The sequence below is a fragment of the Pezoporus occidentalis genome, unplaced genomic scaffold (assembly GCF_034315485.1).
Source record: "Pezoporus occidentalis ecotype Australia unplaced genomic scaffold, CSIRO_AGI_Poc_V1 ctg45, whole genome shotgun sequence".
Taxonomy (NCBI): domain Eukaryota; kingdom Metazoa; phylum Chordata; class Aves; order Psittaciformes; family Psittacidae; genus Pezoporus; species Pezoporus occidentalis.
The window spans coordinates 4,897,709-5,019,604 of NW_026915780.1; the positions used below are offsets into that span (position 1 = coordinate 4,897,709).

Genomic DNA, 121,896 nt, shown 5'->3' on the forward strand with positions numbered 1-121,896 from the left:
ATGGCAGGAGAAAGAGCAAAGGCTCTTTTCAATTGGACCCCAGAAATCTCCTTGTACATCCTTCACCTGCACTGAAGACATGGGCTTCTGGGAGCTGAGCTCTGCCAGATTTCACTGGGGCACTCCAAAGGGTTACTTCCCTTTGCCATTTGTGGTTACCACAGTAACAGGGGAGGCTGCGGACCATTTGTCTGTGCAGCAAATTGTCTTGGCCAACAGCCTTACATAGAATCATAGAATGATAGAAAAGTAAGCTTAAGTATTTACAAATGCCTGCCTAGGTCTGCATGGGAGGCCCAGCTCTGTCCAACTCTGCAGGGAAGAATATGCTCTAGACAGCTTAAGGTATTTTCAAACGTATGTTTGACTAAACAAGACCATGGCATCATGGTTCAGATACCAGAGGATGAAATAGTCTTCCAAACCAGAACACAAACCTGTGGTCTGAGCTTTTGCTTTTGATTACCTGTAGTTTTAGTCACATAAATACCTTTGAAAATCCACTTATATTCACAGAAAGGAAAAGGGTTTAGGTTGTCAGTGGTCAAAGCAATGGTTTCAAATGGCAGCTTTTAAACACAATGTCCTTGCTCTTTCAGAATGATCATGCTCTGAAGAGCTGTGCTTGATTCTACCAGTAACATCAGGAGAAATTTCATTTCACACACTTTTACGTTATTGATACTAAAGTCTTGGGTTTGCAAGATAGGATGCTAAGTGATTTTTCCAGTCAAAGTTATCTAGTCTACATGAGATGAAATCAAACACAAAAGTGAACCTATGGAATAAGGACAAAGATTATAGAGTTGCTGAAGTGCTAGGATTTTACCACCTTCTTGAAACGCATTTTAATCCTCTTTGATGGTGAACTTCCCTCTGGGGGGTCTTTGCTCTTGTCCTACAGATAACTCAGTATAGCCAACCCCTTAACCTACACTGTGTTAAACGTTCTCTTTTTGTAAGAGATGGAAAAGACTTTTTTGTGGTGCCCACACTGATAAGTGAAGGTCAAAGTACCTCATTCAAACTAGCAAGATTATAAGCAACGTTTGGGGTTATTGTTTGAAGTTTGAGGGAACATGGCACTGCAGTGAAGTATATTTCCACCTGGGTCCGTCAGACTACACTGTGTTGTTTTTTCTCTCTTTCTGTCCATTTAAAAATGTATGCTATAGAAGAATTTAATTTCAAAACTAGAAATATAACAATAATAATAGTAATAATAATAATAAAAAACCCAGCACCACCACCACCATCTAGGATATTTAGAGAACAATTTCCCCAACTTCTTCCCTTCATAGAAGAGAATCAAATTCTTCAGCCCTCTTCAGCCCATAACCTTCATAAGTTTATATTTTGCAATATATCTTATGGGTTTGAACTGAATATTTGAATTAGAAGACATATTCAACCACCAATTATATGGTACAAATCTTATCATCAATATTATAGGAGACTCTTTGCTACCTCTTCCCAGCAAGCCTGTCTGTGTTAGGAACTAATTCTGTTTATAACATTTCCCTGCTTAAGAAAACCCCTTAGACACAGTACCTGGATCGGGTAGAAAAGTAGCACTCAACAGGAGCAACCAAGTAAGACTCACTCGAGGGTCCATTTTCAACGTGCTTGTCTGCTCTAATGCAAGGCAGCTTCAGCTTTTATACTGGATGAGCTCTGGTCTACATCAAAGGTGTGTGCTGTGCAATTTGATCTTTCCTCCTGAACTTCCAAATCAATGCCAAAGAGCTGATTTACTGCGTATTTTCATTTCACAAGGTGCATCCACACATCCGGATAAGTAGATCCAGATCACAGCGCTGTTCCGGATTTGTTACCGAGATCTTCCCAAACACCCCTCAGGCACATTTGTGGCTGTTGATGTGGCTGTTGATGTGATTGTTGTGTGCTGATGATGTGGTTGTTCCAGGAAGCTGTGGTTTATTTTGGAGGTTAGGCTGTTTGGTGAGGATTCTCATAACGCCATTTAAGTCGGTTTCTGATTTATAACCCTACTAAGCCAGATTAAATTGGTGTGAGATTTGTGCCAAAAGAAGATTAGCATCCTAAAAATGTCAGGAAAGTTTCAACCAGATTCTCTCTGTTCTGCTGCAGACTGCTTTTGTAAGGAGCAGTTTCTATGACACTGCCAAAGGGAATTAGTCACCTCTGTTACAATACCATAAGTGCTAGACAAGAGGAAGAATCCACTGACCATGTATTCCCCGCTTTCCATCAAGCAGTTTCACAGTGGGTATGTTTCTGACCAAAGTAAGCTGGGATCTTCCCCTTGTCTTCAAAGGACAAGCACACGTTTACATCCCATATAAAATAAACTACACATAGTCTTCATGACATGCTCTATGGCCTCTGAGATGCTACACAAAGGAATCAAGTCATGACATGCGTATCAGGTGAAGGGGAGAAACTAGAAACAGTTATTCTAGAGGCAGGACCTGTGTGATTATAGGATGAAAGGCAGAAGATATTGGAGTGCCAATATATATACAAACAAATACAAATACAAACTAATAAAGGACTAGGAGAAAGCATGCAAAAGTCATTGCAAAGAGGAAATATGCAACAGGTCATGCTGGGGATTATCCTTTGCCATGTTTTCATGGTATCTTTTCAGAATAGGTGGCTACCATGAAAAAAAGGGAATCCCACCTGCACAGCTGGAAAAGATTGGCCTCTGGCAAAGCTATGAAGCCAGTAGGATCCCTTCAGCCAGTGTCTCCCTGGCATGAGGTGATGGAGTCAACACCACTGTGGCTTCTGACACCCAAAGGATGCCTCAGCTCTACCTCATTCTATAGTGTCAGGGAGAGGATGGGGCTCAGCCATAGAGAGAAAAAAAGCAAAGCTAAATTGTCTCAGCTGATTTAGAAATGAACTTCAATTCTTTCTTTCTGCCAACGCTTTTCTTGTTTTCTTAGCACAGAACGATGTGTGATATCTATCTAGATACCCATGTTCTTACCTTCACAGTACCTTCTTGAGCAAAACCAGCCAAGTATCTAAACCCCTAGTCCTGCGTGTGTATTACTTGAATTCAGTGTCATTTCCTGAAGCGACTAAGTGTGTTTAAGGTAGATCCTTATCCATATATTTCTATACATGTGGCTGTACGATGGTCCTTAACAGTACACTATGTACCAGTTTGCTTTCCTGACTGCAAATAAACTATTTTATACAAATATTTTTCACTTCAGAATAAAAAAGATTTTAGAAACAGCCCAATCTCAGTAAGGTTTAATTCTCAAAACAATGACAACCAAATTCATTATATTTTGTGACTTGACCCAGATCTAAGGGCTCTGGATGTAAAGATTTGGATCTGAACAATGTCATGTAGAAGGCACAGAAGCCTCGTGCGGATGTGCCATTTCTGTGCACTTCAACTCCATTTTATAAAGAAAGTATGCTTTGGCTGCTGCTGGACTTTCAATAATATTCCCTTTTGGAAGTGTAGAGTCCTATGGAAATAGCTAAAGTGTCAGTTTGGTGATTCAGCCAAACAGTGTGCTCAGCAGTAAAGCTGCTTGTCCAAGAAATGCCATGAATCAGGAGCATGGTGTCAATAGAAAGTGGGGACATCACTCACATTATCTAGTTGTAGGCATCTAATCTATTTATAAACTAAACTCTCAGTGGCATTTCAGTGCACCTCTATTTGAAGCATCAATATAGGAGTAGGAAAATATGTGGAACATGGCTGAATGCAAACACCTTGAATGGGGAGCATCATCAAGATTTACTTTTCCAGCATTCCTCAGTCTCTTCTATAAAACAAGTCCCAGAAAGGCCATCAGTCCCAGTGAACACATGCAGTGTTGAAGACTCCACTCCCTGGAAGCTGGATCTCACTTTAGGCTATTTTACACCATATATAAGCAGTAATGGTGGTAGGTGCAAATGCTAAGGGGGCAGAAGGTTTCTACAGCTAATCCGTAGTGATAGACAACAAAGAATGACCAGACTCCACATTAAACATTGCAACTCCTGTCACAGACTTTGGAGCACCATTAGAAGGGTGGTGGCAAGGCTTCAGTCTTACAGCTGAGCAAGCAGACTAATCCTGCGTGGCAGGAACCAGCAGTGATGACAGTAGGGTGTTTCCTAGAACTTCTTCTTAGAGGAATCTATAGAAATCCATTAATAGAAAGCAAGCAGCATTTGTCTGTGGTCAAACGGCTTTATGTCAATCTTTCTTCATGAAGCGAAGTTTTGCTGCGCTGCTAAAATTTCCTCTCCCTGGAAATAGCTTTTTCCAGCTTTTTCTAACTATGTATGAAATGCAGCATGTATTTTGTATTGTGTTAACAGTTGGGCTCGATGATCTTAAAGGTCTTTTTGACCTTCTGAAACAGTTCTATGATTCCATATGTGACGTATTCTCCATTGGACACCCTCTGCCTGGGGCAAGCTCTCCATGAAGTCACGCTGCTCTGCAGCTCTGACTTCTCCAACATTTGCAAACAAAAGTAAGCCTTCCAAAGGCATTTAAACATGTAATTTTCATGGAAAATCGGTGGTTTAATTCCCATAAGGATCTGGGTCTAGCATAGTTTAAGGGGGCTAAAAACAATAGGAAAATGCTAAGCTGTTCTGGTGGCTTCTGCCACTGGAGGGCAGCGAGACACTGTCCTCAGGGAGTGAGCATGTTTCTGGATGGGGTGGTCTAGTGTCATGGTGCTTTTGTAGGGTCCAGAAAGAGGCCTCTGCTTGGGCATCTACCTCTAAAAGTAAGCAAAGGCGGAAGCAAACATGCGAAGGAGACAGCTACAAACAACAGGGCAGTGTTTCCATTCCTCACTTGTCTCTTGCCAAGGAATATGTCCCTGCTCATGGCAGGCGGTTGGAACTGGATGATCTTTAAGGTCCCCTCCAACCCAAGCCATTCTGTGATTCTAAGGTCGCAGGATATGTCTATGAACAAATGGAGATCAGGAGAAACTCTGGCCCACTTCAGGCATCCATCTATTTCATCTTCCCTTGCTTTTCTCTTACTATCTCTTAAAGAGGATATAAACCATAACACCTGATAGCTCTCATATTTAATATTTATAAAGAATTATATTGAAGCATCTCTGAAGGAATAACTTAGGAGTGACTGCTTTTCTCCCGTTTGTGTGTGTCTCATGCAAACACTTATTTCTTCTTCCCTGAAAAAAAGGAATTAACTAATGTGTGTGACTTTGTGACCACACAAAGTGGTGCAATTTCTTTCGTGCTATAGTAATGTGTTTGTTACTTCTTTAAATGTACTTGTTGCACGGTTGAGAAGATTTCTCATGCAACAAATCCTGGGTTTTGCTGTTCCCAACAGCCTGTTAATGGCCATACCTAGAGCCCTGCCATAAAGAAGGTGTTGGCAGTGCTGTGCAGAAACAGCCCCAGCAGCTTGCAGCTAGTGGGGCTGGGGGCCCAGCATGGCAAACCCTGGATCCCCACACAAGCAAACTCATCTGCCCCATCAGGACCAGGGGAACAAGGGAAATATTTCTCTCGGGTCATGAAACACCTTTGGTGAGGACCTGCTTAGCTGCTTGAAAAAGTGCTGTCTTAGAAAAGCATGCTGACAAGTGAGTTAGTTAAATATAATATATGGGTGATCTTTAAGGTCCCTTCCAACCAAAACCTATGACTAAGGACAAGCCAAAACATTGATTTTAGAAGAGACGTCATGCTTTGTTTCATCAGTGAGCAAGCAGAGGAGACAAAGACTGCCTTTTTCCTGCTTTTCATTCCCTACTGCCTTAGGGGCAGCAGAATTACCTGACAGCAGTGGTCCTTATCCTGTGTAGACACATCTCTCTGTGCACTTGAGGTTAGCAAGGAGCTGGTTGCAATGTGGGTGCAATGAAGGATGATGCACATGGCAGGGGGGTTGGAACTGGATGATCTTAAGGTCCCTTCCAACCGTAACTATTCTATGATCCTGTGATTCTATGAATAGCTGTTACACAGCTGCTTGGTATGGTTTGCATTTGGAAACACAATATTCTGTTGAGGTTTGGAGACCTTGGGTATGTGCTTGGTTGTTTGCTCCTATTAAAGCTCATGATATTGTACATGCACTGCTGATGTTCATCCCATCTCTACGAAGCTGTGTAGTGCCCTAATATTTGTTGCTTAGCTGTCCAGACATATTCTCAATTATAATGAATGTGTAGAGAAAAGAGCAAAGCCCAGGTGGAATAAGTCACGTTCCCAATAACATAACCTTCAAAGAAGTTCCTTGGGTTTTTGATGAATTCATTGGTAAAGCAAAGTGGGAACTTTACATGTGAAGCTATCTTCTGTGGACAAAATAGTATTGAGTGCAGGGTACAGCTTTTTGATCCCAGAAGAGAATGCCCCCATCCAGCCTCTGGAAGCCCCAGTCCACCCTTGTGTATCCTGCCAGGGAAAACCTTTGTCAGAGATGAAGGCTGTGCCAATGTAAATGGGTATCGGTGATCCTGGCTCTGCACACAGTAGGCCAGGTCATTTCATCCTGTTACCCAGCTAAGGCTTTGCGTCAACACAGGGTGCTTATCTTGGCGTGTGCTGTGTTCTTGCAGCTTTTCCTGCTTTTCACATCTACGTGGACAATTGTACAGTCTTAATAAAGAGGTTTTCTCATCTTCTAGCAAATCCCTTTGATCTCAGCAGGTACCACGGGTAGGGGTCACACATTGTACCCACCAGCGCTGGTGACTGTCTCCAGCATCCTTTAAGCATTACAAAAATGGAAATGGCCTTCTAGTGCAAAGCAACAAGCACCTGAACAGGCAGCATGGGCATCTTCAGTGTGGCCACCACTATGTCTTGACTATCTGCCATGGGAGCATTGGGAACATTGGGAGCATTGGCTTCATATCCTCAGCATTGCACATCATCATCATCATCATCATCAAGGAAAATAACTCCAGAACCTTCCTCAAATTGGGCAGGTCCTAGTGCAGAGGTGGGCATCTCTCTGGTGCTCTACATTACTTGTATTATAAATAAACAATAAGATAAGGAGGCAGGGTTATTGTAAGAATGATGGATGTGGCCATTTGCTCTGTGCAGGTTCAGTGAGTAGCACAACACCTTAAGGAAGGTTCTGTTCTCTAAGAAGAACTTCTAGAGAGTCTAAACAGGCACGTGTGAGGGACACTTTGCTCTTCTGTGATGAATTTCTGGAGGCATGTCCAAACAATGTGATTTGTTAAGGGAGTCTGAATTTCATTCACTGTTAAGTTCTGAATTGCACACCTTGCACTCTTTTCCAAGGTGGCTTCCAAACTTTTGAGTCCTCCGTAATTGTCTACATCATTTGATGCAGTGCGGAACTTTCCATCCTCTTCAAATAAATATCTTTTTCCCTTCACATCAAACTAAAGCAAAATATATTTAACAGTAAATACCCACTTCATGGAACCATAGAATCCCAGACTGGTCTGGGTTGGAAGGGACCTTAAAGCTCACCCAGCTCCAACCCCTGCCACGGGCAGGGACACCTTCCACTAGAGCAGCTTGCTCCAAGCCCCTGTGTCCAACCTGGCCTTGAACACTGCCAGGGATGGGGCAACCATGGCTTCCTTGGGCAACCTGTTCCAGGATTCACTTCTGTGATCACATTGTTCTGCACTTGTGTTGCATCCTGACAGCTCTGCAGGCTTTGTTGCCATAAGCCTTGCCTCAGGCTGATGATTAGGTTTGTAATTTACATGATTTTACATAAATAAAATAACGCCAAAGGCGCCTGAGCAAAGCCCACTGGCATCTTCTCTCTGCCCACAACTGTGTTGACTGTCCTATATAAGAACATTGCCACAGATAGGATTAATTTCCATGGCACTGTGTATCATCCTGCAAAATGTTCCTTGATCGTGGGATTAAATGTGCATTTCCCAATGCAGAGAGCTGTCCCACATCCCAGCTGCCTGCACACAACTTGCACATCGTTTCTGTCTCAGAAGTCACCACTGGCTGTCCCCCAGCTTCCCTTGTAATAGGCTTCAACACGACCTTCACATCTGTTTCTGCTGCTTATCAATCAACCTCATGGACACATCTGTGAAAGAGATAAGAGGAGAGTGAAGGAGATAAGACTTTGTGGGTTGATGAACCCGTAAGTTAAAATTCTGGAGCAGTTCTGGAGCTCATTCAGTGTATCACAGTGGATATTGGTTTCTCTCCTGGCTTTTCCTCTGCAGGGAAGGTGGAGAGAGCAATTTGATTAATGCTAACAGATCATTGTGGGGCAATAGTAGTGTGAGGTGTTCCTGCCCGTGGCAGGGGAATTGGAACTGGGTGATCTTAAGGTCCTTTCCAACCCTAACTATTCTATTCTACTCTATGATTCTAATTTTCTATCACTTGGTTTTTCTTGGGTCACTGTTTGAACCAAAGGACCAACCAAGCAAGGCCACCGTTAGACCCTGCTTGGGTCAGGCAAATATTCACAGTTACCTCAATCAGGTTTTCATTCTCACCTGAATACTGATTATGAAATTAATGGTAATGGAAGAAATTACCTATATTAGATAAATGCTAGTGGGTATTTATCTATTGATACATTGACAATGAGGGATTCAAATAAGTAGAGGTAGACTCAAGGTTTTACTCATCAAGACAAGAGTGACCAAGAGATGAGATTAATCAAGCCAAAGAAACAGAATGTGACTATGTTTTTCCTATAACTAAATTCTCTTTTCTCCTTGCATTTTAATATCACTTAAGGGGCCTTTAAGTTTCATTAGAAAGTGGAAGAAATCCCTTAGATTTTGTCATGTGTGTGAGGTGACTACCTAACAGGTAAATACTGTTCTATGCAATGCCTTTTCTTGTATAAGACTGGCATTCAACAACCTGGTCCAGCAAAGAAGCTTTTCACACACATGAAGTCCCATCCTTTCAGTGCTCTTGCAAACCAGATTACCTTTCAGTTTCAATTAGTGATTCTCCTTAATGGTTAGAAATTCATGGTTAGCCTCATGAAAACTATGTAAACCAGTGTTAATGCTTTCACTGTGGTCAAAATATACTACGTTTTAAGAAGTTCCCATGCTTAAACTACTGAAGGAGCTAAATAAGATGTAAATTGATAATACTTTATGCTAGGGAAAATTATTTCCAGGTAGAAATGGTTGAATAAATATGAAATTGCAATTGCCAGGTGTTTCAGTCCCCATAGAGGCTGGGAGAGGAGGAAATACATAACATACACATTTTAGCAATCACAGTTTTTGTAAAAACAACTATACATTTAGAATAGGTTCCTCACTGAGCAGGTCACTGGAACAGGCTCCCCGTGAAGTGGTCATGGCACCAAGTTGGTCAGCATTGTAGGAGAATCTGGATGATGCCTTTAGTCCTATGGTTTAGTTGTAGATAGTCCTGTGAGAAGCAAGGAGTTGGAGTCGACGATCCTTATGGGTCCCTTGGAACTTAAGATATTGTATGTTCCTGTGATAATACTTCAGCTTTCAGAATGTGCTCAACAACTGGCTGATTAAGCTCTCTGTGATACATGTTCGGAAGGTGATGGGAATGATGAGACATGGTATCAGGAGCTGAATTTCCTTGCTAGAAACAGGAAAACCAGTGGAGAACAGAATAAGAGTTTACAACTTATTTACTGTCTGACAGATACAAAAAAAGTTGCCAGAGTTAAATCTGGATAAGGCTATGGAATGGACAGAGGTCTGAGCACGGCACTTTCTTCTTCAGATGGATCCGACACAGCCCTGGTTCCTTCTTGTTGCCCCCTGCAGCAAGTTTTGTGACTCTAAACCTTTTGATTAGTTTTATCCTGATTATCTCAAATAAATACACTGCAGGCATTCAATGGAAGCTTTGCCAAGGGGAGACATGGGATTAGGCCCTTATGTTTATGAAAAATCTCCTGTGTGAAAACCTGCTGATTCTATAAGGGCAGAATGTGCCTCCAGATTGCTTTTTGGTGCTCCTCCCTACTCTTGGCAGTAAGCAAATAGACTTGGTTGATACAGATTACAGGTGATTAAAATAATGGGATGTACATATAAAAGCATTGAATGGACTCTCAGTAACATTGATTGAAATGCTCTAAGAGTTCTTTAATCTTAGCAGGATGGAAGGCTGCAATGTCAAACACTGAGAAACAAAAGAGGGAAATTCTCTGTGCAGGTTGGAGCTTTGTTGCTGGCAAGAGAGCCATAATGCAGCTGAGAAACAGGTTTCCTAGTTCAGAGGAGCACTTTTAACCTGCTAAAATTAAAAATTAATTATGACTCTGCTTGATAAAGCAAAGATATTAACATGAACGTGAACAAAAAAGCACTGGCATCGCAGTGGCTGTCCCACTTCTCTCTATACCACACTCTGTGACAACATTTCCACGGAGTTCTCATTCCCTCTGCACCTATGAAAGTATTTCTTGGGCTGTGAGGAAAGGTGGCAGATGCTGAAGGTGATAACAGCATGTTATCAAACGCCCTGGTTAGAGGCAACTGTTGTGTCACATCCCAGCAACCATCATTGGGACCTCACTTGGAGTACTGTGTGCAGTTCTGGTGTCCTCAACATAAAAAAGACATGGAGCTGTTGAAACAAGTGCTGAGGAGGCCACAAGGACACTCAGGGGACTGGAGCACCTCCTGTATGAAGACAGGCTGAGAAAGTTGGGGCTGTTCAGCCTGGAGAAGAGAAGGGTGCGTGGAGACCTCAGAGCAGCCTTCCAGTATCTGAAGGGGGGGCTATAGGGATGCTGGGGAGGGACTTTTCATTAGGGACTGTAGTGACAGGACAAGGGGTAATGGGTTAAAACTTAAACAGGGGAAGTTTAGATTGGATATAAGGAAGAAGTTCTTTCCTGTGAGGGTGGTGAGGCACTGGAATGGGTTGCCCAGGGAGGTTGTGAATGCTCCATCCCTGGCGGTGTTCAAGGCCAGGTTGGACAGAGCCTTGGGTGCTATGGTTTAGTGTGAGATGTCCCTGCCCATCGCAGGGGAGTTGGAACTTGATGATCTTAAGGTCCTTTCCAACCCAAACTGTTCTATGATTCTATCACAAATGGTCCCCCAGGTTCCCTTGTAAAGTATCCTGGTAGTTTAGTTCCCTTTCACTAAGCACCAGAATCTCAGTGTGCGTAACGTTGATTGCTGACACCAATAAACCAGAAGTTATCTGCACAGATGACACTGGCATCTTCCTGATGAGAAGAGTTATTGACGAGCCATCCATCAAGGAGCACCACTATAGGACAGCTGCACTCCCTTGGCACTGGACCTCATCCAGGAGGATTTCCCCTGTGCTGCCACAAAACATAGCTTCTTCCAGCACTGCAGAGCATCTGTCCTACCCATTCACTAGCCTCAGGGACAATCCTTCGGAAGACAAAAGGAAATTAAATCAACTGTTAGGACGACTGATGTCCTTCCAACGACCCCTGGAAACAGGCTATTGGATGAAACATTTTGCAGTAGCTTTTTAAGCAGCCCATCACTAGGGAAAGTGTGCTCTAACCTGTGCTGTGCACCAGACTTGACTTCCTGTGGTTCGAGGCCTGATTTTAAGGCATCTTCCAAGGGTGAGTCGTGTGAGTTTGCTTATGGCAGCTGCATAGAGTTACACTGACACAATGTCAGCATCATCTAGTGGGGGCTCCAGCACATCATGTTGTGTTTTATCTGCCCAGCAATGCACTCAACAAGGAAGCCAGTGCTAAGAATAGCAGAAGGTCGCTGCCATTGCTATTCCACTTACTGAGTGCATGCGGCTCCATAGGGATTACTTTTCCCTGGGTGCATGTGCTCTGTGTGGCTCCCAGCTGACGATGTGCACAGTGAGGACCACTGTGTTACCCCTTAGCTCCAAACTACTGCCAGATTATTACCTGCATTGATTGATATTATTCCCAAAGCTCACAGAAACTATGTCACAGGCGAACACCTCGCTATAAGGAATAGACCTGCTGACCCTGGTGTATCCAAACCATAAAGAAAGATATGAAAAAGCAGAACCATTACTTTGAAATTCCAGACACTGCAGACTCTTCCAAGCTTTGTAATTGAATGGGTGCATACTTTAAAAGCAGAAACAATTCCCTCTTCCTTTCCCCCAAATCTTCTCTCATATAAATTGCTTTTCCCACAAACTGGCTTTGTTTTTCCCATGTGCTTTCACCCTTCCTTCTACACGCAACGCACGTGCCAGAAACCCCTGAAGACTGCACAAATTCTACCCGGTGTTCCAAACAGTTAATTTTCAGCTTGATCTCTGAGTGTCATCTCAGCTGTTGTATTTCACAGCCTTCAGGAGGCATCTCACGAACCCTTGCAGGGTTGGCAGAGAGCAGCCCACTTGTCTTCCTCAACAAAGCCTTCCTTAGAGAAACCCAATGAACTTCTAGGAAACAAAGAAGGGTTCTTTCACACTGGCAGGGCTCACATCAAGTGTTTACATTCACATTGTGCAGCTTTCGAACTCACACTGCCCAAGCTGCCCAGAGGCTCCAAAAGAAACTGGAGTGGCCAGTTTTGGCCACCCTCCTGCAACCTGGGCTTCACAGTTGGCTTTCTGAGCCTGCAGCTAGGGATGGCAGGATCCAGCATTTTGGAAAGGCCTGGCTTTGCCATATTAAGTCATACCCCTCCTGCCACTTCTTTGCATGGGAGAACAGAGCCCTCACATTGCTGTAACCCAATTTTCATCATATCACATGAAAAAGGTCTGTTAGAATCCAGGCTCAGCAATGCAAGATGCTGGTAACCGATGCCAAATGCTTCAGGAACACCTCAACATCCCCAGCAGAACCTGTTCTAAATCTTTGCAACCAGGAAACTTCAGTAAATGAGGACCCAGTCAGGTTGTTGTCCTTTTGTGCTGGCAACTGATCAGGCAGAGAAGAGAAGTCAGTCTTTGTACAGAGTGCCTAGTTTTCTTCAGTGCCTAAACTGAAGAGCAATAAACAGGAGAGATGAGGGGGATAAATCAAGGGGTAACAAGATCTTGACATGTACCAGGAATTTATCTGTGGTTTTCATGGACCAGGGATGTGAGGGAAGGAAGAGGCAAAGAGAAGAAAGAGAAGAGAAAGAGAAAAAAGAGAAAAAAGAGAAGGGAAGGGAAGGGAAGGGAAGGGAAGGGAAGGGAAGGGAAGGGAAGGGAAGGGAAGGGAAGGGAAGGGAAGGGAAGGGAAGGGAAGGGAAGGGAAGGGAAGGGAAGGGAAGGGAAGGGAAGGGAAGGGAAGGGAAGGGAAGGGAAGGGAAGGGAAGGGAAGGGAAGGGAAGGGAAGGGAAGGGAAGGGAAGGGAAAGAGAAGCAAGCAAACCATAAGATCTCTACTAAATCCATAGCAGACTTCATCCCCATTACAGTAGATGGGTTCCTTTGCAGGCTCTGATGCTACCAGGCAGCACTCCTCTGACTGCAACTGTTCAAAACTCACATTCTCTCTATTCTATTTAGTCACTCACCCACAGAAAACTTCCTTAGACTCAGCAGGTTTGCATGATTATGTCTGAGAACAAAATACAGCCCCCACAATCTTCATAGGAAAGATGAGGAAAGAGAGAAGCCACATCTTTGAAATTACAGTTTCTGGAAACTGAAAAAGACCCAATTCCAACCCAAAAAAAGAAGCTGACAGTCACTCAGACTTGGCAGGCTCTTTAGAACAGCAGCAGTCCAATTAATTTCTACATTACAGCCTGTGACTAATTCCCTTATTCCAGAAAGATGGAGGAAAAATCTGCTTGGATGGGTACCAGGTGATTCAGGGCAAAAGGGGTGACCCAAGCGTTAAACTAAACTCCCTCCCAGTGACCCAGCTGGGTCAGTGACGAGTTTCCTCAGCTAGGCATGAGCTTGTTCAAGTGTGCCTTTTGTGTCGTAGTTTTTAAGCCTGAGATAGAAAATCTCCTAAAATACACAATTATATTTTAATATAATCCTTAGTTTTTTCCCAGCTAGATATAAAATGCCAAACAAGTCAAACTTAAAAGCCCATGAAAATAAAGCTACCAAAGTAAAGAAAACCAAATAAATGAGGAAAATATCTTCTTGTAGCACATTCAACAGTGATTGTGCAAAAAGCTGTGCTTGGGTTCAGGGATGCTGGACTGCAATTCCTTTTATCTTGAATTTGCCCCAAACAAAGGGCAGTGGTGGGTCTGTCTCAAGAAATGCATTTGCTGTCTCCTCTGAGTTTATTAAGGGTGGTGGACAATTCAGCACCCCATCTACAGCGGTTGTCTCCATGATTTCATTCTCAAGGTGGATTCTAGTGCAATCCTGTAAGCAGTTTGTTCATGGCTGGTGAGTCTGATGGAGTTATTAATAGAAACAAAATGATCAGTCAAGTGACAAGTGATCTCCAGAGTATATTCATTGAGTTATTTAACTGGAATTTGGTGCAAGTGCTCAGTCTTGGGCATTAAAGGACACCGAAGCCAGAACTGTGAGCTTAGCTGCTTAATTCAGCTTGATGTCAATGAATATCTGTGGGCTTCTATGGCTAGGTATGGGGAGAAGAGAATGCAAGCAAGAAAAAAATGTGTTTTCTTACCCATAGTCTGCAAATCCAAACTAGCTTTTTGTTGTCTCAATCTACATGGGGATTTGTTATTGACAACTGGAAAATGAATTTACTTGCTAGCTGAGATCCAGAAACAAAATGTTTATTTATCCCCATTTCTAAATGTTTTTACAGTATGTTCCTGGGAAGGAGGACTACAGAGTTGAGTTATCTACTTCATACTCCAAAATTAGAATAGAAAGATAAACAAGACACCAAAGCACAGGAAATTCAGCATACAAGCAAGCAAAAGAGAACTTTAATTCTGAGTTTTGCTTTAACCCCAAATGCTGGCCAAATAGGTTTCATGATAACACTGGGAACAAACAGCATAATGGCCGGAACCCATAAAGCCCATGAAGGGATACACTTCCTTCAACCCTGACAGGAGTCTCTAGGGGCTGAGGACTTGTGCCCCTTTTCCAATTGCTTTGTCAATGGCCCCTTCCCTAGGCAGGCATCGCAGCTGTTTGGCTACTGGTCCCATTACCCCAGCATTGGAACAGCCAGGTGACAATGTGCTTGTCTGGAAGATGGCTGAGACCTTTTCACCTATCTTGCAGCTCATTCAGGGGTAAGGGTGGTTACCGGCTCCTTTATGAGTTTTTCCTCTTCCTTCTCCCTGATCAATGTCTGCCTCTCTTTCCCCTCCTGTTCTTGTGATGGCCTTACTTTACAGTAGTCAGCCTTGTCTGCTTCTTCCTCCTGCTCCCTCTTAGAAGCTCCTTCATCCCTTACTAAATGAGCTGACTTCCAATATTTCTCCTTGTGTATAGGGGTGACTGATACCGGCACGGGTTGGTTCTTTGATTCAAACTCAGTGCCTGTTGTTTTGTTGTCAGACCCAGAGAGCTGGTTTTCCTCTTGAGGGCACTGAGTAGCGTTGAACAAGACTCAGTAGGCGTGGGCCAGGCCCCAGCACGCTGCAGTGATTTGTTTCTCTGGAATTACAGGGTGACAACATCATTTTTCCAAATATTTTACAATTTTTTTCAGGATTCTGCACTTGTTCATGGCTGAAATCCCAAAACATTTTCTCCAAATCAGAGATGCCCACTGTCCATACTATCCCACACACCCTGCCACTCGTTAACTATTCAGCCTTGGCGTGCAGATCTGTAGCTGGTACTCTTAAATAACTGTCTAGCCCTAAGCATTCAGGAGACATAGCAATAGGAACACGGTGGTTTGAACAAGCTGGGGTTAGTACAAATTCTCAAGAGCTATTGTACTTAGCCTGGAGGAGAAGGGGAAGATGGAGGAAGGTGTCTCTGCCATAGACTAGACCTTTGAGGAGGAAAGATAGAAGGTGTTATTATTAGTAGTTTCCAACAGATGGCTCCCAAAGTATGGAGATGATGAAAACGCTAAGTACAAATACCAGATTAGTCTCATGACCAGCAGTTTTATCATATCATAAACCAGTGCTGGAAAGTACAACTATAGGGTAACCCTAACCCAGCCCCTAGAGGTGATAAACACCACCACAGAGAACATATACAGCAAGTAGGGTGTTGGATAGCACAACTCTGAGTACATGTGCAACAGCTCTGAGAGCAAATAAATCAGCGTTGCGAACATGGACTGTTCTACTATTATAATGAATGCTTATAACAAATCTGTTTTAATATGCTCTGGTCAGATCTGTTGTTAAGTCTTCAAGCCCCATGTTGGATGCCAAAAAGAACCCTTGTGGTTTAACCTGGCAGGCAGTTAAACAGCACACAGCCACTCGCTCGATCTCCCTCATTACAGAGGGATGGGGAGAGAACTGGGTCAAAAATAGCAAAATTAACGTGTTGAGATAAAAACAGTTTAATAGGACAGAAGAGGAAGGGTAAATGATGATAGTAATAATAATAGAATACAAATACACAAATCAAGTGATTGCTTACCACTAATAGACCAATGCCCAGCCAGTTCCCAAGCAAGGTCCTGTGCCCAGCTTTCCCCTAGTTCATGCACTGACCATGGCACCATCTGGTGCTGGATATCCCTTGCATCAGTTGGAGTCAGGTCCTGGCTGTGTCTCCTCCCAGCTTTTATGTCCCCCCAGCCTACTCAATGCAGGCCAGTGAAGCTGAAAAGTCCTTGACTTAGTGTAAGCACTGCTCAGCAACAACTAAAACATCAGTGTGTTATCAATCAGCATTATTTTCATCCTAAATCCAAACCACAGCACCGTACCAGCTGCTAGGGAGCAAATTAACTCTATCCCAAGCAAAACCATGACAGTATTGTAATTCAGTCATTATTCTCTCCCAACATATGTCACACTGCATAGGTTGACACTTGTAAGGGATTTTAGCCTGCTGTTGCTAACATGTTTAGTTGGTGCTGGAATTGCTGGTTTGCTACATACCACTGAGCGAGCAAGCACGTACTACATAGTTGAGTAGTAATGGTCACAGTAAGAGTAAATTAAATCACCTAATGCCAAAGTCAGGCAGTTATTCAAAGCAAAAACCTCCCAAGTGATGGTTGGTGTGTCTCCTCTGAGGGTGGAGAGGTGACAACAACAAGCCTTACTGGGGCCTCCAAAAAGCTCATTTAAAAAGAGCAAAGGCAGTGGCCTCCATGTGCTCCTGGCTCTTGACATCTTGTATTTGCAGGCACCAGGCTTCACTGTGTGATTGGCATAACACTGATGCACACAAAATGAATAAAGAAAAAGAAACCAAACCAGAGGGCCAAATAAACAATTTTAGTTTACATTTTTGGCTTTAACTCTCTGTATTTTCAACTAGGACTTGAAAGGCAAAAATCCCAGACCTTGCTTTTCATGTTTTCATGCATCAATGGTCAATGTTTCTGTGGAATTTGGCTGTTTGCATTTCCAGCATATTTCAGCCTGATTTATGAATGTGCACAACACAGTCTGAAAGGCTGGGTAAGTCCTGAGAAGCCAAACCCCTCATCAAGCATATAACCATAGGAAAAAGAAGAAACTAAATAAGTAAAAGTAAATAAGCATTAAAAATCGAATAAAACTCTTTCATCTGGAATAGAGATAAGAAATGTCTTTTAACATTTAAATAACATGTTGATAAGAGCTGAAATGTCTCCTGGCTGAGATTCTATCTCTTGGATGAGATTTAGGGTTTTGCCTGGTTTAGGATGTATGCCAGTGTGGGAAGGCTTCCAGTTGATTTGACAAGCCTTTAGATCAGATGGTGTGATTCATCCTTAAATATTGCAAACAAAAGACCTTTAACAGCTCAGAATCTTTAGAATTTGGTTTTAGTTGGTCTAGAGAAGTGAAAACTTAAAGAAAAAAAAAAACATCAATCTCCAGCTAGGTAAAATGCATCTAAAGAGAAAGGGGAGGAAATTCCTCCCTGTGGCTAGGAGGGACAGTGCAAGAGCTAATGGGATCTGCCAGCAACAGTGAAAACTGCGAACAGAACTTGTGAAAAGCCTTTTCAACAGCGATGCTAATTTCACTCCTGGGTCATGTCAAGCATAAGAGATTGCATAGGCAGGTTAGGAAAATATCTGTTGGGAAGATTTTGGGCTGAGGGTGCAGAGGGAAGCTCCAGCTGATGTGCTTTTGAGCAGCAGTGCCCATGGTTGAGCAGGAGGAGGCACAGGGGTGGCTGGCACAGAGGATGGAGGCAGCAGCAGAGACCTAGTAGCTCTGTAGGAAACAGGCTGTGATGTTCATGGACACGAATGCTGAAGTGTGGAGGGAGAAGGAGACTGGGGCTACAGCCGGGATGTCAGGAGAAGAAGTGTGTCAAGGAGATAACAGGAGAGAAAAGAGCAATGGTAGTTACACCAAAATGGTTGGGGAACTTCTTCGAGACCTCTCAGGACAGGATGATTCCTGTTCTCTATTGTTTCTCAGCTTTGCCAGTACATCTACCATCAATGAGGAACCAAGGAGTCTTTCAAGATCTTCCCTGTTAGGTTTGGATGGTTGCTTTATCTTTGCTGCTAGGTCTTATTTGATTTTCTACTCATCCTTTACAGTTTAGCTCCATTAAAATGCCTTGTTATAGCCACACACACAGAGGTGTGCCCAACACTCATACAAACCAGAGGTACCTCACACCTCTTCACAGCAGTACACAGAAGTGTTTCAAAATGCAACTGATGGGCAGAAAGCCCAATACTGGAGGAAAAGCTTCTTCTCCAATAACACAGAGAAATACACTGGTTGTAAAGGACGCTCACAGGCATGTAGGGAAGCTCCTGTCATGTTTCTGAAGTCCTCACCTTTGGTGATGCAGTGGGAACAGCACTGGATGAGGGACCTGCTGGGATGGGTGAGGATGCTCAGGGACTCAGTCAGCCATCTGCTTTGGAGGGAACACAGGGGTGGAGGAAATGCAGATTGTCAGGTCCTTATGTGGATCATTTTGCTTTTGTGAGTGACACACAGGAGAAAACAACAGAAACCAAAAGAGAGGGCGTTTCTGAGTTGGAAGTCCTCCTAGGCCAGATATCTTCTGTAAATTTGCACGTACAGAAAGAAAAAGGATTATCTCATTCCTTTGGAAGCCTACACTAAGATATTTAGGAATTCCCTATGCAGTATTTCAGAAGCAGGGCCTCAGCCCACTGCTCAGCGTATTTTTAATCCAACAGACCACACTCTTCAAAAGAGTAAAACATCCATCTGTATTTTAATCACAGCCACATTCATTCGAAAGACAAAATACAATTATTGCTTTGTAAACATTCCTTCCTTTGATTTTAAATTACGCTGCTCATGTAACAGATTACTTCAGCTTGGGATTCTCTGCGTTTTACAAATAAGCACAGACCTGTTACTTTTCCATTGAGAAATTTAGCATCAAGAGCAATGCTCAAAATAATTATTGTATAGCCACAACTCTAGATGCCATGATAAGAACAATTTTTACATTTCCTTTCCGGGCATGACCTATTTCTTTTACTCTATACTAAACCTCGAAATACTTATTGATATCTCATTCATATTGTCTCTCCAGCTCATGAAATTTCTAGGCATTAGGTACATGGTCTCAGAAGAACGTAAGAAGGGAACTAAAGAGGACAAAAATGGTAAGATGATCGTACCAAACAACTCGTGACATGAATGTCGAAATGATTTCTTAATCGTTTAAGAAGTGTTAGGATTACAAAGTTATTCTAAAGCACTATAACAGGTTAGGATTTATTGTCGATAAAGATATCACAGCTTCTTACAAACGGTACAAATGTGACTGCGGTCAGTGAAGCATTTTGGCAGCTGATGATATGTGACATTTGCCTTGCAGTCACTGAGTGGATGATGCTGACCTTTGAGCTCACATTGTCCCATGTGAAAGCAGTTTCTTCAGTGCAGGTCTTGCAAGAAACCCAGCAAGAACAAAGACGACAACTGCGAGGACAGCGACAGCAGCAACGACCGGCGTGAGGGGGTTATCAGCTTGGGGAGGAGGCAGAGAGGAGTCCAGCCCTGAGAGTGAAGGCAGAGGGGGTAGATCTCAGTTTATTAAAGATCAGGACAGAGAGAGCGGCTGCATTAAAAAGGATGGTTCCCAGAACAGAGCCGGAATTAGGCTAACTTCACTGCTTTAAACTATTCGAACATGCTTTACATTAACAGGGATGACAACATAACTAAGCAAACTTGACAAGAGGAAGACAACTAAGGGAATTAAATGTTTCTCAAAAAGGCTGAGCTGGACATCATATTAGCCATTAGTTCATTTGCTCCAGCAGACTGGAGCTAATTAGTTCAATGGAGTTATAGCACCAAAAATTTCATGGCATTTTCATAGCATCTTGTTTCACAGATGCATAGAATGGTTAAAGTCCCTTCCAACACTAACCATTCTGTGATTCTATGAAAATGGGGCACACGCTGCCTCTCCTTTGGGACAGCCAAAGCAGTTATACTTCTATACATGCAGGTCAAAACAGGGGGCTTACAATGTGTGAAAGAAGAGATTTGTAGACATTTGGCTCAGCCAAAAAGATCCCTTTTTTTTTATGGTAAAGTTGGCAAAATCAGATTTCAGTGGCAGATGTAAGAAAAGCTAGGGCTTTTCTTGAAGTCCCAAATAGGCTTAGAGTAAAAGAAGAGGAAGTTATTTGACTTTACCAATATTCCTACTCTTAGCACCCCCTCCTTGAAGCTGAAGTGGCCCTACAACCACGTTCACTCTTTCCTCAGCAGAACTTGCATCTCTCTTGGCCCTGCTAACACAGCCCCGGTAGCAGCGGGAGGAATAGTCCCGAAGCCTGCACACCACCAGCTCACACCGCAGGTAGACTACTGAATGCCGGCTGATGAACTCAAAGGCATTAAACTTGAACCGAGCAAAGTGGCTGTAGGGGGAGTAGTATGTGGCATAGGAAGAATCTCTAGCACATCTAGAAAGAAAGGAAAAAGAGAATTAGGCTTTATGTATATTCCTGCAAAAATGCTATAGGTTAAAACAAAATTATATCATAGCCAGGTGCTAAGAAAACAATGGGACAAAGATTCAACTTTTATAGTGTTGTACAGACTTCGAAAATAGAGACTTAAGTCCTATGAAGAAGCCAGAGCACTGGCAACTCTTTCTTTCCAAGAGAAGAATATTCTATTTAGGCCAGGTTGGATGGGGTCTTGAGCAACCTGCTCTAGTGGGAGGTGTCCCTGCCCAAGGCAGGGGGGTTGGAACTGGATGAGCTTTAAGGTCCCTTCCAACACAAACTATTCTATGATTCTAAGTGTTGAAGAGGGAAGAGCAGACTTTTACTAATGTCTGTGCTATATGAGTCATAAAAAATTATTCTAATGCTTGACCTGATTTTAGTAACATATTTAATGCCTAGGATGATAGATTCCTGCTGACAGTTTTCACTATCTCATCTCATCTACCTCCCACTACTTTGGATTTTGCATATAGGACAAGGATGAAGTAAGGGAAATGAAGTGCTAGTAAAGTCTTAATGTAATGTCTCATTTCCAGGTTCACACTGTAAGAATAAAAACTCAAAAACCCCTCTTAACAGTCTATGGATAGTGAGGTCAATACCAATTCAGATTGGCTCTAGTCTTCTAAATAAATGCGGAAAGAATATTGTAGCTATGCTTCTAACAGCTTGAGAAAGCTCTTACCCATTCCTGATTATATCATAGGCCAGTCTGTTAAAATCTTGAGGATCTGGTGATGCCACACATGTGTCCACAAACAGGATCAGATTTGGATCAGAGCTGTGAAGATAAGCTTGAAGGTACAAATTTTGGTTCAAGTCAATGTAGTACGGAGAGTCGTGCACTTGCCGCAAGAATGATGAGGAGTCATAGAAAGTGATGTTTATGGTGTATCTTCCAAACTGATTTTCATTCATATCTACAGTGTCCTCAGCAACATACGTTATTTGCATCCATGTTTTCTGTAGCATTTTGCAACTGATGTGTAAGTTAATATTCTTTTTCCTCCTGATTATGTACCCAGAAGAAGTAACTTTGATGGTGTTGGAATAGTTGATGGTATCGTTGTTCTCCTGTTTAACATGCAATTTAAAATGAGGAATTGCATTTTTGTCATGTTACCTGTTCTAGGCTTTGGTAGAGTAACACAAAGTTTGAAAATGCAGATTTCTCTTAAACTCTTGAAACCAAGAAGTTGATATTGGACTTTGCTGCTCACACATTCTAAACAAACTTGCTGAAGTAAGCTATTGAACAGAAATTAGTGGGGAAAACTTCTGTTAACTCCAAGGCAGAACCAGCTCATTCAACATCTGTACCAAATATCAATCATGTAGTGCAATTATCCCAAACCTGCGTGGCACTTATAAGACTACATCTGCTTTAAATCAGGGAGGGTTCATATAACTCCTTCTCATGCTTTCCTCCATTTCTACTAAACATGGGGATTCCCTAAAGCACTAAAAACCTCTGCGTCTCATTGGTTCACTTTGTACTGTAGACCACAAGGGCCCTTCATGACTCTCTTCAGTGCGGGGTTCTGCAATTCAGGATAACACATACCTCCCGTGTCGTCCCACAGTCGTTGTAGGGAATGTTGAATATAACCTCACGTGATGTGATTGTTGGTCTACAACGATTATCATTCAGAGTGACCATCTCTGCTGAGTAGCCCTGAGACCGGAGGTAGTCTGTGCTAACCACTGCATGCATGTAGTCTGGCAAGCACTGAAGGGCTGGTAGAAGAAGCAGAAACCATATATTAGTGACTTTATGAATTTGTTAATGATTAAATGTTGTAATTGAACCAAATGTTGTTCATTTCTTCATTTAGAAGGGAGGCAGTTCACATACCAGCCCATCATATTCACACACATCATGTAATTTCCCTAACATCTTTAAATACACACAAATCTTTATTTTGCAAACAAAAGCAATAATCAGGCTGGTATGTTAAGAAACACCAACCAGCAACTTACTAGAGTTGTGAACTGCTGGAATGGAGGAGTAGTGAGCCTGAAACCCCCTGAAGGTGTCTCTAGAATCGCTGTGAAAGTGAACGGTCATCATGTTTGAAGAGGATGTGTATGTGGGAAAGGAACCAGAGCAAAGTCTCCCAAGAAGCGGGGAGGAATGTAGAGGCCCGTCGTAGACTTCAATGTAGTCATACTGGCATCTGCCGCTTTGCATCCTGGCAAACAAATGTCAGCACCTTGTCAAAAGTGTTTCAGAAACTCAGATTTAACACGTTATAAAATCAGCACTTGAGGTTTTTATGGCTGAGGGTTTGTTCATTTTGTATGTAGATGTAGCAGAAAACTGTGAGCAGAAAATACTACAGTAATCGAGATTTTCTTCTGGTCATAACATCACAGTCACAGAGTAGCTTGGGTTGGAAAGGACTTTAAGATCATCTAGTTCCAACCCCCTGGCATGGGCAGGGATGCCTCACTCTAGACCACGTTGCTCAAAGTCCAACATCGCCTTGGACAGTGCCAGAGATGGAGCCTTTCAACTGCTGGATGTTTTTGAAAGAATCTTTAAAATTTGGAAGGTTTCCTGTTTCAGCTAGGTTCCAAACCTCTCACGTATATTTTGACTTTGTCATTTGCTCAGGGAATCAATGTTTTACTTACTCAATATCTCTAAATGTCAGCACAACACGGAAATTGTTCTCTACTTGTATTTCCCACACGCAGTCAGCGTTGTTTGGATAACTTCCAGGGTAGAAGGGAGTCTGCAGCATCCCAGAGGAATTTGAGATTGAGCCACCACAAAAATAAGGTGCTGCAGAAAGAAATGGAAGAGAATTTACTTACAGTAACCTCTGCAAAGTTGTACTTGAGGTGTATGTGTTCCATCCACAGCTGCTGAAGAGCAGGTCTCCTGCTAACTGCAGGTGATACTCTGTAAGACTCAATCAAGACAAATGTTTTTCCCCCTTTAGGTTTACTTTCATGTCGGATTTGGGATTCCCTGTCACATCCATGGTGTCAGACCACTCTCTTCAAGCTGGGGTTTGTAACACCTTGGAGCTTTCTGATCTCGTCTCTCCTTTCTGCAGTTGAGGTCTAATTCAGGAAGGCACCATGACACTCAACATGGAAGTACCTTCCTCAACAAACAGAATCCCCTCAGTTACCTTCCTGCTTCTCTTTATTTCCCTAATTCCCCAAGTCCTAAGGACTTCAGAGAATCAATAAGTTGCAAGTCTTCTAGGAAACTCTAATTTTATCATCACAGACTGAAATAAGCATTCCAGGCTGCTGGGCCAAGTCTTAAATATATCTTATTTCTACTATAAGTGTAGCTGCAAAAAGTTTTCATGGTCTTGCCAGATGAGTGACATACAATTCTTATGTTAAATGCACTGATAATCCTAAAATTTTCCTGATAGAAAGTGAGTACATGCTATGAATGTAATTCCTACAAGATGTGACACGTAAGGGCAACAACAACCCCCATTTTATATTCCTGCACAGCACACTCCTCCCTGCCTCAGGATTTTGGAATATTCAGGCTATTCCAAGCTTGGGAGGATCAGCTGTGCTTAGGTACTGCCCTTTCTCCTGATCAGACTGGGCGGGCTCTCAGGCATCTTCACTTTTGTATTGTCTTCTACTGTGAATCATAGAATCATAGAGTCATATAATAGTCAGGGTTGGAAAGGACCTTAAGATCACCCAGTTCCAACCCCTCTGCCATGGGCAGGGACACCTCACACTAAACCATGTCAGCCAAGGCTCTGTCCAACCTGGCCTTGAACACTGCCAGGGATGGGGCGTTCACACTTCCCCTGTTGTGGATGGTCAAGGCAAAAATAGGCTGATGACCATGACAGCTGGGGCAAGCAGAATAGCCAAAAGTTACACATTGCGATAGTTGAACACCAACCTACCAATAATAATGCATGTGAGAGATTTAGACCACATATCCTTAAGCTTTGACCTAGCTGAAGAGCCCAGTGAAGAAATGGCTTGCCTACAGCCAACCATCATAGCAGAAAAATAAGCATCACTAAAATGCAAGGGGATAACACAGCCTGCCTAAGGATTATCATGCAAGTTTAAAGGGATTTTTCCATAGAAAAAGAAAAAAACAATTAAAAAAAAAACAAACAAAAACAAAAGGTAGGCAGCCCAGAAATAAAAGGAGAGAAAAGGCAAAGAGCATTACCTGATGTAGATGTCGGGGTGGCCACAGCAGCTGTGGGTATAGAAGAAGAGGCACAGGTGAGATGTGAAGCTCAGGAGAAAGATGCTAGAGCACAGATGTGGCCCCACCTTAGGGCACAGGGTACCACGACAGAGATTGGGGTGAGGAGAGGATGGGGACACCATAGAAGACTGGGCACAGAGGACCATGAGCTCCATGGTAGCCCCGGTGCCTTTGCCGCCCACAGACCTGCACAGACGACTCCAGCGTCCTCCACGTGCCGGCAGTTGTGCATGCCCCAGCCGTTGTGCCGGCACATCCGGAGCGAGGGCTCGTCCCCGCGGCACTGCACGTCGTCCAGGAAGATGCGGCCGGAGCCGGCCCCGAAGCGGGCGCTGCCCGGGGCGGCCACGGGTTCCCCGCAGCCCAGCTGCGCGCACACCACCCGGGCAGCCCGCAGGTCCCACAGGTCGTCGCACACCGTGCCCCAGCTGCTGCCGTCGGACAGCTCCACGCGGCCCTCGCAGCCGTGCCTCCCGCCCGACAGGCGCAGGATGGGCCCTGCGACACGGCACAAGGCACCGCCTCAGGGTCCCGCCGGCCCCGCACACGCAGCACCCACCGCCCCGGCTGGTGTGGGTGCAGGGACCACAGGATGGGGTGGTGCAGACCGAAGGGAGCAGGGGAGGGCAGTGACGGAGCAAAGACCCCGGTGTGCAGGAGGCAGATTCTCCCTGCAGAGGGACATCTGCGGGCCGGTGGGAGCTGCGTGGGGACAGGGTTGCTTGAGGCATGGGTAGAAAACCCATTTGTACACGTTCAGTGTGGCCCATCCCCTAGGGGGAACCCGTCATGCACCGTGGAGAGGGGAGCAGCAGCCCTGCACTGGGCAGGCTCTGGCCAGCAGTTTCCCCCTCCTCTCCTCCTGTGCCCCTGCAAGGCTGGGGATAAGGGGATAAGCTCAGTGAGCATTCATTACCTGTTGTGTACGGTACTTGGGTAGGAGGAGCTGTAGTTACTGCTGCAAGGAGGAAAAAGGAATGAATGAAAAGGCATCAGGCTTGTGACTATGAATAGACATGCAATGCTGGAGCACTAATGGGGGAAGAGGAAATGGGGCACTATTCTGCCATTCCCCTATCCAGACACCATCCCGACATGTCCCCGGTGCTGCCCCATCCTCCCCATGCCTTGATCCTGCCATCCTGCTCTTCCCACCACACCAACCACCTACACCTGCGAGCATGGGGAGCCTGCTGTGCTCTCAGTGTGCAAACCCAGGGTGTCAGCACCACCCGTGCTTCCAGCACCAGGCAGGAAAAGGCCCCGACCTCACTGTTGTACCCTGGCCCTACTGAGGTGTGTAAACATGGCTGCTCCCAAGGGAAGGCACCGAAACCCACCCGCTGTGATGTGCATGCTAGCCCCGGTGCCTTTGCTGCCCACAGACCTGCACAGACGACTCCAGCGTCCTCCACGTGCCGGCAGTTGTGCATGCCCCAGCCGCTGTGCCGGCACATCCGGAGCGAGGGCTCGTCCCCGCGGCACTGCACGTCGTCCAGGAAGATGCGGCCGGAGCCGGCCCCGAAGCGGGCGCTGCCCGGGGCGGCCACGGGTTCCCCGCAGCCCAGCTGCGCGCACACCACCCGGGCAGCCCGCAGGTCCCACAGGTCGTCGCACACCGTGCCCCAGCTGCTGCCGTCGGACAGCTCCACGCGGCCCTCGCAGCCGTGCCTCCCGCCCGACAGGCGCAGGATGGGCCCTGCGACACGGCACAAGGCACCGCCTCAGGGTCCTGCCGGCCCCGCACACGCAGCACCCACCGCCCCGGCTGGTGTGGGTGCAGGGACCACAGGATGGGGTGGTGCAGACCGAAGGGAGCAGGGGAGGGCAGTGACGGAGCAAAGACCCCGGTGTTAGAGAGCAGTGTAGGGGAGAGGGACGTGGGGGTCCTAGTGGACGACAGGATGACCATGAGCCAACACTGTGCCCTTGTGGCTAAGAAGGCCAATGGCATCCTGGGGTGTATTAGAAGGGCGGTGGTTAGTAGGTCGAGAGAGGTCCTCCTTCCCCTCTACTCTGCCCTGGTGAGACCCCATCTGGAATATTGTGTCCAGTTCTGGGCCCCTCAGTTCAAGAAGGACAGGGAGCTGCTGGAGAGAGTCCAGCGCAGGGCAACAAAGATGATTAGGGGAGTGGAGCACCTCCCTTATGAGGAAAGACTGAGGGAGCTGGGTCTCTATAGTTTGGAGAAGAGGAGACTGAGGGGTGACCTTATTAGTGTCTATAAATATATAAAGGGGGAATGTCACGAGGATGGAGCCAGGCTCTACTCAGTGGCAAACAATGATAGGACAAGGGGTAATGGGTGCAAACTGGAACACAAGAGGTTCCACTTAAACTTGAGAAGGAACTTCTTCTCAGTGAGGGTGACGGAACACTGGAACAGGCTGCCCAGGGAGGTTGTGGAGTCTCCTTCCCTGGAGACATTCAAAACCTGCCGGGACACATTCCTGTGTAACATTATCTAGGTGTTCCTGCTCCGGCAGGGGGATTGGACTAGATGATCTTTCGAGGTCCCTTCCAATCTCTAGCATACTGTGATACTGTGTGTATGCAGGAGGCAGATTCTCCCTGCAGAGGGACATCTGCGGGCCGGTGGGAGCTGCGTGGGGACAGGGTTGCTTGAGGCATGGGTAGAAAACCCATTTGTACACGTTCAGTGTGGCCATCCCCTAGGGGGTACCCGGCATGCACCGTGGAGAGGGGAGCAGCAGCCCTGCACTGGGCAGGCTCTGGCCAGCAGTTTCCCCTCCTCTCCTCCTGTGCCCCTGCAAGGCTGGGGATAAGGGGATAAGCTCAGTGAGCACTCATTACCTGTTGTGTACGGTACTTGGGTAGGAGGGGCTGTAGGTACTGCTGCAAGGAGGAAAAAGGAATGAATGAAAAGGCATCAGGCTTGTGACTATGAATAGACATGCAATGCTGGAGCACTAATGGGGGAAGAGGAAATGGGGCACTATTCTGCCATTCCCCTATCCAGACACCATCCCGACATGTCCCCGGTGCTGCCCCATCCTCCCCATGCCTTGATCCTACCATCCTGCTCTTCCCACCACACCAACCACCTACACCTGCGAGCATGGGGAGCCTGCTGTGCTCTCAGTGTGCAAACCCAGGGTGTCAGTACCACCCGTGCTTCCAGCACCAGGCAGGAAAAGGCCCCGGTCTCACTGTTGTACCCTGGCCCTACTGAGGTGTGTAAACATGGCTGCTCCCAAGGGAAGGCACCGAAACCCACCCGCTGTGATGTGCATGCTAGCCCCGGTGCCTTTGCTGCCCACAGACCTGCACAGACGACACCAGCGTCCTCCACGTGCTGGCAGTTGTGCATGCCCCAGCCGTTGTGCCGGCACATCCGGAGCGAGGGCTCGTCCCCGCGGCACTGCACGTCGTCCAGGAAGATGCGGCCGGAGCCGGCCCCGAAGCGGGCGCTGCCCGGGGCGGCCACGGGTTCCCCGCAGCCCAGCTGCGCGCACACCACCCGGGCAGCCCGCAGGTCCCACAGGTCGTCGCACACCGTGCCCCAGCTGCTGCCGTCGGACAGCTCCACGCGGCCCTCGCAGCCGTGCCTCCCGCCCGACAGGCGCAGGATGGGCCCTGCGACACGGCACAAGGCACCGCCTCAGGGTCCTACCTGCCCCGCACACGCAGCACCCACCTCCCCGGCTGGTGTGGGTGCAGGGACCACAGGATGGGGTGGTGCAGACCGAAGGGAGCAGGGGAGGGCAGTGACGGAGCAAAGACCCCGGTGTGCAGGAGGCAGATTCTCCCTGCAGAGGGACATCTGCGGGCCGGTGGGAGCTGCGTGGGGACAGGGTTGCTTGAGGCATGGGTAGAAAACCCATTTGTACACGTTCAGTGTGCCCATCCCCTAGGGGGAACCCGGCATGCACCGTGGAGAGGGGAGCAGCAGCCCTGCACTGGGCAGGCTCTGGCCAGCAGTTTCCCCCTCCTCTCCTCCTGTGCCACTGCAAGGCTGGGGATAAGGGGATAAGCTCAGTGAGCACTCATTACCTGTTGTGTACGGTACTTGGGTAGGAGGGGCTGTAGGTACTGCTGCAAGGAAGAAGAGGGAGTGAGTGAATGAGCCCCCGCCCTGCTGTCCCCACATGGGCTCCTGCAGCAGGGAGCCTGAATGCATGGTGCAAGGCCAGGGATGTGTGTGGTGGGTATGAGTTACCTGTTGAATGTGGTCCCTCTGTGCTGGCAGCTGGAGCTGTGGGTGCAAAGAACAATTTGGTGTCAATGAAGAAGGCTCTAAGCACTGTCAGTGCATGTCATGCACCCTGAAGTAGCCTGCCTTCAAGGAGCTCCTGTCCTATGGTACTTCATACCATGTCTTTCATTCAATTGAAATGACCATCATCACTTCTGTGTTTCACACAACTACTTGCTCCCTGGACAGGAACCATATGGCGGATGAGGTCTAACTTGCATTACAAAACATTTGAGTCAGCATCTTTCTCTTTTCCACTCACATTGCAAATCCCAGAGTATGTCTAGGCAATAGCTATGGTACTCCCTGTGCTGGAACTGAAGGGGCTAAGTCTGAATGATCCCCTGCCACAATCCCCCCACTGCAGTGAGAGAAAATCCCTTCCCAAATAGTTTCCTTCACCAGCAATGGTTACAGAGGACCTGGCCTCTCGCCTTACCCCCCCCCTCCCAGTTTACCAGCTCTTCTCCATGCTCTGCTTCCATCCTCATTGTGGACTTGGGTGGCAAGAATGAAGTTTGCTCAGGGATGGGAGACTCCCTCCAGTGCAATCAGATCAGAGAAATCAGAGGCACTAAGGAGACCGGTGAGGGAGAGGGTTACCTGCTGTGCTCTCCTGTGCTGTGGTATTCATTGGGACTGTGGTGGCAGCCTCTGCTATGGAGGACATGTCCTCTATGGAGGTTGTTTGCACTCCTGTGGTTGTGTCCACTGGGTAGGTCAGTAGTGCTGTGGTGGTCATTGTTGCTGAGGAGGATGTCGTTGCTAAGGAGGTCATTGGTTCTGCAGTGGTTATCTCCTCTAGGGACGTTGTCTCCACTGTGGCAGACAGTGGTATTCCTGTGATTGTCTCCAGTGAGGAGAATGTCTCTGCAGTGGTTATCTCCTCTCCTGCAGTGGAGAGTGGTGCTGAGGTAGTTGGGGAGGTCTTCTCTGCTGGGGAGAACATAAGTTGTGTGACGGGTGTCTCTTCTAGGGACGTTGTCTCCGCTGTGGTGAACCTGTCTGCTATGGTGGTCGTTGGTTCTGCTGGGGAGGACATTGTTTCTGTGATGGCTATCTCCTCTAAGAACATTGTCTCAGCTGCAGAGGTCGATGGTACTATGGTGACCACATCTGGTAGGGAGGGCAGATCTGTTAGAAAGGTCATTGGTTCTATGGTGTCTGTGTCCTCCGTTATGGGTACTGTCTGCAGTGTTGAGTTTCTTGGCACCGTGGAGGTCGTCAGCACCGTAGTGGTCCTTCCTGTGAATACAGAAGAACCACCACGCATATGAGGACCATGCTTGTGCAATGTGTACATCTGTGTGTTAGCTACAAGCTCAGTTCCTTAAGGATGAAGTGAAATCAAGACAAATTACTCTGTGTGAATGCTCCATCCCTGGCAGTGTTCAAGGCCAGGCTGGACGGGGCTTGGAGCAACGTGCTCTAGTGGAAGGTGTTCCTGACTGTGGCAGGGGGTTGGAACTGGATGATCTTAAGGTCCCTTCCAACCCAAACCATTCTGTGATTCTATGATTGCATACTCCATCTTGGCTGGGGTCAGTGGAGGCAATAGAAGTGGGTAACAGCCAATTGAAAATTTTTCTTAAAAGTGGTATTTCTAGATGGTGACTGCAGCGAAAGGTACTGATGCAGCATCTGCTCCCACCACAGGACACGATGGCTCAGGCATGGTTGGAGGCTGTCCCCTACAGGCTCCTGCTACAGAGACAGGAGCTGTAGGGTTGCTGGCACCAGCAGGGCTTGAACCCATCACCATCATAGAATCACAGAATAGTTAGGGTTGGAAAGGACCTTAAGATCATCCAGTTCCAACCCCCCTGCCATGGGCACGGACACCTTACACTAAACCATGTTGCCCAAGGCTCTGTATAACCTGGCCTTGAAGGACTCCACTGATGGAGCGTTCACAACTTTCCTGGGCAACCCATTCCAGTGCCTCACCACCCTCACAGTAAAGAGCTTCCTCCTTATATCCAATCTAAACTTCCCCTTTTTAAGTTTGAACCCGTTACCCCTTGCCCTGTCACTACAGTCCCTAATGAAGAGTCCCTCCCCAGCATCCCTATAGCCTCCCTTCAGATACTGGAAGGCTGCTCTGAGGTCCCCACGCAGCCTTCTCTTCTCTAGAAGATACAGCTTTGCCTCTAATTTTAACATATTTCCTTGCTCTCTTTGTCACTGCTGGGTGATTTTATGCCATGACAGAATTAAAGTTCTGCACATAGCAATGCAAATCTGATCCACGGGTTTTTAATTGCTGTGCACGCAGTGAGCAAGCACAGTGTGTAAACTACTATTGTGAGAAAAGTATGGTCCACAGTGGCTCTGCAGGGTCAGTGGAGTAAAAAGACAGGGCTGTTGGAAGACCAGGCTCTGCTTCCTGAGAGATTTCCTAGGGAGTGTGCCTTTGCACAGACAGAAAGCTCTTCAAAATAAAGTAGAAAGAAAGATTAGACATGTATCTGGTATATCTGGTACAGATTTCCACCATATGTCTTGAACAAATGAAATGTTATCTCAGAAGGAGAATGCCTCCATACCTGCATGCCCGTACATGTATATTGAGTGCAATTTATAGCAAAAGTATTTAGAAAAGAAAAACATGACAGCACCTGAACAGACAACACCAGCATCTTCATAGTGGGCACAGTTGTGTACCTTCCATCCGAGATGTTTACAGAGAAACAAGGAGGCCTCATCTCCATTGCACTGCACATTGTCCAGGAGGATATCACCTGAGCCTTGCCCAAAGTAAGCACTGCCTGGAGCCGCAATGACCCCGCCGCATCCCAGCTGCCTGCACACAACCTGGCCATCAGAAAGGTCCCAGAAATCATCACAAACTGTCCCCCACTCTCTTCTGTAATAGACCTCAATGCGACCTTCACATCTGTGCCTTCCGTTCACCAGCCGGACACGAGTCACTGTGGGAAAGAGGGAAACGGACACAGGCAAATAAGCTGGAAGTGATATTAGAAGTCAGTCAAGATGAAGGCCAGGTTGGATAGGACTTGGAGCAACCTGCTCTAGTGGAAGGTGTCCCTGCCCGCAGCATAGGGTTGGAACTGGATGAGCTTTAAGGCTCCTTCCAACACAAACCAGTCTGGGATTCTATAATCTATTTTGTCCTTTTGCCCCGTCGCTCTTAGTAGGTGCTTGCCTAGCCCAATACTAAATGCCTGTAAGGACAGAGGTGACACAGACCTTTTTTCTTTCTCTCTTCCAGATCTCAAAATCAGCTACATATATTTTATGTGAGATTTCTCAGAAAAGTTAGACAGCAGGCTAAGCACAAACTTTTTCAGCACGAAAGGAAATTCTTAAGTAAGAAAAGCATAATAGGAAAGCAAAGGAGAGAAAATGAATTTCAGTATCTGAATGAAATCTAAGTAAATCTGTATTAAGAAAATAGCACAATTATTTTTTTTCCACTTTGTTAATAGGAAGAAAATGGCATGCTTTAAGAACACATTTCATGTTTATGTATTTCTTTTATTCCCTGAAGTGTTTGACAGAATGGACAATGGTCTCAATAGGATTATAAAAATTTCAATAGGAATCCAGTGGCTTTATTTCTTATATGCCAATAACAATAAAGAAATAGCTAATGACCTATGTATCATGAATACTCTGATCACTGCATTCATTCAGGTAAAGCCCATCTGCTTTCTAGACTGCGTTAGCTTGTTTAGGCATTCTGCAGTGAACAGTATGAGAATCCTCATTTGAGAGGTTCATTTTTGTTGAGAGAATTCATTAGAGACTTTACCACCAAGTGTAAGTGAGCAAATAAATGTTGTAACTTAAGATTTGCAGTACCTACACTTCGGAAATCAAACCATGCATGCTGCACTTGTTATACTTTGCCAGATACATATTTATCTTGTTATTAAACACTGAGTAAGTCACCCAAAGCAAAACAAATCTGAGACGTTAACAGCCCCAGAATTTCTTCACTGCATCTAATTCATCGTTGTTGGGCTAGAAGAACAGTCAAGACTGAGTCCAAACCAGATTTGTCTCTGTTTGTGTGCATTTAACTGGCAGCTGGAAGGGAAAAGCTGCAAAAGTGCCCCTTGACTTACATCTGATTTGTTTCTTCAGATATCTACTTGGACATGCACATTGTTGAACCTCACTCGTAGGATTTTTGAGGAGAGAAACCACAAAGCTGGCAAAAAGTCAGAATGGGATTAGGAAATAAAAGCTGATCTGAAAGTTCTATTTGCTTTCACTCAGGGTCTGTCATCACTGCGAGAGCTGTAATTAGATGGGTTGCATCCTGCCTCACACTTCAGAGGTGTCAGAAAGGCAAAAGGCTGTGATTATACAAATACAACACTTTGATCCAGGAGACAGAGGCAGGGGCTGGGGAATTAGCCAAGAACAGAGATAAGAGCTGGAGCAGCCAGAGAGAGATGGCTTATCACCAGGCAAGCAGAGCACAGACAAAGAAAACTGGTTAAAGTGGATGATGGCAATATAAATTATCATAATGATGCTTAAATAACTAGAAAAACCACCTGCAATTATTCTAGGCTATGCATTGATCTATTTAACTCAAAGTCACCTAAGTGGCCTAGGAGATAGAAACTAATCAGACAAGTCAAAAGTCAATGACCATAAAAAAGTTGAACTAAAAACATTTCATGTCTTTCATTATCTTCAGATGCCCCTTATTTATCTAGAACTGGATTATGAAAACTAACTGCTCATTGTCTTTTATTAAATTGTACATAATATCAAGAATAATCAAATAATACAAGCAATATTAAGTATATAACATATGTATGCATGCATACACTGTGGAATAAATATACAATTAAAATAAATGAATGAATTCTTCCATAACTCTTAGGTCAGATTTCTGGAACTGGAGGAGTGACCCGATCATAACACACTCACAGACACAGTTCTTGCAATGTTGCAAGGCACCAAGACAAACATGACCCTGTGGCAGCAAAATTAACTCCACTAAATGGTTTAAATCATTCTTATCACTCACTGTGAGGATTAGCTCATAATTTTAGTAAAACAAAACTGTGCTATCTATCTCTTTCATCCAATTTTTCTTTCCATCTTTTGCCCATACTGATGCCAGCATGAATGTAATTCTTATCTGTGAAACCACCAGAGAGGACCCCAAGCAGTTTTAGATCTTTTTATGCCCCCTGGAGCAAGTTTAAGTGCTTTACCTGATTTGGCCTCCAAAACTGCTGGACCTAGCAAGAGTAGCCATGTCAAAATTGTAGTGGTACCCATCTCATCAGTTGCTGTTGACAGAAAGGACAGTCAGAATATATAGTTTCTATTTCTGAGGGGGTGGGGCTCTTTAGGTTTCTTTTTCTACAGTAGAACAATAAAGCAACCACAGTCCTATCATCTAAAAACAACACATGTTTGATTTGTTGTTTAAGATTTTGTAACTTCCTGGGTTTTGCAGAAAGATTATATCTCAAGAGTAACATTTTCCACTGCTACCATAGGTTTCACAATCATCTCATTGTACAAAGAAAATGAGCTCCTATCCAAAGATACCTTTCAATTCTGGCTGATAAGTCTCAGGTTTTTTTCTTTTATAGAGAGATTCCTTGGAAGGTGTGGGGAAGGGAGTGGTATCTTGAAACTTAAACAGGCTTCATCAAGCAAAGTAATAAATAGATTTCCTAACCTGGTGCCTATTAATGTGGCAAATCTCCCTGGGGAGCCATGAATGCCTTAAAGCTTTGGCATACTTTAAATGAAATAAGACTGGTGACCCTGTTCAAGTATCACTGGGGAGTCCCTGAAGAACCTTGTAGTTGAAGTCAACACTGGTGCCAATATGAACCGATTGATTTTTGGCACTTTTAAGTTCAAGTCAAAACTGTGTTTACTGATGGACTGTTAGATTGAAGAAAGGTTAAAGAGAATCAGGCTCAGATGATAACTTTTTGTGCAAATGTGCAGAAAGATCAGTGGATTTTATGCATAGGTAAGTAAATTACATAGGTTGAAACTTAACTTTATTCCAGAATTTCCTTTAAGCCATTTTAAAGTGTATGTGTGGGGAAGGTTCAGATTTCTAATAAGATTCTCTCTTAATATAGTCCTTGTATAGTGACAATTCAAGCTGTATCATTCTTTGAAGAATGAATCCAAAGCTTTTCCACAACATGAAACAATGCCTAACTCACTTCATCATTCTCTTGCCAGTGTGGTTACTTTCCTCTGTTTCTGTGTATTAATTACTTAACAAGAAAAAGCTGATGATCATCCTAACACTGAAGAGCCAGAATGTTGTTCTTCACCTGATTCCTGCTTCTACAGCCCTCATGTCTTGAATGGCATTATCAGGAGTTAAAACTGGTGGCACAATTGTTGCCATGTACAGACTTATTGCCCTGCAGGGGCAGTCATCAAGGATGAAGACTAAAGAACATAACCTAGAAGGTCTTTCCACAAAGGCCAGCATTTTGGAATGGAAGAAGGAAGTGCAAAGGATAAAAGGCCAAAGATAACGTTGGAAGCCTTGAAAATGAACATTGAGAAGGGCAAATATGTTTTTTTTTTATGCAAACAACCACATTTGCACATGAATGAGGAAATGTACACACCTGGTATTCTGTATTCATATTCTTCTGATTTTGACATCTTGGCAAGAAGCAAAGAAAGTCCAGTATATTTGACCAATCAAACACTGCAGTCAGTGGCAATTCCTCTCCAAACTCTTGTCATAACTGAAAAGGGTGGGGAGGAAGGGGAACACGAAAGTGATTCCTAGGCAAATCAAGTGAAAAAACTCATGTCAAACTGTGCAGGTAAATGAACAACACTGATTAATTCTTCACTACAAACTTCAAACATCCAGATCGTTCTAGTGATCTTGGTTACAAGACAATCTCTGCACAGTACGAATAGATAAATGTTTTGTTCTAATAAATTTGCATTATTTAATTAATGTTAATACCATGCAGCATGTTTTCATCCTTCCCATTGACCAGGTAAATCTCTTGCAGTAACACAGTTTTGTTCTCTGGGACTTCTTCTGGCAGCTTGAAGTGTTTCTCGGCACATTGTTCTATGAAAGAAGCTCCACCAAGCTTCAAGAACGCTTTCTCTTCTGCTGACTATTAGGAGACTTCTGCAGATGTACTGGCTTTTGTGAGGTCCAAATGAAAACCATTGAAAAGACAAAGATTAATCAGCTTTCACCTGTGACCGCAAGAAAGTACTTACAATGGAATAAGGGTGTCCACAGACTTCTACACAAAATAATGATAGTCTGAATACACACATTATGATGCAATGAGGCAGCTTATTCTAATTTATCAAATTCCTTGATGGCCTCTTGGGCATTGCTGCCTATGTCATGTGAAGCATGTCATTGCAAATCAGCTAGCATGTATTTAGTGGTGAGGATACAGGTGGATCAGAACTGTCTACTGCTAAGAGTCAAAATCCACTGCATTTACTGGTAGATTTCATAGAATCATAGAATCCCAGACTTGTTTTTGTTGAAGGGACCTTAAAGCTCATCCAGTTCCAACCCCTGCCATGGGCATGGACACCTTCCACTAGAGCAGCTTGCTCCAAGACCCTGTGTCCAACCTGACCTTGAACACTGCCAGGGATGGGGCAGCCACAGCTTCTCTGGGCACCCTGTACCAGCACCTCACTACAGTAACAGGGAAGCATTTCTTGAATAGGAAGGATCTCAGCACAGAGATCATGCACCAGGCACATGTACTTTAGAACATGACCCTTTACTCCTCATCAAATCCAATTGTATTGAATCCTGCATTTCTATAATATGTGTGGATCAAGGAAGGCGGCCGAAAATAAGAAGGATGAGTCTGAGACACCAACTACTTTATCAGTGTTTTCTAAAGCAACATTTAACATGGAAACAACTCGGTACTTCTACCTTGCATTCTGGTACAATCTTGATATATCTCCATCTGGGAGCTGTAGCACAGACCTAGTGTGGGAAGATTCAGCTCTGAACAGCACAACCACATTGCAGGCTGAAGACACCAACAACCTAGGTCTAGGATCTTTCTGCTTTTCTAATTGTCACAGTAATATTAATAGACTAGGAGAAGTAGAAAAAGTGCCATGAAACTGTGCTCTGGAACATGTTGGGGTAACAACACCACAGCAGCAAGACCACAGCAGAAAGACCACAGCAGAAAGAGGGGCAGGATGGAAAACAGTAGGCCTGGGAAGAGCATAGGGGAAGGTCCTCTTCTAGAAAGGCAAGAAAACTCATGTCCAAGAAAGTCTTCTCTGTGCTGAGCAGGTTGTTGGATTTCTCCAAGCCTGGACAGTCTCTGGTCCACGCAACAGGACTAGATAAAAGGCAGGTCAACCTCCTGGATAGCTCTGCCCTTCAGAGGTGGCTGTAGGTAGAGAGGAGTGGAGGACCTTCCTCAAGCCTTGCTCCTCATGTGTATTAAAAATTAACTTCCACTGTCTGTGGGCAATGCCAGCCCCTCCTTGTATGGTCCCTTCTCCACAGCATGGAGAGGTGGTGAGAGGCCTGCATGGAATCACCAGAAGGCAGCTTGAGGTAAGGAATGGTACAAGCTGTAAAGCTGATTCCCATCAGAGCTGCCCTCATCCTCCTCGTCAGGTCAGGATGTCACGCTGGAGTACAGCCCACCTTCCTTACACGTCACCACTTTGTCCCTGGCTCACCTCACACATAGGACATTATCCTCTTACCAAGGAACTTCCCTCTTTCATAGCTGGCTAGTAAACAAGAAAGGCTAAAGTAGAGCATTTCTCAATCAAATACCAATGACCTTTCCACCTGTATTAAGTACCTGCTCCCAAACAGAGTCTTCCTTTATTATTTTTTCTTCATTTTGTTTTCACATGGGGATAGGAGAGGCCACGCTTCCTTATGGCAGCTTACGTACATTCTTTCTCTCCCCCTCGTTACAGGTGTAGGAATGCATAAGAACCAGAGCAGAAATCATTACTTGGCAAAGTCACTTTGTCAGAAGCCGCATTCTTCCTGACAATAACTTGGCTGGGAGTTCAGATGTTGAGAGCTATTAGTTATTTAGCTTTAAATAGTAAGTTTTAAGTAGACTGAGTCACTAGAGTTATAGGGTCAATTGCTGAGGTGAGTAGCTCGAGAGAGGACTCCTTCAACACAGGAGCAGGGGGGGAGATCAGCATCGAGGAGCCTCAGCTCAGAGCAACAAAAGCCACCGAGGGAGCCTCGAGTCCTCGATGGGACCTGCCCAGGAGCCGGCAGCTCTGCTGACGCCAGCAGCTGACTCACAGGGGATGGAGCCTGAAGCAGCGGCACCAGCCCTGAGCGGTTAAAAACCTGCCCCAGGGAGCGCGGGGAACAGAGCGGGTCGGGGCGGTTTGCGCGGGCAGGCGAGCGGGATGGTGAGCACTCGTTGTATGGTCAGGGCCCGGTCCGGGAGCTCTGCTCTGGCTGCCCCGGCGGTGGCATCCTTACGCTAAACCATGGCACCCAAGGCTGCGTCCAACCTGGCCTTGAACACCGCCAGGGATGGAGCATTCACAACCTCCCTGGGCAACCCATTCCAGTGCCTCACCACCCTCACAGGAAAGAATTTCCTCCTTATATCCAACCTAAACTTCCCCTGTTTAAGTTTTAACCCATTACCCCTTGTCCTATCACTACAGTTCCTAATGAAGAGTCCCTCCCCAGCATCCCTATAGGCCCCCTTCAGATACTGGAAGGCTGCTATGAGGTCTCCACGCAGCCTTCTCTTCTCCAGGCTGAACAGCCCCAACTTCCTCAGCCTGTCTTCATACGGGAGGTGCTCCAGTCCCCTGATCATCCTTGTGGCCTCCTCTGGACTTGTTCCAACAGCTCCATGTCCTTTCTTTCCTGCTTTTTCTTAATTACACGTTCACGTAACAGATTTGATTATATTTGTCCTCTATACAAAATCTTATAAATGGCCTACATTTCCCATAGAAATAAGTAATTGTGAAGAACCACACCCCCTAAATAAGGAATGCTGCACAGGAGCATGGTTCATTGTTAAGGTATCGTTACTGCAAAGAAACATTTGTCTCAGACTGCTTTCCAGAGTATTTTATGGTGCTACACAGGGGTTTTATCTGCGTATCAGCAAGGCAAAATAAGTCAGTTCTTCATTCTCAAGTCACTTACATCAGTCTTCTCAGACAGACACTCATACAGGAGCTCAACTGAGATGCTCTGAAATGTCCAGTGTTGAAAATGGTACCTTATTCGGATGCTGGGATGGAAGAATCAACCTGTCTTAAGACCTGAAGTGTATTTGTACTTTATTTAAAGCCAGGCTCCTTTATAGGTTCAGCTCATGGTAAGACTTGGTGTTCTCTTGATACAGATTTTCAATCTGAATCTTGATACAGATCCTTCAAACAAAATCTGGGTGGAATAGTCAAGTGAGAGTTACCCTCTGCACAGATTGCAAAACCAAACAGTGAGGCAGATGGCTGCTGAATGTGGTCTTCCACCTTGGAAGGTCTTGGCGTGCCTCTCACATTATCTGGTACGGGATGGGTTCCTGCAGCTTACGCTTCAAAAGAAATCCCCCCACTGTGAGAACAGCAGCAGCCAACACCACAATAGCCACAGCCAGAGGAACGTGAGAGCTGGCAGCGGTCACTGGGTCCTGAGACTCCCCTTCCACCTTGATGTCAGATGCCAGCTCTGTGCATAAAAGGGAAAGAAAGAGGTTTACATTTGTTTTCCTGAGCTGGTTAATCTCAAAGGTAGTTAGGCAAAGAGAGTTTGAACCAAAATGTTGCAATCTGGATTTTGCCAGATTACCAGAAGCCAAGTTGGTTTATTGTACGTTGTGTCACCAATGATTCTGTGCCCACGCCAAACAAGTAAAGATTATAGCAAAAAGTTAAAGAGCAACTAAGTTTGTAATGATTATACTCTAAGACCATAAGATGCTGCTTTCTTATAGTGGAAACAGCAGCTACAGGACACTGGGGAACACGATTTCCAAGGGGACCTATGGATTGGTTGCTAATAAACGTGACATGCCAGTCAGGCACAGGCAGCTTTGAAAAAGTAATATAATCCTGCAGGGAGATGAGTTGCATCTCATCCCTCTTCCCACAGAACTGAATAAATTGCCATTTGACATGTGCAGAATAAATGATGGATCTAAACTGTGATAGAAAGGAAGCAGTTGTAAACTTTACAAAGCAATTGTATTTAAAAAGTAATAAAAAATTCCACGGAAGAATTAGAGCAGAGTGGTGGATAAACCAGCAAAGGCATATTTGAGAGCTGGATTTCATGTCTGACACACAAACATACAGTAATACACAGAGTCTTACATTATCTAAGTTATTTAAACTTACCAGCATTCCTGTTCTCAGCATGAGCTTCCCGAAGCTGGACAGGTCCAATAACAACACTCATTTTTTCCTGGGAAGAGCCTGCATCCCTCTTGGATCTATTAACACAACCTTGATAGCAGCGGGAAGAGTAGTCATAGGCCCTGCACACCACCAGATCACACTGCAGGTAAACTGATTGGTATCGATTAACAAATGAAAAGGCATTAAAGGCAAACCGAGCAACACTGCTGTATGGTGAATAGTAAGAAGAGTAGGTAGGATCCTTGACGCACCTAGGAAGACATAAAATGAACAGATTAGCTATTGTGAAAAAAATCAATATTACACTATCTCTGTGCGGTATTTCTGAGCTTAAATATAAAAATAGAAGGTGGAAGTGTAAGAGAACTCAAAATGATAAAAAGTGGTTTTAGCAACAAGAACAATTAAGACACGAACGTAAGAGTGGCAGTGATTTCTACCACAGTAATGCATGCGATACAGGGGTTTCATAGCTCAACAAAGTTTGTGTAAACAAGAATAGGTGAAAAATAGCTAAACCAAGAATAGCTGAAAAATAACTAGTGGTTCTGCTGGTTTCTGTGTTTCAGGTGAGGAGCTGGGTTGCATTTGCAAACAGGATTACCCACTTACTGCAAGGAGGCCCCTGCAGCTTGGTGCAGAAAGAGGAAGGGCCCCTTTCTGTTCTAGAAGGACAAAACTAATTCCAATATACATTTTATTCTGGAAAATAAGCATGCTCTTCAGTCTTTCAGTGTATGTAGAGTACCTTCCTTGAGGAATCTGGACTCCTCACTGAGGTCTCCAGACGTTTCACAGGGCAAGCTTCTCGGTTAACTTTCCTGCCAACGAGTTTCACTTCCTGACAATTTCTAGCCTTAGAAGTTACCTGACCTGGATCCTGGTCATTCCGGTTTAATTTTAAAAGATCACCATAATTCACCCACAATTTTTACCCCAGAATATTTTAAAGTTGTCTTTATTTGTATTCACGCTCATTTCCCTAATGAGCACACCAAGAGTTTTAAGTCTTCTCATTCTTAATTTCTTTTATACTGCAGTGGTATCCCAACACACCTGATCTTTATAATGTTAGTGACTTAGTGTTCAAGGCTCAGTTGGATGAGGCTTGGAGCAACCTGGTCTAGTGGAAGGTGTCCCTGCCTGTGGCAGGGGGTTGGAACTGGATGAGCTTTAACCTCCCATCCAACCGAAACCATTCTATGGTTCTATGAAATACGTTTGCTTTTGGCACAGTTCCATGTCACATGAATAAAATTATCAGGAAAATTATCAGACTCTATTTGCTCCATCTCCCTGGTGAGTGTCCTGCTCACAAAGGTAGGCAATCCTTCTGTGTCCAACTTGCTGATATGTGTTTTTATAGTTAAAATAAAAAGAAAACCCAACAAGAGGACAAAACCTTCCTAAGATTCATTTCAAGTGTAAAAGGGAGGACATTCATTCAACAGGCAGGAGGCACTGTGTCCTTTCATTAGCCTGTCATAAGCCTGACTTACAGTTTATCAGTAGGTTACCACACTGCTAAGGTTACTGGTGTGAACACCCTCCCAGGAGACAGAGAAATTACAATCCCACCAAGCACAGAAGACAAATAAGCTACCATGAGTTTTTCATTCCTGGAACAAAACGGGACACTGAGAGCCACACCTTTATGCTTTTAGCTCCTTGTCGGTTTTGCATCCTTTACAAGAATCTACAACTTTTCCATTTCAAATCAGAAGGCACAAATTAAGCAAAATGTTTTAGGTTTCTAGAGTAGCAAAGGAAGGCTAAGGAATTTCTCTTCTCTTTGAACGGACTGTTTTGCATTCTAACTATGATGCTGTGAAATCCTAATTCTGCTGTATGGAAACATAGAACCACTGACATCCCAACAATTCATGTATCTATTTCAGAAACACATTCAGACCTCAGTTTCTATGCTGCCTCCTTGAGTGTGCTCAGTGCTTGACTGCAACTTCTGAATGGCATTTTTTTGTTATATTTTCTTCAGGCTTTCCCAAAAGGTCTTTCTTAGAAGTATGTTTGTATTGAGAATTGCAACCAACATACACTGGCCCTCAGTCACCTCTTTCATAAATGAAGCTCTTTCAGAACTATGCCTGCAAATACTTAAGTCATTCTAGAAAGTCCTTACCCACTTCTGATCAATTCATAAGCCAGTGTTCTAAAGTTGTCAGGATCAGGTGATGCTACACATGTGTCCACAAACACCGCCAGATTTGGGTCAGAGCTGTGAAGGGAAGCTTGAAGGAACAAATTCTGATTCAGGTCAACGTAGTATGGGAAGTCATGCACTGGCCACAAGAAAGATGAGGAATTGTAGAATGTCAGGTTCATGCTGTATCTGCCATACTGGGACAGACTTTCATTGACATTAATGGTGTCATTGGCAATGTACATTGCTTGTACCCAGGTGTTCCGGAGCATTTTGCAGTTGACACTCAAGTAAAGGTCACTTTGCCTCTTGATGATGTAACCGAAAGCAGGCACTCTTATCACATTGGAGTAGGTGATCGTTTCGTTGTTGCCCTGTTCAACACATTAAACGAGTACAAAATCATTGCATGTAGTCATGTTCGCAGTGTGCACTGTGAAGTTCTGCATTGTACCAGGTCCTAATATTAGTCAGAGAGAACGTGTCATACTCAGAAACCCCAAGCAGCATGGGTGGGTTTGTTCACTTAACTCTCTCCTATACTTTGTTCTCTAGACCATCACTCTGAAATAGATACAGGAACTGCCTAAGCACTGGGAAGGATAAGTAGGAATGTTTAAGAAATCTTAGCCTCCAGAAGCACAATTCTTCTCTGTGTTTTGAATGCCTGTGGGCTTCAACACCATTTGCAATTCATTACAGTTTTGCAAATGTCTATTAAATTCCCAAGCCCAAACCTGGAGAACAACAAAATATGTTGACACCTACCTGTCTACGTGTACCACAGCCATTGTATGGAATGTGGAATATAACCTCAGTTGATGTAAATGTTGGTCTACAATAAGGGTCAGACAAGCTGATGTTCCACACTGAATAGCCCTGTGACTGGAGATAACGCCTGTCCACTGCTGCGCGCATGTATGTTGACAAGCATACAAGAGCTAGAGAAGAAAATATGAATTACAATTTTTTTCAGGTACTTGACAATATTTGCATGGAACCATAGAATCAGCTAGGTTGGAAAAGACCTTTATGATCATCTAGTCCAATCGTTGCCCCAGGACTGCCAAGGCCACCACCAAACCATGTCACTAAGGGCCTTGTCTACACAGTTTTTGGATGGTGATTCTACCACTTCCCTGGGCAGCCTGTTCCAATGCCTGTTACAGCTTCAACAAATGCAATAGCCTACCATTTAGGGGAGAGAATTCATAAGCCAAACCACTTATTTTTACGTCTTAGACATGAATAAGCAGGAGCCTCTGACAAACTTCAGCAAACTGTCAGTTACTAACCTGACCAAAATATGTAGCTTACAATAGGCTTTTGCTGAGCCCTTGAGTCTGTATCACCTGTATACATAAAAATGCTAAAAAGTGGGATTTTTTTTCTGAACAATAATCCAAAAGCTACTATGGAAGGTGTAGAGCCAAAAGTACACAATGGCTTACAGAAACACTGCATAAGTAAGGGGATCATAGAATCATAGAAAAGTTAGGGTCAGAAAGGACCTTTAGGTCATCATGACAGTTACTGAGTACATGGCGTGAAAAACAGTGATGTGGGGGAGAGTCTGGCCATTAGTAGAGATATCTGATGACAGGGAGCAGCTCTGCTTTGAATACATGGACTAGGAAGCCTCCAAAGGTCCTTTCTAAGCAATATTTCTATGATTCCATGAAAATCTGCCCACAAAGGTAGGAAAAAAAATATATGAATAATGTTGTGATAAGAAGAAATATGATTTTAGACTGACAGTTGTAGAAAACATCTCAAGGCAATGAATTTGATGCTTAAAATGTTTTTTAAATGGAAAAAATATTATTCTCTGATGGCGATAATTTTGAAATTCAAGTAGGAATGTCACCTATGTGCAACAACATTAATACTTATTTAGCAAATAAAATTAGGGTATAAAAGCTTCTAAGCAAAGAAATATTACCAGCAGAATGGAAACTTACTGGTGGCATGGTCTGTTGGAATGGACCGATACTCAGCATGAAACCCTCTACCGGAATACCTGGAGTCACTGTGAAATCTGACAGCCATGAAGTTGGACGATGATGTGTACGTAAGACCATAATTAGAACAAATTCTTCCAAGCAGAGGAGAAGTGTTGGGTGGCCCATCATAAATCTCAATATAGTCATTCTGGCATCCACCTTGCAACCTGAGGAAGAAACATGAATGTATAATAAAATACATTTAAAACCCACAGGTTTCAAGTGCTGACAAATAATAAACTAAATGCGAAAAAATAAATTAAATAATAAAAAATAACAAATAATAAACGAAAATACTTCATTCACACAATTGCTGTGCAAATTATATTCATGGGATATGTGCCTGGGAATTTGGGCTGGAACTAGATGATCTTAGAGTCCTTTCCAACCCTAACTATTCTATGATTATAACTGTGGTTGCAGTTGAGGTTTGAGACCCATTTATTGCTCAAGCAAGAAGCAGTTTACTTACTGAATGTTTCTAAATGTGAGTGTAATGCGGAAATTATTCTCTACTTGTATTTGCCACAAACAATCTGCATTATCTGGATAATGTAAGCCACCACAAATATATTTTTTAGCTGGAAAAAAAAAAAAAAAAGTTACATATTTAGATTGATTTATAATAAAATGAACATATATTCTATATATCCAGCCACAGCTCCAAGAGTATATATCTCTAGAGAGAGAACTGAAAAATGGTGCTATGCTGACTCAGGCTACAAGTGGAATGATCTCTTCAGAGATCTCTGACTCTCCGATTCCATTTTGCTGGTAAGATTAAGACATAAGTGGGTATGAAAGGAAACAAGTGGTGCTGAGCCAAATAACAAAAAAAAAAATAGTGAAGAAAAATATTTCTCCCCCAAAATCAACAGTCTGAAATCCATCACCAGGAAAATAATCAGACAGACATAGGGGAGATGCATGTAGGATTTAAACAGCACCCAAAATGGCTTTTCCCAAAAGCATTACAATGTGCAAATGATATGACTCCAACATCTAATCTTGCAAATAATACATCTCAACAGTAATGCACCATATAAATGAAAATAGAACACGAACCTGGAGTAGTCACAGGTGGAGTGGGAACACTGGTAATATTTGTGGCATCTGCAGAGAAGGAAAAGAAAGAAGCAGATGAGAACACTGTGGAAAAAGGGGCAAGGGCATGGCTTCTTCCAGCACTGGGGATGATGCTGCCAGCCCATCAGATGGAATGTGGAGAGCCTGTGACCTTGACAGGCTGGTCATCCACTGTGCGGACAACAAACAACACACTCTTTGACTACGTCTTCAACAGAGTCAATTGTGGCAAACAAGAAATCGTTTTTGAAAGTGTCTTGGTATTTAGGAAAGAAAAGCAATGATACCTGAGCAGACAACACCAGCATCTTCACTGTGGACACAGTTGTGGACACCCCAGCCATTGTGGCTGCACTGGAAGAGGGAGGACTCGTTCCCGGTGCAGCGCACATCGTCCAGGTAGATACTGCCTGTGCCTTGTCCAAAGTAGGCATTGGATGTTGCAGCAACAGCAAAGCCACATCCCAGCTGCCTGCACACAACCTCGGCATCCTTCAGGTCCCAGCTGTCATCGCAGACTGTGCCCCGGCCCCCAGGGTGTGAAATTTCTACACGCCCCTCACACTGGTTTCTACCGTTCACCAGGCTCAGGGAGGCACCTGGGAAAGGAGGAGACAGGGAAAACGTGTGAAAACCTCTAGGAATGCCATCCTCTGCTTGCTGAGGCTGTGCCTTTTCTTGTCTCTGCTCTCCCATGGAGAAGATCCAAGTCCAGCCTCTGAGCCACTGACTGGCACCCAGAAGAAGTGGCCAGGAAAACCATGAGAAATGGAGACCTACCTGGAGGAACGGATGTTATGAAGCTCTCTGTGGTGGAGGCTGTGGCATCTGTAGGAGAAAAAGAGAAAGAAGCATGTGAGGATGCCATGCAGAAGGATGAAGGCCAAGGATTCTTCCATCACTGGGATGTTGGTGCCAGCCCATGACATTTCCAGTGCACATCTTGTGTGTCTTGGGAGACTGGTTGTCCATGGTGGAAGCAACAAAAAAGCAATCTTTTGAAGATGTCGCCAACACAGAGTCAATTGTGGCCCACAAGAACCCTTTTTGAAAGTCTCCTGAAATTTGCAAAGGAAAAGCAATGATACCTGAGCAGACAACACCAGCATCTTCACTGTGGACACAGTTGTGGACACCCCAGCCATTGTGGCTGCACTGGAAGAGGGAGGACTCGTTCCCGGTGCAGCGCACATTGTCCAGGTAGATACTGCCTGTGCCTTGTCCAAAGTAGGCATTGGACGTTGCAGCAACAGCAAAGCCACATCCCAGCTGCCTGCACACAACCTCGGCATCCTTCAGGTCCCAGCTGTCATCGCAGACTGTGCCCCGGCCCCCAGGGTGTGAAATTTCTACACGCCCCTCACACTGGTTTCTACCATTCACCAAGCTCAGGGAGGCACCTGGGAAAGGAGAAGACAGGGAAAATGTGGGGAAAACTCTAGGAATGCCATCCTCTGCTTGTTGAGGCTGTGCCTTTTCTTCTCTCTGCTCTCCCATGGAGAAAATCTAAGTGCAACCTCTGAGCCACTGACTGGCACTCCAGAAGATGTGGCCAGGAAAACCATGGGAAATGGAGACCTACCTGGAGGAACGGATGTTATGAAGCTCTCTGTGGTGGAGGCTGTGGCATCTGTAGGAGAAAAAGAGAAAGAAGCATGTGAGGGTGCCATGCAGAAGGATAAAGGCCAAGGATTCTTCCATCACTGGGATGTTGGTGCCAGCCCATGACATTTCCAGTGCACATCTTGTGTGTCTTGGGAGACTGGTTGTCCATGGTGGAAGCAACAAAAAAGCAATCTTTTGAAGATGTCGCCAACACAGAGTCAATTGTGGCCCACAAGAACCCTTTTTGAAAGTCTCCTGAAATTTGCAAAGGAAAAGCAATGATACCTGAGCAGACAACACCAGCATCTTCACTGTGGCCACAGTTGTGGACACCCCAGCCATTGTGGCTGCACTGGAAGAGGGAGGACTCGTTCCCGGTGCAGCGCACATCGTCCAGGTAGATGCTGCCTGTGCCTTGTCCAAAGTAGGCATTGGACGTTGCAGCAACAGCAAAGCCACATCCCAGCTGCCTGCACACAACCTCGGCATCCTTCAGGTCCCAGCTGTCATCGCAGACTGTGCCCCGGCCCCCAGGGTGTGAAATTTCTACACGCCCCTCACACTGGTTTCTACCGTTCACCAAGCTCAGGGAGGCACCTGGGAAAGGAGGGAGACAGGGAAAATGTGGGAAAAGCTCTAGGAATGCCATCCTCTGCTTGTTGAGGCTGTGCCTTTTCTTCTCTCTGCTCTCCCATGGAGAAGATCCAAGTCCAGCCTCTGAGCCACTGACTGGCACTCCAGAAGATGTGGCCAGGAAAACCATGGGAAATGGAGACCTACCTGGAGGAACGGATGTTATGAAGCTCTCTGTGGTGGAGGCTGTGGCATCTGTAGGAGAAAAAGAGAAAGAAGCATGTGAGGATGCCATGCAGAAGGATGAAGGCCAAGGATTCTTCCATCACTGGGATGTTGGTGCCAGCCCATCAGACGTGCAGTGCACATCTTGTGTGTCTCAGGAGCCTGGTCGCCCATGGCGGAAGCAACAAAGTCAGACTCTTGGAATATGCCCCGCAAAAAAGCTAATTGTGGCCCACAAGAACCCTTTTTTGAAAGTCTCCTGAAGTTTGCAAAGGAAAAGCAATGATACCTGAGCAGACAACACCAGCATCTTCACTGTGGACACAGTTGTGGACACCCCAGCCATTGTGGCTGCACTGGAAGAGGGAGGACTCGTTCCCGGTGCAGCGCACATCGTCCAGGTAGATGCTGCCTGTGCCTTGTCCAAAGTAGGCATTGGACGTTGCAGCAACAGCAAAGCCACATCCCAGCTGCCTGCACACAACCTCGGCATCCTTCAGGTCCCAGCTGTCATCGCAGACTGTGCCCCGGCCCCCAGGGTGTGAAATTTCTACACGCCCCTCACACTGGTTTCTACCATTCACCAAGCTCAGGGAGGCACCTGGGAAAGGAGGAGACAGGGAAAACGTGGGAAAAGCTCTAGGAATGCCATCCTCTGCTTGCTGAGGCTGTGCCTTTTCTTCACCCTGCTCTCCCATGGAGAAGGTCCAAGTCCAGCCTCTGAGCCACTGACTGGCACTCCAGAAGATGTGGCCAGGAAAACCATGGGAAATGGAGACCTACCTGGAGGAACGGATGTTATGAAGCTCTCTGTGGTGGAGGCTGTGGCACCTGTAGGGGAAAAAGAGAAAGAAGCATGTGAGGGTGCCATGCAGATGGATGAAGGCCATGGATTCTTCCAGCACCGGGAATGGTGGTGCCAGGTCATCAAACGAGCAGTGCACATCTTGTGTGTCTTAAAAGGCTGGTCATCCATGGTGGAAGGAAGAGAAATACAATCTTTGAAGATGTCTCCAACACAGAGTCAATTTTGGAATTGCAGTCGAAGAAATTATATTCCCTCTTAATCCCATACTAAAAGCCACACATGTAGAGGAACAAAGTATTTCAGTAGTATTTTCATGGTAGTATTTTTTCTAATTTAGTTTATACTGTGCTACAAGACGCTACTGCAAACAGGAACAGTATTTATTTCATTGTACTAAATTTACTTCAACATGGATAATAGTTAATTATGATATCAATTGGGTCATATCTTTAGTAAGAGAACATGATGCTACCTAATTTCAGTCTGGTTTGCTTCTAATCTTTGCACAAAGTTCATTAGACTAGCATGTGAATTCCGTGTATGGAACCAGTGTAGAGGCATAAGAAATCCCTTTTTTAACTACCTGTTTCAGAAGAATGTTCTTTAAAGATTATAAGTGGTTTACCTGAGATGGCATCCAGGAGTGCTGAATTAAAGAGGAATAACCAAAGCAAGATCTTGGTGATGTCCATCTTGTCAAGAGATGCCAATAAAGCAGAGCATCAGAATTTATACTCTGCACTTGTGAAAAGGGGAGGGTCCCAAGGTCAGTCTGGTTCAGGTATGTCTGATTCCTTATGCAATATTTTTATGACTGATCATTACAGAATGATTATATAGGAATGCCAAAGTTTCAGTTTCCTGGAAATTTTGTCCTACTGCCCATATTAGAAATTATCTTAACGGTAAGTGCAGGCCCAGTGTTACCTTTGAAACCAGACTAGTGAATCAATATGTTTCTTTGCCCCCACCATCCCAATTTTATTCATTTACTGCTTCTAGCTAATGACTTACTTAAGCAGATTGTAACATAAGGTGAGAGAGCAAATTCATAGCAGGCTTTTTGATACATCTCTCAGCAGAGAGCTCCAGTCTCATAAGTGTCTATATTTCTTATAGTTTCCACTTGAAATTACAGGCTGGTTTCCTTGCTGCTTGTACATGAACTGCACATCATAAGTGGGACTATGTCAGCTATCAGAAGTAAATTAACACCAGCTATTTGTAACCTACCTTAAGTGGACCTCATCATGTTCTGCTTTACCAGTGTCTTCCCTTAATCTTCTTCTATGTTCCTTAGCTGAATTTGCCAAAAAGGCTTCTTTCAATCCTTTGAATCACAAAGTTTATAAAAAGGGAAAGGAGTATGGGTTGAAGTAAAATCAAAATTCCTCTTGAACTGTTTTCCTTGTTTGGCCTATGAGAGGTCTTAATGGAGATATAGATCACTTAGGGTACAAAAGCCCATAATCCTGTCCTTCTCGTCTGTTTGCTGGGAGTCACTATATTTCACATCTACTGTTTCTCCTCATCTGATGAAGAGAAATACAGGCCAGCTACAAACAGGCCAATTGTTGGTTTAATACTCTACTCATTACACTTCTTCCAGGCTGTACCTATTTTTTAATTTTGGCTGTGATACAGATGGTAACCAAATCACAATAGCTGACATAACTCATGATTTCTGCTCATATATTTCAATTTTCCTCCTATAGAAAAACATAGCTTGGGTCTAGAGACAGAAGGAATAGAGTCCTCTTTCTGCAAAAGTTCACAGAGCTAGGATAGAGGAAGGAAAGACAAAAGGCCAGAGTCCAGAATCAGAAGCTTTCAAAACAGCCGTTGAGAAGAGCAAACAAACTGGAGGACAATGGTAAATACAACTGATTGTATTCATGTGTTAATAAAGAAATGTAAGCCTGAACATTGCTATTCACAGCTTGACTGTTCCTAACAAAAGCAAAAACAATAGCATGTGCTCTGTGGAGCGATCACACACGGTTATTGGAAAGGGGCTACAGGATCATAATCCTGCCTTCTAAATTCTTGAAAAATAAGACCATTGTACAGACCAAGTGTAAGCAGTTGGAAAGCAGTTTTGGAGAAAAAGGACTGGGGCTCCTGGGGAACAAACTGACCATAATCCAGTGGCATCCTGGTGTTGCATTTGGATAAGCGCTGCCAGCAGGTCTAGAGTGGTGACCCTCCCCCTATACTCAGCACTGGTGAGACACACTTGGGTTGCAGGTTCCAGTTCTAGGCTCCCCAGTACGAGAGAGACATGCACATACTGAAGTAAGCCTAGCCATTAAGATGATTAGGGAACTGGAGCATCTCTCATAAGATTAGAGGCCCACAGAAGAGATGGTTCAGGGGCATCTCATCAATGTGTACAAAAACCTGATGGATTGGAGTAAAGACAGAGCCAGACTCCTCTCAGTGGTGCTTCATGGCAGGACAAGAAGCAACAAGCATGAATTGAAATGCAGTAAATTCTATTTAAACATAACAAAAAGGAATGTCACCGTGAGGGTGGTCATGCAGTGAATTGGTCCCCAGCGAGGTTATAGATTCCTCCATTCTTCAAGATATTCAAACCCAGCTGCACACACTCCTGAGCAACCTGTTTTCTCTGACCCTGCGTTGAACAAGGAAGCGGGTCATCCAGCCTTAGTTGGTCTATGACACGGTGAATAGAAAATCTAGGGATGATGTCAAGGAGATTCAAGAAAAAGGAGGACTAAATGCACTGTAGTTAAATTTATCTACAACAATTTAATCTCCTAGTGTGGATCTTTAACACAAACTTGGCTTTCAATTCTGGGCAGGCTTAACCGATTAGAGCTTACTGGTGCATTTCTGACATTTACAGTAAATATTCTTTAACTTACATGAAAACACATGTCTTCAGGTTTGATAACAGGCACCTTTTATTTGCAGCTGCCAAAATGCAAATGGCCTCTGTACAAAATACTCTCTATTACACATACTGACACCAGAGCAGCAGGAAGTTTGCTATAAAATACAGTGCCATAAAAACCTGCAAATAAGCTGATGTATGAGGCTGTGCTTCTGATAGCATATCAACAATCCATTGCAATTCTCACTTCAGTAATACATGGAAACAAAAGCCTCAGTTCTTGACTACATATCACTGAGATAGGTAGGATACATGGGATTGGTTTTGTCTTACCGTAATACACAAGTCCTGGTGTCCTCAACATAAAAAGGACATGGAACTGTTGGAACAAGTCCAGAGGAGGCCACGAGGATGCTCAGGGGACTGGAGCACCTCCTGTATGAAGACAGGCTGAGGAAGTTGGGGCTGTTCAGCCTGGGGAAGAGAAGGCTGTGTGGAGACCTCAGAGCAGCCTTCAAGCATCTGAAGGGGGCCAATAAGGATGCTGGGGAGGGACTCTTCATTAGGAACTGTAGTGACAGGACAAGGGGTAATGGGTTAAAACTGAAACAGGGGAAGTTCAGATTGGATATAAGGAAGAAATTCTTTCCTGTGAGGGTGGTGAGGCACTGGAATGGGTTGCCCAGGGAGGTTTTGAATGCTCCATCTGTTGCTGTGTTCAAGGCCAGGTTGGACAGAGCCTTGGGTGCCATGGTTTAATGTGAGGTGTCCCTGCCCATGGCAGGGGGGTTGGAACTTGATGATCTTCCACCCTCACAGGAAAGAACTTCCTCCTTATATCCAATCTAAACTTCCCCTGTTTTAACCCGTTACCCCTTGTCCTATCACTACAGTCCCTAATGAAGAGTCCCTCCCCAGCATCCCTATAGCCCCCCTTCAGATACTGGAAGGCTGCTCTGAGGTCTCCACGCAGCCTTCTCTTCTCCAGGCTGAACAGCCCCAACTTTCTCAGCCTGTCTTCATACAGGAGGTGCTCCAGCCCCTGATCATCCTCGTGGCCTCCTCTGGACTTGTTCCAACAGTTCCATGTCCTTTTTATGTTGAGGACACCAGAACTGCACACAATACTCCAGGTGAGGTCTCTTGAGAGCAGAGTAGAGGGGCAGGATCACCTCCTTCGACCTGCTGGTCACGCTCCTTTTGATGCAGCCCAGGATATGGGAATCATCAGCTTCCTCCTCTCAAGATGGATGCCTTGAATTTGCTGGTGGAAAATACAGCCCTGGTTGTGGGGAACCCAGATGGCCAGGTCTTGCTCTGCACCAAACATGAGTTTGTTTCCCACTTTTTCAGATGCAAATAAAAAACAAGGGTCCTTCCTTTTCATAGGACAGTTGTGATCACATCACAAAATGTGTGATAGCCAGTAATGGAGCCCACCTGAAAGGTACTTTGGTAAATCTCAGTGTGATGTATTTATCCTTCAGGCAAGGCTAGCACTCTTGAAACTGCCCTGTAGTGCTTTCTGTTCCTACTGCAGTCAGTGCTAGCCAGCAAAATATTTGAATGCAAGTGCTCCTGTTGTACTTTCCTAAACCTTCTTTTAAGCCCTGTTTTCTATCACTTCCTATTTTCAGATATAGAGATGATTTTTTTTTGCATAAAAATTGCATGGAATAATGAAATGTTTCAATGGAGAATGCTTTATATAGCTAAAAATAACTATATGATCCTACACAGCTGAAAGAGAAAGATTACTCTTCTGATTTCATATGGATCCTCATACACAACGTCTGAAGATTTTGTGACTAGTTCTTTAGGGAGGTTCCTCTTGCTATGAGCTATTTGAGCTATTTTCAATTATGGCTGATTTCCAATCTAAATGATGCAATTACGAAATCAGGAAGACAATGCTCCTTGTGTGATGTATCTGTTGATTCCTCAAAGTGGCTCTGGATTTGAACTCACAATTTTGCTTTCTTGAAAAGCATCAGCTGTAATAAAGAATTTTTCCAAGCAATATGTCACCCATATATGTGGGTCTCCTGCCAGAACATAGGAATACCACATGCCTGGGTTCTGGAAAAACCCAGGAAGATCTTATTGCTGGTCCAGATCAGACATCAGCCCTGCATAACAGCTTCTGCCTATTACTTACTGCCTAAGCCAAGAATGTCTCTAAATTTCATATGAATCCTTATTATACCATTACTGTGATGGCATAATTATTGTTATAGCCTAGCCTAGCACTTCCCTGTCAGCCAAAAGCAATTCTGGAAAACAACTTTAAAGTTCCATGTTTAGTTCTGGGGTTTTGGTCATGGTGGGTTTTGGTTTTTTGCCTTTTTTCTTTGCCAATAGATAAGAGTCAAATGAAGCCAGTATAACTCTTTTTAGGCAACACCATAGCTCTGCTTTGTATCAGGGGAAGGTGCCAATTTATCTGCTTGCGTTTCTGCAGGAAAAGAAGACAACTAGCAGCAATGACAAGTGAATATCATCAAGGGTGATAGTGCCTTCCTGAGTGCACAAACATCCTGGCAGTTGCAGGATGGCAAAAGGGCTGTTGCTCCAGGAACGTCTGGCTGGGCGTTTCATCCTTAGTACTGGATTCCATGTGATCAAGGCTGGCCCTGGACTGTGGCCAAGGCACCTGGAAATGGACTTCAATGGCTGCTCTCAGGTCAGCTCCACCTGAGTCAACAGATCTTCGGTACCTTTATTGCAACATTTATGACTGTCGGAAGAAGGGGCAGGCAACTAAGGAGGTCTACAAAGAAGTGGTGAGGTTATGCAGGGAGGAAATTAGGAGGCCTGAAGCCCAACTTAATCCGGCTACTGCCATAAAAAACAATGAAAAATGTTTCTATAGAAACATTAACTGCAAAAGGAGGGCTAAGAAGACTCTCCATCCCTTATTATGTGTGTGGGGAAACAGTGATAAAGGATGAGGAAAAGGCTGATGTACTCTAATGCTTTCTTTGCCTCAGCCTTTAATAGTAAGACCAGTTGTTTTCAGGGTTCACAGCACCTTGTGCTGGAAGAGAGGACTGAGGGTCAGAATGAAGCCCCATAATCTAAAGGAAAATGGTCAGCGACCAGCTACACCATTAAAATACACAGCAGTCCATGGGGATGATGGAATCCATGCAAAGGTTCCTCAAAAGGAGCTAGCTGAAGTGCTCACCAAGCCATATCCCACCATTTATCAGCAGTCTTTGCTCACTGGGGAGGTCTCAGTTTGACTGGAGGTTAGCAAGTGTGACACCCATCTACAAGAAGGGCTGGAAGGAGGATCCAGACAACTACAGGTCTGTCAGCCTGACGTTGGTGCAGGGAAGGTGATGGAGCAGATCATTTTGAGTGCCATCATGTGGCATGTACGGGGCAACCAGGTGATCAGGCCCAGTCAACATGGGCTGGTCCTACTTGACCAGGCAGATCCTACTTGACTAACCTGATCTCCTTCTATGACAAGATGACCCACTTAGTGGATGAGGGAAAGGCTGTCGATGTTGTCTACCTGGACTTTAGTAAAGCCTTTGACACCTGGAGAAGCTGGCTTCTTCAAAAATAGTACAAGTGTACTTTATGCTGGGTAAAAAAACCAGCTGGATGGTTGAGCCAAAAAGTGGTGATGAATGGAGACAAATCCAGGTGGAGAAAGCAAGACTAACCTTCCTAGGTATAATTGGAGCTGTAAATGTTGTAAACTGAGCTCTTGTTGCAACCTCTTGCTTTGGAACATGTTCAAAACTTCCTAAGGGAAAAAAACCTCGATCAGACTTCAATGCCTTTTGTCTTCTTACATTACCACTGTGATAATTGTGTATAGCCATAGGAAATTTTTCCAGGGAATATTTCTGGAAAAGAAGAGGCTTAAAGGGCAACACAGATTGAGGACTGAGCTGTATGAAAGTTTAATAAGTACTTAAGGTTTAAGATCAAAGCATGTGCAGTAGTTAAAGAGCTATAATAAATTTATGTTATCATGAAACTACAACCTACATAATTGCAGGAAAACCCCAAATGTCTCCATAATTTTCCCTTCTATTAAATACTGTGAGTGAATATAAAAGATATGAGCATATAGCGATGTTTATTTACGTTGTCATATTTGCACTAAGCCTTGAAGTTTTTCCCACCCTTCCTTGGTTATGTTTGGTGAGTCTCCTCCATCTCTATACCACATCGCAGATTGTAGGTCAAATCGTGTAATCATTGAAGTGCTCTTAGTAAATACATCTGCTCTCATGAGGTTTTTCCAATCATTCTTTCTTTAAGTGCTTTGCTGATTCTCATTTGGAAAGGCTTGTGTTTATTTCTCTTTCAAGGCTTCTTGTCAGATCAGTAAAAGCTTATATTATTACTATTCTTAGCCTAGGTTCTTGGTTCAAAACTACACCAATCTATCTACACTGTAGGGTGGCAGCTACAAAGGGGACAGTGGAATAAATCAATGGCTATTGTCTTTTTCTTTTTTAAGGGATGACTCATGCATCCTTCTGACAAGAGGAGATTCATTGTGTTATTGCATTCACGTGAACCAGGAAACACAAAAGCCAAAGGCAGTTGCAGCACAGTGAAATCCTCAGCAAGAAGATACAAGTTGTAGAGGAGATGAGACATATCAGATTCTTATAACTTGCAAACACAATGCAGAATCTTTTTAGAGCATTTTAAGCAACTTTATAGATCCTCTCTGTTGTTGGACCATAGCTGTTGAGCTTATAATCACTTGAATAAAACTGAATGTCAATGAAAGCCATAAGAAAATATTTTATATCACCTTACTTCAAGGCAACTCCACCACCTTTCACCCTTTTTTTTTTCTTTCTATTTTTTTTTTTTTTTTAGCCTAATAAGCCAATCCAAAATTCCTCTTACCTAACAAAGAATTGTTTCCAAGGTCTTAAGTGACTGGGTTAGGCAGCTAAGACTTGCCTAGCCTTTTCAACAGGCTGTGATCACTTGGGTAGTCAATGTGGCCAGTGCCTGCCCATGCATTGTGCTACAGCCAACTTCTAGACCCTCTTCTCTATGCTAATTCTCAGTGATTTATGTAATGGCAAATACAGCCTGGGCAGATTTTCTCACTTTCTTAGACTTACTCGGAGAGTACTGTTGTGCTTTCACGTTAAAGAACAAAACCTACTCCTTGACATCGATATGGTCAAACCCCTGTGCCAGGCTCTGTAGAAAGGCATAGCACAGCCTGGTTTGGCCTTTGGGAGTTTTCCAATGTGGAGGTTCAGGTATGTGGTGCTCAAATGTACCTTTGTTGGGAAATTGATGAGCTAAGTTCATCAGTTGAGTGGTAAGTACTTCAGTAAATATCTTCTGAATGGAGTTTGGGAAGTGTATTGGAGGCCTGATCTTGCAGAGGTTAAGGCAAACATTCAAGTGCCTCACTAATTTCTAAATCTTTTGGGAGATTATTCATAGCAGAAAAGTTATGCACAAAGCTTATTTAAACATTTGCAAAGTTTTGTTTCTAATTCAAATATTTAACAACCTACCTTGGCTCCTTCTTAAATGTCAATACATAGTGCAATATCTAATATAGCGATATAGGTGTGAAATTGACTTAATCTAGTGTGGCAAAATTCACTAACTCCTTTTCCCTGTCTACAAATCATTTGATAATGCCTACCTGGAGGAGGAACTGGTGAGGTGCATTCATATTTGTCATTGCCCATCATCCATTTAGCAAACACCATGCTCCTCTTGCCTCAGATTATCACACCTAGGGCACTCTTCATAGTGCAAAGAGCACATTGGCAGAAATTATCTGCCCAGTTAGGTGGGGAAAAATCAAGTAAAAAGAAATGGCACACACTGCAGTTTGCATTCTATCTTGCTATATTTGTGATTCAGGCAAATGGAACATACAACTCAGAAAACTAGGTCATGTTGCACTGCGTATTAGATTTGGGATATGAAGAATTGTTTTTTAATGGATCATTTTATCTTTGGTGCAGATTTCAATGATTAAAACTATGCATTCCTAAGTTAAACTGTTTGATCCTTTCAGATCTCTGCAAGGAGGAAATGCAATAAGAAGTATTAAGAAGTATGATAGATACAAGCAACAACCTAGTTCTACTTTAAATGACAAATCAAGGCCCACGACCTTTGTACTAAAGTTAAAGATGATTCGGGCCTTGAGCAGAGAAAAGCTAAAGCAGTAATCCTAACTTTTCCATTATAACCCTTTGATTCTTCTGTTTTTTAAGCTCTGAAAGAAGATAAAATTCCTGAAAAAGACACAGAGCTGAGCAGCACAATTTAGACATCTGCTGTCCAGGCTACCAGTTCAGGAATCTTTGGGAAGACCTTGCATGGTATCAGTAGGGAAATCATGAAAACCAGCACTGGTTAGCACTGTAGACATATGTTTGTTTGGGAATCAAGGCCTTTAGTTCGGTTGGCTTCTTTAGGATTAAAAGCATTAAGTAATTTAGATGTGTTTAAGTTACATCTCAAAAAAGAATTCTTACACTGTTAGCTTTGGAATTTCCTTGAACACCATACATATAAAAACTTCTTTTTAAGCCAATAACATTCCAAGTAAATAAAATGTATTGTAGCTTAAGTCAGGTTTTTCTTTATATTTCTCTGTTTAATCAGAAGAAAAACAGCTTTAAGGTAATTTTTTGAATGATTACAAATTCTGGCAGGTGTATAGGATGAACAGAAGTTGCTCTTGTGAGACCTCACCTGGAGTATTGTGTGCAATTCTGGTGTCCTCAACATAAAAAGGACATGGAACTGTTGGAACAAGTCCAGAGGAGGCCACAAGGATGATCAGGGACTGGAGCACCTCCTGTATGAAGACAGGCTGAGAAAGTTGGGGCTGTTCAGCCTGGAGAAGAGAAGGCTGCGTGGAGACCTCAGAGCAGCCTTCCAGTATCTGAAGGGGGCCCATAGGGATGCTGGGGAGGGACTCTTCATTAGGGACTGTAGTGATAGGACAAGGGGTAACGGGTTAAAACTTAAACAGGGGAAGTTTAGATTGGATCTAAGGAAGAAGTTCTTTACTGTAAGGGTGGTGAGGCACTGGAATGGGTTGCCCAGGAAGCTGTGAATGCTCCACCCCTGGCAGTGTTCAAGACCAGGTTGGAGAGAGCCTTGGGTGAGATGGTTTAGTGTGAGGTGTCCCTGCCCATGGCAGGGGGGTTGGAACTGGATGATCTTAAGGTCCTTTCCAACCCTAACCATTCTACGATTCTATGATTCAGGTACTGCATTAAGGTTTGAGAGCCCCAATATTGCAGGTGGCAACTAATTTGAAGGTTGTTATTGGGCTGCAAACATCTGCTGGTCTTCTGGTTTCCTTCAACTCCAAGTTGTTATGTCAAGCCCACCTCTTTTCATGAGGTAATCCATTACCACAGAAAGCCTTTCGTGCTTGCATTTTAACCTTGAATAGTCAATGCAAGGAAATTCATCCATCAAATTACTCAACCAATGTTATCAGCTGCAGGAATTTACAAGGCTTACATGATCTGGTGTGGAATTAGTGTCTTCACTTATGTTTCAGAAGAAACACAAGAGTGAAAACAGCAAGTGCCTGGGAGCAGTAATAAATGGTGCATGAGAAACATCAGTTGGAGCAGGAGCTGAATTCATATTCTCCTGGATGACAAGAAGTCCAGCCCTGGGAAAAGTGAGAGGACCTTGTTGCACTTGATCCCTGATCTTGTTATCTCCAAAACATTACAAAAATGGAAAAAAAAAAGGGAATACTAGACCAGATTGAAAGGTGAACTCACTCATTTCTTGCACTGACACATCCAGGTCCAGGTTTATATTGTTAGAGCTTGTTTAGGTGGTTTAAGCCACAACTTAACCATTTCAGTTTCACCCGGAAGAAAAGAGCTTAGAGGATCTCTCAGGGAAGCTTTCAGACTGGCTCTTCAGACACAGCAGGGACAAATCACAGGCAGTTTGGAGGCAGGTTTGTGCCACAGAGCTGCCTGTGCCCTGTTTTATCAGAATCCCTGGAGAGCTGCTGAAGTAGCAGTTTTGTTACACGGAAATGAAGACAACTGATGCGAAGTGGGTTTAACAGGCATGAGTCAGTAAGCACATTCTAGAGCTGCTGCTGATCCAGCAGCATAGTTTCTTTCAGGATTAAATTGGCATTTAAAGATGCTATTTGTCAAAGGAGGCAGTTTTATCTAGCATCACGTTCATTCCTATCCTCAGCACCGGCTTCCTTCAGCTGTATTGGGCCAGCAACTACAGTCACACTCTCTTGGCCAGAGCTTGCCTCTCTCTTAGACCTAGTAACACAGCCTTGGTAGCATCTGGAGGAATAGTCATAGGCCCTGCACACCACTAGTTCACACTGCAGATAAACCAGTGGATTGTGACGAACAAACTGGAAGGCATTGAATTTAAACCGGACCATGTATCTGTAGGGTGAATAATATGTAGCATAAGTAGAATCTCGAGCACACCTAAAAAGAAACAAGAAAACTGTCATGAATATACACTGAAATCAGTCATTTACATGCAATATAACACATAACGTGCAAAGGGATGAGGAAAATGGTCCGGAAACCTGCAATTGGGAAAAGCAACATACCCTTCTTTGGCAACATTGAGCCATGTTACTTCCCCTCAGCCTGTCATGTGTCTAGATACCTAGGGTTTGTATGATTTGCTGAAGGTAAGTCACCCTTACCTGAGATACGCCATCACTGCCTCTTCAATAATAACAATCCACAATGAACTGGCCATAGCCATTTAGCCTGTTTGTCATTCTAAACTGGAGAGTGTATGTTATAGTTTGGGTCAATCCATCCCCTTTCCCAAATGTCCATGTTCATGAATTAGTTAGAAGCATGAATGGCAATAATGACATGTATGTGTGCTGTATCCACACTATTCCATTAAAAAAAAAAGGAGATACAGGGATTCAAAGGCAGTTTTATCTGTAATTGTAATGCATAAAAGCTTACCCATTCCTGATTACATCATGGGTCGGTGTTGTAAAATTGTGGGGAGTGGGAGATGCCACACAGGTGTCCACAAATAACACCAGGTTTGGATCGGAGCTGTGCAGGTAAGCTTCAAGGAACAAATTCTGATCCAGGTTAACAGAGTATGGGAAGTCATTCACTGGCCGTGAGAAGGATGCAGAATGATAGAAAGTAAGGTTTACATCGTATCTGCCATACTGAGTTTCACTGACTTCAAAATTGTCCTCCACAGCATACATTGTTCGGGCCCATGTGTTCTGGAGCATTTTGCAGTTGACGTGCAGACGAAGATCTTTATTCCTCGTGATTACAGCACCAGAAGAGGACCCTCTAATAACGTTGGAATAGGTTATTGTATCGTTGTTTCCCTGTTTGGCATAAAAGATAAAATGCAAAATTAATTCATATCATCAGGTTTCCTATTATGAATGCTAAACTTTGCTGTATCTTTGCAGCAATGTGCACAGTAAATGCATTATTTCCCAGAAAGTCTGCTGTGGAGAAGTCTGAAAATCGTAGTTTCTCTTCTCAAGATAAGAATCACTTATCTACCTTTAATATTCAGTGCTACAATGTGGGCCTAGAAAACTACCCACGTTAGAGGCAGACATAACTGAATAAAATACAACCTGCACAATGCTTTGAACATTAAATGCCTGAAGGTTCAAGTCCAGCACAGTATTTAAGATGAAACCTAGTTTAAAACACTATTGGTCATATTTAGTAAAAACTTTGAGACCTTTTTAACCACCACACACAGCTTGGGACCTTGAAAATACAAAGTATTTGCTTCCTTCCACACTTTATTCCTTAGGAGATCAGTAACAGGCTATAAGTGAATGCTCTGGCAGCAGCAACAGGCATATAATATAGCTTATCCCTCAGGAGAGGCAACCCATAATCACCAGGACACTTCCAGTCCCTGCAGAGCCCAGCGTAGCTTTGAATTTGTGCCAGTTTTCGGAGTGCATTCTTTGGTTTGAATTTTTACACACATCATATTTGCACACTCTGTTGGAACGTTTAAAGCCTCACCTCTCTCACTGTGCCGCAGCGAGTGCATGGTATCTCAAATATAACAGAGCGGGACGTGATGTTGGGTTTGCAATAGGGGTCCTTCAAGGTGAGATTCCAAGCGGAGTAGCCGTGTGACTGAAGGTAGTATCTGCTCACAGCTACACGCATGTAGTCTGGCAAACACAGCAGTGCTAGGAGATTGCAAGGAAAATATATTACAAGCTCATTGAAGAGACCAAAAAGAGGTTAAATGAACAATATCTTTTGCAGAAGCAGCTGATATTGCAGAAGGAGTTCAGAATCCAAATCATACATTTGCATCTCTATGGAACGTTCCCGTTCTAGCTTAAAGTAATACGAAATGGGTGATTTATTGAAGTCATACAACAAGGTTAACGTTCGGTGAATTAGCTAAGAGTTGAGAAGCAGGTTTCTGCTTTAAACATGAACTTACTAGTGCTCTGATCTGCTGGAGTGGAATAATAGTCAGCCTGAAACCCTCTGTATGTGTACCGAGAGTTACTGTGAAATCGGACAGTCAGGAGGTTCGAGGAAGATGTGTATGTGCGAAAAGACCCAGAACAAAATTTCCCAAGGAGAGGAGAAGTATGGAGTGGCCCATCGTAGACTTCCACGTAGTCAGACAGGCATCTGCCCCCTTCCATCCTGAGGAGGAAATGTGGGTATTTAGTTATATAATTCTTTTTCATTATTATATATTTTTTAGTCTTTTTAACTCAAATTAAGAGTTCATAGCAAAAGAGTACATTTTGCTATCTACTGTGACTATCAAATCTTTGGAACAGAAATTACAGCCCTCAGTTTCTGTCTCATTAGATGCCAGCCACATTGCTGACCAAATAAACAAAAAGGAATACATTTTTCACAGAAGCATAGAATCATAGAATAGTTAGGGTTGGAAAGGACCTTAAGATCATCCAGTTCCAACCCCCCTCCCGTGGGCAGGGACACCTCACACTAAACCATCTCACCCAAGGCGTCGTCATCTTTAGAACATCTCAGATGTACTAAAAGCTTTGAAAAAAACCCTTTAAATCAAGCAGCTCTGTGCTTAGTAAATCCAAGGTGACAATCCCATACATTCATCTTCCCAAATAATAGATTTTTACTCACTGAACATCTCTAAATGAGAGTGTGACACAGAAATTGTTCTTTGCTTCTATTACCCAAACACAGTTGGCATTGTTGGCATAGTTTCTGGGGTAAAATGGACTCTGTAATGTACCAGATGGAGAGGAAAGCAAGCCACCACAAGAATCATATTCTGCAGAGAAAAAAATCCGAAGAAAAGTAGATGTGTACTTTATTTAAGGTTGCTTTTAGAATGTGCCTATGTAGAATCTGCAAGTCTAAAATTTAGAGGCAGTGACTTCTACCAACTCAGTGGCCTTTGTATGAGGTTCATATATCATCTGAATGCAGATCAGGAGATGCTAAGCACACTGAATAGCTTTTATAATGCTGCTCTTCAATGCCTGCACTTCATGGAACTGCACAGTTATGGAGGTTGCACCTCCAGAGGTCAGCTGTTCCTTTACAAAGTCACAGCTGGGCCTGGGTCACCTCTATAACAATTGCTATTAAGCAAAGGGGAGGGCAAAAAAGATCAAATTATTTTGTTTGCTAACAGGAATACTGACAAATATCCAGTTCACAAACATGAAGGCGTCATGTCACAGACAGAAAATTGTATGAAATTTATCTATAGACAGGTTGCAGTCTAATCAAGTAACAGCAGAATTGAGATCGAAGAACATTTAGAAATAAAACCAAGTAATGGATTTCAAGGACACGTTTCAGTACAAGCTCAAACTTCTCCAAGAAGAGAGGAATGTGTGAATCGTCTTTTGACTTATCTCCCAAATTAGAAATAATACACATTTACTTCTTTTAACCTAAGGAATGAACAAAAGACCTACTGAGGTCTAAGAGATTTTCTGTTTCTCTTTTCAGCTTCTGGCAGACATGAAATACTCCTTCCCTCCCTGAGCTAACCTTTACTATGTGAAGAATTAACCTTTCAAAATACACACTATGCACAAATGATGTGCTCGAACAAACAGCTGAAATAGGAATCAGTGGAATAACAATATTTATGAAGTGGTCAAAAACGATGCTTCCTAAGCACCTGTGAAATTACTGCTTGACTGCAAAGAAATGACTACACTGAGTGTGAAATCACCTGCACTGCTATTTTGGGATCACTTCAGGCATTATACTTCAGGTATTAAATGAAGAGGAATATACCCTCAAATTATGAGCAGTAATATTCCTTTCATTGACTACAACCAGAACCTCTGTTTGCACTTGGACACACACAGTCCCAAAACAAACATGAATCTTCCCATCTGGGGACCCTATCTCAGATGCTCCGCATATATTCTCGCTGAAGATCAGGAAACGTTGTTTTGCTGTGATGGTGACAGGTTGCCCACAGAGGTGGTGGATTCTCCATCCTTGGAGACATCCAAAAGCCACCTGGATATGGTCCTGGGCAGCCAGATCTAGGTGACCTGGCTTAAGCAAGGGCATTGATCCAGATGACTCCCAGAAGTACCTTCCAACTTCAGCCATCCTGTGATTCCATGACTGAGCCAGAGCAAGAGATAACCAGATGACTCAGCCCATCCAGACCTACCTGTAGTTGATAACATGGGGAGAGTTGAGCTGGAGGTACTTGGCACTGCAGGAAGAAATTAGCAAGTGAGTAAGCAGCATTTTACCTAAGGTGAAGAGTAAGCCCTCCCCAAAGTTAACCCTGGGATATGTAAACCCAAGACCCACAGTCAGCATCATAACCTGGTGGGACAGAGCAAGACCAACCTCAGCCAAGATTGTATGACCCTGAGGAGGGGCAGGAGATAACCAGACTCTCTCCAGCCCTCCAGCCCTGCCCGAGGTCAGTGGCACAGCAGCAGTTGAGCTGGAGCTACTGACACTGCGGCCCCACACACCCCTCAGCAGCCCCTCAGCTGCCAAAAGGAGCTCACTGCACTGCGTGTGAGTGTCAGCCCTCTTTATTTTGGGAAAACAGGTAGTAACCATGAGCAGGAACATTGGCCTCTGCAGCAATGAGTGTGCCCCAAACAGGCAATATCTCTGCCTGCAGGAAATCATGGAATCATAAAATCAACCAGGTTGGAGAAGACCTTCAAGATCATCCAGTCCAACCATTCCCCAGCACCGCCAAGGCCACCACTAACCCATGGCACTGAGGGCCTTGTGTACACGGTGAACACCTTGCAGGGATGGTGACTCCAGCCCTGCCCTGGGCAGCCTGTTCCAATGCCTGAGCACCCTTTGGGGAAGGGATTCATAGAGTCATAGAATCACAGAATAGTTAGGGTTGGAAAGGACCTTAAGATCACCAAGTTCCAACCCCCTGCCATGGGCAGGGACACCTCACACTAAACCATCTCACCCAAGGCCTCGTCCAACCTGGTCTTGAACACCGCCAGGGATGGAGCATTCACAACTTCCCTGGGCAACCCATTCCAGTGCCTCACCACCCTCACAGGAAAGAATTTCCTCCTTATATCCAATCTAAACTTCCCCTGTTTAAGTTTTAACCCGTTACCCCTTGTCCTGTCACTACAGTCCCTAATGAAGAGTCCCTCCCCAGCATCCCTATAGGCCCCCTTCAGATACTGGAAGGCTGCTCTGAGGTCTCCACGCAGCCTTCTCTTCTCCAGGCTGAACAGCCCCAACTTCCTCAGCCTATCTTCATACAGGAGGTGCTCCAGTCCCCTGATCATCCTCGTGGCCTCCTCTGGACTTGTTCCAACAGTTCCATGTCCTTTTTATGTTGAGGACACCAGAACTGCACACAATGCTCCAGGTGAGGTCTCACAAGAGCAGAGGGGCAGGATCACCTCCTTCGACCTGCTGGTCACGCTCCTTTTGATGCAGCCCAGGATACGGTTGCTTTCTGGGCTGCGAGCGCACACTGAAGCTGGCTCATGTTCATTTTCTCATCAACCACCACCCCCAAGTCCTCCGCAGGGCTGCTCTGAATCTCTTCTCTGCCCAACCTGTAGCTGTGCCTGGGATTGCTCTGACCCAGGTGTAGGACCTTGCACTTGGCATGGTTAAACTTCATGAGGCTGGCATCAGCCCACCTCACAAGCGTGTCGAGGTCCCTCTGGATGGCATTCCTTCCCTCCAGGGTATCAACCGAACCACACAGCTTGGTGTCATCGGCAAACTTGTTCCTCAGCTCCATCTAAACCTGCCCTGGTGCAGCTTGAGGCCGTTTCCTCTTGTCCCATCCCTTGTTCCTTGGGAGCAGAGCCCAGCCCCTCCTGGCTCCATCCTCCTCTCAGGCAGTTGTAGGCAGCGATCAGGTCCCCCCTGAGCCTTCTCTTCTCCACACTGAAACCCCCAGGTCCCTCAGCCGTTCCCCATCACACTTGTGCTCCAGGCCATGCACCAACCCTGTTGCCCTTCTCTGGATCAGAGAAAGTCAGAAAAATCAATGGTGATTCAGTATTAGCACTGTTGGAGGTGCAGAAGGCCCTGTCCCTGCCCATCAAGCAAAGGAACAGCACTCTGGCAGCAGTCTGGTGTCAGCCTTGTCCAAGTAGATTCCTATGAGCCAAAACGCCTGTCAGTGGGGCTAAGAGAGTCTGGATGCCCATAGGTGTCAAGAGCCATCACAAAATCCTTAAGGAAGATTTTGTGCTTCTTCCCTGGCAAAGGGTAAAGGACAGCTCTAGTCTTACCTGTGGTGCTGCTGGAGGTGGGAAATGAGTAGTAGAAGGCTTGGAAACCTCTCTGGGTTCTACTGTTGTCACTGTGGAACAGGATGGTCACCTGATGCCCAGATGATGTGAAGATTTGATGGTTGTTCCTGCAAACCATCCCGAGGAGGGGGTCCTCAGGAGACCCACCATCATACACCTCAATGGCATCGTACTGGCAGCTGCTGTCTTCCAGCCTGCGGAGGGAGAGGAGGGTCTGCCTGAACCATGCACCATAGGCTGTGCTAAAGCAACCCAACCCCATTCCCAGCCTGGTCCTTGGGCAGAGGCAACCGAGGAACTACGATGGGGATGGAGCCACCCCTTAGCTCACACCCTGCATCCCACCGGACTCACTCAACATCCCAAAACTGGAGCTGGACTCTGTGGTCCAGTTCCCCCAGCCCAGAGCACAGCTTGTGCTCATCATGGTCAGTAACCCCCATCAGTTGGGCCTGACCAACCAATGGGACACCTGAGGCAGGAGATAACCAGACCCCTTAACCCCTCCGGATCTAAATGTGGCCCACAACACACGGGGAGTTGAGCTGGAGTTACCCGGTGCTGCAGGGGGACATCAGCAGGGAAGTGAGCAGCATTTTGCCCCAAAAGAACATCCTGCTGGGAATCACCCCTCTCCAAAGGGAACCCCAGGACAATGAAACCCAAGCCCCACAGTTCACATACAAATAGATCTCAACAGGATCCTACAAAGGACATCCCAAGAACAGGAGGGTGGCAAAGTTAGAAAGTCATGTTTCATGCCTGCATTAAACCTAGCATGTAAAGGGGGGCAAATTCAACTTACAACTTGTGGTCATTGTCGGGCTCACTGTAGCTGTTGGTGCTAGAGGAAAATAAATACTCACCATGAAATCCCGTTCAAAGAAAAGGAAGACAACCCCAAAACACAACAACAGAGACTCCCAGGCCCAAGCTCCAGCAAGAACAGCTTGTTACCAGCACAGACATTTGCAGGTTGAGCAGAAAGTTAAGTCTATTGAAAGGGTGAGGCTGAAAAGAACGACAAGGCTAGCAGAGAAGAGAAACAATCTAAACAGAAAGTCTAACCCATGGTCATAAGGCACTGGGATACAAATCACCACGCAGGCAAACTCCACAGGCAGTATATACTAACTCCCCCTCCCAGTGCCATTCAGAAACAACAAAGTGATCCCACGTCTCCTTGAGCATCATGGACTTTACCCAAGGTCTGCAAGTGCAGCCCACATTTGGGTCTTGTGCTGGGACAGAGATAGAGCATCCTAGAGGCAGAGTACCCAAAGGAGAAGATGTGTGCAGACAGAAATCTCTGGTTACCTGTTGTTGGAGGCACTGTTAAACCTGAGTCTGGAAGGAGAAAACCAGAGGGTGTGAAGCACTTGGGCCCCTTGGATCCCCTCAGAGCACATAGAATCATGCAATAGTTTGGGTTGGAAGGGACCTTCAAAGCTCATCCAGTCCAACCCCTGCCAAGAGCAGGGACATCTTCAACTAGGTCAGGTTGTCCAGAACCACATCCAGCCTGGCCTTGAATGTCTCCAAGGATGGAGCTCCACCACCTTTCTGGGCAACCTGTGCCAGTGTTTTGCTGCTCTCATTGCAAGAATTTTTTCCTCACATCCAGCCTGAATCTCCCTCTTTTAGTTTAAATCCATCACCCCTTACCCTATCACAACAGACCCTGCTATAGCACATGCTATTTGCTCATGGTGAGCTACAGAGGGACCGGTGGGGAGAGTGGCCTGGCTCAAAACCACCCCACCCCTCACACCCTGCTCCAAGTGTGAGCTGTTACCTGAATCCCAGCTCTCCCAAGCACAGTCTGCAAGTACAGGTACAGTGCTCTGTCTAAAACACATGCCCCTGTATAGGGACACGGACCCATGACCCACTGTCACCTTCCAGAGCATGGAGTAAGATCTGAGCAGACTGCTCAGCCTCACATGAACTCCAGATGGGTTTTCTTCAGCCATCAAAAAGCATAAACCTACCTGAGCATATGACAGAAGCTGCCCCACGATAACAGTCAGAGTAGGATTCGCTGAAAGGGCAGTGCCACAGATAGTCTTCAGAGCCATCACAATCCACCTCCGTCACCATGTACTGGTACGAGTAGGAAGGGAAATACTCCATCACACTAAGAGGGGAGCCACAGCCAAGCTGCCTGCACACCACCTTGGCATCTTGCATGTCCCACAGGTACCCACACACTTTACCCCAGCTTTCAGGAAAGAAGACTTCCACGTTGCCTGCACATCTGTTGGGCCCATCAGTCAGCTGCAGGAACACCTCTTTGAGAGACAGAAAACCCTTGGTCAGGACAGCAGTGCTCTGGTTCCAGGCAGTGATACTGTTTGGATGGGAGGCTCCCACATCCTCCCTGGGCATGGCTGTCCCCCAACACCCAACAGCACAACCCGGAGCCAGCAGCACCTTCTCAGGGTGTCATAGTGGGTGACAGGGAGGCTGGGGCAGCAGTAAGGGTGTATATCCCCATGCCTGGGGCCATGATGAAGGCCCTGGCAGACAGACTCACCATCAACTATGACTCCATCTGTGGAGGAGAAGAAGCAGAGGAAAAACACATGGAGAGCAAGCAAATTAGGAGAAATCTTTTGGGAACCATCAATGTGCTTTACCCTTTCCCAGTGAGTCCAGTTAAGTCCCCAGTGAAGGGCATAAAAACCAGAAGATCATTTTCTTTCTAGCAAGGATGCGGGTAAAGCCACCCCTGAAATCCCAGCTCCAAAATTATTTTGTACTCACATCCAGTCCCAGTATGAAGAAAAATATGAGCTTTTTAATCATACGGATTTCTTGCCAAGAATGAATACAATAGTAACAATATAAAGCTATCACTATCATATAAAGTAAAAATATGATAAATCCTACTTACAAGTAGTGGTCTCAAGTGTTGTTGGGGTTGTTGGGGGTGCTGCGCTTGTAGTTTCTGCTGGAGAAGAATAAAAACCACACATGATGCCATATGGGGAAGTCAATAAGGCAAATATGATTGGAAACTTCCTCAAACGCTGTCTCAGCCTATAGCAATTTGCAGCTGACAGACTTCAGATCCAGGTTTCCTTCTATTTTAGTAAACCTCAGCAGCTTTTCTCCTCTTTTAATCACCAAATCTCTTTGTGAACCCACCAAAACCTGCAGCTGGCCCAGAGAGGCTCAGGTGCCTTTGAAGTGAGAAGAGCCTCTCTCTGTTTGCTTGATGTCTCTTGATGGTTTTACCTGATCTGATCAGAAATTGATGGCTTTACTTCTTACATGAGAATAGGCTGTGAACAACTGCCTCCTCCTCCCTTTTTCCATACCAAGAACAGCGAAGTTACCCAAAGCTCTTAACAGAAATGAAGATGACAGAAAGCTATCTATCTGGGGAGATGGTCAGAGCAAAGCCAGTGACAGGATCTGCACATCCCATTGTCTTCCTTCATTCTACACAGCTGCAGGCAGGGGGTCTCCAAAAGCTACCTGTGACAGGTTTTGCTCACGTTCCCACCACATGTAGGCTACTCTTGTCCCCGTCACCTTCCAACACCACTGATTTCTTCCATACCTTGCTGCTGACCACAGCTGGTGACACAGACTCCAGGTCAGAGAAGGGTTTTCCCTGCTAAGTGTCCTGCACAGGACACTTGATGGAGAGCCCTCCAGGTGGCACCAACAGATTGAAGCTGTCCCATGGGACAGGGCTCTGGCAGGCCAAGAAAGGTGATCTCATCTAAAATCTAGAGATTTAGGTTTTCTGAGATAAGGCTTTGTGGGGTTATTCAAACCCTGGCAGAAGGACCATGCGTAGACCACCATTAGCCTTCTGCACCAGGGCTGATAACGCTCCAAATGTCATCACAGGATTATGCAAAGGGGTTTAAGGAATTGTCTCATTCCAGCTCAGCTTCATTCAGACAATTCCATGTCCTTGTTGAAGCAGGATATTGAACACTGTATTTCAGAAGGATGTAGGCATCCGTTGGCAGGGAGCATGCACTGGTAAGAGGGGAGATTTAGATTAGACATTAGGCAGAAGCTCTTTCCTGTGAGGGTGCTGAGGCGCTGGCACAGGGTGCCCAGAGAAGCTGTGGCTGCCCCATCCCTGGCAGTGTTCAAGGCCAGGTTGGACACAGGGGCTTGGAGCAAGCTGCTCTAGTGGAAGGTGTCCCTGCCCATGGCACGGGTTGGAACTGGGTGAGCTTTAAGGTCCCTTCCAACACAAACCATTCCAGGATTCTATGGTACAAGTCCACTCTAACTGGGGGACTGTCCTTCAGAAAAGGCAGTTTTCTGACTGCTTTCTGACACATCCCACCACACTGCTCCTCATGCATGCAAGGCTTTAAGTCCAGATTAATTAGATGGAAATGAAAGGATTAAACAGTACTTTCCAACTCAATATTAACATTCCACCATAGTTTTCAATATCACTAATTGCACCTGAAATGTTTATGGGGGGAGTAAATAACAAGACCATCAAAAACCTGAGCTTGGAAAAAGCCCTGAATAGATATTTTTTTTAGTCATTTGATTTGGTTCATTAATCCAAGTGAAGTTCATTTCAGGACCTTACATCTGAAATAGGAATGGATGGAAAGACAGCAGCAACGGCAAATACTTTTGATCTTTATCCATTCCCTGCCTAGGAATTAGACCATGGGAAAATAGAATAATATAAAATTACAGTAATTCCCATTACATTCTAATAATGACAATAATAAAGGGAACAGGGGTATGTGCCATAGTTTGTTTAATCTAAGGCACTCTTTTGTTAAACACCAATGTGTTAGCCCTAACAACATACTTAATTAAATACAAACCCCATGGTTCAAAGAGCACATCACACTTCAACATAGACATGCATTTCATCCAGAAAATAGAGATTAGTCTTTACATCCATTATCCCAACACAAAGAATCAGAATATTAGATCGCTGGCTTTACACTACGTTGACTTGAATTCCCTTTACCAGGCGCTTCACAAAAAAAAATAGTGAGAACAATAATTTAAATGCATTAAGCGGTTTCAAGAAAAGATTTTGAATTAATGGCTATAATGATTGATTAGCTTGGCTCACGGGTTTGACTGGGTCATGGTTTTTGAAAGAGCTAAGCTGTGCTGCTAAATCCTCTTTTACCCTTTAATCTCAATATTAGCTTGATGTAAAATATAGCCACGAAGGTGATCAGAAGTGAGACTCTTTACCTGCATCCACTTGAATTTGAAGGCTTACCATTACCATCCAAGAGAAGATCATGATGGCAGCCATCTTCTTGGAGCTGCTGATACAGGAGGGCACAACAATTTATAGGCAGAGACGCTGAAGGGTGTAGCTCAGCAGCTCAATCTGTCCCTTCGGTAAGTCAATACGAAACACATTCCCTCATCGCTCTTACTTCCCTAAATCCCATGACTGATTTATTACCCAACACTTATAGCTTCCTGGTTCTACAAGAAGACACCACCTGACATCTTTCCTCAAGGAAGGTAAAGATCAGAGTGGTTGCTGCTGTTTTTCCATCCCATCCCTCTTTCAGCCATGGAGTTCTGATGCTACCACTGATATAACGTGTCCGTTTCTTGGGTTTGAGAGGTAGCTGAGCCAAAGGTGCTCAGACACGTAGTCTGTGTAGCAGAGGCTTTCTTTCTGTAACTGCACATATGGATGGATAAGAACATGGTGGGAAACAGTCGAGGGGCTTATGGAGAGCCTTCTGACTGGCCTGGAGTCCCTCAAGGAGACACAGCCACCAGCTCTGGGAGGGCATCACTTGAAGACAACCGTAATGTCCCCAGCCCTTGTTGTGAAGGTGCCATTTCAGGGACTGAGAAAAATGTCACGCATAACTTACTGTCATAGAATCACAGAATCACAGAATTGTTTGGGTTGCATTGGAAGGGACCTTAAAGCTCATCCAGTTCCAACCCCTGCCATGGGCAGGGACACCTTCCACTAGAGCAGCTTGCTCCAAGCCCCTGTGTCCAACCTGGCCTTGAACACTGCCAGGGATGGGGCAGCCACAGCTTCTCTGGGCACCCTGTGCCAGCGCCTCAGCACCCTCCCAGGGAAGAGCTTCTGCCTAAGAGCTCATCTCAGTCTCCCCTCTGGCAGGTTAAAGCCATTCCCCTTGGCCTGTCCTGCTGAGTTGCCCTGAATTCCCCTAGACTGCCTTATGAGTATCTCTGCCTTAACAGATGTTGCAAAAGCATGCAGTAGAAAGTAAGCACAGCCATCTTTTTCGGTCCTCTGTGCATCCTTCAACATGCTACCTCTTTAGCAGGGTAACAAGACTCTGACAGTATGTTTAAGCTCTACAAGTCACCTACTGTCACTCCCAAACCACCAAAGTAATCTTTTGGCTTTTGTCACAAACTCAAGCCAAGAGTCAGTGGTCATACACTGATCGTTGTTAAACTGCACAAACCTTCTCAGAGAATGAGGAATGCAAGCTTGGACATAGGGGGAAGAATAGAAAATAAGGGAAAATCCATCTTAAATTCTCCATTTCTGAAGCTCTTCAGAACTTTAGAGGTCCTCTTTCCACTTGTATTTACAATGTATTTCAGGTAACAGATAAATAATGGGACCCTACATTGGATTTTTGCAAAGAGAAACTATCTCAGGTCATGGTTGGGGTTTGGTGGATGCAAGAACCTGCATTTGCACAGCACTGCTAAACAGCAACGTTTGAACAGGATATAAACCTGCAGATTTGCAGAAATATTTAGCTTGGAAGGGGCCTCTGGAGGCCATCTGGTCCAACCCCCAATTTAGAGCAGGGTTATCTTCAAAGTTTGGCCAAGAGGCTTCGTTATTCTAAGAATTCCGCATCCTTTTCCTAGACAAACTGTGCAAAAAACTCCCAGTAGACAACAATTTGACATAGTGGTTGTTCCTGTTGCTAGTCTTAGGTGGATTTGGCTTCATTACTGACTGGTAAACATATTGCTTCTCAGGAACTTGGAGATGGGTTTCTTGTGTCTCACGGACCAAGCAGCACAACTGTCCTAGCCCAGAACAGCCAGCACCCAAACTCAACAGCAGAGGGGATTCAAAAGAAGATCAAAAGGAGAAAGGAAGCACAAACACCATAGTGGGAATGGGGAAAAAGAAAGGATTAGTTTGTTATATGTGCAAATAGTTCATTGATTCTGTAAACATGGGCAGTCTTGTCTTCTCATGGTCTTGTTAGCAGATAGAGGAAGTGGTTATTTGGAGGGACTGAAGGAAGTAAGTGATGTGGCTTGGCAAACAGTTTGGGGCAGCTGTTGCGTACCTGGAGGGACAAAAGAAGAGGAAAACCAGATTAAAAACCCTGAAAACTCAAAAGAAAGCACTTAATATTTGAATGGAAAAGAAGAACATGCATGACAGCTCCAAAGGTTAGGGTCACTGGTTAACCCAGGTCCACCAGGAAGTTGCAATTGGAAGCACCACAGCATGGCTATACCATTTGAGAACTGGCATTCACTGCATGGAGCCCATCTCTGACCTTGGATAAGAAGAAAAGTGTGGTGGATTGACCTTGGCTGGCTGTAAGACACCCACCCAGCCCCTCTCTCATTCCTCCTCCTCAACAGAGCAGGGGGAGAATATAAGGTGAAAAAGCTCATGGGTCAAGATAAGGACAGGGAAATCACTTCTTGTCAAACAGGGAAACCAGACTCAACTTGGAGACAAATAATCTGATTTATTGCCAATTAAAATAAATTTGGACAGTGAGAAACAAAGATAAATTAAAATAACACTCTCCCTGTTTTCCCAGGCTTAACTTCATTCCTTCGTTCCCAGCTCTTGTTAGCTCCCCCTCCCTGAGCAGTGCAGGGGGAATAAGGGCAATGGGGCACTCTGATCAGTCTGTAGCAGTTTGTCACTGCTGCTCTGTCATCTTCAGAACCACATTCAGCCTGGCCTCAAATGTCTCTAGGGATGGGGCATCCACCACCTCTCTGGGCAGCCTGTGCCAGTGTTTTACCACCCTCATTGTAAAAGTCTTCCTAAGCTCTGTCTGCTTGGAACAGTGAAGTTTAAATGATTCAGCCAGCAACTGGCAACAGCCACGCAGCTTGGCCATGGGAATTCTGGCTTCTTTCCTTGCAGAGACCTCCCACCATCCTTTTGCTGCACTTGCTTCCAGTAATGGTCATTTCTCAGTGGCTATTAAGAAACAAATGTGTACAAATACAGTGGTGCATCTGATGATATGTGAACAAGAGAAAACTGTCAAATTGACTTGCCTTGTAGAAGACTTGCTTGCCCTCCTTAGTCCCTGTCCTCTCTGGCTGTTTTGTTCAGCTCATACAGCCTTTCAGCTCATACTTCACACATTTCAGCATCATTTGTGCAAGCTTTTCTCCACTTCACCCCCTGCTTTTCTTGTTATACACCTCTGGCTCTGTTCACTATAGACTTCTGAGAGCCCATGCACAGCTAGAACAGAACTGATTAAAGACCTTACTTGATTGTAATCTACCAGCAGCAGGGAAGTCATCCCTGGTGTTACCCACTATTTCAGACCTTTTGGGCATGTGCTAAATGTTTGAGTCCCAGTAACCAAATTTAAGTGTGTCCAAGGTTGGTGGCAACTGATAACAGCAAGAGGTAGGAAGGGAAGTTCAGCATCTGTCCATCCACACATCCATCCATCCATCCATCCATCCATCCATCCATCCATCCATCCATCCATCCATCCATCCATCCACCCACCCACCCACCCACCCACCCATCCACCCACCCACCCACCCATCCATCCATCCATCCATCCATCCATCCATCCATCCATCCATCCATCCATTTAAGTTCTCCCTTGAATTTTGCCTTATGCCTGTTGAAGAGACTTGATCTAATACCCAATGATAAAGCAGAAGTTGGAAAGGGCAAGCAGTGGCTTGCAGAAGGAGGATGGATCTGAAACAATCTTATTGTTTGCTGAGCACAGAAAGGACAATAATTAGTAGAATGAGCCATTAAACCACAATCCCATCAAATTTCACTGAAAAGTAAAAAAGTTACCATAAACTTAAGGATAACCGGAAGAGTTTGACAGATATCACAGCTTGAAAACTGTTTTCTTCCAACCAAGAACTCCAAACCCAAAGTTGGTGCTAAAGTTCACAACCTGCCGTGAATTGCTTCACCCCTGAAAATGCCAAAGTGTTTTGTCATTAAATAAAGTTTAACACTGCTTTTAAACAAATATTGACACTCTTGCCACATTGTTTATGCTGTGGGTGAGAAACTAAGAGTGCTCTGTATTATTAATACATACTTCTGCTTATACGGTTTGGCCAACTTCCTAAACAATCCATTCCATGTAGTTTTGAATTTGGAGTTCCATGAATTTATCTGGGCTGGTCACTTTCCACTTGTGCCTCCTTTTCCCAATGTCAGTTGTAATTGCATCGAACACTTCTGCTACCCTGGCAAAATAAATAAGCCCATAGCCAGAGGAAAAGTCAAAGCCAAGGACATTTCTATTAGAAAGGAGAGAGACTGCGTCCATGAAGACATTTAAAACCACAAAAATATGCTTTATGAAGTGAACAACTGTTTGACCAGCACTGCGGTGTCTGTAAAGAAAGAGGCTAAACACACACACACACACACACACACACACTCCCTGCTATCACAAGTAGTTCTACTTTAGTCACTCAAGCATGGCAATATATAGCATACAGATATGAGTCTGAGCCATGAAGGAAAACAGCAACTACATCATTCCCACTGACTGTTTTCAGTCACTTATAAATTCCATTCTATAAACAATCACTCCCCAGGCTGCTTCCCATCCCAACCCTGCACCCAAATACTCCCTGACTTATTCAAGACCCAGCTGCACTATCAGCAATTCTTCTTCTTTAATTACCCACATAGTAGGAACAGGATGGCTTGCAGTTCCCACCCAGCACAAACACAGACTGAATTCACAGAATCCCAGAGTGGTTTGCGTTGGAAAGGACCTTAAAGCTCACCCAGTTCCAACCCCTGCCACAGGCAGGGACACCTTCCACTAGAGCAGCTTGCTCCAAGCCCCTGTGTCCAACCTGGCCTTGAACACTGCCAGGGATGGGGCAGCCACAGCTTCTCTGGGCAGCCTGTACCATTGTCTCACCACCCTTGCCCTTCTTTGTTATTGCAATGTGTTTGCCAAAACATCACATGGTATTTGCCAAGTGCCCTCCAACCTAGTGAGTACTCAGGGCAATATTCTCAGTCAATAATGACTTCCAACCCCAAATGCCAGAAATTCAGACATTTAAGGCTGTACCCTGGAAGCCCTCCAAGCCCAAGTGCTTACCAAAGTTAGGAATGACCAGAAACACCTAAATGCAGGCTCCAGCCACTGGCCACAGCTGCAGCCCAACACTGATGCTCTCCACAGAAGCAGTCCCAGCCCTCTTTGCTCCTGCACTGACCTTCTATTGGAGACATGGGATCAGATTAAGGCACTTTGCCTTAGGTTTCTGTGCCACTTCCTTGTTCTTGAGAGTCACTGCAGTGTCTGGAAACAATTTTCTGTGGCCATTGTTTTAAATAAATTGACTGTATTTCTTTGCTGAAGCAGACCCTCCTGAAAGCAAAAGCACAATTTCCCTTGCTTTGGCAAGGATCTTGATTCAGAAACAGAAAATGCCCTAAAGCAGCTCCCAACCAGATTCCCTGTAGGACAGCAGCGGTGAGAGCTACCACCATACTGGACCATTCTGTAGAACTACACCATTCCATAGAAACGATGCCAACAGCATATCACAATAACAGGGCACCAAGCAAAACTTAAGAGGCAAAACCCCCCAGAAAACCATGTTCCTTACCAACACCAAGCCCTGCCTGACCCTTCCAATAGGACTGGGTCCCAGGAGAGCTCAAGGGTGGTGCCACCCACTCATTAAACCAGCCATCTGGCCAGCATCATGCTGAATTACTTCACTTCCAGTGACACTCGCAACAATGGGGCACCTTCTCCAAGTTCCCCTTCAAGATCTCCCATAGAATGGCTCGAACAACATAAAAAGGAAAAAAAGTCATAATATGATGTGGTTTTGTAAAATGAAGTCAGTCTGACTCCTGCAAAGCCCACCCCAGGCTGTACATCTTGTTGCCTTTGTGAGCAATGCCCACTTCCATAGAAGAACCTATATATGCTTGACTTGGACATCAGCTCGTTTTAGAAAGACTCTATTAGCCCTTCTGAGTTCCTGTTGCCTGGGAGAAACACAGGCAAAGAAAATAGGCTTAAGAAATGGATTTCCATAAACCAAATTTTAACATAGGCATCCTGATATCCAGAAGTCTCATCCAAAAGACTTCATTCTTGTTCAAAAGGTTCATCGTTTTGTTAAGTGTAAATGTTTGGTAGGGTGCTGGAATTGCTTTCCTGTAATGAGTGCAAGTGTCAAGTTTTAGTAGTAGCAACATAGTTAACATAATATTAGCATGGGGATGCAATTTTGACCAAATGGGTTTGCACAGGAAATTATCATAGAATCATAGAACAGTTAGGGTTGGAAAGGACCTTAAGATCACCAAGTTCCAACCCCCCTGCCATGGGCAGGGACACCTCACACTAAACCATGTCACCCAAGGCTCTGTCCAACCTGGCCTTGAACACCGCCAGGGATGGAGCATTCACAACCTCCCTGGGCAACCCATTCCAGTGCCTCACCACCCTCACAGGAAAGAATTTCTTCCTTCTATCCAATCTAAACTTCCCCTGTTTAAGTTTTAACCCATTACCCCTTGTCCTATCACTACAGTCCCTAATGAAGAGTCCCTCCCCAGCATCCCTATAGGCCCCCTTCAGATACTGGAAGGCTGCTCTGAGGTCTCCACGCAGCCTTCTCTTCTCCAGGCTGAACAGCCCCAACTTTCTCAGCCTGTCTTCATACAGGAGGTGCTCCAGTCCCCTGATCATCCTCGTGGCCTCCTCTGGACTTGTTCCAACAGTTCCATGTCCTTTTTATGTTGAGGACACCAGAACTGCACACAATGCTCCAGGTGAGGTCTCACAAGAGCAGAGTAGAGGGGCAGGATCACCTCCTTCGACCTGCTGGTCACGCTCCTTTTGATGCAGCCCAGGATACGGTTGCTTTCTGGGCTGCGAGCACACACTGAAGCCGGCTCATGTTCGTTTTCTCATCGAGCAACACCCCCAAGTCCTTCTCCACAGGGCTGCTCTGAATCTCTTCTCTGCCCAACCTGTAGCTGTGCCTGGGATTGCTCCGACCCATATTTGAACATAAAAATTAATGGTTGATCCTAAATAACAGGATTTACAGTTGCATAAAATAAGTATTAGTTATTTGACTGTTATATGGAAGTTACATAAAGATTTCCCTACATTAACATCTGGATATCATGACATCTAGATTGAGATAAATAAAATAAGTCCTTTCCATTTTAGCAGCAAAGCTTCTACCAATTTATTTTCTGTTTAAGCAAGTCTAGCAGTTGTGTGGTAAAGATGAGAAAGTACATATTGCCTTGTTCAATCTTCAGTTCACCTGATGGCCAACAACTGCATGGTACATCTGCAGCGGAAAGCCTGTTGTGTATAAAGGTTTTCTAATATGGGATTTTATGCATTGCCCTAAGTTGTGAGTGAAACAGCTGAGAAGAGGGAGTCAGAGCTACAGAAGACCAGTTCAATCAGCACAGACAGCCTGTAGAGGTACCTAAGACAGACTTCCAATAAAGTAAACTATCCTAGTAGAAAACATGTTATTTCAGTAATATGGGTAGTATATTTATTTTAATAATATTATAATTTATTTTTATTTAATGTATATGTATCTTACTATATTGTATGTAATTTAATATGGGAGTTATGTAGAATTGAGCAGTAAACGTAACATTGACCACGTTTTACTGATGAGATGATGCTAACGATGAGGGGTGCACTCCCTCAGCCACAGATGACTGCTAACCCTGCGCCTGACTTTCACATCTCATCAGTGGGACGAGCAACGCTGTGATCGTGCTGCCACAGCTGCACCCAGCAATTCAAATGCACTTCACCTCTCAGCCCCCCTTGGCATCTGTAGCACCCTTCTTCTCAAGCAAGATGCTATCTCTGGCCATGCTTTCCGATTCGTATGTGGGGAAATGTACTCTTATTCTCCAGTCAGTTAGAGGTGTGTTTTATTACAGGTTTGTTTTGCACCAGAGTGACAATGAGAGATTCTTTAGTGTTTGATTTGCCTGCTTCTGGTTGACCTGCAGATTTGGGGTATTTTTCCTGAAGAGCAAAGCTGTAGTGGATTTTAAACCCTCCACAGCATCCTGAAACTTTCCAGTTTTCCAGCCCAGACTGTCAACTCTGCTTCCTTGCCAGACACATGAACTTAGCCCTGATGCAGACAAAAGAAATCTCTTTCATTGCCAGATCTGCCCAGTGTCTTGGAAAATAGGGATCAGCTCCGTTAAGAGGACAACTTTCAGCTCTTCTTTCTGAGCAGACTCTAAGCTCAGGCTTCCACGGACACCTGCTTTCCCCCCTGCATCCCCCTCCTCCTGCGAGGTTACCCCACTCACCACCGCCATACGCAGCACCAGCAGATAGTGCTCTAGTGGTTGAGTCCAGACAGGGTGAGCGCAGGTTTCAGAGAGGATGGTGCTGAGTTTTTAGCTTCAATTCGCCCCCTCGTGGACTTACCTGACCAGAGGTTCTTGGCAGTTCTGATTTCAGCCCCATGGGCTGCTGTTCCTCTCTCAGCTTTAGGGGGCTTTGGGAAAGGGGGGCAGACACAGCCTAAATCACAGCTTTGACCGTCAATAACATCTCACAGACGTAAGTTCCTCTGCAGAGTGGTAATGTGTACCGTTAGCTTCATTTTGAAGGGGGGAGGAAGGCTGTGCTTTCACTGGGAGCAGCCACAAGAAGTGAACAGACCAAAGAAATAAAAGGACAGGGGAATGGCTTTAACCTGCTCGAGGGGAGACTGAGATGAGCTCTTAGGCAGAAGCTCTTCCCTGTGAGGGTGCTGAGGCGCTGGCACAGGGTGCCCAGAGAAGCTGTGGCTGCCCCATCGCTGGCAGTGTTCAAGGCCAGGTTGGACACAGGGGCTTGGAGCAAGCTGCTCTAGTGGAAGGTGTCCCTGCCCGTGGCAGGGGCTGGAACTGGAGGAGCTTTAAGGTCCCTTCCAACACCAACCAGTTTGGGATCCTGTAAGTCTATGAAATGAGGCAACCCCATATGTGCCATCTGCCCTAGGAACTCAAGAGCAGCAAGCAGGATGGTGCAGAAAAAGTGCTGCAAGAGAGTCATCACGTGTAAAAGATGTGAGTTGGCAGGGTTAGGTTGCCTTGGAGTTCAAAAGATGATGGGATGAATTAGTCCAAAGTAATGGTGCTTAAACTCTGCACGCTATGGTGCTTCAAATGAAAGTGTGGGAGTGCACAGCAGTGCAAAGTGCAGGAACAGATTCAGTGCTATGATCAGCCTGTTTGGTTTAATAGCAGGTAAAGGTATAACTCTAAGAAGAAAAACAGTGAATGCGAGTTAAAGTGATGACAGGAATGGAATGGAGGAAAAGAAGGGAGAGCAGTCTGCCTGTATTAGTAAGATGGACGAATAGCTTTTGTTATTCAGGGGATGTAGTTCCATGTATTTGTACATGAGCCTTTGAATAGAAAGTCTATTTCTTCTCACACCCCTGACAGATCATGTTCTCATTTTCTCTCTAATCAATTCCTAATTATCATCCACTTCCTTAGGGAGTTTATGAGGACAAGTACTGCAGTACCATGACTACTAAGCAAACGCACTGAAATCGGAGGAAAACTTTCTTAAGATGCAGATAGATTAAACTGGTGAGCTGCTCTGGGAGGTTCTTTCCTCACTTTCTCCATCCAGTTAGTCAAGATTACATATGCACTGGTTTTAGCAGTAACTTCATGCAATAAAAAGCACTTAACAAATGAAGTTACTGCATATTCACAGAGTAACAGTACAAAGAGGCTAAACTGGCTGAAATCCCGAAGGCCAGTGGGTCTAGCCCTGACTCTTGCAGAAGGGATGGAGTTTGGGGGTTGAAGGGAACGAAACAGATGGGGTGTGCATCAGGCATCTGAGCAGCGCAGCTGGACACACAGCACAGGAGGTATAGATGTAGACAGTACACACAATAAGAATGTAGATATAAGCAAAGCTTTCTGCTATGCATTTCTATACAGTCAAGAAGGAGAATGGCCTTCATGTTTTGAGTGACACTACCAATCCCACTACCCCCAGGTAACTTCATCAGATGCTGGATGGGAGGTTGCCAAGCTCAGGTTTGCATCCTAAAGTCAAGGGTAGAGCAAGATGAGGCAGACCTTCAGCTACCTCTTCTTTGCCTGGCTACTTCCTATCTCTGAGATAATTCTGCCTCTTGGTGTGAAGAAAGCCTCACAACAACTCGCTGACAGTGAACTTCACAGTCTGACTTAACGTCAGCTCTGCGTGTCATTTTGGTTTCCTCTCACTGACAGGCAACAATGGGGAGGGACTTAGGGCAAAGGGAGGGGGGGAAAACAGAGTAAAGGATCATGTAAACATAGAATAATTTGGGGTGGAAGGGACCTTCAAAGGTCATCTAGTCCAGCCCCCCTGCAAAGACCTTCCACTAGACCAGACTGATCAGAACCCGTGCTTTCTAGGTGGAAGAGACAGTGGGAAATAATAAAAGAATTTAGGGACAGCAGGAATTCTCTCAACAATAACTCAATCAAGGAGATTCCTCGAATTTCAAATGAATATTTATGTATTTATTCTCACTCTAAGGATGGCAGTGACAACCTACCATTGCATGCAAATACATACTCAGTGGCACTCACCATTCACCGCTCTGGGTTGGTGCCTACTAACTTCTTGATCACCACTATTCCCCCTGGACATTTGCAACTGCAGATTTAATCACCTCCACAGTATCTTTCTGGTATACAAGAACAACATGTACATAATCTAATGCCCTGCTCAATGTGTGTCTCACTGTAGTTTGGAAAGATGTAATTTTGAAACATCCTCAGCTTCCTTAACACAAATACAAAACGGTTATGGGGAGGGAAGGAAAGAAAAAAGTCCTCTGCTATTGAAACCACAGGACCTTACTGCTTGGCACAGAAGCCACAGAGACCAGACAATTGTTAGTCATGATCATTTGTTTTACAGCTTGAGACATTTCCCTCATGGAATAAATGAACTGGCTTTGCAAAACTACCTCTGAGCGTAGCCACACGTAGCCATGTACTCGGCATCACACACACAACGACTCCAGTTTCCATTTCAGACATTCCAAAATACTGGCAATCAAGCCAGAATGTCCAGTTTCCCTGATTTAACGTCCAGCACTTGCTAAAATTTCCAGGAAACTGATATTTATATGAACTGTGCCAAAGCTTTTCTGTACAAAGTATTTTCAATTGTACTTTGGAAAGAACTGTGCACTGAAGTAGCAAAGAATAAAACCCAGTCCAGATCTGTAACCCGATAATACATCAAAAATACAAATCCGAATTCATTGTATTAATGACAAACTTTGCTTCTGTGTCTCTGCTTATTACTAATCTTGTTTTAAATGCTTAAAAAAACCATTCAGAGACAGTTTTGATTGCAACACAGACTCATATAATAGGGGTGGAAAGGACCTTAAGATCATCTAGTTCCAACACGGGTAGCTATAAATATGGCTGGATATTAGAAGAGTTAATGTTAAACATTCTTCAGGATATACATGGGGTTATGGATATCTGATGAAGGAAATTAACTATAAATAAAAGAGCAATCAGAAAACCACTTTTAAACAGATGATGGAAAATGACTGGGTGCAATAAGAGAGCATCTCACGTCCCACTAGATGGAGCTACGGGCTAGAAATCTGGTCACATATTTCACTAATCCCAACGGTGCAGAAAAACCATTTACAGAAGTCATGCTCCTACTGCACACGCAAATCCTGAACTATTGTCCTGAGGTATTTATGCTTCACAGTAGCTTCTACATAAATCAGAGGCATAAAGATGTGCTGTGCTAGCTGTCATTGCAAGGACATTGTCAGTAAGCCTAAAGTAGCTAGCTAGAAACAAAGGAGAAAAGTTAATGGGTTTGCATATTAAGAGACCACAACAACAAAGAATAAGAACAAAGAGAATCAACCCTCTTTTTGCAAATGATGAACCAATTGTTTTGAAATAAAAAGGCAGATGAATAATGACTTCTGTTTTAAACACAATTTCCTGGCTTTCGGAACGCTTGATTTTTCCTAGTGGTGTTAGGTGCCGTAGCAGAGAAGGCGATTTTAATTCACTTTTGCTGAGAGCTGTACGTCACTTCACTGTGCACTGCACGTGGCATGGATGGGCTGCAGAACATAATACTGCTTCAACAGGAAGCTCAAACATGCGTCACCATCAGCAAGATGAACCTGCAGTGTAAATACGCTACAAAGCACTTCAGCAAGATCATTCCTGCTTAGCATCTTTCACGCTCAACAGTACCGCAGACCTCCAGTCCTTGGCACTGTGTCACCTTGCCAGATTCCCATACGTGTGTGATTTACCACAGCAACGGAACAAGTAACTCAGTAATGAGGTGTTCAGTCATGTCAGTGTCAATACACTGTATGGCTGGGTAAGTTTGTAGTGATCCAGGCGAGTAAGGGCAGGCGCTGGTGCCTGGGGATAAAGAGCTCCCCGGTTTGGGGTAAGCTGGCTGAAACAGAACTGAAATACAGCTGAAGGGAGAAGGAGCACTGTCAGGGATCCGGGTCTAGAGGAATTCTTGCTGTAATTGTGTGGAATGCAGCCCTTTCTTTGTAAACCATAAAGTGCCAGCTACCCAGTGGAAGAGTTTTACTACGAAGCTGTTTCCAGAAGAGCAGCACGTTTAGGAATGACAGTCACCAGAACCTGTCTATAGCCCTTGGATTTATTCTCTGAGATAGATATTTCAACAGAGAGGAAAGGCTGCGCAGCCTATTGTTTACCAAACAAGTAATTACACTGTAATTAAATTTAGTTGATTGTTCTCCTTCACAGTAAGACAATCCCATTCACTAGCCAAGCTTCAAGGACACCCATAAATACAGGTACAAAGATTAGTCTCTCTGTTAGAGAAATGTTCAATATCTTAGCCAAAACCAGGTCCCACTATACACACATCAGCAATCAAGACTGTGTATTAAACAGCCTGTTTGAAAGAGCTTAAGGCCAGATCTACAACGGTTACAAACATCCTAATACCTTAACTAGAATGGTACCGGATCTGTGACCTACAGTATGATGATTTCTATTGAGGAGAAACAGATTTTAGGCACTGGTGAAGTAGTAATGAAAAAACCAAGGAAAATGTATTAGCATCTGGAAGACAGGCAATCAGCAATAGCTAACATGACAAATTCAAGCCAGCCATGGTAGGAGAAGCAGATGCACAAGAGCACAAATACAAGCACACAGTGAAAAACAAGTGTTTTGGTTTATGATGATAACAAGGAGACCATCAGGACATTCTTTTCCAGGCAGATGTGCTGTTCAAAATAAAACACTCCCCAATGAGAAGGAAAACGAAGCACTCACAAAAGGTTCTGTTGAATTCTTTTAATAACACTAAGAAAATATCATAGTATTAAAGTCCTGCATGGGATCCTCAAAAGGTTATTTCTGTTGGGATTTCTTCGTGTTTATAAACCAAAGTTCTCCCCCCCCCCCCCCCCCCCCCCCACTGTGTTTCCTTTTCAACCAACTACTCCTTTAGAATGGCATTTCCAGTTAAAACACAGCTAACCTATAAATACCTGAATACCACACCACACATTGTGTGCGTGGGTTTTGTTTAAATCTGAGCGGAAGTAATGGTAAATCTATTCAACACAGGGAAGCAAACGTCGATCTGTTAAGCAGGGAATGTAACAGCCAGCAAAGAATACATTGCATACATAATACAGAAGGAAAACATTATCGTCTGGAGTATGTGAAATTACACTGATTTTGCACCTTACACCTATTAGAAGTTACTCTGTTGGCCAATACTAATCCACTGAAGAAGCAGAATGTTGGTCAGAAGTCTAATGTTTCCTGTACCAGCACAGAGAGAATATAAGCAGTCCAATGCTGTTAAAAAGAAAACATGAAATCCAGCTCATGTTTCTGGTTAGGGATCGATTTCTTCGGGAACTACTGTTAACATAACATCTTCGTTGCCCCTGCGTACGACCATGTTCAGTGTACTGTCCTTTTTAATAATGTCACTGACATCACTGGCTGAACTTATCGACTGTCCATTGATGCTTATAATCACATCGTTGTCCTTCAGGCCACCGCTGAAAACACAAAGCAGCAGTGTGTTATTCTAATTGCCATCTCATTGTCTTTACAACAGTGCTTAAAGCCCAAGATTGCTGTTTTTTTGACTATTTCCCACCCAAAGGCAGTTGCACAGGGATGCAGCGGGCATGCAAAAAGCAATTGGAATTTATGAAGTGGTGGTGATTACAACACAATGCAGAAACCTCAGAAATCGGATGGAGGTACAAGATTGGTGAATCCCAAGTTTCACCGCCTTTAAGGGAATTCACTATTGCAAATAGTGCAATAATTCTGCAATAAGGATCCTAGATGCTGATTTGGTACAGGATGGAGGTATATTTCTCTCGTAAAATAATTGTGACCAGGCACTCATGTTAGAGGGGAAATTTTCCAGTCTTCTTCGTGTATACAATCTGAGTGGCACTATGTGTTAACACATGAGGAATTTTAGTCCCACATCCGTACTATTCTCCATACCTAACTAAAACACAAAGATCAGGTGATTTGCCAGTAAAACCTGAGCAGAATAACACACACAGCAATCTGACCCAGTCACCAAAAAGCATGTGTGTCCTTCCTCTTGCTTGTCCATAGCCCTCAGAATCCTTTCTCCTGATCTCAAGCACCATATGAAAACCAAAACCTTCTACGACTCATAATCACAGAATGGTTTGGGTTGGAAGGGACCTTAAAGCTCATCCAGCTCCAACCCCTGCCACAGGCAGGGACACCTTCCACTAGAGCAGCTTGCTCCAAGCCCCTGTGTCCAACCTGGCCTTGAACACTGCCAGGGATGGGGCAGCCACAGCTTCTCTGGGCACCCTGTGCCAGCGCCTCAGCACCCTCACAGGGAAGAACTTCTCCATAAGATGTAACCTAAATCCCCCCTGTTCAAGTTTGAACCCATTACCTCTTATCCTACCACTACAGTCCCTGATGAAGAGTCCCTGATCGCATCTTTGTCAGCCCCTTTAAACACTGGAGGGCTGCTCTGAGGTTTCCACACAGCCTCTAGTCTCCAGGCTGAGCAGACCCAATTTTCTCAGCCTGGCTTCAGAAGAGAGGTGCCTCAGCCCCTGATCATCCTCATAGCCCTCCTCTGAACCCAACAGCTCCATGCCCTTCTATGTTGAGGACATCAGATAGGCCAGAACTGGAGCCAGCACTGCAAGGCTCCTCTGCCCAGGGCTGTGTCTCTCCCTGAGCTGGCTGAGATTGCTGCCGGGACCAAGAATCAGGCTGGTGAGGAATACCATCAACCACAGTGTCTTGCCCGATCTTGCACAATGATCTGGCTCCAAGTTGTGGAAATATTAACCAAGTAACCAGATCAGACATGATTCAACCTTTCAACATAATCCTTCTTCACAAAACCACAGAGCAGTCATCGGCCTCTTCCGCCCACAGAAGACGCCTTACATGAGCGTCTCCTGCAAGCAGGATGCTTTGGCCAATGTTTGCAACAAATCTGGTTGCCTACTGAAGACATGGCTTAAAACATGTTCATTGGAGAAACCATTCCAGATTATCTCGGTCTCTCGTGCCGTCTCTACATCCAATTCATACCCAGGACAGGGCACTGAAGAACTGTTCTGGTCCCCTATCAGCATGTCTACACAATATGCATTGGAGGGGAAGTGGCAAACCCATGGGCAAACCCATTGGCAAAAGGACTAGGAGTGGAGGAGACAGAGCAAACATGGGCTGCGTTTTAATTGCATCCTGATTTGAGTTTGCCTCCGAGTTATGAGGCTAGACTGCCTCACATTTCTTCTACCTCTCTAATATCCTTCTCCCACTCTCTGCTGTTATTTGCATTCCTATAACAATTTCTCTGCACCTTCAGATCGGACCTTCTTGTCAAGGCAGTCAGTTCAGTCCCACACTGGAGCAGCCACATTATTCCTACACTAACTGCAGTTTAATGTCACATTACAGACATACACCAGTATTCTGCATGACCACTGCTGACAAGAGGAATCTTCTACAAAGCACAGCAATAATTCAGAGACCACGTTAGTTAAAGCTATATATCGTACAGTGATATCCAAACTGCAACAAGGAGACATCATCCAACCATAGAATCGTAGAATAGTTAGGATTGGAAAGGACCTTAAGATCATCTAACTCCTTGTAGTCTCCCTAAGAGATAACATATGCCTGCTCCAAGTAGCTTTCTGCCTACATGCCTTTGGTGCTACATATGCCTTTGCTGCCATGAAGATTTACTCGTCTTAAATGATCTGCAGTTTCAGAAAATGAATAAATTTTCCCATTTCCTACCTGGGATTATTCAGTGGTTTCATACCAAACAAACTCTGAAAGTGTCTCCAGCAGGAGCCAGACTCACCAGTGCTGGTGACCACAGACCACATAGAATCCCAGACTGGTTTGTGTTGGAAGGGACCTTAAAGCTCATCCAGTTCCAACCCCTGCCACAGGCAGGAACACCTTCTGCTAGGTCAGGTTGCTCCAAGCCCCTGTGTCCAACCTGGCCTTGAATGCTGCCAGGGATGGGGCAGCCACAGCTTCTCTGGGCACCCTGTGCCAGCACCTCAGCACCCTCCCAGGGAAGAACTTCTTCCTTATATCTAACCTAAATCTCCCTAAGTTTGAACCCATCACCCCTTGTCCTATCACTACCTGCTCTTATAAAAAGTCCCTCTCCAGATTTCTTGTCAGCTTCCTTTAGGTATTAGAAGACTCTTATAAGGTCTCCTGTACGTCAGCCAGGCATCCCATGAAGTGTGGTACCAACCAGCATGTGAGCTTCTGAGCAAATACTGAGTAACACAAAGAAAAAGATCAGTCACCCAAAACCAAAAGCTCTTCCCAGTAGTGTGGCTCCTGACAAAGCTCTCACATAGAAGAGCATCTCCTGCCTAAGAGAGGATTTCACCCCTGATGGGGGAAAGCCAGGAGAGGTTCTGGTTTTGTCCAGCACTGAAGTGCTTGGGCTGAATTGGACACATCTTCACTAGGTGGTCGCAAAGCTTCTCCCTCACCCTCCTGCACGAGGGACCAGCGGGGCCGTGGGGAGCATGCACAAGCAAACATCTTTATTCAGCACTGGCATCGGTACAGCAGATGTCTTGGATGCAGTCACTGAGAAAAAATGAGGACGGAGTTTCCACGCCCACTGAATCCTTGCCCTTTCGGTTGGGAACGCTGACAGAGCTCCTGATACGTTCCCAATATTGCCCATCAGGGACCGGCCTGAAACCACAAACTGATTTCCAACAGACAACCTAATAGCAATCAGATGGTTGTAACTGTGTTAATTTAGCATGATGAAGATAGCCAGTTAAGCAGAGAACATTCTCTATCATGACCCCCTTAAGTCAGTGGCAGTGGTTTTGAGAAAAAAAGGACTTCAACTTACGCTTCAGCTGGTGTTTCTGGAATTACTTCAATAACATAGGCCCCAGAGACAACATCAGGAAAGTCTTTATGGCGATCCTTCAGCTCTCTAGCTTTGCTGGAAAATGAAGAAACAGCAACAAAAACATTTTGACAAGATGGGAAAAAAAAATAAGCAGGCATTTTTACTTAGTTAAGTCACTTAACATTCACTAGCTGAGGTATTTTACACATGTTGATGTGACACTTCCCACTTTGTTTTAACTCTTACAAGTGTTTCAAAGAATTATTACACTTCTTTTTTGTACGCGTATAGGTTTTAATGCCTATGTCTAGTCAATGAAACCTTTTCAATACATACAGAGGATCACAACTAAAACACTGCAAAACTTGGTCTTTGGAATTACCAGATGCTGAACATCTAAAAAACCTCTTCAGGTTTCAATGCTTTGTTATACCTGTGATTCTGCCCATGGGAAAACTTCTGGTTATTTCTACAGGATGTAGTAACACCTACTCATGAGTCTTCTCTGGTTTGGGTATGAGTAAGGAAATCCACACAAAAGCTTCATTTTGTATTAAGTGAATAATTTAATGAACATGATTTTATAGTACCGGAAATATGCACATAGCTGCTGCGATTCGTGAAAACATACAACAGTAACAGAGCCCCAGGACACACCAACAATCACTACCTAGTCTCTTCTGAAGCATTAAGGAAAAGAAAAAGCCAAGGTGTTGATTAAAAGCTGGCTCAGCACAAGAGTCTACAGGAGAGTTCACCCATGTAGCAGATGAAAAAGAGCAAAAACTGGCTGCGAGTTGTCACCAGCACATACAGGGGCACACGCTGCTGGTTCAAACCTCCTTGTTTCTGCACATCCAAGAGCTTGATCCAAATGCATGCACTTCGGGAAGGTGAGGAACCACCACCTTTACTTACCTAGGAGTTAGAGACATCATTCGTATGCCAATGTATTTCTTTTTGGTTATAGCTTTTCCTACAGAAAGGAAAAATGGGTTTTGGTCAATTACTCTTACTAAAAGAGCCTCAAAGGCCATAAACTTTCTGATTTCTTCAGAAATCAGCTCTTTTGAAGTACATTCAGAAATGTACTTCATAGCTCTTTCAAAGCGGTGAACTGGTACCTTTAGCTTGTCTGTCATGGGATTCAGTTAGGAACTTCTTGATTTTATCCGATGGGATAGCAAACGAGATCCCTGCTGTAACTTTTAATGTGTTAATTCCAATAACTTCACCATCCTGGAGAACGAAGAAATTGTTATTAGCAAATGTGAAACGGCTCAAAGAGAAATGGGTGTTTCCTTCCAACCAACCACAGACACACAACACACTCTGTAGCTGGGTTTTCAAGTTGCTAAATGACTTCTTTAAATCTAATTTTTTGAGCGTGTTGATAAAAAACTATTCCACACTTTTGAAAACTGATGTGGATATTCACCTTCTAGCAGAAGAGAGACCAGAACTGGGCAGCTCTCCTGCTTCCAGCAGACAAGCGGCATATTCTCAGCCAATTTTTGTCTGTTTGTTTCAGCAGGCACCTCACGAAGCACAGCACCAAGCTGTTCTGAGCAGATATTGCATAATAATATAAACGACAGTTCATCAAAATCAAAAAGCTTTTCCCGGTACTGTGGCTCCAAGAGAGAGTTTCAGATCAAACATTCTGCTGTCAGCTGCTGATTCAAAACTCTTTTGAAATCTCAGCAGCTTCCCTCCCTCATATAACCCAGATAAAAACTTTCCAACTGTAATTCTTTAAGAGGTTACTAGTGCTGAAACTGTACTTTGAATTGGGCGAAAAAAAGACGCCAAATCTCCAAGGCAGAAACTGTGGCTACCTCCTCCTTCCAGTTTGTGCTGTCCCTCATCGAGGACCACTGGCTCGCCTCCCTTTGACCCCATGTGCTCCATCTGAGAGACTTCACACAGCAGTTAGGTTTTGTAACTTGCTTCAGTTGTTCTCTCTGGGGCTTATCCACAGTTGCTGGAGGTCAATGCTATGTTGTACAATAGCAGTAAATAAAGCCTAATATCCTGATAAATACAACCCCCTCGGTGTGATTTAAAATAAGGGGGGTTTTGAACCATTACGCTGAGCTGCAGTATAAAAAACCCCCAGTACTGTCAGTTGCATGGTACACACTGAGGGCAAACGCCTCCACTTTAAAATGTGCTTCTAACTTTTTGCAAGGCATGTGGCAAAACAAATTGGGCATTACACTTACTCAAAACTATGCAAACTATAAAGACCTTAAATATTGAAATCCAAGCGCATTTTGGGACTCGCCAACATGAACGCAGAGCAGTGATTAGTAAGAGCCACGTGAATTTTGTGTCGTCAGCCAGATATGAAGCTCTGAATCACGATTCTGGCGTGGGGCTTTGTTTGTTTGTTGGTTTGAGTGGAGTTCTTTGTTTTGTTTTTAAACTAAAAAGTTATAAGCTTGGTACTCAGCAAACGTAAAGAAGCTCTTACCAGATTTACTAGGGGTCCTCCGGAGTTCCCATACTGAAAATAAACACATGGCAAGAACATGTTTTAGTATCTACCTCTTCATTTATGGCAAGCAAAACATTAAAGGGATTTCTGAAATATTTCTGTAGCATTTTTTTCATTCTCCATTAAATCTGTGCAATAGAACAGTCCAACATCCAAACCCACTAACTACACTTAACATCACCCCTTTTAGCTGAGCTTTGCAAATGCTTAGTCCTTCTTCTCCTGCCAAAGTTAAGAAAGCCAAGGTTTTTCTTTTGTTTTAACAGTACCACACTAGCAACTTCAGAAGATTTTTAGGACAGCTCTGGGAGCTGTTAGAGAAGATTTCTTACAAGGTCAACAGCAGAAGTACAAAACCCATTGTTTTGCCTGAATGCAGAAACAAGCTTGAATCCTTAAACTAAGCTTGGCTTCTGTTTTAGCAAACACGATGGATTTTGAAAAGACACTTATTTGCCAGAGAAAAATGCATCCTCCCTTGTAAGAATTTTGAAGTGAAGGCAGATATTGTACTTAGTGTGGTTCCTTGGGGACTTTCAAACAACAATCAAGTGCTGCTGGAGTGCAGATGTCCGTATTTACAAGGATGAAAGGAAGGCCAGACTACCCTCACTGCTCTTAAGAACTGAATCACTGCTGAGATTTTCAAACTACTCAAGAAATATAAGAGCTGGAGTGGATGAGGCTCAAAGCAGGACGCACGTTGATAATGGCATCTGTCTGAATGTAGTCCATATCGGAGTTGCGGAGCCCCAGCTCCTTCCCTCCACGTTGAGTAGTACTGACGATCCCTGTCGTCACTGTGTTTTGCAGGGAAAACGGGCTTCCAATCGCCACCACAAATTCTCCTGGCCTCAAGTCTGCAGACTGCCCGAGCAGAAGAACTGGCAATTTACCCTACAAACAAACAGAAAATTAAAATATGAGTAGAAAAAGAAACAAGAAAAATTTGTATGTTAAAACACTGCAACAGTGAGAACGAACTACAGAAGCATGAACGCATCAATGGAGCAGAGAAAAAGAGAGAGGCTTTTATCTCTTGGCGACTTTGCTTGTTCTATGTTCTTTGACTATTTCATGTGGCTTGGGACAGAAAGATCCCAACAAGTTTCTCCTCCAACAAGTGGGCTCTTTGCACTGTGGTACTTTTTCCACAACAGGTACCCATTAAATCAAACGCAACTAACACACCAAAGGAATAGCTCCTCCCCGCTGTACAAAGCAAGCGTTTGAGGACACTATGAATGAGTTGTTTGCAGCAGCTTCTTGAAATAATTTCCCAACAGCTGCTGAAATAAAAGTAATATTGAGAGTGAGCACTACAGAGTCATGAAAGCAACAGGCAAAGTGTGCCAAACATGTATATGTGTAGTTAAAAGCATTTTATATTCTCATAAGACACCAGTTAATGTTTCATCTTACTTTGTTTTCAATACAGTATCTCTTCTAAATAATTATATTGCCTCCTACATACACTGATTTAAAGACTTTATGGGATTTTTCTATTCTGACCATTATACTTTACTTTCAAGATCTTATCTCTAATCATACTAAATATCATGTGATTGCAGACATTCCCATTATGGCACAAAGCATTCTTAAAATCCAGCATCAAGAAGGAAGGGAAGGTTGGATCCACACACCCTCACTCAATGCAATGGATCAAGGGAACCACGTGTGGTTGCGACAAGATGCGTTGTATCTGCACAGGAACTGAACCGGCTGGATAACAGATGATTCCAGCTGGACCAATAACTCCCCCTGCAGCAATCAGAAAACAGCTGGGAAGGCCTCCTACTCACCAAGTAAATAGAGAAGGGTGTTCTGAAACAGATCATACTTGAAATAAATACTTTGCCTTTCCTTACCACCTGTCTGTAAAACATTAAGCAGCATTCCTCCTTTCCTGGCATTTTTAAGGTCTTTACCCTTTTAGTGATGCAACACATTTTTTAATCTGCCAATGATCCTGACCCTCCCCAGGTATTTAACTACATATTTACTATGAGGGTGCTGAGGCGCTGGCACAGGGTGCCCAGAGAAGCTGTGGCTGCCCCATCCCTGGCAGTGTTCAAGGCCAGGTTGGACACAGGGGCTTGGAGCAAGCTGCTCTAGTGGAAGGTGTCCCTGCCTGTGGCAGGGGGTGGAACTGGATGAGCTTTAAGGTCCCTTCCAACACAAACTACTGGGATTCTTTACTTAATCATGTCACTAGGCTATTTCTATAAGCATCAATGGACCTCTACATGTATAAATTCAGGTTTCAGCTTAAGGATTTGGAGGATTAGAAGGTTACTGAACACAAAATCAAAACAGAAGAAGTCTGAAAGGATGCATGTTTTGCTTAGCAAACCTAACCTTAATCGAGCTTTCCTTCACACACACCCCACTTAAAAAATTCCTTGCTTTGCTCAACACACCTGGACACAAAAGGAAAAAGGCTTTAGTATAAACTTTCACAATAGAACAGTGATTCTAGATGCAGTGGAGTCCATACCTAGAGATTAACTTAAACCAGTTTTCAAGGAGTTACTCTATTAAAAACCAGAGTACCTTTGAGGTATTCTTGAGCTCTGTACCTAAAATGGAGGTACAAACTGGCTTAATGCCCTGTAATTCATTCCTCCTGGAAAACTTGTAAAGGTGCTTTTTTCATTCCATACCTGTTCCAAAGCACACAGATTTATGTACCTCTACTTGATGGAACATAAAGCTATATACTGCGGGCTCACGCAGCAAAGAAACAAGGCAGCATGTAGTATGCTCTGATTATTTGCACAGATTACCAAGTTATAATTTAATTCCAGAAGTTAACAGAAGCTGAGTCACTACTAAATTTGGGCAAGAAGGGAAAATATTATTGTGTTTAAATAGGAAACCAAGAGGTAGCTCTTTAGTTGGCTTTTGTCACCAGCAGCTTTGAAAGCCTGTATTGATAAATGACCCTTAGGGACAAAAATCCACTAACATAAACTAACCCAAATACCCATAATTTTGTATTTTTCACCTACAACTCTATTTCAAATATCCTAGGAGATAGATAGACACAAATATCCTAGGAGATGGATACGTTCTACCTGCAAAGTAGAAAGTAAAAACTAATGACATCGGTCATCACCATATGCTGCTGCAGATACAAAAGTTATGCTTTTAATATTTAACAAGCCTGGTCCTGTGTATCCTTTAGCCAATTTTGCCACAACTCCACCAGCAAACTTTTACTCAGATGAACAGATTGTTTCAATAAAACTCATTGCCAAACCCCAGACAGGACAAGATGCTCTATGGAAACTTATCTTTCAGTCTCCAGACAGCAAGAAAATAATTAAGCCAAGTGCTTGTTAAACAGAATCAGTTGGAGGAGCAACAGACCAGGCAGCAGAGTAAAGAGAAAAACATTTCCCTTTCTAATGCTCTTTCAGAGGAAAGTTTTCACAACCAGCAATGCCCTGATATTAAATAATAATTACCCATGGCCCCTGTTGGTGCCATAGCCTTAGATAAACCCAAAAGGCTGTGGTTTAACTCCGGGAAGGATTCAGCAGCATTACCCTGTTTCCCCATCTTATTTCCAGCCGCAACATCCCAAGGCATCACTGCTGAGTGGTTCATCATCTCAGACCACAGCCCTGACTCCAAGGGACCTCTTCAGTACAGCGGGAAACAGGCAGCTCCGATTAGCTGTGCTGGGAAGCACGCAGTATATGCAACACAAACAGCCCCATATGGGTATTGTTTGGATTGAGGGAGCACCCTGGCCCTTCCTTCGCTCACCAGATGCTCTTAGGCTTACGTAGCACGTGTTTTCAAGATGTTGTTGGTCGAGAGCAGCATCTCTTTTTGGCACTGATTTTCCTTATAACAAAAAAAACCCTCCAACACACACTACAAAAGTGGCTTTTGCTTGTAGCCCAGTGCACTGAAAAGGGATACTTTACAGAGGAAGAGGACATTTATCAGCAAATGAAACATGGGCAAGCAAAAGAAACCAGAAATCTTATTTTTTTCATTAATAGCAAAAAAGAAGACTGGTTATGTACAAAGTTAAAGACTTTTTACACCGTTCTTGAGCTATAAAAACGGTCACGAAGCCAAAATTGCAACTGGCAGCAGAAAGAAAATACATGAACAATCTCTGACTAATACAATTACTTTTGATTGTGCTGCGTTTTCAAGCCTGTGCCTATACTAGCGAGGCTTCAAAGTGTAGCGCTGCATGGACTGGCTGTGGGTCACCCGTGTGATTCAATGTGCTTTCTGGAAAGAGGCTGGCCAACCTTTCCTTTGCTAGGAACAAAACATCAACTGCAACCATTGCCTTGGTCTGTACGTATTTTGAAACATAGCTATGGAAAATGTGCTCTCTATTCCTTCTGATTTCGCTGTGTGCTGCAGAGCACGCTAACGGTGCTGCATGTAAATAAACTCTTATCAGTGCCTCTGCAAGTAAATGCTATGAAGAATTGGTTATAATAAATATATGCATTGTAGTGGCTCTAAATTTGGGGGGTTTCTCTCTAAAACAAAACCCTTAGAAATCACATTGCCATGTTCAGATTTAAACTTTCCACTATCAACCCCCCCACACCTTTATTTACATTGGTGAGGTGGTTTTGTAGTGAAAGCAGTACAAACACAACCAAAATCCCTGGGCACCAAGCGATCAAGTGGGATGTACGTCCTGCAGGCCACAGGAGGAGTGCTGGAAATGCGAGGCAAGCCTTTAGAGCAGTGCTGTAACCAGAATCATATCAGATGCACATTGTGCCCTCACACCCTTCCACTGCCAATCTCTTGTCAAGGATGTTAAGGCATTGTAAACCAACCAAGTTTAAGTGCTTGGGATTTAGGGCTCCTAATAACCACACTTAATAAAGGGGCACTCTTCAGTTCTCACAGGTCATCAGGATGACACAGCTACCGTTACAACTCGTGATTCTCTTGGGTTAACTATAGATTTGCCACAGCAGTTAATTAAAATCCCAGGCAAACGAGCATGCCTTGCAGCACAGCAAACAGGCAGCCAGAAACACCCAGCACCTCAACCCAGCTTTCCCAGTGACTCACTGCATGACCTTGGGCAACACATAACATCCTTCCTATCCCTCCGTTTTTCATTTGATGCAGCCTCGGGGCTCTGCTGGGATCTGTGTTTACTCAATAAAACAAATCTGCAAGCAGGCATTGTGCAGGGACACAGAAATAGGACTAAACATGCATAACCATAAGTGGCACATGACTCACTGTTTACACCCAGCCAGAGAAGGAGCCATTAATTAGTGTTAATATTTTAAGCCTTTCTCATCCCAAAGGGCTTCAGACATTTTTATATATGGATTTGACTCCAGCCCTGGATAAACATCACTCCCACGAAAATGGAGAGCTGCACAGCACCACAAGAAACGGCTCCATTCAACAAGAAGACACAGCTATTGTGGCACGGGAGGTTAGGACAAGGATAGGACTACAGCAGCATCAGCCAGGAGCCAGGCGTTGACCTGATGTACATTAGCAATATAGGCTGAGTCAGGTAAAAGAAGTAGAGCTGGGACAAATGGGCTCTGAAACTAAAAGAGGCAGCACATGACTACCACCAGACAGGGTCAGTGCCACAGAGATATAAAACCCAAGAGACAGATGGCCATAACCAGGGGCTGTTTCACTTGGAACTTCTATATCCGTGAAATAAGCGACTCTGTCTCCATGCTGGCAATGAACGTGAGCAAATCCCTTCTCTGCTCTGTAATCTCCTTCGTTTGTGGAAGGAAGAGCATGAATCTGCAGGAAGCAGTTTGCAGTTCAAGAAGCCGATGAAGAGGAGACAAATGTCCCGAGTTCGACAGCAACAGGCTTCCCTCGTGCTTTTTATTTTTAGGTGGAAGAGAAACAGATGCCTGTGGAGTATACTAATGCAGCTGTAAGGGACTCTGGCAAAACAGGGGGCTTCTCTGGGAACTGCACTTCTGTTCTCATTAATGAAACTATTCAATGCCATGGCAAAATCAAAACACAAGCCCATGAGCATATATAAAAATGGGGAGTATCACCCACAATCTCGAAACTGCTTGACAAAAGGCCAAAGAAAATGAAAAGCCCGAGCTGAACGCATTACAAGCCTCCAAAAGTATTTCATCTATAGTTAGAACAACAAAACTGAGTCTCCTTATCTAAATATGGAGCATGGGAAGCTTGCAGAAAAAAAATTAGGAAGGAGGATGAAGAGTGTTTTGCTGTGTCACCAGGATTTCAGCTACCTGCCAAGATATTGCTGCTCTCCCCTATATAAAATGGAATCAAGCACCCTGCTGCTGGCAGACCCACCCCAGAGGTATGTATGTGAGCATTTTGCTGCATGGGGAGCTGGACCAGCGCATCGTCCCTGCAGCGAGGGCTACTAGGAGCTGAAGATGACAGGAAAGCACTGCTTAAACTGATGAGTTAACATCCACGCTTTTTATGAGCTATTTCACTTCTATGGGTCCTGAAGACTTCTGGAAGCAATATGTGGGCTTCCTCAGGCTCTCGAGAGGAAGCAATGTAACATCCAGGGACAGATTTCAAAGTGAAATAGCATTTCAGAAAAGCCACGGACATCTGGTGCTCAAGCAGTTTGTTCTTTCAAAGTGTGGGCTATTAAAATATTGATATACAAACAGGGAAGTTTGCTTTGCTGCTTCCTCCAGTTTGTACACACAGAAGGCAAAATCCCTCAGACCACAAAGATACAGACGCTGCATTGCCTCATGAAACCACTGAAGGAATGAGGGCAGAAAGTCTTGTTGATTTAAGCGTCAAACTAAGTGGTTGTTAGTAAGATGGAGGGCAAACCTTAAGCAAAAGGGCTGAGATACTACCACGAGTTAGAGATCGTTCACAAATCCACTACTGCTGTACCATGTAGGGGCCAAATCCGGCCTGGAATACAGAAGGCAGCGACTGGTCACACTGAGAAACAGAAATCTTCAGACCCTGCCATGTCTCCCCTGATATACATGCTATAGCAGTCGGTGGCAAGTGTCTCATGGCCGTTTTTAAGCACTTAGGAAGACGATACACCCCAAAACGAAGGCATTCATGGTGCTCCCCACTTCTGCATTGTCACTACCAAACCACAGGCACCTGCCACAGAGACCAATTCTGCAGGCAGAGTCCTATTTCCAGGGGTGAACAGGGTCTCCAGGCAAAAGCCATCTTTACCTCCCACTAATTTTTGCCTTCCAGCTTTGATCTGGATGAGGGCACAGGGCTCTCTCTCAATTCTGCCCCCCGTTAATCCTGACATTGTCCATTAAACCACCCAAAAATTTCCTTTCCTCCTCCTGGTGTCTACAGTTCTCAGCAGCTGTATCACACATCCTCATTTAACAAGGTAGTTATTTGTGCTGAGACAAGTTTCACAATCCAGGTCTGCCAGCTCGAGAGCATCTGCTTCTTGGGAGTGTTGTGCAATGTTCCTGATGGGTTTCACGCTCACTGCAGCATCACGTGTGTCGCACGGGATGGGTTATTTCACCAGCCTCTGCCTATGCTGCCAAAGCCCCAGTTTTCCTAGCAAGTTTTGCATGTTCATATCCAAGCTGTCTGCAGCTGCACTGCTTCTTTCTAGTACTGCTGTCTCCTCAAAGCTGTTTGCACTTGGAAGGATGGTTATATTGCATCTGCGTTTACCGCACTTGACTCCAATCTGACTTCCCACTTTCACAAACTGCTGTGTGCCATGACAGACACAAGAAACACAGCTGCCTTCTTTTATAGGCTGTAAAAATTAGCATGTTTTCGGATTAGAATAACAACCCCCAAAATTCTGTTCCTCATTGACTGCAAAATGTTTTTTCATGGTAAAGAATTTCATCATTACTGTGCATAGGGAAACAGTTCATCCTCACTGGTGCTCAGATTTTACCACCCTCGTTCATATCCTACTGCACTCAGCAAAGCCAAATTAGTTCTAGTAATGTCTTTGGCCAGTTGGTCACAGCGTAAAGGAAACACAACACGCAGGCTGCTGCAAAACCTTAACAGTTTTAGGAATACCCAACTCACAGCCTAAACTCATGCTTCAAGCCCAGTTCTGTTCCTAACCACAAAGGCATTCTTTACCCTTCAGATCCTGCCTTAGCATGTCACACAAAAACACCCCCCCCCCCAACATTCTGCATCTTTGATGTCATCTTTAAATAATTCATGCAAAAGGAAAAACTTCACCTCTAACTGCAGAAAAATTCTTAAGGATGGTTCCCATGCCATATCCAGACATTTAAAGGGTTATTTGCACCATCACATTGACTTCTTCAGTCATCAAATACATTTCAACTTCAACCAATTATTACCTATGTGATGTTAAAAAGCCACTTTATCAATCTGAATGATAGGAAGGTGTTTCAGTACAAAAAAGGAAGGCTCAAACACTGAACTTGACTGGATATAGACAAACATTCCATCAAAGTTCAGTCTGAAAATCAGCTTCTGAGCTGTGTTTCCACTTTAACTTTCTGTGAACACTTAAAATGTTGTAGTTCTAATTCTTTAACTCAAAAACGTTGTGTTTCTAATTCTCCAAGTGCAAAGAAAGCATCATCCGTCCTGTACATAGAGGTGGTTCAGGCCTCACCTTGGACTGGGATTTCCCAACGCCATGTCACTAAAGCCAGCTGGAAAACTGGTCTCCTATCCCAGGAAAAACCAAGAAATATAAGAAGTTTTCTCCATGTCTTCTCAGAATTATCCTGAAGTGCAAGAGGCAAAGGCCATGGGGGAAGAACACACAAGGTTCTACAACTGACAAGACACTTAGCAAGAATATGTCAGACCCAAGTTTATATCCATATTCTACCTAATTTAGAGCAGAGACATGGTATTTCATCTCCTGTACCCAGATGGATGCACTAAGCTGGCACTAGGAAAGGAAGGCTGGGAGCTCAGCCTCCAGGCACTGAGACGCTTCCCAAAGCTTCATTAAAACCAGCCCTTTTTTCTCGTAGACAACTGAATATTAACAGGTCAATCCCTCCCCAAAAAGAAAACTGTAGCAGATTTGGCTCTAGATACCTCTAAGACAGAAAACGTTTCCTGCCTTAAAGACCTTGCAAATATATATAAACGGATTAGGTTGCAATGCTGATGTGCTGCTTGCAAAACAGGGTCAAAACTACATTCAAAATTCAACCGGTGGGAGAAGATGACTACAGCTTAATTACACAGCAGGCACTTTAAAAAGCAGAGCATCTGCCATCTTGCAAGTCGTAACAAGAAACACCAATCCCAGCCCTGTTTAACAGTGGTTTCCACTACAGGCAGCTCATCTGGCTGCATTCCCTTCTTTCCAAGCTGCTGCCAGTTTTCCAGGTTCTCCCTTCCCGTAAGCAGTTTACCAGGGAAATTTTGGAGCCACTTCTTTAGGGTTTCAAATAACATAAAACTTTCTGCCTGCTCTCTTCATAAGGCCTCAAAATAATCTGTCACATCAATTCAACATCTCCTCTCTTTGACTCACCAGCTTCTCTCTTCTCTGAAACTCACCCTCCTACTGCTTGAAGTCTTCTCACCACCATTTCTACTTTCCCTACCACGTGGTGCTTCCAACTTTAGAGTCACTTTTCCAGCTGCCCTTCAACCCCTGCCAACGCTGCCAGTTCTTATCCCCTTTGTTACTGCAGATCTACTTTTGCTTATTTTAATATAAAAATGAGAAAATAAGTGATTGATAGTTTACACCTCAGGAAAACAGGAAAACACAACATGGCAAAAACCATTCTGGGTACTGTGAAGGTTTTCTGCCATGTTGCTGTTAAGAAACTTTTAAACAAGACCTAAGTGCTTTTAAATGACAAAGTGGCAAGGGAGCAGCAGGAGCACTTCATATCTTGGGTGATCCAAGAGTTCTGCATTAAACGTCTGATTTAGTCATGAACTCTGGCACAAACACTTTTGACCTCGCTGGGGAATAGGCCTGAACTAAAACAACACTGCAAGATCTACACATTTTTGAGTCATGTGTTTCAAATGAAACATTCTTTCCCATTAAATTAACAGTCCAAACAAGGGAAACCAATATGAGCAGCACCCCAAGCAATCACATGCGTCTAACTGCATCTGCATCACAATATTTCAACACAGTACTCCACTTGCACTATGCTGTCGAATGTGCAGAGCTGCATGACAGCTCTTCTGCTGTTGCAGCAGGCAGAATAATGCTGACAACTGTATGCTTGAGATGGGGGTAGACTACAGATGGGAAGTTGCATTTCCATTTGTTCAGAAAACCACCTACGGTCTAAGAGCATCTTTCCAATGGCTTCAATTTGCACGTATAAGACTCTTCCTAAGATATTTTCCATTTTAGTCTCTACATCAGTGGTACAGAGGGACAAACGCATCCTCTAAAAGCAATTTGTGACTTCAGTATAGAATCATAGAATAGTTAGGGTTGGAAAGGACCTTAAGAGCATCCAGTTCCAACTCCCCTGCCATGGGCAGGGACACCTCACAATAAACCATATCACCCAAGGCCTCATCCAACCTGGTCTTGAACGCTGATGATCTGGGGGTGTAGAAGCACAAGACACATCCCTCTATCAGAAACAAGGGAACACACCCATTTCTTATCAAAGGGAAAGTCATATTAGCAAATATATGTGTGTAAAGCAGCCAGCAAATTAAGTTGCTGGTTTTTATTTTGAGGATACATACAGAAGCGCTACGTACTTGCTTGCACTACACTGAGAGGTGATAAAATTAACCACTGCCAACCACAAACGTGGTGTTTAAAAACATGTCTCCACCTAGCTCAGATATCCTCTATAACCCAGACCACTGAACTACCAGCCTTTCTTCAAACATGAAAAACAGCAACAGTTCTGCAACGGAGGATGCTAAATGAAGAGGAATGCAATGAGTCTCACTTTAACAACTCACCTGAGAATCTATTTTAATTAGTGCAATGTCAGCTTTTTCATCAACATCTTTAATTTTAGCTTCATACGTTTCACCGTTCTTCAGCTCCACCTTCACCCGGTTTTTGTTGGTGACGACATGGGCGTTTGTCACTATCAGCCCGTCTTCCGAGACGATGAACCCTGAACCACTGGCAACGGGAATCTCCCTCTTTGAATAAGGAAGTCTAAAAGACATGGGGAAACAAAGGTTTATTGCTGCAAAAAGCTGAAAGATCACAAATCACTAAAAAACGCACAGCCCAAAAGAGTTTGGTGGTTTTTAATGCCTTAGGGTATCTGCTGTTACTTGCTATCATTAAGAAGATAACATGCATGCATTAGCTGAACTGTTTTTTTTACTGCCAGGACTCTTAAATGATCTTTAATTCTTAAGCATGACAAATATTTATCATCCCCAAACCCCTCTTTGCTATTACACAGCATCAATCAACATTTCTGGCACACTGGCTGTTGTTTTCAAGAACACAAAAATCAGAGCGGGGCATCTTGTTTACTTGCGAAACAATTCAATGTGAACCACAGCAGGAGCTATCTTCTCCACCACATCTGCAATAAAGTTGTATTTGTGCCGCAGGCTATTAGGGTGTTCTTGGCCTGAAATAGGAACAGAAGACATGGCATGAGCTCTCCAAGAGACAAGGGAAGGGTCATTGCAAAACACCTGAATTAGAAAAAGCTCCAAGTGGGTATCTTTTTCCTCCTTAAAAGTCATCTGCAGTATAACCCTTGCCCACAGATTTCCCTTCTGCCTCTTTGCACAAGAAGAGGCAGCGTGCTTTATCATTAGGACAAAGGGATCTATGAAACCTTCTTGTTTCATGTGCACATAACTGGGCTATGAGGCTGTAGCTGCAGACCCCAATTGAGCACACTGCACTGCTGGTGGCTCCCATGCATCATAAAATCCCAGCCTGGTTTGTGTTGGAAGGGACCTTAAAGCTCATCCAGTTCAATCCCCTGCCATGGTCAGGGACACCTTCCACTAGACCAGGTTGCTCCAAGCCCTGCCCAAGCTGGCCTTGGATATGGGACACTGGAGGAGCGCAGTGTTTAGTCCACCTCTGTGCTGCTCTTCCTTTGGGAACGGGATTTTGTACTCAGATGTCCCCTTTTCTGCTCTCACCTCTTTTCTGGATGGGCTGTTTAATCTGAGAAGACCTTACAAGCTAAACAAATGGGTTCTGTTCCCCTGCCAAATACTCATTCTTACTGGCTTCTGAATGCGGAGAACAACAAAGTTCTAACCCCATGTAAACCTACAGCAGCTCCTGTGCATCAAGTGTAACCTGGGTATGAGGTTTGAGCTGCCTTCCCACTGGTGTCCCCCCGTGGCTTGAACCACCAGCCTCTGCCTGGTACCCAAACACATTACACATGCTCCACACAACCATACCCAAGGCATCCTTTCCACTGATAATCACCTGTGGTCCATCAACTCCATAGAAGAGCCAATCCCACCTACTTTGAAGTTACTGAGCCACCCTCAAGGCTACAAATCAGATAGGCACACAAAAACAATGGGACCACAAAGCTCTGCATTCCTGGGCAGTGCTGTAACACAAAAGCTCATGGTCACTGAGTATTCGAGAGAGGTCAGGGAGGGATTTTTTTCAAAAGCAAGGGGATACCAAACTCCTATTGTGGAGGACAGAAAAGCCGCCTGCATCATCAGATGCCTAAAAATCCATTAAATCTCTGGGAAAAAACTTGCAAGTCTGACACAGCTTCACCTTCTCAAGCAGTTTGGGGGCAAAACAATTTTATTTGTAAATGGAGAGCGACTGAGCAATTGGAACACCCCAAAGAGTTATTCTGTATTTCCCTAGAGGCAAGGAGCACCCTTTGTTTTCACCATTTTATCTGATGCCTCCATCTCGCGTTATAAAAGCACAAGCCAAATCTGTAATTGACTTTCAGATGAGTATGAATGTGCTGTGCTGCTCCCATCCACCCTGGCCATTTGGCTTCTAAATCCACCCAGAGATTAAAGCAGTAAGCAGCTTGTGGATGGCTCTAAGTGATGGTGTAACAGGACGGTTTATCTGCAGTATTGTAGATACACGCGACTATCCTATAACGTCATCCCAATACTTGAATGACCTTCATTAGCTGAAAACCAGAGTGGAAAACTGCACATTTTCAAGTACATACTAGAGACAAAAACCCATGGCAGGAGATTCAGAGGGCTCATTTGGGAACAAAACATTGCTGCTTGTAACACTAACCAGATATTGGTTTCAGGTGACTTAGCACTGCTCTCGTGAGAGGGGTGGATGCTCAACCCAAACACTGTCTGACTGCTCAAAGAACATGTTTTCCTCCTGTTTATACCCTATGAAGCATCTCAAGGGCTTTCAAATGCAATCAGTCATAAACAGCAGCCACGGCAGTAACCACATGATCTGCTATTCAGTTTCAGATCAGAGTTCAGAGATGTTAATCTGCTTTATAAAGCAGGAACATCAATCAGGGAACTTGTGTCCTCACCTACTGTCTTCTTCAAAAGCATTCTATGCTTTCTCTGGTTTACACACAAGCTGTTGCCCTTTTATCCCCAAAAGGCATAAGGACTTGACTTGCTGATTGAAAAACATCAATTTACCAAAGGATTTATGTTCCCTTTATTAGCAACATGCACCTGCATTAGCAAATGTACCTGCATCATCACTATAAAGCTGACAACTACCACGAGTGTTTTGGAAAACTGGTAGTAGAATGAGAACTGCAGTTTGGAATTAATCACTTGCATTGAATAGGAGCTTTGACAGATTATCAGATTGGATTAACACAATGCTGGGATAAAACGCCACAGGGCACTACTGTATCCATCAATGTGCTTTTTGATCTCCTCTTATGAAATGATTTCACCTCAGTTTTCTCCTCAGCTCTAGGCATCCAAAGGTCACATCCTGACCTTGGAAAAGAGAGCTCCCGTGGATGAGGGAACTGCACAGAAAACACACAGCTTTTTTTAATGCCTTCAATCTTCTTTTTTTACATGTAGCTATTCAAGAAGAGAAAGGATGCCTAAGCTGTACGTGGTGAGACTACTAACACTTCAGCTCTGAGAGCTGCCTTCACTTGGAAATGGAAGCTCCAAACACCAAGATTTCAGAAGCAACAGTGCTTCATGTATAACCCCCTTCTCCTTGTGCAGTCCCAAACTAAGCCACCCAGTGAAAAGGTCAAAATTTCATACTCTGAAGAGTTAGATAATAAATCCTGATTCATGGCATACTGACCTAAAAAGCTTACAACAGCTCGCCACGCCTGCCTGTTGCTTATGTAGCAGGAATTCTTGCATTGTGTAACACCGTTTTGCAACAGCTCTTGAACAACTGCCCATTTAAATGGAAAACATACCTTTTTTTTCAGCAAATAAACAGAAGTCAAAGTACCGTTCAGATGAATTCATTGATGAATGCTAACACGCAAAACACTCCTAGCAACTGGTCTTTATCCTCATGTGACAACATTAAATCTGAAGGCTATAGTAAAGGTATTAATGTGCTGAGAACTTCTTCTATCACTAAGTATCATGGGGCAAAAACGACTCAAGACCAAGATGGTCATGCGTGCAGGCATGCCATTTTCCCATTACATATATACTTAATAGTATACTTCACCTTAGCTACTTGCTCTTTGGGATGACTGAGCAATGTAGTTGGGAGCTGAGAGGAGCACTTTACTACAAGCAACCACTATCTTAGATTTGAACCACCAGTAGGCACAGGCTACTACACGGAAGCCTAAAATGCCATAAAACCACCAATAATACAAACCAGATCTGAGCAGATGTTCATTCCTCAACCACCATACGGTAGTTTCCAGCCATCACCAACCCCTGTAGGAGGCAGCAGGGAAATTCAGAACTTCTGCTTTCCTAAAACACATGTTTTCCAGCCATACTGCTAGTTCAGGGTCTTTAGGACAATACAGTTTGAAGAGTGGAATGAATACCATGTAACACCCTCCAAGTTTTCAGGTTTAAAGAGGTGGGGACTCTGCAGTGATTTAGTGGACTGTGCTTAACTATTAAGCAACAGAAAAGCTATAGCTTTAAGGTTTGATTGCTTATATGGGTTTGACTATTTAATCCCCACTGCCTGTATATTCTCATACATAGCTCTAACAACATCCATCCTGACTAACAGGTACTCCACAAGCATGTGGCCAGCTCTTTAATTCCATACCAATACTGATCCCAAAAATGCAGTTTTCTCAGTTCCAAACTGCTTCTTTGGTATAATCAGTGTTGAATTAAGGAGAATAAAGTCTCCCCAGTTTCCTGGCCCTTTTCCTTTCCACCCTTCTGGAGCCGAGTTCCTAGTAAAGTCTTTTCATTATTTGTGGGGGTTGTGTTTAGGGCTGGAGTTTTTTATGGCAGTTTTTGTGTGTTTGTTTGTTTGCATTTAAATCCTTGAGAGGTGGGCTCGAATAAAGCTCTAGTTCCTAAATACCCTCCAGCTCTGGTGTTCACATCTTTACAGACTGTTCCTATTTCTCTTTATTTGCTGTGATTGTGTTTTGCACTGCTTTTTATTGAACTACTGCACAACGCCCTAAATGCCCATGAGCATGGTTAAGAAACCTTTATTAATGACATTATAAAGATGATTGTTGTGAATTCAGTTAATGACCAAGAACAGACTTAAACCCCCCTTAAATAGGTTACAGCATGAAAAATTCCCAAGGCAACTAATTCCTCAAGGACTTCAAAGGTGTGCTGGCTGTCAGACCTTGAATGAAAAGGAGAATCTCTGCCAACTGGCATGAATAGGGCTAATATCAGTAAACAAACTGCTAGGAGGCAAGACAGGAATACCAACCAAGCCATGGTAAAAAGCACAGCCAGCTGTAAACAGCTCAAATAATTTGGTTTCATAAAGAAGAGCCAAAAAGCAAATTAAGATCTGGGTTCTGATTAGGTCATTACTCAAAGTGATGCTTTACTGCTTAGGGCTCAGACATGCTGCTTTTGGTAATATTTTCAGCTAGACTGGAAAGATGCTTTGGAGATAGAAATCTCATGAAAGTAACCTCACCCCTTCTGTTGTGAGAACTGTATTTGCTGCTCTGGAAGGTCTTCTCTCGGTGTAGCTCCACCTCTCATGAGCTTCTCAGTCAGAAATGGATTTTTCCCCCATCTACTTCTCATGTGTTTTCCCCCTCTTGAAGTAGTTCTGCTCCCATTCATCAGGACCAGCTTGGGTCGCTGCCCATTCTCCTCGGTTTCCCAATTGCACCCAGTGCTAAGACATTCCCAACATTCCCATGTCGCCTTTCCAGTGTCTGAAGCTAAAACCAACACAATTATCTTATTCAATGGGACTTTTTATCTTAGATACAGAGAGGGGGGGAAACAGGCGCACCCCAGCAATCACCAGCAAGCCTCTCTGTCGCTTGGTGTGACCACAGCAGATATCACATGTCCTAAGTCAAAAAGCTCGGATTCAGTCTGGAATCAAGCTTTCTATTTCTTTACAGGCAGCAAGAAACTTTCATTCCCATTAAGATTAAATACAAAACCCCCTCAACTTCCCATAAAACATTAACCATAGACAGCAGCAACTATCAGTATTTGTAAGCTTATAACTGCTGAAGAGTTTTATGCAAATTATTATGCAAATTGCAGTGAGGGTGCAACACCTTCTCCAGGTTCATCACTATGAAAAGTGCAATGGCCCTATCTTTCCAGGAGAAGGACTCCCATGGTCTGCTAACATCAATGGAGGAAAACAGGACTTGAGGCCAGGGATCTATGGTTAATCTATCTCTTCCCATTAACTCTATGTCCTAGGTTCAGCAGTAGCAGTCATTTTTCTCCTTCTTGGTAGCTGGTGCAGTGCTGTGTTTTGACTTTCAGCTTGGGAACAGAGCTGATAACACTGATGTTTTGGTCTGGCCAAGGACTTTGTGAGCCTCATGCTCTGCCAGGGAGGAGGGGAAGACGGGAGGAAGCAGAGACAGGACGCCTGACCCAAACTGACCAAAGAGGTATTCCATACCACAGCACGTCATGCCCAGGAGGTAACTGGGAGTTAGCCGGAAGGGCTGAGACTGCGGGGTTGGAGGAGGTATGGGTCGGTGCTTGGTCAGGCTGGGGGGCGAGTTATCGGTCAGCTGGTGCTGAGGTGTTGCGTTCTCTTCCCTTGTTATTTCCTTTATCATTATTATCATTGGTGGTAGCAGTAGTGATTTGTGTTATACCTTAGTTACTAAACTGTTCTTATCTCAACCCGTGGGAGTTGCATTCTTTTGATTCTCCTCTCCGTCCCTCCAGGAGTAGGGGGAGGGCAAGAAGTTGGGGAGTGAGTGAATGAGTTACCTGATTGGGTTTAAACCACGACACTCTACAATGATCAGAAGTGTGTCTATGGAACCCTTGCCCAGGAACAGAGTACAAGCGGAGGCACCACAACCTCCTAATGTTTATGGGCTAACTAAGCTGCTCAGATTGCTGAATATCACAGAATCCCAGACTGGTTTGGGTTGGAAGGGACCTTAAAGCTCACCCAGCTCCAACCGCTGCCATGAGCAGGGACACCTTGCACTGGAGCAGGTTGCTCCAAGCCCCTGTGTCCAACCTGGCCTTGAACACTGCCAGGGATGGGGCAGCCACAGCTTCTCTGGGCACCCTGTGCCAGCGCCTCAGCACCCTCACAGGGAAGAGCTTCTGCCTAAGAGCTCATCTCAGTCTCCCCTCTGGCAGGTTAAAGCCATTCCCCTTGGCCTGTCCCTACAGGCCCTTGTCCAAAACAGATGATTACTTCCTCCTGTACTTGCTGTTTGCTTAACGTTATATTCATGTACACATCCCCAGGCCTGAAAGAACGTCTTGGGCTTGGGATTCTCTGCAGACTGAAGCCAGAAGGGTTTAAGCACTCACGAAACCTCTGGGCTGACAGAACCAGGGACTACGAACACAAACCGCAAGACTGCAAAGTTTTACTTGGAGAACTTCCACCTTCCCCAATAAAACTCCAACCGCTGGGGTTTGCACAAACTCCCGTCCATGTCCTATAGGAAAACGCTAAACCTCTGACGCTGCTATGGAAACAAAAACTCCAGCAAATGTGCTTAGCTCACCCTCAAAATGGTGGTATCAGCAAGCTCCCCTGGAGAGACACAAGGAAAAAGTGATGTATGGGAATCACAGAACATTTCCAGAACCTACTGTTTTTAAAGAATTCAGCTGCAAGCCTAAATATTCCCCTTCCTATTCAAGGAGCAATTGTGTAATACACCAAAAAAAGGCTATTATGCAATGAAAACACCAAGAAAATAAGAAACAACCTTCTACGCATCATAGAGCAACTTTTAGAGTGATGGAGAGACTTAAGAGGTCTATACCACAGCACCTTGCTAATAATTGCAGTATTAAATCAGTTATTTTTTCCCCTGCATAATCCAAGGAGAAACTCAAAGACGCTTCACAGATTTCTTAGGAAAAAATCCATATTACTGTGACATTCCCTAAGGCAAAAATATTTTCTTAGCACTAAAGAAAGGGGAGATTCCAAGCATTTTATTCTTCCCAATAGTAAAGTGTCCAAACCTGGTATTCACTTAAAATACTTCCTGCAGCAAGAACCACTGCCAGATTAAAGTGAGGATTTAAAGTAAAATCACTTTCTGGCACAAAGGCAAACTTGGAAAGGGAAAGTAAAGTCCATTTTCATCATCATCATATTTAGATGCTCAGCTCTTTCTTGACGACTTTTAACCAGGTCACACGCAACAAAGATCTTGCAAGCAACAGGCTTTGAAATCGGCATTTTCCCCGCTAATCCCAAAGCCTGAAACCATTAATTTTAGTCACTGATTTTAAACAAACAGAAAACAAGCTGCCAAGCTAAACAGAACCGAAAATCTGCATGGAGCTGGTAGAACAGAACAGCTCTCGAACTGATGGCGACCCAAAACGGTTTTCAGACCAGTGTGTGCGCGCTCACATGGCACGTTTGAGTACAAAAATGAAGGAGAATAAATTGCACGGTTTAGTTGATATTCTCAAGAACAAAAGGTGATTTTACTCATTTTGAGGGAAAAGGGTGTGAAAACGTAGGCAAAGCCCACCGGCTGCAGGATGTTCTTGCTGGGGGTGCAGAGGCTGCTGTGATGCACAGGATCGCTTGGTCTCAGCGTGCACCCTATTCCCATCCTAGCCACAAATTAATGCTTACCCTGATCAGCGTTTAAGAGGGTAAGTTATGGAAGAAGCAAATGTATGAACAGGCAAAAGCAGACAATTGTAACAAGAATGAGCAGGCTACATGAAGAGCACAACACATACACAGCTCTTCTGCATTTATAAAACAACCAAAAAGAAGGATTTGAAGATAAGTAAATTGTAAAGCACAGAGCCTTCAGAGAATTTTGGTGCAGCCTCTGTGGTCCAGCTTCGTTCTCAGTATGAAACAGACCTCTTCGGTATCCAGACCCAATGTAATTCAAGGCTTTCTTGACACTGAAATTGGTCAGGGGGCAGTGTGCCTGCAGCTTCCTTGCAGCACGTTCCTATATGACTTCAGATTGAAACTTTAATTTTTAGCCAAACTGGAACTTTTCTCACTTGTCTATAGGGCAGAGCAAGCAGTAAATGAATCAGATACACAGCATCTTCTGTTGCAACTCAACCACTGAATTGCTAGATAGAAGTCAAATAGTCAAACCGTTCTGCAGAAGGAGGAACACTCAGGACATGTGCGTCTTGGTGTAAACTGTGTTACTCAATCTCTATGCAACTTGTGCAAAGAAATTAGAACACTTAGATTTATCTTTAAAATGGGCATAACCCCTATTCCATCTCACAGGAACAGTCTCGGGCTTCAGCAACCCCTGCAGAACCTCACAGGGAGAAAATACATCCATAAAGCCTCTCAGAAATGCCAGAAATTCTTCTGCATCGGCTGACCTGCAAATAAAGTCCCAACATTGCAGCAGTAGCGAGCAAACGCAATAGACTTGCAAGCTGATGAGGCTCAAAAGCAATTCAAGCATCAGCAGGGAGGGCAGGAATCCAGAGTGGAGCGACAGCTCCATCTAACACAACAGGAAACTGCGATTCCTTCTGTAAACACCAGCGGTGAGGTGGGAGGAAACCAACCCGTGCATAAACAGCCAGCCCTGGAGCCCCGGGCCGGAGGAACGCAGCCCTGCGAGGTGGAACACGCTGTTCCCGCAGCACCATTGCCATATTAATGCAATGCTGAGCCCGGGCTCGTTGGAGGAGATGACAAACTAATTGCGAGCCGGCAGCCCTGTGACAAAGATGCATGGCTATGGGTGGCCACGCCAGCAGACTGGTCTGTCTGGAGGATGAGGAGGGAAGGCAGGGTGCAGGAGGATGCTCAGGGACCAAAAGGAAAGGGTGAAGAGCAATTCAGGAGACGGGTAAAGAGTGCTGAGCTCCAAAACATCGTTACCAGTAGTCCTGTCTAAACTGGAAACACTAAGAAATATAAGTCAGGTACTTGTGGAAAAGAGTCTGCCTGATTTCCTGCAGAGAGATGAAAAGAGGATTTCAGTCAACAGGTTAAAGCCGTTAGAGCAGACGTCGTATTCTCTGCTCTGCTGAAGGCTGAAAATACAACAGATGAGTCAGGAATAATTTCTCCTCTCCTTTTTCCAGCCCTGCTCAGTTTACGTCCCTTCCAAGTCGGGTCATCACCCTGCTCTACCTCCCAGCTCCACTCATCACAGGCAGGGAACCAGCAAAACAACCTCGAAATGCCTATTAAGTAACAACAACGTGGTGATTCCTATATCCTACTTGCATCCAGCAGCTGCTTGATCTTGAGAACTCCTTTTAACATTATAAAACCATTAAGGTCTCATTTTAAGTATGTGAGAAACTTCCCCACTGCATCTTTAGAAGAAATCCCTGCTTAAGAGAGATTTAGTTTCAACTTCCAGGAACGCTGCTGTGCAGGCACCAGGGAGTAAAAACAAGTTCTTGTTTTCATGCTTTTTAAACATTCTTTTTCTCTAAGAAAGAAACCTAAAAAAAGCCTCTTCAGATGCAAGGCTAAAAAAAGCCTCCGAAGATGCTGCTCCTCTGCAGCTGGAGAAGGCATTGATTTCACCACTGCTGTGGCAGTGACCAGAGATAATACACAGAAGGATCAAATCTATCTAAAACCCTCAAAACGGTAGTAAAACGTACACACCCCTCCTAGTCTGGGGTTTCACAATTGTACAATACATAAACCCAGTGCAACTACATCACAAACCCCACAATATCTATGTATTGAACAAATCCCTCTGCACCTGGAAGTATTTTCTACATCTGTCCTAAAGAACCACTCTTAAGACAGTCCAGATTTAATGTAGACATTAGAAATCAGTGAGTGGTGGGGAAACAAACCTGGAGGAATGCAGACAGCACTTCTGCCATCCTATTTTGAGAGCTGCAGAAAGGAGGTGGCACTGCCACTGGTGACACAGCCACTATCACACAGCGCCCTGCTCCCCTGCATGTATAGTTTCTCCTGAAAGGTTATAAGAAGTGCAGGTTTCTATTTCACCCTCTCAAATATGCATATTTCTATGCTATTTAGAGTTCTAATTGCTATATTCACAGCTCCCTATAAACATTTACATAGTGGCTTTTTAATCCACACATCTATTCTGCTTTATTTCACAGATCTGAGTATTTGTTGTCTTTTATTTGTAAGTGGTTTCTGCCTGCCCAATTTTACTGTCTGGATACAAATGAAAACAAGGCTTAGCCAAGCTTTACCTCTATAGATAGAGGTCTACATGCAGACCTCTGATGCACAATGGGCAGACAATGCCAAACAGCGCATACGTTGCCCTGGAAAAAGGTATGAATCATCCCTTTACCACCACAAAGGCTGAAGTATGAGATTACTGGGGGGGGGTTGTGTTTATTTTGAGGGAGGGAAGAGAGTTGTTTGGGTTTCTCTTCCTCGTCAGTGCTCAGGTCCTCCCACTCCTTTCCCTCTCCAGAATGACTCTCCGCAGATGCGGATTGACAGATCATCGATGCTGTTTGCAGACAGAGCCAAAACTAGAGTCTGCAAGTTTAAGAAATAGAGTAATGGAAAAGAAAAGTCATGGAAAATGGAGCAGCAATGCTGGCAAGGGGCAGAGAAACGAGCAGGGCCTCCAATGCTCCGTTTGCTCTCAGCTCTGCTACTGGCTTAACTGGCTGACCTTGAGCAAAGCTATTTATCTTCCTCTGCCCTAGATTCACTATCTGTAACGTGGGGTAACGACATCGGCCTCTGCATAAAATATCGTGAGCTTCTGCTAATGCTCTGCTGAAGGAACTACTTCAGATTTGAGGCCACTGGATAACTTCCATGCATGGTTACTACATGTAATATGAATTGTTATATCCATCACTTGTTTGTCAATAAAAATGCATGCAAATCCAATTGCTACCAGAAACACAAAGTGGTTTTGAATTATAATCACTGCAGCTCTGCCTCACTGATACTTCATAGAGCCATAGAATGGTTTGTATTGGAAAAGACCTTAAAGTTGCAACCCTCTGCCACAAGCAGGGACACCTTCCACTAGAGCAGGCTGCTGCAAGCCCTGTCCAACCTGGCCTTGAGCACTGCCAGGGATGGGGCAGCCACGTCTTCATCAGCAAAACTGATGCTATGCACTGCTTGTCCCTCCTTCCCACCTCATCAAAACCAGGCAGGGAAATAGAACGACTGAGAAACCCTGATAGAATGTGATGGGGGGAAATGACAGATGTAAGAACAAGTTTGGTTAACTAGGAACAGAAAGTAGCATAGCAATGCCACTGCCCTAGCACTGGTGCCGTTAACTCACCACTGCTTGCATCAACAGGACCAGCTACCTTCCTGGTGCCAGGCTGCAGTTACTGTGCAATAAAAGCTAGCGGATCTCCTCACACATCACACACATGTACGTATGCTGTTGCAATGCGTGTCCATGCACACATTCTTGTCTCCAGCAGCAAGCTCTTGGCAGATCACTCACAACGCATTGCGCAACCCAGCTGGCTTCTGGCCTTGTGTTTTGTCTTATCAGGGCACCAGCGTATCTGATATTAACCCAGAAATTCCAACCTGTTGAGTTGCCCAATTCATCTCCAGTCACTAAAACGTGGCAGCCAAGATCTTCTCAATTCACTAACCCTTGAAATGAAATACCAAGTTGAAGATACAAGTCTCCTGTACCTACAGGTGTGAGGTCAACATCATCAGTTAGTACAAGACCAATGAATTCTTTTACTGCCTTTCAATATAAGGAAGTTGAGATTTATTTTTCAGTTGTATTCTCTCTGGGAATCACAAGGACCTGTATCGAGAAGGCAAAATAAAGCCTGTCTTTCTTCCTATGTCCTCCACACAGCCTCCAGAATAATACTAGATACTCACATGGGCCCAGTTACAAATGCTGTGGGACTGACTTACTGCCAAGTCCAGCCCGGGATCCTAGAGGCCCCAGCAGTTTATGGGAGTGAGGAATGACCCTGTTTGCAACAGAAGTTAAGCTCCCCAGCACCCCATTTCTATTTCCAAAGCTGCTTTCCTCCGCTCCAAGCACACACAAATCCACGTTTGAAAAATATTTTCCAGCTTCTCCCATTTCTTGGATGGCAAAACCTTTCCTTTAACTGCTCCATCACATCCGAACTCTGCTTAATAAGGCTCCTGCTGCTTACTCACGGCTTTAAGTATCCCTTGTCCAGTCCACAGGTACCCTTTAAATTTCAAAGCCCAGAAGATGAAAGGATTGAATCTTTCCTTGTTCCAAATCTGTATTTACTGACATGACTGTTTGAAGTCTAAAGACTACAGACTGACTGCTGGCTCCCCAGGAAGGAAACCTAGATGTGGAGAGGGGAAAAGGTGAGCTGCTTCAGACAAACCACTTCTTACAGCTCCCTCCTCTCAGAGCCGAATAGTTGGCTTTGGAAAAGCTTTTTAATCCCACACTTGGGAATTGGTTCTCTTCTGGAAATATGTTGCTATTTATTTCCATTGCCTTCAGCTGTCTCTTCCTTCCCTCCCCTCCTCCTGCTGCTCCAAAAGAGACTGAGGAAAGTCCAAAGGGAACGACTTTCAGACCACCCAAACACAACAACTGAGGGAGGTGAAGGCAGCTAAAGAACACTTGAAACACTCATTTGTGCATAGGTTCCTCACCACCCGGTCCTCCCAGGTTGTTTCCAATAGACTCCACGTGTGCCGAGCCACCTGCAGTGCTCTCCCACCGTATCTCCACCGCGCTAACCATCATAGGCCCGTTGTTATCATTTGGGAAGCAGCTGAGAGCCGGGTTTGTAACAACAATATCAGCTTTCCTCCTGATAAATACCTGGCTTCCTTCCCGGCCTTCCCAGGTTTCTCAGCTGAGTTTCTCTTCCTGCCCTGATTATTCATTCCTGCAAGGCTTAGCGCTGCCAGCCCGTTAGCCCTGCTTGCGTGCCAGCCAAGGAATTCAGGCAGGTCCATCCACTGCTCTTTCCCATCCTCTGCTGCGTGGATCGCATTCTTATGCTGGTTTTAAAGGGCTCCATTAATGACAAATGATTTATTGACTGTGGAGGTCCTTCTCCTCCATCAAATAATGACACACAGTCACTTGGATGCAGTTTGCGTGCATTTTAAAATAGAAAGGCAGCCGCTCTGCAAGAAACTGAGTTTGAACGATGGCATTTTTCTCCTCCCCCCTACCTCTGGGACAATAAAATGATAATGTAATGTGAAGGGAAATAGTGAGGTTTGTGCCTGTCAGCGATACACACCTTCTAGAACTGAGTTACCCCTAAACTCACCTCCATCTTCCCCCAAAGCAAGCAGTAATGAAGTGCTTAATCTAAAGCAGAGAGGACATCACGGTGCGAGCACGCGTGCAGCAGGGAGGTATGAAGCGCCTGTGGCAGATGCTAATGCACTGAGGGCTGCTGAGGTTACTGGGAGACCACATCAGACGTAGGAAACGCAATAAAAATATGAAACCATAAAAATCTGGCTCAAAAGAGAGGGGCAGAAGAAAGTTAGGAACGGAGAGTAACCACGAGGAACTTCCTCCTCCTTCGTCTGGTCAAAGGACAGATCCAGGTCAGTTTGTGTTTTACAGTGTGAAGAGCACAGCGTGCAGAGAAGGGGACACTGTCCTAAAACACCTGCCAGCGTTTGCTGGGAGAAGCGAGGAGGGGAAGGAGCCCTGGTTTAAGCTGTGTGTTGAACATCCCAAGCCTTCATCCCTTGGTCAGCAGGAGGGAATTAAGAGCAACAAAACCGTATTTGCAGAAGAAAAAGAAAACATCCTCCCTCAGTCTCAGCACACTCAATATTGAGGTCTCGTTGCACTGACCTCACTCCTGCGTGTGCGATGGGCTTTACACAGGTGTGGTTGATGCTCAGAGGACATTCACCTCCTTTCCATGCACCAACACACACCGTGCTGCAGATCCGAATGCCTCCTGCCAACATCTCTCATGTCCTTCATGGAAAGTGAAGGGGATTTGTGAAAGCTGCAGCACCAATGAAAGTGCTGCCACCCTGCCCATCACTTGCCCCATCTGACTTCAGCAGAGGTGAACACGCTTCAGCCCTCCTCCCATTCCATACTAATTTAATTAAAGCATGTCCTGGTTTAACTGAAGCTTTCCCCTCTCTCCTTGCTGGCACAGGAGCTTAGAATCATAGAATAGTTCGGGTTGGAAAGGACCTTAAGATCATCCAGTTCCAACCCCCCTGCAGGGCAGGGACACCTCACACTAAACCATCTCACCCAAGGCTTCATCCAGCCTGGCCTTGAACACTGCCAGGGATGGAGCATTCCCATGCATAGATGGAGCTTCTGCATATGGAGCCTGGTTTGCCCTTTCTGTGCTCTGTCTGGCTCTCAGAGCGAGCTGCGGGCTGATCCTGCAACCCAGAGCACATCCCCACAGTGCAGGAGACCTGCTCAGCACCTCGGTGCCACCCGACTGCACCCATCCTGTCAGCAGTGCTTAGGGCTGAGGCTTGTGAAATTTGTCTTGGCTTATTTTAAGACCCATGATTGCCAATCCTTAGTATGAGGGTGCTGAGGCCCTGGCACAGGGTGCCCAGAGAAGCTGTGGCTGCCCCATCCCTGGCAGTGTTCAAGGCCAGGTTGGACACAGGGGCTTGGAGCAAGCTGCTCTAGTGGAAGGTGTCCCTGCCCGTGGCAGGGGTTGGAACTGGGTGAACTTTAAGCTCCCTTCAACCCAAACCAGTGATTCTATGATTTTTGCATAGGAATACATCCCCCTTACGCACACAGACCCAGAGCAGCCTTCTCCTGCATCCTCTCATAAAGTTGACCAGCATTTGAAAAGATGCACTGAGAAATGCCAACGTACCAAAGCAGCACCAGCAGTGGACTTCAGTAGATGAAAACTGAGAAAGACAAAAAGTTTTACTTTATTTTCTGCAATCTACAGAATATTGAACGTGACCAACTTCTAAAGCGATGTGAAACTTAACAAAAGTGCTTTCCAAACACTTTCTCTACATTCTCTCATCTCCCTGGGCCCCTGCAGCGTGCCCACCAAGTTATTTATATAGATATGTTCCTATGGAAGCATAGAAATACTTCACCAAAGATAACTCCATCCCTAGGTAGCAAAAACACTCCTGAAAATGAGCTCAGAATGAAATTCAAACTTAACAACTCTAAGGAGCCATGTACAAGGCGATGGCTTTTCAAACAGTGGTTCAGTCCACCCCCAGGGAACGGCACTTTACAGCCTCCTCTCCATTTCTTTTTGCTTTAAGTTCTTTATATATGAAAAAAGCTTCACTTGCAGGAACATTTGCTGTGGTCTAGGAATAAACCCGTGCTGCTGGTCAGCTTCTCCAGCACCTTCCTTTTGCACCCAGTGATACAGAAAATGAGCATCACTCCAGCCAGAGGTGCAATGGGACAGAACCGTTGTCTGGATGTACACATGGTGTGTATCTGCTGCAGTGGATTTTTCATAGAACCCTGGAGTGTTTTGTGTTGGAAGGGGCCTTAAAGCTCACCCAGTTCCAACCCCTGCCACGGGCAGGGACACCTTCCACTAGAGCAGCTTGCTCCAAGCCCCTGTGTCCAACCTGGCCTTGAACACTGCCAGGGATGGGGCAGCCACAGCTTCTCTGGGCACCCTGTGCCAGCGCCTCAGCACCCTCACAGGGAAGAGCTTCTGCCTAAGAGCTCATCTCAGTCTCCCCTCTGGCAGGTTAAAGCCATTCCCCTTGGCCTGTCCCTACAGGCCCTTGTCCCAAGCCCCTCTCCAGGTTTCCTGCAGCCCCTTCAGGCACTGGAGCTGCTCTAAGGTCTCCCCTTCAGGAGCCTTCTCTTCTCCAGGCTGTTTTCCTATACAAGGTCTATATGCAGCCTGCACGTTGTCCATACAACTCACCAGAGGCCCATGTTACCTCCAGCTCCAACACAGCCTGAATTCTGCAAGCGTTCAGCAGAACAGACCAAGAAAACAACACTGGTTTCATGAATTGAGAATAAAACTCACAAGGCATTATATTATACTGGAGATCAGGAAACTGTAGCGTGAAAGCTGGAATTGTCTCCAGTGTCAGTAAATGCCAGCGCTGTTCTATGGAGCACAACGCAGCTTTGAAACCGAGGGGGAAACCAGTGGTACAAGAACTCGATTGTATCAATACCAGAGCTCTAAGTTTAATCTGTAGTGGAGGATCAGCAAGCCGAATGTATAGTCACTATACATCAGAACATTCTGCTGGGGACATAATGGATAAATCTGGGAAATTGCTTGTTTTTTAAGAAAGAAATGCAGAAATGCTACAACCTACCCCAAAGAATCAACCCTCACTGGAACTGCATTGACTTACCAGAAGTCAGTCAATAAATAAAGGTGGAATTCATGCTAATTTTCACATATTACCCCCTGAACTGAGCGGCTTGGAAGCAGTGTGCAGCCACAGCTTATACGGTTTAAGCCAGGCTTTGTTATGGATTGCATCTTGTAAAGATCATCCCGTTTATCCTACAGGAAGGTTTTGCCTTCACGTGTTACATACTGCACTCCTCATCTCTACAAGCCTGAACACTTCACTGGGAGACTCCATCAACTGCATCTGCACAGCCAGTTTCGTAACCCAACAGCGTGTCCTGATGCAGTTTGCAAACAACCCGCATCCATCCCGCGGCTCCAAGTACTCAACTGACATCCAATTCGACTAAAATAACAACGAAATGATAGGAATGCTGTAGGATAAATCCTACCAGGTGTGTTGTTACTTCTCGATCCTCCAAAGACAAAACTAAAAGCTCACCCCAGGGTCAGCATAGCACGCTGCTCAGCTACAAGCATCCCCCCTCTTTAGCTACCTTATCAGTAATAATAACCAAGAGCATCTGCTAAAACGAGCAAGGAGATCCTGCTCTGCCGACATCTGATCATTGATCCGCTTTTCAGAGCTGTGGCATCCCCGGCTTTACTTCTCTGCGCCCGGGGGGGGACCGCAATCAGGGATTTCTCCTACATTTCTTGTAGTCCCGCACCGGCTTCTGCGGGTTTGCAACCAGCTTCCCTCGTGTTCCAGCCCGGCAGCATCCCTTCTGCAGGCGGAGGGCGGAGATGTTTAGTTTTAGAGCTGGATATAGGGCTGTTTTCCTTTTCCCCTGACACTTGGCAGACGAAGCCCAGCGCTGCATTCCCGCTCTGCTTTCTCCCTGAACCGAAGCACCAGCCCTTTCCTTGGCCCCTCTCCTCCCTGGTCCAGCCAGGAGCCCCAGTTCGGGCAGAGGGAACAGAGAACGACGGGGCCGCATCCCCACCGCAGTGTCCCGTCCCCTTCAAGCCCCCGCTCTGCCCTTACCCTGCCCGCATGCTCCGCGCTGGATAGCGATGATGGGCGGCTGCCGAAGGCTCTCTGCGCGGCGGCTGGCGGCCCGCAGCTGGCACTGGCTGGCGTAGGTAACAGCATCGCTACCGCACACGGGCTCGGTGCTGGAGCACAGGCAGCGCCCGGCCGCCGCCCGCTTGCGCACGGTGGCCGAGGCGGGGACACCGGCTCCGGGCGGCACCACGCACTGGAGCCCCTCACCGCAGGGCGGGCCGCCGCCGCCACCGCCGCAGGGCTCGCCCTCCTCCGCCCCGCAGACGCGGCAGCAGCCGCAGCCGTCCAGCACCGCTCCGCCGGGGCAGGAGGCGGGCAGCGGCGGGCAGCGCGACCGATCGCAGCGCTCCGGGCAGGCGGCCGGCGGCGCGGCGGCGGCGGCGGGGGGCAGCGGCCCCGCCAGCAGCAGGAGCAGCGGCAGCAGCAGCAGCACCGGCGGCAGCAGGCTCCAGCCCCGCAGCGGCATCGCGGCGGGACGGCGGCGAGGGGCGGTGAGCGGGGCGCCGCGGGACGGCGGCTTTAAGCGGCGGCGAGAGGGGCGGTGCGGCCGGTGGGGCGGAGCGGCGGCGGTGGGGACGGCCCCCCCCCCCCAGCCGAAACACCCCCCCTTCAGGCCTTAACACCCCCTTACCCCCCGTTACCGGCTCCAGCCCGGGCTATAAACCCGCCATCTCCTCCCGCCGCCTTGTCTTTTAGGGGCAAAGGGACCCTGCCCGCTGCTGCGCGGAGCTGTTTAGCACCAAAACGGCTGTTAAACTTGGTTGTTTAGCACCACAAACCCGATGGTAACACACCCTTGCCAACGCGACGGGATAAAGGGGGCTGTTGAACGCTCTTCCCCACTTCAGGAGTTACGGGAAAGGCAATCTAAAGTACGCACTGATAACATTTCCATTGGCGATAAGAAGCGGACGGGGAGATGATGCTGTCAGCCCGTCCGCTGCCTGCAAATGCCCTGCCGGGAATACAAAGTGATGCCGAGAAATTCCCCTTGGGAACACGCCTCAGGGACCCGAAGACACTGGGAGGCGTCTCCCGGCCCCCTCCACTGCACCCGAGATGCTCGGAGCCGCAGGGTGAGGCGGGTACCAGCAATTAGCAGAA

General features: G+C 44.8%; 4 protein-coding genes across 4 annotated transcripts; all 4 read right to left on the bottom strand.

Annotated features, from left to right (window-relative positions):
* Window positions 1-19,135: 19,135 nt before the first annotated feature.
* Window positions 19,136-35,263, bottom strand: LOC134172182 (deleted in malignant brain tumors 1 protein-like). Its single transcript, XM_062635079.1, has 14 exons — window positions 34,562-35,263; window positions 31,979-32,290; window positions 29,964-30,605; window positions 29,159-29,200; window positions 28,430-28,741; window positions 26,532-26,867; window positions 25,331-25,666; window positions 25,103-25,132; window positions 23,563-23,713; window positions 22,906-23,117; window positions 22,490-22,662; window positions 21,611-21,999; window positions 20,606-20,877; window positions 19,136-19,957 (listed from the first exon to the last, which is right to left on the bottom strand). Exons 1-14 carry the CDS (start codon window positions 34,626-34,628, stop codon window positions 19,806-19,808), a joined length of 3,426 nt encoding a protein of 1,141 aa, XP_062491063.1. The 5' UTR covers window positions 34,629-35,263; the 3' UTR covers window positions 19,136-19,805.
* A 4,375-nt stretch (window positions 35,264-39,638) lies between these two features.
* LOC134172183 (deleted in malignant brain tumors 1 protein-like) lies at window positions 39,639-49,081 on the bottom strand. Its single transcript, XM_062635080.1, has 14 exons — window positions 48,616-49,081; window positions 48,366-48,413; window positions 47,871-48,182; window positions 47,563-47,610; window positions 47,069-47,380; window positions 46,761-46,808; window positions 46,268-46,669; window positions 45,960-46,007; window positions 45,367-45,475; window positions 44,853-45,061; window positions 43,660-43,832; window positions 42,871-43,265; window positions 40,710-40,981; window positions 39,639-40,041 (listed from the first exon to the last, which is right to left on the bottom strand). The coding sequence occupies exons 1-14, from the start codon at window positions 49,079-49,081 to the stop codon at window positions 39,869-39,871; spliced, it is 3,015 nt and encodes a 1,004-aa protein (XP_062491064.1). The 3' UTR covers window positions 39,639-39,868.
* Window positions 49,082-59,932: 10,851 nt separating this feature from the next.
* On the bottom strand, window positions 59,933-73,360 carry LOC134172261 (deleted in malignant brain tumors 1 protein-like). The gene is made up of 3 exons (XM_062635265.1): window positions 73,250-73,360; window positions 61,021-61,409; window positions 59,933-60,516 (listed from the first exon to the last, which is right to left on the bottom strand). Exons 1-3 carry the CDS (start codon window positions 73,328-73,330, stop codon window positions 60,231-60,233), a joined length of 756 nt encoding a protein of 251 aa, XP_062491249.1. The 5' UTR covers window positions 73,331-73,360; the 3' UTR covers window positions 59,933-60,230.
* A 12,020-nt stretch (window positions 73,361-85,380) lies between these two features.
* HTRA1 (HtrA serine peptidase 1) lies at window positions 85,381-121,273 on the bottom strand. The gene is made up of 9 exons (XM_062635250.1): window positions 120,772-121,273; window positions 103,438-103,537; window positions 102,903-103,107; window positions 92,691-92,885; window positions 91,965-91,997; window positions 90,613-90,727; window positions 90,407-90,464; window positions 89,486-89,581; window positions 85,381-86,117 (listed from the first exon to the last, which is right to left on the bottom strand). The coding sequence occupies exons 1-9, from the start codon at window positions 121,256-121,258 to the stop codon at window positions 85,949-85,951; spliced, it is 1,458 nt and encodes a 485-aa protein (XP_062491234.1). The 5' UTR covers window positions 121,259-121,273; the 3' UTR covers window positions 85,381-85,948.
* Window positions 121,274-121,896: the final 623 nt, after the last annotated feature.

Coding starts and splice junctions, on each gene's coding strand:
- HTRA1 (XM_062635250.1), bottom strand. CDS start 121,258: ATGCCGCTGCGGGGCTGGAGCCTGCTGCCGCCGGTGCTGCTGCTGCTG. Junction 91,998..92,690: donor AGACAGATGCCATTATCAAC/GTGCGTCCTGCT, acceptor GTTTATTTTCAG/TATGGGAACTCCGGAGGACC. Junction 90,728..91,964: donor GAGGACCCCTAGTAAATCTG/GTAAGAGCTTCT, acceptor TTCGTTCTCCAG/GATGGTGAAGTTATTGGAAT.
- LOC134172182 (XM_062635079.1), bottom strand. CDS start 34,628: ATGGGTACCACTACAATTTTGACATGGCTACTCTTGCTAGGTCCAGCA. Junction 22,000..22,489: donor ACTGTGGGACGACACGGGAG/GTATGTGTTATC, acceptor CATGTTAAACAG/GAGAACAACGATACCATCAA. Junction 19,958..20,605: donor TGCTAAGAGTAGGAATATTG/GTAAAGTCAAAT, acceptor CTTCACTCTCAG/GGCTGGACTCCTCTCTGCCT.
- LOC134172261 (XM_062635265.1), bottom strand. CDS start 73,330: ATGGAGAATTTAAGATGGATTTTCCCTTATTTTCTATTCTTCCCCCTA. Junction 61,410..73,249: donor ATTCCTCATTCTCTGAGAAG/GTTTGTGCAGTT, acceptor TATGCCAAACAG/GGAAACAACGATACAATAAC. Junction 60,517..61,020: donor CATGATGTAATCAGGAATGG/GTAAGCTTTTAT, acceptor GTTTCTTTTTAG/GTGTGCTCGAGATTCTACTT.
- LOC134172183 (XM_062635080.1), bottom strand. CDS start 49,081: ATGGGAGAGCAGGGTGAAGAAAAGGCACAGCCTCAGCAAGCAGAGGAT. Junction 45,062..45,366: donor CTCACATTTAGAAACATTCA/GTAAGTAAACTG, acceptor TTTCTTCCTCAG/GTTGCAAGGTGGATGCCAGA. Junction 43,833..44,852: donor TCCAACAGACCATGCCACCA/GTAAGTTTCCAT, acceptor TTTCTTCTCTAG/CTCTTGTATGCTTGTCAACA.